At 36.5% G+C, this 124217-nt stretch overlaps 1 protein-coding gene, 1 non-coding gene and 1 pseudogene across 2 annotated transcripts; 1 reads left to right on the forward strand and 2 right to left on the reverse strand.

The window, feature by feature from the left end:
• The first annotated feature begins 4435 nt into the window (after positions 1 to 4435).
• DNAJC15 (DnaJ heat shock protein family (Hsp40) member C15) lies at positions 4436 to 106923 on the forward strand. Its single transcript, XM_090258609.1, has 6 exons — positions 4436 to 4589; positions 27292 to 27343; positions 30458 to 30528; positions 54083 to 54159; positions 71109 to 71179; positions 106379 to 106923. The coding sequence occupies exons 1-6, from the start codon at positions 4482 to 4484 to the stop codon at positions 106447 to 106449; spliced, it is 450 nt and encodes a 149-aa protein (XP_090114735.1). The 5' UTR covers positions 4436 to 4481; the 3' UTR covers positions 106450 to 106923.
• LOC149996104 (small integral membrane protein 26 pseudogene) lies at positions 35327 to 35684 on the reverse strand (annotated as a pseudogene).
• Positions 87529 to 87635, reverse strand: LOC149996105 (U6 spliceosomal RNA). The gene has a single exon (XR_016507578.1). It is a non-coding gene; the product is annotated as a U6 spliceosomal RNA (small nuclear RNA).
• Positions 106924 to 124217: the final 17294 nt, after the last annotated feature.

Raw genomic sequence — 124217 nt, forward strand, 5'->3', positions numbered from 1 at the left:
CAGGAGACCCACAAGGGAGGATGAGGGCTGGTGATAATATTTATTTGTGGCGCCTGATGCAAAAATCAAAGGAGTTTCCCTGGGTTTCCAGTGTCCCATCTTGGTTTGTCCTGCCATAGAAAAAGTCCAATCTTACCTTCATCAGGCCCCAAAATAGGGCAAATGTCTAGAGATTCTGTGCCATGCCAAGGCTAGTCCATATTAAAGCTTAGTCCAGTCCAGCCTTTATCACCACCCCGCTAGCTTAGCTTGGTTTCCAGGAGAGCCTTGGCTGGGGCCCATGTTAGGAGTCTCTGCAGCTGCTAGTCCTGCATAGCTGCTATGGAGAGAATGAGTGAACACATGGGGTGAATGCATGTTACTGGGAGAGGGAGAGAGAAAGAAAGGGCTTTGTTAACTGGGGTTATGTTTTGGGGGGCCTTGGAAGGACCAGGAGCTTTTTCAAAATAACCAATCAACTTACCAAGCTTTTGTGGTCTTCTGATAGGTTCACCCCCTAACAACTCTATTTCCTAGATCTTCTGGGGTTGTGTCTCTTATCCAATCTGATCCTTTTCCCAGGCTACACTGACAGGCCTCTATGATTGCCATCTTGGCCTCTGCTGTGCATGTGTTACCTCCCCCTTTATTGTCCTATCTTTTCCCCAGTGATCTTCAGGGAATGGACAGGTGGTTTCCTGGCAAGTGTGTGAAGCTGCAACTTCTTAGGGAAGCAAGCAGGCTTATGCTTCCTAGTTGATGATGCTTAATAATGTCTGATCTCCTTTGCTCCCTTCCTTTTTAATATCTAGCTACCTACACTAACAAGATTAATAGGTTTTGAAAATGATGATTTCTCACTTTTGTAAATTGTTAAAATGTTCGTCCCTTGGAACTTAAAGTAGGAGGACAGTGAAATCCTTCGCCCTTAATATTTCACTAAACTACCTACAATAAGGAAATACGGCAGAGGAGTGGCTTCAGGCAGGACTTTATTTCTAATCTTATAGGAGATTTGAAAGACAAAGAAAGGAACTTAGAGGAAGTCTGATGGGATAAGCCAAAAACAAAAACAAAAACAAAACAAACAAGCAAAAAAACCCACCCAACCTTGTTTTCATATTTAACTTCAACATGCATTTTCAGTTTCTGTTGCCTTACTGCCAATAGTGGGAAAATAGGCTGTGGCCTATGTCAAAGGCAGTGAAATAAGTGACATTCATGGGGTTGTCAGGGAAAATGGGTATAAGCATTATGAAGATTTGTCTAATGGTCATCCAGAGCAGAATCTGCTACTCTGGTGCCAGCTTGAGATAATCTCCTGAAAGCAAAGCTGGCACTAGTACACATATGTAATTTTCTGTAACCAATTTACATTTTTTGCTTTTGTCCATCTGAGCCAAAACAGCATTAACAATGCCAAGTCCAGTTTTCTGATTATTTTCAGGCTGATTGAATCTGGCACATGACATGCTTTTATCTAATTAATCCACATGTGGTACAAAACAAAACAAATTTGAAGTGGAAAACTCTGCTTTACTGAAAGATTGAGGTGAATATATAATTATTTTGTCCTTGTTTCTCAGCCAAATTTATAGTTGAAAGAGGTTTTTTTCACTAGAAAGAAAAACAAGTTCTATATATTACTTGCCTATTATAATTAAAATAGGTATGCGCCAACTGGGAATCAAACCCACAACATTTTGGTGTACGGATCAACACCCCAACTAACTGAACCACCTGGCAAGAGCAGAGTTTGATTTTTTTTTGAAATTTTTGACAAAAGTTTTTTAAACAACAAATGTTTAAAACTTTTTTTTTCTTTTTACTGAGATGTTTTAGGATGTCTTTACCAATGTCTGCTTTCTTTAGTATACTCTATTGTATACAATGTAATCTGTCTTTGAAATGGTATAATTAATAAAAATATGCTAGTGAAAATTCTAATGTGGCTTCCCTTTTGGGTTTCTCAAAAAGCATTTCTCTTCTTTCTCAAGGAAGCCAGGGAAGCAAGTTTAGCCAAGTAAAAAAAGAGACCCTGTGCAGAAACAGAGGACTTAATTGCTCTTGTTTCTATCATTTCTTTCTTAGTTAGGGTGACCTTAGCAAGAACCAAAGGCTGAGAACTGATTAGTCTTTCTGCAAGATTTTTCTTTAAAACTGACTACTGCTATAGAAGTAGTGGAACTGGGGTCAAGTCTACAAGCATCCAGCAAACTGCTCTCAGTTGGTTGGGATCTGAGTTGGGGAGCAACCCTACTGAGTCCATCTCCCATTCAACTTGCTATCCTCTCCCTGGCCCAGTTCTCCTTTCTCACCTTTTCCTGACTTCTGTTCCAGAACTTTAGTTCATGAGCAGGGACATCAGCTGCCCTAAGAGGGGCTGCAGCTGACCTGGGTCTTGTTCTAGTTGCTCCAGGCTGGTGGTCTGGGACTCATAGACTATGAACTCCAGAGAATCAGAGACCTTGTTGGTTTACTTGACACTGTGAGCCCCATGCTTAAAACAATGCCTGATATGTAACATATCCTCAATAAATATTTATTGAATAAATGAATTAACTAATGAATGAATCACCTGTGGGCTCCAATCAAATTCATTTGCTTACTTCTCCAGTGCCCTTGAGAATTGTACATCAGTCTAATGAAAATTAATTTCTGTAATAAGACCACATCGCTGGTTTTTTATTTTTAAATAATTTTTTTTATTTATCAGTTACAGTTGACATACACTATTATATTAGTTTCAGGTGTACAACATAGTGATTAGAAATTTACATAACTTCTAAAGTGATCACCCTGATAAATCTAGTACCTTTATCTGACATCATATATAGTTATTACAATATTAACGACTACATTCTCTATGTTGTACTCTATATCTCCATGACTGTTTTATAATTGATGATTTGCACATCGCAGTTCCTTTCCTCTGAAGAGTCTTGATGTGTTTTTTACGCAGTCCAACATACCACCTTTTTAATTTCTTTGCATTTGGTTCCAGCTAAAATTTCCAGCCCTCTTCTTCTTCTATCTAAAAAAGTCTTATCCATTCTTTACCTACTATCTCAATGGCTAAGCCACCAGCAGAACTTCTCAGATGACCCCAGTTAAAAGAGGCCATTCCTGCCTGGCTGGGCAGCTCAGTTGGCCAGAGCATCGCCCAATATACCAAGGTTGTGGGTTCAAGCCCTGGTCAGGGCACACATGGAACTCAAGCAATGAATACATAAAAAAGTGGAACAACAAATTCCTGTTTCTCTCTCATTCCCTCTCTCTCTTTAAAATCAATCAATAACATTTTTTTAGAAAGAGGCTATTAACTCCTATACATGCCAATAGCATTGTGGTAGTGACCCTCTTCATGAGTACATTGCACAACTGCACAAATTCCATATCTTTTTTTCCTTTTATCCTTACAACTTCCCTGAGTCAAAATGTTGAACAAATGTTGCTCTCCTTCCACAGATAAGAAGAAATTTGGAGAGGTTAATGGGCATGCTCAGGGACAAAAGCCTAGAAAAAAGAAATAGAATATACACTAGACTCAGATCTCTTCCCCCTAGTCCAATTCTCTTCATACTGATGGACAATGCATGCGCTCACGTTCTCGCATGTATTGTTGCACTCTGTGACAGTGTTATTTTTTCTCAAGGTAGTAAATTCTTATAGGCCCTCACTTATTGGGATTGCTGATAATAGTAACTAAATGAGTAAGTTAATAGACCCTCCAAAATTTAAATTCAGGAATACAAAAAAGAAAGATTTCTCTTCTTGTAAGCTGCTTCTGCAATGGGTATAAAAGGCAAGAATGCTGCCAAGTTGGTATACAGTAGTTGGAAAACACTATATGTGCTTCATTTGTTAATTTTTGCTCGAAAAGGCTTAACTTAAAAATTAATAATAAAGTGGGTCTTTCTATATCCAAGTGTTTCTTTATCCATTTGCGGTGAGTGAGATTTATTCTTTGCAATTTCATCTTAAATGCAGCAATTCATATTGGGGAGGGGTAAGCAAATTGCTTCTAATATTGCTTTCATGGATGGGAGAATTGTGCCACTAAAGAGAAGTGTGATCAGTAGAAGGGGATAGGAAGTAAAGGTCTTGTGTGGGTCAGCGACCTTCAGGCACTGCATTCTGATGAGACCAACATCAGACCTTAGGCTTAAACCCAGGCCCGTGGAGCCGCTTGGGCAGCTGGCCAGGGCCCACCGTGCACTGCCCTAGGAGGCCTAGTGTTGACTTTGGCCCCCGCGAGTGTGAAACAAACAAAATGCCCTCCACGTCCCAGGGGACTCAGCTCCGAGTGTGACTCTAGGCTTTAATGAAACATGTTGGTCCCAGACCGGGTGAGATCCCTTAGTGACCCGCCCTCCGCCAGCGAAGCGGGTGCTGCCTCTACTAAACCCACGAAGCGAAGCGACCTGCTTTAACTAGTTTGTCCCTGCGGCCGTCTCGTAGGCGGTGCCAAGGCGCAGCGTGTTTCCTTCGGCCGCCTCACCATGGCTGCCGGTGGCGGCGTGGCTCCCGGCGCCGGCGAGGGCCTGCGGTACGCTGAGTACTCGCTGCCTTCGACCAAACGGCCGGACGCGGAGATCGACCAGCGACTGGTGAGTCCTGCGGGTCCTCCTGCCTCTCTCCGGCTCGTAACTGCCGGCCGGACCTGCTAGCTGCTGCTGGGAGGCCCTCCTAGTCTCCGCCTCGCTTCTGGGAACCTCCTTGTCCCTCGAGCCGTGGTCCCCGGCATTTACTCACCATCTTTGTCCCACGGAGTTCCTTCGGCTCCGACGCTGCGCTGTGCCTGGCGCTGAAATTAGGCGTGTTCAGAGAATTTCTGTCCTCTCAAGGAGCTTCTCGTCTTGTGGTGTATTTAATTTTAACTGTATATTTTATTTAACCCAGTATAGCCACAATAATATTTCAATGTGTGGTCAACACGAACGTTGTTTTATATGTATACTGCCTTTGAAACTGTGTATTTTACACTAACAGGACCCCTTAGTTTGGACTAGCCACATTTCAGGTGCTCAGGAGCCACGTGTGGCTAATGGCAATCTTACTGACCAGTGCTGTTGTCAAAGATAATTGGGGGCGAGAACAGAGGAAGCATCTGATTAGCCACATGAAAGAACTGGGGTGTTCTGAGGGAAGCGGTGCCATTTTGATGAGTTTTAAGTCAATCAGAGGTAGGTAGGGCCGTTGTAGAGTTCTCTCCAACGACTTGTAAGAAGATGGATTAGGTGGGGAAAGTTCAGAAACGTTTTATCCCTCTTCTACGCCGCATCCCCTGCTACTTCAGCCCACAGCGATGTATCTTGCCTACTTAATGTCCAGTAGAGCCTTAAAATATTGAGGGATGCAGACAGTTCCTTGTTTGCGCAGTTGTCTCTCTTATACATATTAGGATTTCCAGGATCCATAGTCCTCCATCCACCAAATATCTTCCCTCCAAATTATTGTGACAGACAAAAGGAACACAAAATTTCAAAGTGTCCCTAAAGGCCTGTTTTGCTTTTGTTGGGAACCATTGGCCCAAGTAATGACCATTGATGAGATGGAAGATAAGAGAGTTGATAATAATAACTTTGGGGAACTTAGAAGTACTAAAAGTGATGAGAAACTGACAAAGGGTAAGTGTTAAGAAAGAATAAATGACCTGGTTGGGAGGCATATTCAATCATCTTGGTGAAAAATAAAATGTTTCTTAAGGAGCCAACCATTTTTTTCTTAAAGATGCAGTTTAAAGTTTTTGGGATATGTGCCTGCAGTAGTAGATGTTAAATAACTTTTTCTCAAATAAGTTTCTCTTTAGGAACTAAGATTTAATGTTTATTAGCATGTTTGAGATTAAAAATATAAAAATGTAGGCAAAAATATCTGTAGTACCTCCACTAAAACAGTAACATACAATTAATTGTTTAACAGTTAGAGGTCATAGTAAAACTTTGCCTTAGCAAAGCGGTTCTTATAGAAAAGTAGGAAAGAAATTTTAAGGCTAAAAAGAAAATATCAATTTTTAAAATGGTTTGAACAAAACTCAGTTTGTATGAGTGGTAGCCTTTCAGTTTTCCGGTACTTTCCTGAATAGTGTAACTCCTAGTGTTATTAGGATAGTGCAGCTATTTTCAACTGGTGTCCTGCAAGAATTTTTAAAACATGCAGTACCTGACTACTTAGGGGCACTGACCTCTTTTTCCTTAGACTGTCAAATAAAAAAATGACAACAGTTAATACAACAATAGCTGTCTGGTGTGAATTAATAAAAATTATACCTATTTTTTTTGTCATATTGGCAAAGTTTTTTGGGGTGTGCCACCGAATTATAGTCGTTAGTTTATAAGTGCCGTGAGATGAAAAAGGTTGAAAATCACTGAAATAGTGTAATGTATAAGAAAGTTAGGCACCAGTATGTTTCAGTATGACCAAACGTGGTACAGTATTCCCTCACTTATCGCAGGTATTACTTCTAGACCTGACCCCCCCCCCCCCCACCGCGATAGGTGAAAATCCGCGAAGTAGGAACCTTACATTTATTTTAGTATTTGTATATATTTTAAGGCTTTATAAACCCTTCCCACACATTTATAAACCGTTCCCAGTCCCACACTTTTATAAACACTACTTATGTCGTAAACATATTCTACACTCTTAAACCTATGTAACTTTAACAACATACATACACAGTACTGCAAAATCCCGCGATATAGCAAAAAATCCGCGATAAGTAATTAAATATATATTTTTAAATCCCGCGATACAGTGAGGCCGCGATAAGTGAACTGCGCAATATAGAGAGGGACTACTGTATATGAAGGCTAAAACCTATCAAACACATAAATTATCAAGTATTCATTACGAAGAGAGAAAGAAAGACCACTTCTACAATTTTTCGATTCCAGTTTGATTTAAGATATGTTTTAACATAGTACCTGGAAGGTTCCCTTTGAAGAAATCACATTATGTACAGGTAACTCCCATATATTATAACTCGGTTGTTAGGTTCCTAACAAATGCCGTGTTATGTAAATCCGTGTTATGTGAAACAAAGAACTAGTACAAAAAGGGGAGTTAGTTTCCAAAAATTAAAAAATAACATACTATTATATTTTTATAATTAAGAGAAATATCTTTGTTAAAACAATTTTTATCAAAAATATTATATATTAATATGAATTAAGTAATGTTTTCTTTGTCATCACTACTAAGCTCCATTAACCAAATGCGTTTTCTTTTTGACAAGATATCCTCATCTTTTGAACTTTCTTCAGCGTTATCTTGATTTCTATGCTCTGCTTTTTGCAAAAAACCTGTTATTTTAGATTGCTTGCTTTTAGCTGAGAGATCTTTATAAATTTCGTTATATGGTGCTAAGCACTTCTGTCTTAAACTTTGTGCTCCTTTCAGTGCAAGGATCTTCATTTAAGAAATATGACTAACTGTTTGGCTCAAATGAAAATTTTTAAATGAGTTATCTTTTGCTCTTGAAAGCTTTTATCACGTTCAGTATTGTATGGGGATTTCCCTAATTTCATATTATACGGCAGTTTTCCCCAATTCTCTAACCATGTTAGAGCGAAACTGTTATACAAGTACTGTGTTATACAGGGATATCTCTATTGTATGTCCATATTTCTAACTTTGTCTGATTTTTTTCCTTGCTTGTCTTTATAAGAGGAGGTTAAAATGTGAAACAGGAGCTTTGCTGTCTGATTTCCAGCATTTATAATGGTACTTGATATGTGATAAGCATTCCAAAAAGAAATTGTTGAATGAATAAATGTTATTCTGGAATGGGATGAATGAGAATTATTCTTTCAGTGAATGGAATTAATAAATTCAAAATATAAAATTCAGCTTGTCTAAAATGTACCTCATTATATCTTCTTGCCAAAGATGCTGAATCTTTTCTTTCCCTTACCTTGAAAAGTTCCATACTCAACTCCACTCCCACCTTCACTGCCAACATCCAGTTCATCAGCCACTTTACGCTTGTCTCTGTAATTTCCTTCTCCCTCCCTTTTCACTGCTGTTCTGTTAGTCTTTTTCATCTCTCCTCTGGCCTACAGTAGTATCCTTTAAAAACTAGTCTCTTTGCTTCTGACACTTTACTTTTTAAAATCTCCGCACTGCCATCAGTTATTTTCTGTAATACTGACCTAGTAATGGTTTTATTCCTTTTTATAAATTTACCATGGTCCAAACTTTCTTCGAGGTGGTATACTGAACTTTTCATTAACTGACTGCCAAATGGCTTACCCAGCCCCATTTTCCATCCTCTATACTGAACTACATCTTGTGTTATAACTTAAGAGTTTTATCCTCTGTTTGAAACTTTGCCTGGCAAAATATTTATTTTTTTAAGGCTCAGTTTACTGATGCGAAGTCTTCCCTGACTCCAGTTCCCTTTCCCTAGTAGAATTATGTTGTTTTATCCTATGTATTTATTTAGAAAGTCATACAGCTTTTTATTATAATATTTCTTATAATGTATAAAAATTATATTTACTTAAGAACCTAGGTTGTGAAGTCTTTCAGGTAAGAATTTTATCTGCTGTGATTGGCATTATAATCAACACATGATATTCATTTAATTGTTTGTTACATAAACAGTTACTAACTGTTATTATTAGTCAGTAACTTATTTAAAAAAAGAAGGCTGTTTGGTTCTAACATATTTATGTACTTCACTATTTTCTGTAGGATTTCCCCTTTATGTTAGCATCTAAGGGAGAAAAGTAATCTGTGTCTGTCTTGCTCATTGCTCTCTACCTAAAACTCAGCACAAGGCCTGGTGTGTGCTAAATAATGTTTGTATATTTATATGGCAAACTTTATAAATGTTATAAATAAATGTTTGTTGAGTGAGTGAATAGTCTCCATTTTTCCATCATAATTACCACTTCATTTTTTGAGGCAGAGGAATAACTCTTTTCCTTGTTAACTTCCCTCTGGCATAACTGTTGTCTATCTTGAACTTACATGTTGGCAGTCTCAAGATAGAAGTTTTAGCATTTTATAACATTTTCAGGCAATTTATATTTATCTAGAGTGTTATTTACTGCTTATGCTGTTTTAGAAGAATAAAATGCCTTAGGGAATTGGTAAACAATTTTGATGCCTTTTTTCCCCCTCAGCAGTAGCAGCTTTGATGGAGTAAACTGGTATACCAGTTTTCAGAAATTCTTTGATTCATGATAGTGGGACATTTAAAGTAATTTTTTTTTCCTGGTGGATATTTGAAACTAAGTGGTAGTTGACAGGTACTTGACTTGGCCGACTTGTTGATTTTCTGCCATTATATAAGTAGTGCTTCTTTTCCTCTTTGAAATATGTATTTTTGACTAAATTTAGATATTCTTTAAAAAATTATTGGTTGATTTTTAAAGAGAGAGAGAAACATCAATTTGTTGCTCCACTTATTTCTGCATTCATTGGTTGATTCTTGTATATGTGTTCTGGACTGGGGATCATACCTGCAGCCTTGGCATTATCAGGACAATGTTCTAACCAACTGAGCTACCCAGCTAGGGCAAATTAGATACTTTATTCTTTATAGGTAGAGACCAAGTTTTAAGGATCCTCATTTCTCAGCTCCCAGCCTAAAACCAGATCCATGGTTGTTACCCTATAAATTTTTGTTGAATTATTAAATTAACAAATGAATGAAATAGCTGAATGGGAGAAAAGTAGAGAATTAGAGAAATGTTTTCTAGAATGAAGAACTAATGGTCTTAAGTAATAAAAAAGAGTAAGATAAATGGGACTCTTATGTTCTTTGACATTTTTAATGGTAAAGAGAAGCCTAAAATATAAGTCTCTAATGTGTGTAGTCAAAGTACACATAATACACTAACGTGCATTTTCAAGTTTTGGTTATTTTATGCTTATACCTCCAATAACAGGCATTCTTCACTCTGTTTTTAAATTTTGTTATTTCAATTACATTTAATAATTTTTTTTGGAACACCAACTACATGGAAGATACATCCTAGGTATGTGTGTGGAGGACATGAATAAACCAGAATTGCCACCCTCAAGGACAGTGGTCAGCAAACTTATTTTGTGAAGGGCTAAAAAAGTAAGTATTTTAGACTTTGCAGAACAAATAACCTCTGGCACACTACTGAACTTTTCCAGTGTAGAATGAAATCAGCCATAGACAATACATAAATGTCTGTGTTCCTATAAAACGTTATTTACAAAAATAGAGGGCCAGATTTGGCTTGTGGGTCATAAGTTTGCCAGCTCCTGCTCTAGAAGGTAAATCAGATCAAATTGAAACATCCAATTCAAGACTAACTTCATTAACTGCTCTCATTTATTTGTTCATTCATTCAATACATGTTTATGGTGTCTCACTTCATGAAATTAGGTACTGAGGTCAGGTACTGTAGTTGACACAAAGATGAATCAAACATGGCTTTTGTCCTCAAGGGACTTGAAAAATAAGAGAAGCCAGAAAAAAGAGAAAAACAAGATTTTCTAAAATGTACATTATATTAAAAAAAATAATCCCTTGTCTGATATATCATTGGCAAATACGTTCTCCAATACAGTCAGTTCTTTTTTCATTTTGCTGGTGTTTTTTTAAGCCATGCAGAAGGTTTTTAGTTTGATGTAGTCCCATTTGTTTATTTTTTTTTTCCTTTATTTCCCTTGCCCTAGGAGATAAATCGGCAAAAATATTGTTACATGGGATATCTGAAATTTTCCTGCCTACGTTTTTCCTCTAGGACTTTTATGATTGTCATGACTTATATTTAAGTCTTTTATCCATTTTAAGTTTATTCTGGTGTATGGTGTATGTCGGTGGTCTAGTTTCATTTTTTTGCATGTACCAGTCCTACCAGTCCAGTTCTCCCAACACCATTTATTGAAGAGGCTATTTTTACTCCATTGTATTCTCATGCCCCTTTTGTCAAATAGTAATTGACCATAGAGATTTGGGTTTACAGTAGTCCTTCTCTATATCGCAGTTCACTTATTGCATCCTCACTGTATCGCGGGATTTTAAAAAATATTATATTTAATTATTTATCGCGGATTTTTCGCCATATTGCAGGATTTTTTGGTACTGTACAGTAAATACTAAAACAAATGTAAGGTTCCTACTTCGTGGATTTTCGCCTATCGCAGAGGTGTCTAGAACGTAATGCCTGAAATAAGTGAGGGATCACTGTATTTCTGGGCTCTCTATTCTGTTCCATTGATCTATGTATCTGTTCTTATGCCAGAACCAGACTGTTTTGATTACAGTGACCTTGTAATATAGTTTGATATCAGTATTGTGATTCCTTCTACTTTATTCTTTTCAAGATTACTGAGGCTATTCGGGGTGTTTTTTGGTTCAATATACAGTTTTGAAATAGTTGTTCTAGATCTGTGAAATATGCCATTGGTATTTTAATAGGAATTGCATTGAAGCTATAGATTTCTTTGGGTAGTATGGACATTTTAATGATGTTAATTTTTCTAGTCCATGATCACTGTATATGCTTCTATTTATTTGTATCTTCCTTAATATCTTTTTTTCAATGTTCTATAGTTTTCTGAGTATAGGTCTTTTACCACCTTGGTTAAATTTATTCCTAGGTACTTTATTTTTCTTGTTGCTATAGTAAATGGGATTTTCCCCCTAGTTTCTCTTTCTGATATTTCATTGTTGGTGTACAAAAATGTCATTGATTTCTGAATATTGATTTTGTATCCTGTATTTTGCCAAATTCTCTTATTAGATCCAGTAGTTTTTTGGTGGAGACTCTAAGGTTTTCTATGCACACTATCATGTTGTCTGCGAATAATGACAGATTTACTTCTTCCTTTCCAATTTAGATACCATTTATTTCTTTTTGTTGTCTGATCACTGGGGCTAGAACTTCCAGTATTATGTTGAATGAGAGTGGTGATGATCTCCAAAATACGTACAGAACTCATACTACTCAACACCAGGAAGACAAAAAATCCAATTAAAAAGTGGGCAAAGGTCCTGAACAGACACACTTCTCTGAGGAGGACATACAGAGGGCCCATAGACATATGAAAAGATGCTCAACATTACTAGCCATCAGAGAGATGCAAATAAAAAACAATGAGATATCACCTCAGAGCTGTCAGAATGGTCATCATCAACAAATCAACAAACAACCAATGCTGGCGAAGATGTGGAGAAAAGGGGACCCTAGTGCACTGTTGGTGGGAATGCAGACTGGTGCAGCCACTGTGGAAAGCAGTATGGAATTTCCTTAAAAAAGTGAAAATGGAGCTGCTTTTTTACCCCGTGATTCTGCTGCTGGGGTTATACCCTAAGAATCCTGAATCACCAATTGAAAAGAACTTATGTACCACTATGTTCATGCACTGCTATTTACAACAGCCAAGTGCTGGATACAGCCTAAGGGCCCATCAGTAGACAAGTGGATCAAAAAACTGGTACATGTACACAATGGAATACTGCACAACAGAAAGAAAGAAGGAAATCATACCTTTTGCGACAGCGTGGATGGTACTGGATATTATGCAAAGTGAAATACGTAAGCCAGTCAGTAAAAGATAAATACCATATGGTTTCACCTATAAGAGGAATCTAATGAACAAAATTAACTAACAAAATAGAACCACAGGCATGGAAATGTGGAACAGACTGAAAGTGAGCAGAGGGGAGGGGGTAGGGGAATAATGGAAAGAAGAAGAACGGACTAGAAAAAGAACATATATGAATGACTCATGGAGATAGACAACAGTGTGGAAATTCACTGTAGAAGGGGCTGGTGGGTGGGGGTTGATGAGCAGAAAAGGGCCAAGGGAGAAAATTGGGACAACTGCAGTAGAATAACAATTTTAAAAAAAGAAAGAAAAGAAAAGAAAAATAGGTTAGAGTAAGACTGTGGGTAGCCCTGAAGGACAGGTTAAGGAGTATGTATGTATATCTGTAGGCAGTTGAAGTTTCATAGGAGCTGTGCGATCAGTGGAGGGCTTCAGGAAAATTAAGCATAGAGCAGTGTTTAAGGCCCTGGCTGCATAGCTGATTTACTTAGAGCATGATCCAGATACACCAAAGTTATGGGTTCAATCCCCAGTCAGGGCACATACAAGAATCAACCAGTGAATGCATAAATGAAGGAACAACAAATTGTTATTTCTCTCCCTTTCTTTCTCAAAAAAATCAAAAAATTAAAAAATTAAAAATAAAAATAGAGCGGTATTTAAGAGGGTAGAGGATAGAGAAGCAGAAATAGGCAAGACCAGTTAAGAATAAGGGCAATACTCTGGGAGTGTAGTACAGAGGAGGAGATGATGGCAGCAATAACAGTGATGGAAGCTAAATAGTTTTGTGCCAGGTGTTAAGCTAATGCTTTAAATGCATGAACTCATTTAGTCTATAATAACCCTGTGACTTATAGGTGCTATTATAATCCCTTGCTTATAAATGAATAAATTGAGGCTTAGAGCAATGAAATAATTTGCCCAAGGTCACACAGTTTGTTCATGGATGAACCCGAAGGTACTCTGCTTTCTTGTCTGATCAGGAAAACAGGCATAACTTAAGTTGTATAAAAACAGTGTAATGCAGATAATTGGTTTTATAGGTCATGAAGTTGTTGAGAAGCCAAACAGGATTGTAAGGCAGTCCAGAGATTGAGAACAGCAAGAAACCACTAGCATTCCTAGGTGTAGAGGGCTAAAGAGAAGAATTCATGTTTTCAAAACCACTTCTAGTTAACTGGGTTCTGTCCAGAGGGTGCTGGAGCCATAGAGACACTGCTGCTGCTGAAGCTCATGCTCAAGACCGAGGAAAAGGGAGAAGCAACCTGTTCTCCCTTTTCCTGCCCTCCCACCTCTCACCAGCTGCATCTCATTTGTCAGACTCAGTGGAGCCAGCTGACACAGGAGCTGCAGGGCTCAGGTCTCCTTCCAACAGATCAGAGTAGGGAAAAGCCAGGGAAGGGATCTGGGACCCACACACTCACTTTACTTTCAGTTGTAGGGTGATTTGAATTTCACAGATTGTTGAAAAAATTGAAAGGAGAGTTCCCTGAAGCAGTGTTACAGAACACTATTATAAATGGTGGGTATTCCCTTAGCTCACAGAAGTTTATTTAACCCACAGAGTAAGAGAAAGAATATGATTGTATGGAACTCCATTTTCACTGTCTTATAATGCTCTTTGAATATTATTTCAGTGCCATAGGGGTTAAATAATCATTGTTAGCTCTTATAAAAATCTGATCAATCATCATATGTAACATTTTTTTCCTTTTAAAGAGACCTTTTTTTTAATAACAATTTTATATTTACAGAGAAAGTGAGATAGCACAGAATCCTCACATACTCCACACTCAGTTTCCCCCATTAACATTTTGAGATACATTTGTTACAATTAATGAACCAGTATTGATGCATTATTATTAACCAATGGCCATACTTTATTCAGATTCTTAGTTTTTACCTAATGTACTTTTAATGTTCCAAGGTCCCATGCAGGATACCACATTCTATTTACTTTTCATGTTTCCTTTGGCTCCTCTTGGCTGTGACAGTTTCTCAGACTTGCCTTGTTTTTGATGAATTTGACAGATTTGAGGATTACTCAAAATTCTACTCAGGTGGGGGTTAGCTCTCTATTGAAATTTGTCATCTGTTTTTTCACGATTAGGTTATGGGTGTTTGAGAGGAAGACCAAAAAGTCAAGTGCCATTTTCATCACATCATATGTAGAATACATATTATAAACTTGATTTATCACTATTTTTATTGACCTTGATCCAATCTGATGAAGTAGTTACTGTATTTGTCATGTTTCTCCATTGTAAGGGTATTCTTTTTCCCCCCTTTCCATACTGTTATTTCTGAAAGTAAGTCAGGATGTGTGGTACACAGTTAAGGAGTGGGAGTTATGCTTCCCCTTCTTGAAGGTGAGCATCAATAGATTCAGAAAAAGCATTTGATAAAATTCAGCATCCATTTATGATAAAATGCTGAGCAAAGTGGGAATAAAGGGAACATACCTCAACATAATAAAGGCCAAATCTGACAAACCCACATCCAACATCATACTCAATGGGCGAAAACCATAAGGATTCCCCTTAAGATGTAGAACAAGACAGGGGTGTCCACTTTTGCCACTCTTATTCAACATAGTACTTGAAGGCCTAGTCACAGCAATCAGACAAGAAGAAGAAATAAAAGGTATCCAAATTGGAAAAGAAGAAGTAAAACTGTCATTATTTGCAGATAATATAATACTTTATATAGAGAACCCTAAATATTTCACCAAAAAACTACTAGAACTGGTAAGTGAATTCACTAAGTTTCAGGATACAAAATTAATATCCAGTAATCATTAGCATTTTTATACACCAATAATGAACTATCAGAAAAGGAAATTAAGAACAATCCCATTCACAATTGCTTTAAAAAGAATAAAATACCTAGGAATAAATTTAACCAAGAAAATAATAGACCTATATTTGGAAAATTATAAGACACTGAAGAAAGAAATTGAAGAAAATACAAATAAGTGGAAGCATATACCATTTGTATAATATTTTATCTCATGGGAAACTTCATTGTGTCCAACTCTGCATCCTAATAATCTCATTTTTATCTTTTTACCCAACTCTTTCCCTGTATAGCTAAATGATTTTCTTGTCTTGGAGTCAGTGATTTCTGCTTTCAGTCCACTGGGGAAAATGGAATTACTCCTGCAGCTTCAGCAAAACTCTTTTTTGGTTGATTAGTTTTGGCTTTATTTTTGTTTTTTAATGTCGTGTTAGGGACTGACAATGGAAGGTGCTAGGGGATTGTGAAAGGAAGGAGAGACTCATCAATCTTTCTATAGGCATACCTCAGAGATATTGTGTGTTCAGGCCCAGACCACTCTAATAAAGTGAGTATTACAATAAAGTGAGTCATAATCTTTTTGTTGGTGGAATGCCTTGTCTTCAGTTTGTAAAGAACATAACACCTGTGAAGTACAATAAAGCAAAGCACAATAAAATGAAGAATGCCTGTATTCATAACTTTTGAGTTTGTTATATTGGGTTGGCCATAAAGTTTGTTTCATTTTTTTCTGTAAGATGCTTTAGTAGCACTTAGTTGCCTTTAACTTCATTGGAAATAGTTTTGTTAGATTGTTTTGTGACAGCTGTCATCATTTAATTTTTTATGGAAAATATTAAAAACTTTTTGGCCAACACTGTAGAATCTCAGTATGGGTTAGTAACAGAAGAGCCTACCTCCAGTTTTAAGCTAAAATATTACAGTATATTCCTCTAAATGATTAAATATAATCTTCCAGAGAATAATTCTCACTTCCTTTTGGAATACCTAAAATTTAACCACTATCACCACCATGACTGAAAAAAATAGTTTTGTGTATAACGGATATATAGAAATGAAGGGAAGAGAATTAAACCAATGATAAAAACCAGTTACAGAATGGTACTATAAACAGCACCACCACCCCCAAATATTTCCTAGCTACGATGATGGCTTTATTCACCAAGAATTTAATTGCTGTTGGGTTGGTCAAAAGAGTCTGTAGTTTTTCCATAAAATAAAAGACACATTTTTCATTTTCACCAATAACTATTGATTTGGATATTTTGAGTATGTTGGCTATCTTCTGCATGGTATAACATTGACCGTTCTCAATTAATGGCCTCAATTTAATTCCTAACAACTTCAGTTGACCTACCCCAACTGTGGAGCATTGTCCAGTGAGAAATCTCCAGCACGAAACTTTGCAAACCACTTTAGACTCATCCGATCAGTCATAGCACCTTTTCCATACACTGCACAAATCTCTTTTTGTATTTCAGTTGTGTTTTTACCTGTCTTGAAATAATAAAGCATGATATGCTGAAAATGTTGCATATTTTCTTCCATCTTCCATATTAAAATGGCTACACAAAACTTCACCAATTTTGATGTTATTTTTTAAATGCTTGTTGATATGACAGCTGTCATAATATTATCTAACAATATTGTTTCCAATTAAGTTAAAGACGACTAAGTGCTACTTAAGCCAGCTTACAGAAAAATAAATAAATAAATATACTCTTTGACCAACCCAGTACATAGAACTTAAAAGATTTCCAAATATATTATATAATTTTGTAAAGTATTTTAAGTAGAAGTTTTAATAAGTGCCATGAATTGATACCTAATGTGTATATTCTCTTTAACTGATTGGGGTGACTCAATATAGCCTTCTTCCCATTCTAGGAAACTTATGATATTCTACTATATAAAAACAGTTATATTATGCAGTTGAGAATTGTTGGCTCATTCATTCTTATTTTTAAGTGTCAGTAGATTTATTTCTAACATTAAATTTGTCATTATATTTTATCAGTGTGATAAGATTTTTTGACTGAGGATTTTGTGAAATATCATTTAGGTCCTTGTGGTAAAATTAACTTTTGGGCAGTACACATGTATTTTTGCATTTGTTTGCCCTAAAACAGTTTCCCAATCTTTTCAAATGTAAGGTTTGAAAATTTTCATAACTGTCTCCTGCCCTATAATATCAGTAGTATTTTGTTTTTATTCATTGAATATATAAAAATCAGATAAAAATTAATGATACACATGAATATATTGAGTCCATGATGTGCAAGCAAATAGTTAAGGAGGAAGTAAATAAACATTGAATGAATGTCTACAGTGTACCACTGTATTTTTCTCTCTTTTTTTTTACCGTGAACGTTGATTATATTTTTCTATTTCTCATAATAGTCTTTTGAAGTTAGATGTTACTTTTTACAATTTTGCTTATAAGAAAACCGAGTATCCAAAAGGTTAATTAACTGTCTCAAGGTCATATAGATAGTAAGTGTTAAGGCTAGGATATGAAACCAATTTTTACTCTAAAAGTTCTTAACTTTTTAATTGGACCATATTGCTGCTCCATCATTTAGATATCAGAAATTGATGAACTCCAACTTAAAGAAATGATTTATAGTCTTACTTTTTTGTGGTAATTTTCAGAGTTTTCAGATGCTTCAAGATGAACTTCGAAGCAGAGTTAATGTTATTTTACCTTAACTCAAAAAAAAAAACAAGGAAATAATTCTGTGTAATGAAATTTAAGCTATAAGCATTACCATTCTAAGAAATTGCTGCCTTAAAGTAAAATAGGCTTTTGTAAGAGAGTAAAAGTAGCTTTCAGGAAATAGGATGATTTCCCAAGCAAGAAGAATTAGCAAAGCTACAAAGTGTTGCAGGTAAGGTGTACATTAGGTGTAGGCCAAGAGAATTAAGGACTTCAAAGTCGGTGTGATAAAAGTCGGTAGAAGTACATGATAGGGAGGAGGCTAGCTAGAGACACAGTCAGATCATTTTTATGATCAGGGTGCAAGGATAAAAAGGGGGATACCAAAGATTAGTGCATTTGTTTTTATTGAAGTGTACCAGGAAGAATTTGTATTTATTTTTTATTTTTTAAATAGTGTTATTTATTGATTGATTTTACTCAATGAAGTGGTGGGTGAGGGGCAGAGAGAGAGAGAGCGAGAGAAAGAGAGAGAGAGAGAGAGATTGATTGATTGGTTGATTTGTCATTCCACTTACTTATGCATTCATTGGTTGGTTCTTATATGTGCCCTGACTGGGGATTGATCCCACAACTTTGGTGTATGAGGATGATAATCTAACCAACTGACCTACCTGGCGAGGGCAGAATTTGTTTTTAAAGTTTATTTTAAAGTATGCAGGTCAAAAGTTTTTCTGACTTAAGAAGTTAAAAGTTATTAAACCCTGTTGACCAGGTAGGATCTTCCCAAGATTTGTCTAATAATCTTCATTTTTCTTCTGATTTTAAAAGAAAGAAGTATATAATAATATCATATCCTAATTATAATAGCTACCATTTATTGAATGTTTACCACATGTAAAATACTAGGTGATGTGTTTGGATGTCTTAATTTATAAGAATTTATACCAACCTGAGGAAGTAGGTATAATTATCACTCTCATTTTACAGATAAGGAACCACTAGTTAAAAATTAAGTAACTTGGCCAAGGTCATGGAGCTGACAAGTAGAATGCCAAATTTCAAGCCATATTTCTTTGATATGTAATTCAAAGACATTGTTTTAATGATAAAAATGTAGGTATTAATAATTATTGTTAACATGTTGGTATATGTCACTTTTTTTCTGTGTATATTTTGTTATATAACTGATTTTTATTCTCTATTTAACATGTCTGTAAACAGTCCTCAATATATTCTTTAATTGTCTGTGTATATTTCAGATAGGGCCCAATTTATTTCCCTGCTTTTGGGTATTCAGATTGATTCTACTTTTTATATTATAAATAATGCAGTGATATATTCTCATGTATAAGTTTATGGACCTCTCATTAGTTTCCTAGGATAATTTTTTAAATTGTAGTTATATTGGCGGGTCATAAATAAATGCAAAGCAGAACTTAGAAGATTCTTCTTAAGAAATCATTATGTATAGCAAGGATTTAAGTTTGGAGAATTTTTTGTTAATTATATTAGAGAGTGGAGAAGTACTTAATTGCTATAAGTCTCAGAGTTTTGTTTCTTACTATGTTTGGCTTTTGGTTTGGGTTTTGGTTTGATTTTGTTTTACTTTCCTATTTACTTTCTAGTGTTGTTGTAGAAATTAATGCTTGTCTGTGGTTCATAAAATAAATTAAGTAACTTTGAAGTGGAGCAAATACAAATTATTTAGCCTTGCCTTTCCTTTTTACTTAATTTAAAGTTTTAATGGGAATTGGTGCTTTGAGAGAAGTTCAGATATATTTGTTTTTGGCAGCAGAATAATACTGGTAAGAGCCAGATAGTTTAATATGGATTGGTCCAATTTAGATATGAATATCAGTAAAAGTCGTGTCAGCTTGTTGAAAATTTTAGAGAAGGATAATTGTACATTTTTTCCCCTAAAGTTATTTTACCATTTCTGACACTTTTTCTTGAGTATAAGTTCCCCTCCCCCCTTTCTTTTGATCTCCATGTGTCATACCTCTCCCAAATTCTACTGATATGCTGGCAGTCTTTTTTGTTTCATTTCTTTTTTCTCTTCCACTTGCTGTATAAACTCAGAGAGCTTTCTTTGTAGAAACTGAACCAAATAATAAGCAATATAAAACACTGAGTTCAGCAGAAAGTGATTTGCTTGTGATTAACTCTTGAGAATTGAGTCACTGTAAGGTAAAGACTGTTTTTTGAGACAGCCTGCTCATTCTTCTTTTCCACTAGTATCAGACTTAAAAAAAAAAAATGTTGTGCTTGGACTTTTATTTATCATCTCATAATGGCATGTTTTTAGGAAAAGAAGTCCAAAGGCAAACTTATAACATGCCTTCTGACCCCCAGCCCTCTTATAGTCTTTCCTTTCAGCAAGACAACTCCATTAAGGCAGTAACTTTGGCATCCTTTTTCTCTGCCCCTTTCCTGCCTGCCCCCACCTCACCCCCGGCTTTACTGAAGTATACTTAACAAATTGTATATATTTAAGGTCTACAATGTGATTTGATATGCATACACATTGTGAAATGTTTACCACAGTCAAACTAATTAATAAATTCATCACCTCGCAGTTACCTTGTGTGTGTGTGTGTGGTGAAATCACTTAAGATCTACTCTCTTAGCAAATTTTAAATATAAAACTTATTTTCTTATAATAGAAAGTTTCACCAATACAGTTCCATTCTCTGCTTCTATGAGTTTCACTATGCTTTACATTTTCTTTATCCATTCTTCTGTTAATAAACACTAATTTTTCTCTTTCTCTCATACCGCATATCTAATCTCTCAATAAATCTTGTTGGCTTTATCTTCAGATTATATCCAGAATCTGATCACTTTTGTCCCTTTCCTTCACTAATCAATCACTTTGGCCCAAACTATTAGATTCCTAACTCACCTCCATGTGTTTGCCTTTGTCATGTCTATTCTCAACATGACAACTAGGGATCATTTCAGAATTCTAAATAAGATCATCTAAAGCCTCTGATCAAAACAGTAATGTCTCATTTAACTCAGAAAAAAGAACTAAAGTCTTTTTATTCACCCTCAAGGCCTGACATGGTCTGCTGCCCATGTTATCCTTCTGACCTCATTTCTTATTCTTTTTTTTTTTTTTTTTTTTACCATTTCTCACATTCTGCTCTGTGCACACTAGCCTCCTGGCTGTGCCTATGCCCACCATGCATACCCTGCTTTAGGGCCTTCAAACTTGTTTTCTTTGCCCACAATGATGTTTCCCTAGACATTGGTTTGCTTTTTTTTTTTTTTTTTCAGAAGGAACCATTTCAGTAAAGCGTTCCTGGCTTGCTGTATGTGAATTTGCCACTCGCACCATACTTCCTTTCTTTACTTGCTTAATTTTTCTCCATAGCCCACTCTCTATTGAATATTTCCCTTACTTATATTGTTTGTTTTCTGTTTCATGTTAAAATATAGCTTCACAAGAATAGGTATTTTGTCTGATAAACCCCCCAAATTTTGAATTGTGATTGGCACATAGACACTCACTGAATGTTTATTGAAATCAGTCAACTGATCAGAGATAGGAGATAGCCTCCAAATGGCTGCTTGATAAATCATCTAACTCTTTTATTGGGTGTTTATTTTTGTTTATGTTTGTTTAGCAAATCAGTCATTCCTTTATACTTTTGTACTGTGGATTATCCTGGTTTTGTTTTTACAATAAAATTTACCTGATACAATGCCCTTAACATCATTTTCTTTGTCTTCCATGAGACTTTTGGATATATTTACCTGGTCCAGGATATTTTGAGGCATGATTACATGTTAGTCTCTTAATTAAGTTTTACTATCATTGTCCTTTATATTTCCTCATTTCAAAACATAATTCCAGTCACTAGCAGACACCAGTATAGTACACAGAGGCATCTCGATGGTAGGAAAGGTTTTTAGGACTGTTTTTATTCCATTACACAAACTTTTTGAAAACACACTGTGTGCCAGGTACTTTGCTAGACTTTAGAAATCCAAAGAGATAAACATAGTCCCTATCCCCAGAAGCTCACATTTTAGAAGGAATTTGAATAAGTAAACCATTATTAAATAATATGCTATGTATTATAATAGAGAAGTCTGCTAAGTACTGTGGGGCACTGAAGAGTTTTACTTGATGAGGAAGTGGGTAAGAAAAGCTTTTCCGAGAGATGACATTGAAACTGTTTCTTGATGAGTAAGTAGGAATTTTCTAGGAGAACCCAGCAGAGAGAACCAATGGGAGTGAGAGTATGAAGATGTGTGATTCAAGAAAGGACTAACATAAGAGTATCTGCTTTGTTTAGACAGTGTGCTGGTTATTTTTATAACCTTATCTCATAAATCATTATGTGCACCCTACATCATAGATACTCACATTGCCATTTTATAGATGAGGAAACGGGCCCAGAGAGATCAGCTTAGGGTCACAATTGGTAAATAAATGTTAAGTTGGAATTGTAGCCCTGGCCTGATTAACTCTGAAGCCATGGACTTATCTGTAGCACCCCTCTACATACATGCAAGGGTGAAGGGGTGGAAGATTGAAGGAGTTCATGCTTGCTGCATGGTTGAAAAACATGAAGGCTTATGAAAAAGGTAAAGGTTTAAGATACTAAGGGCAAAAAGGGAACGATATCAATTAAGGATGCGGAAGATGATGATATGGAGCAGACCTGAAGGCCCAGCAGGTGCCAGGAACCATAATTTTGTAATAATGCTATTTGGTATCGACATAGACTTTTTTCCAGCCAGACTTAGTGGTTTTGGGAAAAGATTCTTTAGGGTAATTCTCCCACCATTTTGAAACCAATCAATGGATGTTGTTTTTGAGAATTTACCCTTTGCTGATTGCTATAGTGCTATATGCCTGGAAATATTTAAATCTGAATTACTCATGCATTGTGTATGGTCACCAGGGAATGCAGTGAAAAATATGGTTTTTGGCAGTTCTGACAAATATAAAGTCATGCATTTTTAAAAAGTTAATTATTGTTGATCAATATCACATAAATTTGTTATGTATATATAATATTTATGTATATATGTATGTGTGTGTATAAAATCTTTGTTTCCATGGTGACCATGATGAGATTGTTAAAAACTGAATTTAGAGATTTGGTGTAAATACAATGTTTTCTGTTTTTCTTATATAGATCACTGTTCCTAAACCCCAATCTGGACCAATTATAAAAGAATTTGTTGATGAATTTTTTAACTGATTTGTAATTGATTTACTTTTTAGGTATATATGTGCACATATTCTAGAAGGATTGGCTTGTTCTAAGTATGTGCTAGCCTAATTTTGTACAGCACTATATGTGTGTGTGTGTGTGTATGAATTTATTTAGATCTTCTTTGGGCTTAGGAAATGTTAGCTATTTTTCTAACCCATATACATCTGAATCTTCAAAGAAAATGTTTCAAAACTAAAACTTGCCCAAGGCAGTCTTGTAACTATTAAAAAGAAAGAAAAGAAAAGCACCTTGTGTGGCATCCACATTTACCATTCACTGTCTGCTGTGTGTGTATGACACCTACGGCAGTTTTAGCTTAGGTCAGTGTACAAGGTATACATATATCTTGCTTCTTAAGTCACACTGCCTAATTTTACTTTTGGCACACATTCTAATTTTTCTAGTCAAAGCAATCACAACATTTCTCTACTTTCTGTGAATTCACAGATGTACCATGATGTCAGTCTAGTTGCTTGAGCAATTTTAGGCCTTTAACCTGGTTGTTACCTATTTAGTAGAAAATGACTGTACTTGTGGTACTAACACTATGACTGATCCACCATTTTGCTTTTAAACTGCCTTCCCAATGTCATTTTTGTCATTATGTTACTAGCAATTTAGTTTTAAAGCATCGTTGTTTAAAAAACATTCAAAATAAAACCTGAAGTACAACTTTGGGCTTGCCACCAAATCAAATACTATGTTTCATGTATAAAAGAAACAAAATAGATCCTGTTAGCCTGAGGATACAATACTGAAGTTTAAATGTATGTAAAATAGCATAACGATAAAACATATGTGAATTTTTTTCAACAGAAGTAAAGTAGAGAAGATGTTGATGGAATTCTCTATTACCACACTTAGGCCAAATGAACTATGGGCTATTTAAAATGCCCGCTATGTTTTAGTTATTATTATACTTTTTAAAATTAGAAATTCAAGTAAAGATTAAGTCAAGAGTTCTGTGTGAATTACTTGCTCAGGTTTCAGATTGACTGTTTTGTACTGCTTGTTTTCTGCATTTGCATTTGGTTTGTTTTTTCTGTTTGGGTCATTCACACATGTGGAGGGTTGGAGGAACTTGTTTTAGAACACTAAATTTGTATTTGAAAAAATAAAAACACAAACCAGCCAGAAACTAGAGGGCAAGTGAGGACTGGATACTGTAGGCCTTCGAGACCAGGGGAGGCAGAGGTGCAGAACAAAGCAAAGGGTGGAGAATGTGTCCAGAGGGACAAATGGAAAATAATCAGCATAGTGTTCAATTCTTATATATTGATTTAAATAGAATCTTTATTGTTAAACACAATTTAGCCTTACATATTGTTAGATTAAAATGAAAAATGAGCAAATGTCTCATATTTTAATGCTTCTGATATAAATATCTTAAAATAAAAATTCCTTTGTAATTGTAGAGGCAGCTATTTGTTGCATATATTTTGAGTAGTTGAAATAGTGAAAATGATGCAGTAATTATTAATCTATAAAAATGTGAAGTTAGGATAACTCAACTTAGTAAGACTATGTTTTTAAAATAATGCATTTTTCATGTGGAAATTCATATTATTTAAACTAGAGAAGACAATTCATTTTCTATGGCCTACCTCAAAAACCACTTTTATGAATTTTCTTAGACAAAGTTAAATGTTACAAAACATTATTCATACTTCTGTTATGCCACTTATATTTACTAATGGCTAGTTGTTGTTATTGTTTTTAACTTATTTTTTAAACAATATTATTTGTTTATTTATTTATTTTTAGAGAGGGGGGAAAGGAGAAAGAGAGGGAGAGAAACATCACTGTGTGGTTGCCTCTGACATGCCCCCAACTGGGGACCTGACATGCAACCTAGTAATGTGCCCTGATTGGGAATCGAACCAGCAACACATGGTTTGCAGGCTGATGCTCAATCCACTGAGCCACAGCAGCCAGGGCATGGCTAGTTGTTTTTACTATGTGCCAAGCCACTATGCTAAGTCCTTTACATAATTATTACATTTTATCCTCACAGTAATCCTAGGAAGTGTAGATACTGTTGCTTGGTGCTTGAGATTCATTCATGGACAGAATAAGTTCCCTAAAGGTCAGAGATATTTATATTCTGATGTGAATATTCATTTTTAAAAATTTATTTTTAAAATATTGTATTTATTTATTTTTAGAGGGGAGAGAGAGAGAAACATGGATGTGTGTGACTGAAACATTGTTTCTAGTGCACACCCTCAGATGGGACCTGGCCTGCAACCCAGGCATGTGCCCTGATCGGGACTTGAACCTGTGACCTTTTGGTTTGTGGGACGATGCCTAGCCCACTGAGCCACATTGGTCAGGGCTGATAGAATTATTTCTATATCATTTTGTTTTTGTTGTTGTTGTTGTTATTGTTGATAGTCCCTAGTTACTTTTCAAATTGAGCACCTTTTCATATTTTTGTTAGCCATTTAGATTTTTTCTATGAAGTTCCTGACCTAGTCTTTGACCATTTTTTTTTATTGGACTGTCTGTCATCTTACTACTAATGTTGAGGAATTCTATGTATTTTTTGGATATATGCTCATTGTTACATATTGCAGGTGACTTCTCCCTTTCTGTGGCAGAGTCAGGTTGAAATATTAAAAATTAGATCTGAGAGGCAAAAATAAATATTTCCAGTAATATGAAAAAATAAACAAGTTGGTAAGGAAGGAAAGTAAAACACCCATGAAACAGTTGAGTAGTTTGGTTAAACTGAGGGTCCTTAACATGAACCAATGGAAGATAAAACTAGAGAACTCAAAATATGTTGGCGCCAGGGAAGCTCTAGAAAATGGCAAAAATATACCTCAACAGAACATCTTCTTTATGTCAATACTCCCCTCCTTACTGGATATTAAAGTTAGAGCACCATCATACATGTCCTTTGTGACCTGATGTTTCTCATTATAGAGTCTTCCCTTGACAGTTTGGGGCTTAGACCAGTATTCCTTTGCAGAACCTGGACTGATGCTTGAAGGGCTTTTTGGTTTTAGCAGTTCATTCCATTTCAGCCCTTCATCTTAGAACTCCTTCAGCAATATGAAATGAATCCATTCTGTTCCTTAGTGAGATTATTGTAGTTTTTAAACAAATCTTTGTTAGCTCTTACGAGTTTATCTTTCATAACACTAATCAGATGAAAACATTTCTATGGTGTCTCCCCTTAATTCTGTATCCATAGTAAGTCTAAGGAAGGCTTGGAAGTACATGGCTGGCTAAAATGGAATTTTTGACCACATAGAAGAAAGGGAGATGGATATGGGGGAGGGGGTTGTGGCACCATTGATCTCTGCTATATAAACCTCTTTCTGTTGTGACTTACATGTTTTCCTGAAGTGGTAAGTGTGGTGTGAGAGGTAAATCCACAAGATCCAGCATAAATTTTTCTTTAGCTAGAGTAATCTCACTGTTCATTTCACATTGTTGCAGAAGTTGTAAGATGGACGGCTGAGATTGTAAAACATATAATAATATGGAGTATATACCAATTTAAAATATATTTTTATCAGAATTAGCGCATAACTTTAGATTCTGAATTCTTGATTCTTTAAAAAATTTTTACATTGTTCTAGAAAGGTAGAAATAGAGTAGTTTTTAAATTATTTATCATTTTAAATAGTTTTTGGAAATTTGACATATTTACTAAATATGCATCTAATGTTTTACTAAATTTTTACATATAGCAAATGCCATTGAGTATCGCAAGTGTAATGGAGGGTGAAATATGTGCCTTTTATATTTATAGAAAACAAATATCTTAAACCCACTATTAAGAATAGTCTATAGAAAACATTTTAGCAATAGGTAATATAAAAGCTCTAGGTTAGAATGAATTAAAATATATGGAAATTAAATTAAAATCTAGAATTATTTTAGTTTACTGAAAACTAACTGATATAGTGCAAAGCAGATATAATCCCATAGACAATGAAGATTTTTTAAGTTCTATTCACAGCAGAACTTGAAGAAAACTATTTAACATAATTATTCACATTATTAAAAATGATTTACTTTAAAAATCCAGTGTGTAACACTAAGTGATTATTATTTTTTCTTCCATAGGCAAGAAACTTGATAGCTGTAGGACTGGGTGTTGCAGCTTTTGCATTTGCAGGTAAGATAAATAAAGGACACATATCAATAAATGTTATAGAAGAAACATTTTCAAATTGCTCCTATAGTGATTCATAAGCAGACTCTTAGTATTCTGAGGTTTTTAGTTTTAAAACATTGTATATTTCCATTCTCTCCACCATTTATGTTCACTGAACATTGTCAGTGTAGCAAAATCTAGATGAACTTTGTGGTGAAGAAAAGTAACTATACAAAAGTTAGGAAGAATAGCTCCAATACTAGTGAATCTTCCTTGCAGTTTTTTAGTCTGAGCTATAGTGTACTATAATTTTTTTAAAGTATTTAATATAAAACAGTGTAATTGATATAGGGCTCCTTTATTTTTTTATTTTTTATTTTATTTTATTTTAAGAGTACATTATTATTAAAGCCAGGGACAGTGAAACAAGGAAGGGCCTAATATAGAAGCACCAAGGGAGAGACGAGGCAGGGCTGCTTTGGCTCTCTAGAAACATTTTGGGAAAGAAGTGAGCTAAGGCAGGGTTGCTGTTAGCTCCCAGGAGAGTCAGAGAAAAGGAGACCTTGGAGACAGGTTCAGGGGTTAGCCTAGGACTAGCTGCCACTGCCCACCGCTTCCCTGGTTGCAAGTCTCTGGAGTTCCTTAGAGTTTAGCTGATGCAGGTCTGTGGGGGAAGATGAAAGGGAAGGGAAAGATCTGGGGGGCATGTTCCCTATGGGGTTTCTTTATTCTCTCATGTTTATTTCTTCTTGCAGGTAAGACTACACATTTTCTGGGTTCTTCCTTCCCTTCCCTTCCCTTCCCCTTCCCCTTTCTCTTCCCCTTCAGTTCCCTAATCTTTATTGAATTTTTTTGCCTGACACTGGTTAACAAAACTGTACAGGTTTCAGGTGCACAGTTCTGTAATACATGTGTACACTGTATTGTCTGTTCACCACCCCAAGTCAAGCCTCCTTCCATCACCATTTATCCCCCACCTCCACCTCCCTGCAATGACCACACTATTGCCTGTGTCCATGAGTTTTTCCTCTTTTTTGCTCAATCCTTCTACACCCCTAGTCCCACCCCCACCCCCCGCTGTCAGTTTTTTCTGATGAGCATAGTTGTTCCTTGTAGTGTATTTATTACTCATTTTTAACATACTGGTGTAATGTCTTTGATAAACTGCCAAAATTGCTTTTTTTTTTTAGAAAGAATAGTTACAAAGACTTAAAGGAAAATTGCTATCTCTTAAACTTACAGTTTAGAGTCATCAACTTACAATTTTAAATTACATTTTATATTTTACATTTAATCTTAGATTTACATTATTTTTATTTTAACATTTGTGTCTCTAAGTTCCATGGATTTGAGCTTGTTAATTAGACGTTATTTTTTGGTGAAGCTACATTCCATTGTGGTTATATGCAGTTTAACAAAATCCAATAGAAAAATGAGCAAAAAAAAAGATTTTTGTTTTGTTTTGTGTAGTATTTAATCCCGTACAAATGTTGTTTAAAGTAACTTAACAATAAGAACTTTAAAATCAAGATCAGTGCTTCATATTGTCTTGGTCTTTGTGCCATCAAGGTCTTTTGTCTTGCCATATAAGTTATAGTTAACTAATTACTGAGTTTTCCTGAGAAGAATATCATGTCTAAATAGGAATGCTGATAAATTTGCCCCATAACCATAAAACAATTTTAGTATTAATTATTATAGCAGAATAGGCACAGTTATTTCAATTCAAATGTCAGATGTTTGAAATTAGAGAAAGATGGACTTTTTCCAGGGTCTGTCTTTCTAAAATGGGAATTGGTTTTTGTATTCTGTATATACCACACTGTTGCCAAATTCATATTACTAACTAAAATATTAAATAGCAGGCAAATCTCTACCGGAGCCAAATAAAAGTGAATAACAGACTTTAGGAGAAAGTACACTTAGACTTTTTGGAACTAGGTGTTCCGGCATATGGTTAAAGTAAACCTCTAGGTGTCATTCTTGAAGCTTTTAACTGAATTTTTTTTTTCCATTGAGTCTGCCTGATTGTGTGTGGTTTTAAAGGAATTTTAAGATGATTTAAAAGCTACATTTTATATTATTGTAGAATCAAAAGGAAGTTGACATCTATATAATAAGTGATTTGGATGACTTAGGGTTTCAACCTCATGTAATTTTACTTTATTTAATGTTTTTCTTGATCTCAAGCGCTTTTTGTCTCCTAATTAGATTAGATACTTCACATATTCTCTTAACTAGTATCCTGTATTTCCCTATAACATGTTTGCATAGGAATACCAGTATGTTTAGATAGGGAACTCATTCTAAAAGATTTTGATTTGTAAGTAAAGTTATGATTAGAAGTTGAAGTTCAGAGTGTCAGACTGGTTTTCTACCAAGACTTTTGGGAAAAGAGACACCAGTGTTAGTAGTCACACATTCTAATTAGGGTACAGAAGGTAAACTAGTCAGATAATGTTTTATTCTTATTTCTATGCCCTCAAAACAATATAGGCCCTCTTTTGCTATTGATTCTAGTTGTCAGAACTTGAGAATTTTGATTATTAGGATGCCTAAGAAAGAAAAGCACTAAAATAAAATAAATTTTTAGGAAATCTGTTATCTTCAGTGAGAAATTGCTAATAAACATTGGTAATAAAATATTGGTAAATATTTTCTACATTATTGCTTTTTTACTTTAGAGTTACTCCATTAAAATCACTCCTAGGTTGTATAGATTCAAAACAGTATTTGTTTTCTATATATTTCAAAGTGATTATCACTGTGAAAGGTAATACAAATAATCATTTTAGATTCATGAGTATGTTAAAGGACTTCATCTACCATTTGTTGTGGAAAGAGCACTAAGGCTTTTTCGTGACCTATAACATTGTATATAAATGTAAGATATTATATATAACATTGGCCTTTTGTTGACTTTATAATTATGAACTAGAACTTGATAAATTTAATTGCTATGGTAATGATATTCTATAAATTAGAAATTTCAAAAAATATGACTTTCTGGTAAATTTTTAAATAGTTATCAAAATATATAAAAAATAAAATAATAAATACTGTGGTAAGCACCTTGTGGATACTGACTTTGATTATAGACAATATGTTATATTTGCTTCTATTCTTATTATATAGGTCGCTATGTATTTCAGATATGGAAACCTCTAGAACAAGTAATCACAGAAACTACAAAGATTTTAATGCCTGTAAGTTAATGATGACTTTCATTAGAAAGTTCATTTTGATTTTTAAGTATCATATTTTATAGAAATTCAGAAAATGTCTTGAATTTTCCAACTTTGTAGAAGTTTTACTTCTTTAATTATATAATCAGAGAGTTTGTCTCATTGATTTAGATTCTGTTAAGCTTCTTGATTACATTATTTTTATATCTAACTTTTTTCCTGGTTTTGACATCTGTTTCTTACTATTACATTACTTTAGTAGTATTACAGTAATTTTAAGGTATTTTCCTTGTTTAATTAACATTCATTCACATAGTGGTTGTTGACTATAAACCAGTCCTTGTGCCAAGAGCTGGGTATGACTGGTGAGCAGACAGACATGTTTATTTCATCTTGAAATTTGAAACTAGTCCCCTTATGCCACCACAACTGGCCATCTCAAACTTAAAATTATAAGATTCCAACCTTGAAATCCTGTAGGGCTAATACATTTATCTACTAGCATTATAGTTACTCTGCTGGTAGATAAGTGAACATAAGTGAAGAACGCATGATAGTAGGCATCTAAAAACTCTAGTATGGTAAACTGTGGTTTGTGACCACTGGAGACAATGCAAAGAAAATTCATTGAAGCAATGCAACATAACCATTGACGGCTGGGAAATAAAAGCAAATCTAAGATAGATTTGCTTGGCTTGCAGCAACTTGAGAGTGTCTTACTTGAGCAAAAGCATTACAAGATTGTGAGGCTTAGTTTGCCATAAACAACAACTGAAGTTTCAAAGGATAACATCCTGACAAATAATTAAACTCAGATTCAAAAGAACTACAAGAAGCTTTCCAGATCTATAAATGCATGTCTCTGATTAAAGGTAATGTGTTTATTTTCTTTTTCCTTATTCATATTTTATTTGTCTAAATTATTAATAGGTATTTAGCATTCATTCAGTAAATAATCATTAAGCACCTACTACATACCAGGCATTATTGTGCGGAGTGGGATATAGTAATGAATCAGACAATAACATTGCCTTTTAGGAGCTTACATTTTTAGTGAAGACATTAGCAAATGAATAAGTAAGGTATATGATATATAAGTGTTGAATGCTTTTATGAGAATTAAATGAGGGTAAGAGGTCAAAGAATAACAGCAGAGAGGAATCTGTATTACTAGATCAGGGAAGGCTCTCGGAGAAGATGGAGGAGCAGGCCTATAAATATCTCAAGAAACACTTTTCTTGCCAATAAAAACACTGCAGACGTCCTGGGATGGAAATGAATTTAGCAGCAAGAGCAACTCCAATGGAGTATGCAAAGGGAATAGTAGTAATTTGGGCCCAGATTACTTAGGGGGTAATGACTATAAAACTGCTTTTTTTTTTTAAGTATGATGGAAAGCCTTTAGAAGATTTTGAGCATGAGGGCAAAGTGATTTTTAATTTTAGATTATTACTTTGCCTGTTGCATAGAATATAGGCTAGAATGAACCAGAGTAGATGTTGTGGAACTGGTTACAAGGCATTGAGATAGTCCAGGTAATAAATGATGGTGGCTTGAAATAGAGTTAATAGGAATGGAAATAGTTAGGTAGTTCTTTAAAATTACTTATTTATTTATTACTTTTATAGAGAAGGGAAAGAGAGAGAGAGAAACATCAATTTGTTGTTTACTTATTTATGCATTCATTGGTTGATTTTTCTATATGCCTTGACTGGGGATTGAACCCACAACCTTGGTATATCAGGATGATGCTCTAACCAAACTGAACTAGCTCTGTGGCATAGTTCTTTAAATGCACATTATTTATGTCTTTCTGTATGTTTATATGTAATAAATGGAGAAAATTTTAGAAATCATATATCTTCTGTTATGGTGATCTTTAGTTGATATATTTATACCATAAATAAAAGACTCCCAAGTTTTGTAGAACTACATTATTAACAGGGGAAGTTTTCACTGTTTGCTCACAGATAATATAGAGTGGTTCAAGAGATTGTTCTGGGTATACTAACCCTGTCACCTGCATTTCTTAAGGAAAGAGAAATGATGCATGCCCCCCTGTCACTTCCCTTCTGGGCTTCAAGTTAAGAAACATGGCTTTTGGTAAATTTTGCCTTGCTTTCACAACATACTTGTAGTTTGCAGTGAAACATCTTAGAATATCTTTATCAGTTTTTTCGTAAAATGTTATTTGTGTCCTTAACACTTTAACATCATCTTGTTCTTAAATCTCATCTTTCTTTTTCTCATACTTTTTTTTTTTTCATTTTCCATTTTGCTGGAATACTGCCTAAAGTAATTTTTCATATGGGATGCATGGAATTTTCATATGGGATTCATGGATGATAAACGTTTTAAGTTCTTTGTTGAATAATTTGTTTCTTTTGCCCTCACTGTTAATTATCATTTAGCTGCTGGCTCCTTGGAATCTGGTGGAGCCAGTATTAGAGAAGTACAGACATTTCTGCTCAGACTGAATCTCAGTGCCCTTGTATATGCTTTCTCAGGTACTTGCAGCCATATATATATATATATATATTTTTTTTTTTGTACAATCAGATTCTTAGCCAGATTTCCTGATATTCTTATTTCTTTGTACATAGCCTCTTTTGATTTTTCATTTGTTTCTTGTGCTTTTGCTTTTAGATTTTGGTGGTGTTTGTTTAGTTCTGGAAATTTGGGAAATTTTTCTCTTTTTTTAAATATAATCTTTATTGTATTTTTCATTATCATTTAGTCAGTCACCTTATACCCCTCTCCCTCCAGCAATCACTACACTGCTATGTATATCCATGAGTACTTTTTCCTTTTTACTCAATCCCTCCACCCCCTCAACTCCCCCAACACTAGCTGCCATCCTGCTCTCCATCTATGAGTCTGTCCCCATCTTCCTTGTTTGTTCAGTTTGTTCATTAGGTTCCACATATGAGTGAAATCATATGTTATTTGTCTTTCTCTGGCTGGCTTATTTCACTTAGCATAATGTTCTCTAGCATACTGTTGCAAAGGGTAAAATCTTTTTTACGGCTGAGTAGTATTCCATTGTGTAAATGTACCATAGTTTTTTCTTCTATTGTCTTTCTTCTCTGCTCCTGGAACTCTTATTACAAAGATACTGGGCCTCTTAAGTCTATTCTTTTGTTTCTTAACATTTTATCTCTTATTTTTTATCTCCTGTATCTTTCCATTCTATATTCCACAGTATTTCCAGAGGTTATTTTCCAGATTACCAGGTTGGTCCTTAGAAATGGTCATTCTACAGAAAGGGCCCAGAGGTGTGAGAGGGGGGAAACCTAAAATGTTCCCCTCAGCCCAAACTAAGTAACAGCGGGCAAAAGGGTTTTGGACAGATGTGACGTGCCTTGCACATCTTCCTCCAAAGAAGACTTTTTTTTTTTTCCCCTAATGTGGGACATTGAAAAATTAATCTCTGCCTTTTGTCACTTAGTGGTTATGGATTGAATGATGCCTTTTAACCCCGTTGCCAAATCTGTTGCCCTCAGAATGCAACAAGGATGCCAGCCTGTTAAACCGAGCACACTGTTGCCTGGGGACAGCCAACTAACCTGAAGTCTGTGAGATCCTTCCCCATGTGGGAAGGCCACCCTCCCCTCCACACCCCCACTATTATTAGGGATTTCTCGACCCAAGGGTAGGTAGGACAGCGACGATGTCCAGCCTGAAGCAGCTAGAGGAGCATGAGACATTCACCCATTGTTCTTTATAAGATTATAAAGGGTCTTAAGTCTGAGAGGGGGGAATTGTTACAGAGTGGGGGTCTCCCCAAAGAGAGAGAGAGAGAGAGAGAGAGAGAGAGAGAGAGAGAGAGAAACAGAGAGAGAGAGAGAGAGAGAGAGAGAGAGAGAGAGAGAGAAAGAAAGGAAGGGAGGGAGGGAGGGAGGGAGGAAGGAAGGAAGGAAGGAAGGAAGGAAGGAAGGAAGGAAGGAAGGAAGGAAGGAAAACAAACGCTTGTGGCAGCGGTGTGAGAGAAGGACTGAAGGCCAGTTAGGAAGCAGCTGTAATGATCCAGGAGAGAATGAGAAGAGGAAACAGATGTTTGATATAATTGACAGGATATAAACAGAGAAGAAATATGGAGTGACAAAGAGGACTTTCCCAGAGTGACTGGGAATGGTGATATTTACAAAATAGGGAATGCAGGAGGAGGAGCATATTTAGGAAGAAAGTGTGAAGTTACTCTCTTTTAGGTATACCTGCAGCATAACTTAGAGCTGACAGAGTAGACACGTTGTAAATGCACATCCACTTGAGTTTGATTTGGGACATATTTAAATGGGAAGGTTTAGTAAACCGTTAGAAATGTAGGTCTAGTAACTTAGAGGAACAATTTAAGCCCACAAATTAGGTTTGTTAATTAAGACATAAATAGGAGAGTGAAAAAAAGCCAGGACAAAATCCTTGGGGAAAAAAAAAGGTCATTCTAGTCTATCTACAAATTTTTTACATCAGTAAGTTTTTAATATTCAAGAATATTTCTTGTTTCTTTTCCATAGCAGTTCATTCTTTTATGGATGTATTATTCATTTGAAGGTCTCTAAAGACATTAATTTGCATTTTAGGTTCTCTTCTCCTAATTTATTTAGGTTCTCTTCTCCTGTTTTATCTCCTTCCTTCAAAGCCAATTGTTAATTGTTTATCTTTTTTTCCTAAAAGACATACTTATTGCATATTATTAGTGATCATATTTTGCAGCAAAATTTAATTTACATTTCTCACAAACATAAAATGGAAATCAAAGCATCTATCAAATCTATATGATGACCCAAAGTCCTGGTTTTCAGAATTCAGCAGTCAATAGTTATTCTGGTCCAGGGCCATGAGTCCATGAGTTTCAATAGTTGAGAATTTTTGTCAATAATTGGAGCAAAATCTTCTTTATATGTGACAACTGTTTCCTACGTAAAACTCTTTCAAGGTCTCAGTTATTTCATCCTTTTGCTCTAATTCACCAGTTGGCTCAGGGGTTTTATTTGCCAAGACATCTTTTTGTTCTGCTTCATCACTTAGTGGCTCCTCTTTTTCTGGCCAAAAGAAATCAAGGAACCCAACATGGTCCAAGTATCCAATGCATAGACTGCCAACATCCATCAATACCAAGACATGGCGTGGTCTGACGCATGGCCCAATTGTCCATCTTGGTTCTGTTTTTTCCCCATGATATTGGATTTGTTTAAATGTCTGATGATCCTTGATTTTGATTTATGTTTATGAGGACCAAGTTGATTAATATACATGTCCTTTGTCAATAGTTTAGTAGGCTTGCTTGACTGTTTAATTGAATGAGAGGATTGACAGCGGTCTGAGGATACATAGGTGGGGAATGTCAGTAGCCATGTCTTCTAAAGCAAGGAGCTCAGAGGCAAGTTTGGGACCTCCAGAGTCCAGGAACAGAGTACTTGGTGTAACGGAAATGTGGCCTGTTCGTACTGTTTCTTTTGGGACCGACCACTCACAATAAGATGCATCACAGGCATGATTCTCTGTTTTACCTGAGGGCTAAAGCAACACATGGCAAGCTCCTTATGATCTGTATTGATGGAGTTAGGAGTGGTTTATCTCTGCTGTTCTGCTTTAATTAATTACCATGTTGACTCTGAATTCAGTGTTTTTTCCTTGATCTCTGAGAAGTGTATCTTTATATCTTCTGGTGATTGGGGCTGCTTTGACTTTTCTGTATGTGCAATCTTATCTGTTTTCAATCTTCCATGATTTCTCTAAACTTTTTGGTTTGCTACTTGTCCCATTTCTTGTTTTCTAGGCCTATTATGGATTTTTATTGTTTAAAATAACTTTTCTCATTTCAAGGTCACTTTGGAAAGCACAAGACACGTATTATTCAGTCTGTTGTTTTGAACCACTACCCTTTTCATTGCTTTTTAAAGTATTAATGTATATTATTGATTCAGCTAATGTCTAATTACCCTTAATGTTCTGCCTGGGGGAGGAAAAATAAAGTCATTGATCTTCTTGGCTTTTATTTTCTTATATGTGAATTTGTCCTTTTACATAAATATAGCTTTTTTTTCCAGCTTACTATTTATTTATTTATTTTTCTATATAGAATTTTTATTTTGTTTTTCAATTACAGTTGTCCCATTCTTTCCCCCATTGCTCCCCACCACCCAGCCCACACCTTCTCCCACAATCATATCCCTCCCCGTTGTCCATGTCCATGAGTCATTTATTCATGTTCTTTGACTAAACCCTTCCCTTACTTATCCCCCTTCTCTCCCTCCCCCCTCCCCCATAATAATTGTTATTCTGTTCCTTGTTCTATTTAGTTCATTTGTTTGTGTTGTTCCTTAGTTTCCTGTATTAAGTGTTATCATGTGGTATTTTTATTTCATTGTCTGGCTTATTTCACTAAGCATAATTCTCTCTAGTTCCATCCATGTTGTCGCAAACGGCAGGAGTTCCTTCTTTCTTTCTGCTGCATAGTATTCCATTGTGTAAATGCACCACGGTTTTTTAATCCACTCCTCTACAGATGGGCACTTAGGCTGTTTCCAGTATTTAGCTATTGTAAACAGTGCTGCTATGAACATAGGGGTGCATAAGTTCTTTTGAATTGGGGTTTCAGGATTTTTCGGGTATAATCCTAGCAATGGAATCGCTGGTTCAAAAAGCAGTTCCATCTTCAGTTTTTTGAGGTAATTCCATACTCTTTTCCATAGTGGCTGTACCGGTCTGCATTCCCACCAACAGTGCAGTAGGGTTCCCGTTTCTCCACATCCTCGCCAGCATTTGTTGTTTGTTGATTTGTTGCTGATGGCCATTCTGACTGGTGTAAAGTGGTATCTCATTGTGGTTTTTATTTGCATCTCCCTGATGGCTAATGATGTTGAGCATTTTTTCATGTGTCTATGGACCTTCTGTATGTCCTTTTCGGAGAAGTGTTTGTTCAGTTCCTTTGCCCATTTTTTAATTGGGTTGTCTGTTTTCTTTACGTTGAGTCGTATCAGCTCTTTATATATTTTGGAAATCAGTCCCCTGTCTGTGATGTCATTGGCAAATATGTTTTCCCATATGGTTGGTTTCATTTTCATCTTGCTGATGTTTTCTTTTGCTGAGCAGAAACTCTTTAGTTTGATGTAGTCCCATTTGTTTATTTTTTCCTTTATTTCTCTTGCCTTAGGAGGTGTATCCATGAAAATATTGTTACGTGGGGTATCTGAAATTTTCCTGACTGTGTTTTCCTCTAGGACTTTTATGGTGGCACAGCTTACATTTAAGTCTTTGATCCATCTTGAGTTTATTCTCATGTGTGGTGTAAGTGGATGATCTAGTTACATTTTTTTGCACGTCCCTGTCCAGTTCACCCAGCACCATTTGTTAAAGAGGCTCCTCTCACTCCATTTTATGTTCCTTCCTCCTTTATCAAATATTAGTTGACCATATGTTCCTGGCTTTATTTCTGGGCTCTCTATTCTGTTCCACTGATCTATATGTCTGTTCTTATGCCAGTACCAGACTGTTTTGATCGCAGTGGCTTTGTAGTATTGTTTGATGTCTGGTATTGTGATTCCTCCTGCTGTGTTCTTCTGTCTCAAGATTGCTTTTGCTATTCGGGGTCTTTTTTGGTTTCATATGAATTTTTGGAGTATTTATTCTAGGTCTGTGAAATATATCATTGATATTTTAATAGGGGTTGCATTGAATCTGTAAATTGCTTTGGGTAGTATGGCCATTTTGATGATGTTGATTCTTCCCGTCCAAGAACATGGTATTTGCTTCCATTTATTTGTATCTTCCTTAATTTCTTTCTTGAATGTTATGTAATTTTCAGAGTACAGGTCTTTTATCTCTTTGGTTAAGTTTATTCCTAGGTACTTTATTTTTCTTGTTGCTATAGTAAATGGTATTTTCTTTTTTGTCTCTGTCACTGCTATTTTATTGTTGGTGTACAGAAATGCCTTAGATTTCTGTATATTTATTTTGTACCCTGCTATTTTGCCAAATCCACCCATTATATCAAGTAGTCTTTTAGTGGAGTTTACAGGGTTTTCTATGTATACTATCATGTCATCTGCATATAATGATAGTTTTACTTCTTCTTTCCCAATTTGGATGCCTTTTATTTCTTTTTCTTGTCTGATTGCTGTGGTTAGGACTTCCAACACTATGTTGAATAGGAGTAGAGAGAGTGGGTACCCTTGTCTTTTCCTGACTACAGGAGGAATGCTTTCAGTTTTTGTCCATTGAGTATGATGTTGGCTTCTGGTTCCTCGTATATAGCCTTAATTGTGTTAAGGTATGCTCCCTCTATTCCCATTTTGCTGACTGTTTTCATCATAAATGGGTGTTGTATTTATCAAATGGTTTTTCTGCATCTATTGATATGATCATATGATTTCTGTCTTTCATTTTCTTTAGGTGATGTACTATATTTATTGATTTGTGAATATTAAACCATCCTTGCATCCCTGGGATGAATCCCACTTGATTGTGGAGTATGATCTTTTTAATGTGTTGCTGGATCCTGTTTGCCAATATTTTGTTGAGGATTTTAGCATCTGTGTTCATCAGTGATATTGGCCTGTAGTTTTCTTTCTTTGTTGTGTCTTGACCTGGTTTTGGAATTAGGGTAATACTGGCTTCATAGAAAGAGTTTGGGAGTTTTCCCTCTTGTTGGATTTTTTGGTATAGTTTGAGCAGAGTAGGAGTTAGTTCTTCCCTAAATGTTTTGTAAAATTTGCCTGTGAAGCCATCCAGTCCAGGGCTTTTGTGTGCCAGGAGATTTTTGATTACTCTTTCAGTTTCACTCTTTGTTATTGGTCTGTTGAGACTTTCTACTTCTTCTTGACTCAGTTTTGGAAGATTATATGGTTCTAGAAATTTGTCCATTTCATCTAGGTTGTCAAATTTCTTGCCATACAGTTGTTTGTAGTAATTTCTTACAATCCTTTGTATTTCTGTGGTATCAGTCATGATTTATACTCTTTCGTTTCTGATTTTGTTTCTTTGGGTCTTCCCTCTTTTTTCCTTGATGAACCTGGCTAAAGGCTTGTCGATTTTGTTTACTTTTTCAAAGAACCAACTCCTAGTTTTGTTGATCTTTTGAATTGTTTGTTTAGTCTCTATGTCATTTAATTCTACTCTGTTCTTGATGATTTCCTTCCTTCTTCTTGCCCTAGGCTTTGTTTGTTGTTGTTCTAGTTCTTGTAGCTTTAGGGTTAGGTTTTTTATTTGAGATTCTTCTAGCCTTTTCAGATATGCCTGTATTGCTATGAACTTCCCTCTCAGGACTGCTTTTGCTGTGTCCCATAGGTTTTGGGCTGTTGTGTGTTCATTGTCATTAGTTTCTAGATATTTCTTGATTTCCTTTTTGATGTCATAGTTAACCCATTCGTTATTTAATAGCGTGTTATTCATTCTCCATGAGTTTGGGTGTCTTTGATTTTTTTCCCTGAGATTGATTTTTAGTTTCAAGGCATTGTGGTCTGAAAAGATGCTTGATATAATTTCAATTTTCTTGAATTTGTTGAGGCTTGTTTTGTGTCCAATTATGTGGTCTATCTTTGAAAATGTCCCATGTGCCTTTGAAAAGAATGTATATTTTGCTTCTTTTGGGTGAAAAGTTCTATATATATCAGTTAAGTCCATGTGGTTTAGTGTTTTGTTCAATGTCTGTATATCCTTGGTGTTTCTTTGCTTCGAAGATCTGTCTATTGTTGATAATGGAGTGTTAAAGTCCCCTACTATGAGTGTGTTGCTGTTAATATCCTTCTTGTGGACTTCTAGCATTTTCTTTATTTGGGTGCTCCTATGTTGGGTGCATATATGTTTATCAGTGTTCTATCTTCTTGATGGATTGTTTCCTTAAGTATTATGAAATGTCCTTCTTTGTCTCTTTTTAATGCCCTTGCTTTGAAATCCGTTTTATCTGATATGAGTATTGCTGCCCCAGCTTTTTTTTCATGTCTGTTTGCTTTGAATACTTTTCTCCATCCCTTCACTTTCAGTCCGTGTAAGTCTTTCGTTTTGAGGTGTGTTTCTTGTAGACAGCAAATATGTGGGTCTTGTTTTTGTATCCATTCCACTACCCTGTGTCTTTTAATTGGAGTATTTAATCCATTTACATTTAAGCTTATTATTGACATGAATTTATTCATTTCCCTTTGTACCTGTGTTCCTTCCCCTCTTTTTTTTCTCCTCTTCTCTTTCTTAGATCATTCCTTTTAGCATCTCTTGCAATGCTGGTTTGGTAGAGATGTATTCTTTTAGTCTTCCTTTGTCTGGCAAACTCATTTCACCTTCCATTTTGAATGAGAGCCTTGCTGGGTAGAGTATTCTTGGTTGTAGGCCTTTGTATTTCTTTGCTTGAAATATCTTTGACCATTCCCTTCTGGCTTGTAGTGTTTCTGTTGAGAAATTGGTTGGTAGCCTTATTGGAGCTCCCTTGTATGTTATTTGCTGTTTTTCTTTTTTTTTTTTTTTTTTTTTTTTTTTTATTTTTTTTTTTTCAGATTTAATGTGTTTTATTGATTAAAATATTACATTTGTGCCAATTTCCCTTCCCTCTGCTCCCCTCCACCCGGTGGCCCCCTCCCTCCAGTTGTCCCCCCCTTTTAGATTATGTCCATTAGTTGTGCATACAGTTCCTCCCAACCTCTGTCTATTCCATTCCCTCCTACCATGATCCCCAATTCCTATATCATCTCCCTCCCTCTCCCCACTCCCCCTCCCTGTTGACCTCCCCCCACTATGCTTCCCTTACCCACAGTTCCTTTTCCACTCTCGTTGCCTGTTTCGTTTGCCTTTGTTTCATCTCCCTATCTTCTGTTATTTAAACCAGTCCCTTTAACTTCTCATATAACAGTGGTTTGGATCTAATGAACTCTTTCAGTTTTATTTTGTCCTGGAAACACTTTCTCTGTCCTTCTATTCTGAATGACAATTTCGCTGGATAGAGTATTCGTGGTTGTAGGTTTTGGATTTTCATTACTTTGAATATTTCTTGCCAGTTCCTTCTTGCTTGTAGGGTTTCCCTTGAGAAGTCAGCTGATAGTCTAATTGGGACCCCTTTGTACATAATTCTTTTCTTCTCTCTTGCTGCTTTTAAGATTCTCTCTTTATCTTTAATTTTTGACATTTTGATTATAATGTGTCTTGGGGTGGTTCTCCCTGGGTCCAGTCTCTTGGGAACTCTCCTTGCTTCCTGGACCTGCAGGTCTATTCCCTTCCCCAAGTCTGGGAAGTTCTCCTTTATTATGTTTTCACTCAATTTTTCAAGTTCTAGTTCATCTTCCTCATTCTCTGGCAAACCAATGATTCTTATGTTGGGCCTTTTATAGCTGTCCCAGAGGTTTCTGATCGTCTCATTGTTGCTTCCTATTTCCTCTCGCTGCATTGGTTGACTGCTTCTTCCTTCTCCATATTCCAGTTTGTTGAAATGAACTCTGGATTCCTCACCATCTGTCTCGTACGTGGTTTTGTTCCTTTCGTTATGAAAGTTTTTCGCTTCTTTCATATCTTTTTCCTGCTCTTTTGTGAATTCTGTAAGCCACCTGATAACAATGGCCCAGAACTGAGCCTCTGACAGGTTTCTTATCTGTTCATCTGTCAGGTTCTCTATCTGCTGTCTGGTGAGCTGCACCACCGGGATCTCTATAGTTGTTTGCCTCATTTTGACAGATGCGTTTTGTTTTCCTGGGCTGGCTGTCGGGGGCGGTGCCTGTGTACTCGTAATGACCCAGCGACCGGCGCCCTTTGGCGTCACAAGTCAGCGCCCGGCGCCTGTCTGCGACCTATTTCGTAGCCCTGTGGTGCTTTCTTTCTTTGGGGGCGGGGGTCCAAAATGGATACACACAGTTATTCCGCTAGGAGACCGGGATCCGTCCTCCCGCGCCCCTGGGCCTCACTGTTCAAGGCGATGCTGCGACTGCTCTCCCCAGCGCCCGGAGTCGCGCACCGGCAGGGGCTTGATTGGAGTCGCGCCAAGCCTCCGGGCTTTTTCGCCGCCCCGCCCCCGCCGCCGCTCCGCAGACAGCTTTGCCTTCTTTAACTCTTACCTGCCCAAATGGCACCGCTGGTTTATAACTTCATGTGTTGGGCTTCCGTGTAGCTTTATTTTCTGGAATTTCTAGTTATCCTTTGTTTTGAAGTAGTTGTATTCCTATCTGGTTGTAGAGGGAGACCTAGCGTGTCCGTCTAAGCCTCCATCTTGGCCGGAAGTCCTGCTGTTTTTCTTTTACCACTTTTAAGATTCTCTCTTTGTCTTTGAATGTTGCCATTTTAATTATGATGTGCCTTGGAGTGGGCCTTTTGGGGTTCCTCTTCATTGGGACTCTCTGTGCTTCTTGGACTTGCATGACTTGTTCTCTCATCAGGTTGGAAAAATTTTCTGTCATTATTTTTCCTATCAGTCTTTCTATCCCTTGTTCTTCTTCTCTGTCTTTTATTTCTATAATCCAGATATTATTTTGTCTCATGTTGTCCTGTAATTCCCTTAGACCTTCTTCATACTTTTTCAGTCTTTTTTCATTTTGTTGTATTGTATGGGAATTTTTTCTACATGTCCTTTAACTCACTAATTCGATCCTCTGCTTCGTTTGGTCTCCTTTTTATTGATTCTACTGTGTTTTTTAGTTCAGAGATTGTATTTTTCATTTCTTCCTGGTTCTTATTAATAGTTTCTATGTCCTTTTTTATGCTGGTGTAGTTCTCTGTAAGTTTCCTGTAATTTTCTTGGAACTGTTGATAATTTCCTTGGAGATTGTCATACTTATCTTTGAGGTTGTCGAGTATATTGAGCTTCTTCCTCAGCATTATTTTGAATTCCATGTCTGACATTTGGGTTATGTCTATTCTATCTACCTCTCTTTCTGGAGATTCCTCTTTTCCTTTCATTGGGAAGTTGTTTTATACATCTTCCCATGTTGGATTCTTCTTGTTTGTTTTTGTTTTTTGGATTTGTCTGCTTTGATTTCCCGCCGTTATAGTACGAGATTCTTTATAGGAGATCTGGGGGTTTCAGTGGTGCAGTCTCTTTGATATCCTGAGCCTGATGTTCTTGGGATACCCTTTATGTTGTTTGTTTATGCTGTTTGGTTATATTTCCGTTACTCTTTGGTGGGACCTTCCGTTTCACTAGTTGATTGAGAGTCACTCTACCCACCTTGTCTTGAGTTCTTTTGCTGAGATGCTGTTGAAAATGTAAACACAGAGCCCAGGCAAGAAACCCACACCCTCAAAAATATCCCCCACCCTCTATCCTACTATCGGCAGTAAATAAACCAGTATTAATATAAATGTAGAAAGGTGAGGGCTTTTATACTATAGGAAGAATAGATAAGAGTTGTTTTTAGAGAGGAAAAATATGATTTTTGAGAGAGGGGATGATAGATTAGCAATTGTAGCAAGTAGTGTCGAGAGTATGCAAGACAGGTAATATTTACATTGTATGTTAATAATAATAGAAGAAAAATAGGGAAGAATGCAGAATATAGTAAGAAAGTGGAATTGTATAGTATTAGATTCATATAGTAGTTATATTCTATTTATTTAGTGTGAAAGGGAGGTTAACAAAACAGACAAACAAATAAACAAAAATTAAAGAGGAAGCATCAGAAGGAGAGATGGTAAGAAACAAATTAAAGAGATAGTTAAAAAAATTTTTTTAATAAAAGTAAAAATTAAAATTAAATCTAAAATAAAAAATAAGAAATTAAAAAAATTAAAATAAAATAAAATACAAATAAGAAAACTAAAATAGAAATAAAAATTTAAAAATATATATATATACAAAAGGAAAGTTTTTACTCGGTTTAGCCTCTCTGTGTCGTCTTGTTTTTCTGGATCCACAGCTGGTCTAATGAGGTGGGCCAGAGGTTCCTAATCTTTGCAGGTTTGGCGCCTGTTTTGGAGCTGGCCAGGGTGCTTGTGTGCACGCAAGGCAGCCTGTGCGCTAGCCTCAGTCCTGCCGAGCTGTGCCCTGGGAGTTGGTCTCTTGCCCCTTGGGGCAGGGCCCCAGACACTTTTGCATGGTGGAAGTGAGCGTCTGTGAGTCGCCGCTGCCCGCTGTTCCTGCGCCGCAGCCGCCCACCATTCCTGCACCCGCATGGGCAGGCATGAGCAGAGCCCATTCAAGTGGTCTGCGCTCCGGCCTGCCTGGTGGTCACTGGGGCTGGCCAGGGGTTTCTGCGCATGGTCTTCTGAATGCCCAGCAGGCCCTCTTTGCGCCCATTGCGGCACTGCTCTTATGTCTGTTGGGGTGTGTCCGAGGGGCACCCACACGCGTGGCCAGCGAACTGGTTGCGCGCCTGGGCCAGTGTATAGGGGCTCTTCCCTGTGCGCACCCGCGCTACCCAATGGGGTGGGTTGGGGAGTGGGCAAGCGCACTTCTGCGCCTGCGCTCTTCAAGAATGTCCTATCACCCCCAACCTTTCCTCCCCTCTCTGCAGTACACAAGAGAAAAAAAATAAAGGAAAATCACATTCTCACATGCACTGCAGTATGCTGTTTCTTGTCTTTCAGCTCCAGATGCCACCTGATTCTCTCCTGTTTCTGCCAGCGGGCACAGATCCGCTCTCCTCCCGATTCCTCTCTGGGGAAGCCTGTGGTCGCTAAAAAATCTTTGTGTACTTCCAGCCGCAGCTCAGGGAGCCACCCCAGTCCAGAAATCCCGTCTTGTCCCTTTTTCCTCCGCTATCCTCACCAAACAGGTCACTCCTAGATGGTTTTCTCTAATCCAGCAGTGCCAAGGCTCAACTCCTGCCAGTGTCCAGCTGTTCACTGAGATGTTCTGTCTGCAATTAGCCCAAACTACAGATGGGTCTCGGGAGCCAGAAAGCACAGCCTCCCCTCACTCCTCCGCCATCTTCTCCTCTACCTCACGGAAACCTTTCTCGTTTCACTATGAGACTCCACTGGTCCCCGTGCCCACAGTAGGCCACAGTCTCCAAGTAGGTTCCAGTTGATGAGCCGGTCTGCAGCTGTCTCTCTAAGGTGCGGTCAGGTAGGAGCGCGGGGCTTGGAGGGTCCAGTGACTTCTCCCGAGAGTGCTGGCGAGCCTTCTGCCCTTTTCCACTCCACTCTTGCTCTCCCTTCCCCACTCGAGCTGTCCATAGTTTGTACTCATTCACTCGTCTCTCTGTCTGTATCCCAAGCTTTCCACGATAGGAGCAAGCAGACAACACTGCTACTTACTCCGCCGCCATCTTCCTCTCTGTTTGAATATAGTTTTTTTTAATTGAACTTTTATTGTTTATGGTTAAGTGAAATTCATGGAAATAATGTCAATTAAAATCATCCTGTGGCTCTGTAAATCAAATAGATTATTATACATAATAAAAAATTTATAGTTTTTGATAAATATATTTCTTCTCATAAGACTATGGAATGATATGATTCTTCTGGTTGTCTGGAGTGACATTTGTATTTTAAGCTATTGACTGAATAAATTATTGACTGTGTAACTTTGTTCATTTCATATATGTGTCCTTTGATAATATATGGCACTACAATATGTAATACTAATTTTAGAAGGAAAGTGATTTTGAGTTTTATTGCTTATGTACAGGGGTGGGAAAAAGTAAGTTTACAGTTATGAGTATGCAAAACAGTTTATTATATTATTCTCTTATTATATATTTTTCCATACGAACAACTATAAATCTACTTTGTCCACCCCTGTGTATACTTTATGAATAGAAAATATAGATATAAACATAATCCACATGTATGCTACCTACAAAAGACCCACTTCAGAATAAAAGATCTACACGGGCTGAAAGTGAAGAGATGGAAAAAATTATTCCAAGCAAATGGACATGGAAAAAAAAGCTGGGGTAGCATTACTTATATTAGACAAAATAGACTTCAAAACAAAGGCCATAAGAAGAGACAAAGAAGGTCACTACATGAAATATAACCCTTATAAACATACATGCACCCAACGTAGGAGCACTTATATACGTAAGGAAAATCTTGGAGGATGGTAGGGAGATTGACAGCAATACAGTCATCATTAGGAATTTTAACACCCCACTGTCAACAATGGATAGATCTTCCAAACAAAGAATCAACAAGGATATTGTGGACTTAATTGATATACACAGAACATTTCACCCCAAAGGAGCAAAGTATACATTCTTTTCAAACATACATAGTGGATCATTTACAAAGCTTTAATAAATTCAAGAAAATTCAAATCATATCAGGCATCTTCTTGGATCACAATGGCTTGAAACTAGAAACCAACCTTAAGGAAAAAACTAAAAAACATTCAAAAACACGGAAACTGAGTAACACATTATTAAATAATGAGAGGGTTAACAATGAAATCAAGGAAGAAATCAGCAAGTGTCTGGAAACAAATGAAAATGAATATACAACAACATAAAACCTGTCGGACCCAGTGAAAGCAGTCCTGAGAGGGAAGTTCATAGCAATAGAGGTCTACCTAAAGAAGATAGAAAAATCTCAAATAATCAACCTAACCCGACATCTAAAAGAACTAGAGGAACAACAACAAACAAATCCCAGAGAGAGCAGAAGGAAGGAAATAATCAAGATCAGGTTAGAATTAAACGACATAGAAACTAAAAATACAATCCATATAATCAATAAATCCAGGAGCTTGTTCTTTGAAAAGATAAAATTGACAAACCTTTAACCAGACTCATCAAGAAAGAAAGAGGACCCAAATAAATAAAATTAGAAACAAGAGAAGTAACAACCAATACCACAAAAATTCAAAGGGTTGTAAGAAATTACTATGAGTAAATATATGCCAAGAAACTGGACAACCCAGGTGAAATAGACAAATATTTGAAACATACAGTCTCCCAAAACTGAATCAAGAAGAGGCAGAAAGCTTGAACAGACTGATAAAACATAGTGAAATTGAAGCAGTAGACAAAAAACTCCTAGCACACAAAAGCCCTTGACCAGATGGCGTCACAGGTGAATTTTACCAAACATTCCAAGCAGTAACACCTATCCTTCTCAAACTATTCTAAGAATTCAAGAAGAGGGAAGACTTCCAAACTCTTTTTACTAGGCCGGTATTACCCTAATTCTAAAACCAGGTAAAGATACAACAAAGAAAGAAAATTACAGGCAAATATTTCTGATGAACATAGATGATGAAATCCTCAATGGAATCTAATCAACAAAAGAGACTAATGAGAAAAATAGAAGCAGAGATGTGGAAACATGGAACAGACTGATAGCTCTGGAAGGTGAGATGGGAGGGGAGAATGGTGGAAGGAAGGGAAGGGATTCCTCAAAAAATGTTTATGAATGACTCATGGACACAGACAATGGAGAGAAGATTGACTATGGGCTAGAGGGGTGGGCTCCATGGAGGGGGGCAAAAGGGAAAAAGAATTGGAACAATTGTAATAGGATAAACAATAAAAAAAAGTAGAGGAAAAAAGAAAAAATACAAATGTTCAGGGTTTGGAGTGTATATCAAATAGCATGATAAAACTAGCAGAATCCCATTGTTTCTGTTCTTGGAAATTCTATTAGAAAAATATGACCACCGACTTTGTGTTTTTGATGATATAGTTCCTTATTACAATAATCTCATTTTTATAGATCTAAACATTTCCCTTGCCAAAATGGTTCTTCATTACATTCTATCTAATATCCTATTATAATGTAATATTGGTATATTATTTGTAATCTTGAAAGGGCCTTTTCTCAATAGTTTTATTTTATGGGGGGTTCAAAGGGTACAGAGTTATAATTTTGTGCTTGCTCATGACATATTAATTTAAACAAAATAATATATTTTAAAAATGATAAAATTTTGATTCTATTTAAACTTATGTAATATAAAACAAATATCATATAGTTTAGAAGGCATGATTTTTTTTCTGAAGAAATGTGCTGAGAAACATAAGCAGTTTTTCCCTCTGTCTGCTTTTCTGTATAAAGCCCCCAAATATTGCCTTTCTATCCTCAAAATGACCTAGTTATTTTGAAAAGCTTGTAATGATTGTACATGTACAGATCAACTTCCTCATATAAGGAAGTGTGTTTTAGGATATGAGCCTCATACAGATGCTAGAGTTTAAGTAGCCTTTTCTGTGTTTCTGTTTCTACCTGGGCAGAACTGAAAGTTAAAAATGCTCCAAATAAAACCCTTTCTTTTAGGGGTAATAACATTTGTGATGATAGTAAGAATAATAGCTCATGAATCATTAACTTATGTTTATTATGCTGAAAATTTTAAATTTTGTGGAGTTCCCTAAGGAGCTCATCGGAATATCAGGGAATATGATATGCATTTAGGAAATATTTGGGTCTCCCGAGAGAAACCTTAAAACCAGCTATTCTTCTTTTAAATCCACTATCCATATATACTTACATATTTTTCTATGTATCCTTTATTCCTTTATACATTTCCCTGTGTGTGTGTATGTGTGTGTGTATAAGTTGTCCATGTAAATATGTGTACTTAAACCATTTAATTCCCTTTTTTCTCTCACAACTTGATGTGAGGGATTTTTGTTTGTTTCTTTTCCTACTAAATTGAAAATTAGTTGAATCTTGGAATAAGTACATCATGTTCCTCACAGTATTAGTACGTTGATATATTATTGTCTCCGTGATAAAGTACAGAATTTAACCTGTCTCATTTAAAAAGTTCCCAGCACCTAGTAGGTGCTAGAATGAATCATTACCATGCAGAAATTTATAACAGGATGTTCAAAGAGAGCAGCTTATATAAGTTAACAGATCTGACTCTCTGGGACTCATTTTTTTAAAGCTCTCATTAGTTCCTTGGTTTCTTTTATTTAATGCTTAAAAAAAAAAAAAGTTTTACAAGTAGCCTTTGTGCATTGTTGAAAATTTAAAAAGTAAAAAATAAACATAAAAAAAATTCATAAAATTACAGCACCCCAAATAACATTTTGGTATGTGTGCTTTCAAATTTTGTTTTATGAAAGCACACACTTTAGTTTTTCTTACAAAAATATGGGTTCATGTTTTAGAAACATGTATGCATTCAATAATATAATGCATTTTTTTCCTTCTAAGTTTATGGATCCTATTTCTCTGTTAAGAGGTCTCCCTTTCCCATCCTCCTGCTTTCTCATAAAATTACTCTAATCAGACTATCACTCCCACTTCTGTCAAAGTTTTTGACTCTGCTAAATCCACTAGTCAATTCTCAGCTCAAATATTTTTTTTCTTTAAAGTATATTTTATTGATTATGCTGTTACAGTTGTCCCATTTTCTTCTCCCTTTGCTCTCCTCTGCCCAGTACCCCGCTTCTCTCCAGCAATCCCACCCCCTTTAGTTCATGTCCATGGGTCATACATATAAGTTCTTTGGCTCCACCCTTTCCTGTACTATTCTTAACATCCTCCTGTCTATTTTGTACCTACCAATTATGCTTCTTAATCTCTGAACCGTTCTCCCCATTCTTCCCCTTCCCCCTCCCAGTTAATAACCTTCAAAATGATCCCCATACCTATGACTCTGTTCCTATTCTGGGTGTTTGCTTAGTTTGTTTTTGTTAGTATTTTTTTAAGTTTCTGCTATTGATAGTTGTGAGTTTGTTGTCATTTTAATGTTCATAACTTTGTTCCTTTTTCTTAAATAAGTTCCTTTAACATTTCATATAATAATGACTTGGTGATGATGAACTCCTTTAGCTTTATCTTGTCTGGGAAGCACTTTAATTGCCCTTCCATTCTAAATGATAGCTTTGCTGCATAGCGTAATCTTGGTTGTAGGTCCTTGTTTTTCATCACTTTAAATACGTCTTGCCAGTCCCTTCTTGCCTACAGTGTTTCTTTTGAGAAATCAGCTGATAGTTTTATGGGAACTCCTTTGTACATAACTGCTTTTCTCTTGCTGCTTTTAAGATTCTCTCTTTATCTTGAACCTTTGGCATTTTAATTATGTGTCTTGGTGTGGTCCTCTTTAGGTCAAACTTGTTGGGGACTCTTTATGCTTCATGAGCTTGTATGTCTATTTCCTTCGCCAAATTAGGGAAGTTTTCCTTCATTATTTTTTCACATAAGTTTTCAATTTCTTGCTCTTCCTGTTCTCCTCTGACACTCCTATGATTCAGATGTTGGCATGTTTATTAAAGTTATCTCAGAGGTTCCTAAGCCTCCCCTCATTTTTAAAAATTCTTGTTTCTTCATTCTGTACTGGTTGACTGTTTATTTCTTCCTTATGTTCCAAATCATTGATTTGAACCCCAGTTTCCTTCCCTTCACCATTGGTTTTGTGTGAGTTTTCATTTGTTTCACTTAACTTAGCCTTCACTTCATCCCTTTTGCATTTGCCATACTCAACCATATCTGTCAAGTCTGTGAGCACCTTTATCACCAGTGTTTTGAACTCTGCATCTGTTACGTTAGCTATCTCCTTATCTGTTAGGTTGGCTATCTCCTTGTCGCTTCGTTCTCCCATTGAATCCTTGATCTGATCTCTCTTTTGGGCGATACTTCTCTGTCTCCTCAATTTGACAGGCTCCTCTGTTTGCTTCTGTGTCTTAGGTAGAACTGTCGAATCTTTTACGTTGTAAGGAGTGGAGCCTTAGGTGTTGGTCAGTGTAGGGGTGACCCATTTTACCACATTGTGGTGATGTATGTGGGGGAGGGGTCGGAGGGACTGAGACCTCTCTAACTATTGCCCTGGCTGTGGTTCCCAGAGTAGGTGGGTTTGCAGATGTTCTAGGACCATGACGCCCTCTAAACAAGCTGACTCCGCTGAGAGACTGGCAGTTTCTTTCTCCGCCCCAACCCCCTGGTTTTCACAGAAGCAGTGAGGCTTTATTTTCCCCAGTGTGGGAACCGTGAGCTGCACAGTCTGGTCTGGTGCTGGGAGCACTCCCCAGGTATCCCTCCCTACTTTTATAATGTGTGACTATGCTTTTTGCTAACCCTCCACAGCCACTGTCACTGCCTTCACACTGTGTCCTGTCCGCTCCAGCTCCGCCCCTCCTACCTGTCGAATGAGTATTTCTCCTTTATGTCTTTGTTTGTTGGACTTCCATGCAGCTCAGTTTTCTGGAACTTCTGTTTGTCTCCAGTTTTGAGGTCGTTATATTCCTTCTAAGCTGTGGAGGGAGATGCAGCATGTCTACCTATGCCTCCGTCTTGGCTGGAAGTTTCTCAAATGTTACTTGACCTATCAGAAGCATTTGAAAGTATTTTTCACTTCCTCAATTTTTTGCTTCTGCTTTTCCTCCTACCTCACTGCTGGTTCTCAGTTTCCTTTACCAATTTCCATTTCTATGCCACTAAACATCACAGTCTCTAGGATTCTGTCTTTGGACTTCTTGTCTATGTTCATCCTTACAATGAGCTACCATCTCGCATCTGTCAGAATGGCCATCATCAATAAATCAACAAATAAAGAGTGCTGGCAAGGATGTGGAGAAAGGGGAATTTGCACTGTTGGTGGGAATGCAGATTGGTACAGCCACTGTGGGAAGCAATATGGAGATAACTCAAAAAATTAAAAATGGATCTGCCTTTTCAGCCAGCAATCCCACTTCTGGGAATATATCCAAAGGAACCCAAAACACTAATTTGAAAGAACATAAGCACCCCTATGTTCATTGCAACATTATTTACAATTACCAAGATATAAAAGCAGCCCAAGTGTCCATCAGTAGTTGAGTGGATAAAACAACTATGGGACATTTACACAATGGAATACTACTCAGCCATAAAAAAGAAGAAAGTTTAACCCTTTGAGACAGTATGGATGAACCTGGAGAACATTATGCTAAATGAAATAAGCCAGTCAGAGAAAGATAAATACCATATGATTTCACTTATATTTGGAATCTAATGAAGAAACTGAACTAACAAGGAAAATAGGGACAGACTCATAGATGGAGAGCAGGATGACAGCCAGTAGGGGGAGGTCAGCAGATGGAGGGACTGAACAAAAAGGAAAAAGTACTCATGGGCATGGACAGCAGTGTGGTGATTGCTGGGGGAAGGGAGGTATAAGGGGACTAAATAGTAATGGAAAAATACAATTAAAAAAATATTTTAAAAGAAAGAAAAAATAGGTGATCTCATTTAATCTCATGGCTTCTAATACTGTCTGTACACTCATAACTCAAATGTTATCTCCAGGTCAGACTTCTTCACTTAGATATTTAATAGACAATTCAAACTTAATATAACCAAAACCAATCTCCTAATATCTGTTACCCACAATAAGCAAACAGCTGTTCCTTCTCTAAGTCTTTAAGTGACAGTTCGATAGTTTAAACCAGAGACTTTAAAGTCATTTGCAGTTTAAATTCTTTGGAAGGCAGACTGAAACAGAATTAGCAAGCTGTTAGTTTATTTGAGAGTGTTTTTAGGATCAACATCTCCAGAAGGGAAGAGAAGGACAAAGGTTGGGGGAACAATTTAGGCTGCAGTGCAGTCTTAACAAAGGCCTTAGCCTATGCAACGGGGAGCTTGGAAGTTCAGATGGCTCATTGTGGTTGTCCCAAGTTAGGGCAAGGAACTATGAGACTAAATGACATTACCTGGGAAGTGAATATAGATAGGATGTTCAAGTACTGAGCCACTGATAACTATACTGCCTAAACCACCATGCCAACCACTTGTAAGAGATTACCATGGGAAGGGGCCCTGAGCTTGACTTTCTTCAGCCAAGGCAATTCCTAATTTGACAGCTGAGTGCTCTCTGCCAGCAGCAGCCCGTGTCTAAGGAGTAAGTCCTTCATCTCTGAAGGAGAATCTGCATAGTGTATAATGTATTTTTTACATTGTCTTTAATTCCTCTCCTTTTCTCATATTCCACACTTACTCCACCAAGCAAATGTTAGTTCTGTTTTCAAAATACATCCAGAAACTGACCACTTTTCACCTCCTCCTTTACTACCATGTTGATCCATACCACTATCATCTCTTGCCTAGATTATTGTTATGCTCTTAACTGGCCTCCTTCTTCCACTGTTGCATCTTTCTTTCTGTTCTCTATGTAGTAGTTAGAATAATCCTTTCAAAACAAAGTCAAATTATGTTACTCCAGGTCTCTAGCTTCTGAGAATAGAATTCTAAAGTATTTCCATTGTTTACAAGGCCCTTCACAATCTGGCCCTAATTACCTCTCTACTACTATTCTCCTTGCTCATGCCTCTCCAGCCACATTGACCTTTCAAGCCAGTTTTCTGGTCCTCTTGGCCTGCCTGTCTGCTATCTTGACATCCTCCCCACTTTGTCAATTCTCCTCTTATTTCTCTGACAGTCAGTCTAGTAGGCTAAAACAATGTCAGTCATATCACATTAAATGACTTGGTCAAGGTAATCCAATGAGAAACTGCAGGACTTAGAAAAAGTTCAAGCCTTTTGCTTCAACCAATTTCTTATTCTTTCAGTTATATCTCAATGTAGAAATATTGTATTTGAAAGTAAAATAAAAACTGTTAACATTTTTTAAGTGTTCATCTTGGCATTAGTAAAGGATCATTTTTTAGTGTCCCCGCCCCCACAATTCAAGATTACTTCCAATAAAATGCATTACTCTTACTGAGACTGTGTGATGAGATTGAGGTCATGCCACCTCATACATGGAACTAATTATTTCTTGCTCTTTTTTCCTATACAGAGCCTTTCATCTTACTATAAAGGAGGATTTGAACAGAAAATGAGTAGGCGAGAAGCTAGTCTTATTTTGGGTGTAAGGTAGGTGTGCTGCATAAGTATTATTTTGTTCTGTTGCCAAGTTTGTATTATTTTAAATAATGAATAGGAGAAAATACCAACTTTTTACATTTTAAAACCTCATGTCTTAGAGAATATCTCACATTCCCTAAAAAATATTGGGCGAAGTTGTGATGTGTCTTTATTCCTTAACAGGGAGTTATTATTTTTCAATGCTAAGGTTTCAAAGCAATTAAAATATTCCTTATTGTGATACTGAATTCTTTCTGGATTCAGTTTTTTTAATAATTTGATATGTATTATATTTTTGATTATAATCTGGGCTCTGTTTCACAGTTCTTTTCTAGTTCCATAATTTGACATCTAGCATATTTTATTATATTTGTTTCACCTTAATATGCATTTATTGTCTAGCTTTAGACAGTATAGGAGAAAGTTAATAATATTATATGATTGCTGTGTGATACCATTTAACACTTAAAGTTCAGAATACTTTCCCAACCATAGATTTACCAATAGCAGCATTCAAATTTTTATCTGATGTTCCTTTAGAGCTCATGTAATTTTTGTGGGTGTAGTTTATGGCATATAGTGTGTCATCTAAAACAAATCCCATGGTGATTTAATCAACATATTAAGCAAATAGATCATAAAGTTCTATCTTGTCATAATTTTTTAAATATTTCATTTGTTTATTTTTAGAGCAAGGGGAAGGGAAGGAGAAAGAGAGGGAAAGAAACATCAATGTGTGAGAGAAGCAATTGGCTGTCTCTTGCATGCCTCCAACCTGGGACCTGGCCTGAAACCCAGGCATGCGCCCTGACCGAGTATTAACCCAGTAACCTTTTGGCTTGTGGAACGGTGCCCAACCCGCTGAGCCACACCAATCAGGGCAATATATTGGAGTAATTTTTAGTCTCTTATATGCTAGCATATTTTTAAGGTTAAAACATGTTATTATTTCTTATGACTTAGCAAGAAAAAACAAAAAAAGGGTAGGGAGAGAAAATAGCTCATTTTAGCATGGTGCTTTTATTTAAATATAAAAATAGAAAAAGAAAAATGATTTTAAGTACTGGAACCAAATTATCAGGATGCATACATTGCTAACTATTACTTGCTTTAATATTACTCAGAGTAGCCTTGTTATTTTTTTAAATTTTATTGGGCCCACATAACATCCCATTCATAGTCTTGAATGTGAATATGAAACACATTTATAAACCAAACACAAAGGTTTTTGAAAATATCATTTTATATCAGCTACGGTGCTCATATCATTAGGACAGATAATTAGAAGTTAACGTAAGGTACATTGGTTATAAAGTTAAACTACAGATTCTAATAAGTAAATATGGGTATGGACACCACCAGTTTTACCACATACTAACTGTCTGACTTCAGTTTTATTATTTGTAAAATACCATTTTGTAAAATAGAGGTAGTATTAATTTCTACTGCATATGGTTGTGAAAATTAACATACTTGAAATTCTTCACATAGCCCTGGCTGGTTAGCTCAGTTGGTTAGAGCATCTTCCTGATAAGCCAAGATTGCAGATTCCATTCCTGGTCAGAGCACATACAAAAATCAACCAATGATTGCATAAATAAGTGGAACAACAAACTGATATCTCTGTCTCTCTCTGTCTCTCTTCCTCTTCCTTTCTGTCTCTAAAATCAGTAAATAAAATTTTTAAAAAGTTCTTTTTTTTCCTTTAAGTATATTTTATTGATTATGTTGTTACAGTAGTTCCAATTTTTTTTTCTCCTTTGCTCCCCTCTGCCTGGTACCCTCCTTCCCTCCAGCAATCTCACCCCCCTTAGTTCATGTCCATGGGTCATGCATATAAGTTCTTTGGCTTCACACTTTCCTATATTATTCTTAACTTCCCCTTGTCTTTTTTGTACCAACCAATTATGCTTCTTAATCCCTGCACCTTATCCCCATTTCTTCCCCTCCCCCCTCCCAGCTGATAACCCTCCAAATGATCCCCATACCTATGATTCTGTTCCTATTCTGGTTTGCTTAGTTGGATTTTGTTTTTATTTTTTAGATTCAGTTGTTGATAGCTGTGAGTTTGTTGTCATTTTAGTGTTCATAGTTTTGATCTTCTTTTTCTTAAGTAAGTCCCTTGATATTTCATATAATAATGGCTTGGTGATGATGAGTTCTTTAAGCTTTACCTTGTCTGGTAAGCACTTCATTTGCCCTTCCATTCTAAATTATACCTTTGCTGGATAGAGTAATCCTGGTTGCCGGTTGCCTTTCATCACATTGAACACTGCTTGCCAGTCCCTTCCTGCTTGCAAAGTGTCCTCTGAGAAATCAGCTGATAATCCCATAGTCACCACCCTGTAGGCAACTTTCTGTCTCTCTCTTGCTGCCCCCAGGACTCTGTCTTTACCTTTCACCCTTGGCATCTCAATCATGATGCATCCTGGTGTGATCCCCTCTGGGTCCAGTGTGCCTGGGACCCTCCCTGCTTCCTGGACCTGTATGTTCATCTCCTTTGCAAAATTTGGGAAGTTTTCCTCATTTTTTTCAATTCTTGCTTTCTCATTCTGCACTGGCTGCCTGGTTTTTTCTTCCTTATGTTCCAAGTCATTGATTTGAACCCTGGTTTCCTTCCCTTCACCATTGGTTTTGTGTGGACTTTCCTTCGTTTCACTTAGCATAGCCTTCACTTCTTCTCTTATGTGTTTGCTGTACTCAAGCATATCTGTCAAGCCTGTGAGCATCTTTATCACCAATGTTTTGAATTCTGCATCTGTTAGATTGTCTTATCTCCTCATCTGTTAGGTTGGCTATCTCCTCGTCACTTAGTTCTCCCACTGGAACCTTGATCTGCTCCCCATTTTGGTCGATACCTCTCTGTCTCCTAATTCTGACAGACTCCTGTTGTTTGTTTGCCTCCGCGTCCCAGGTAGAGGTGTTGCTCCTGTTACATTGTACGGGGCGAAGCCTTAGGGATTGGTCAGTATAGGGTGACTGGTTTCACCACGTTGTGGCGCTATATGTGGGGGAGAGGTCTGAGAGGAGGAAAATGCCGCCTGCCCAGCACTAGCCCCTTTTCCAGGCCCTTCTCCCACTTCTGTATGGGACTGGTGCCTGTCTACCTGTTGCCCTGGCCATCGTTCCCAGAGTGGGTGGGTCTGCAGATGTTCTAGGACCATGGGGGCCCTTTAAACCAGCAGACTCTGCTGAGAGACCGGTAGTTTCTGCCTCCGCCCCAACCTCCACTGGTCTTCAGAGTCGGAAACAATGAGGCTTGATTTCTCCCGGTGCTGGGGCCTTGAGCTGTCCAATCTGGTGAGGAGCTGGGAACACTCCCAAGGTGTCCCTCCTGACTTTTTAAAATGTGTGACTGTACTTTCTGCTGGCCTGCTGCTGCCACCACCACACCATGTCCTGTCCGCCCCGGCTCCACCCCTTCTACCTGTCTGGATGAGTATTTCTTCTTTATTTTTTTGTCTGCTGGACTTCCATGCAGTTTGGTTTTCTGGAACTTCTGGTTGTTTCTAGTTTTGAGGTAGTTGTAGTCCTTCTTAGTTGTGGAGGGAGACACAGCATGTCTCTCTATGCATCCATCTTGGCCAGAAGCCCCCAAAAAGTTCTTAACATAAACATGGCACTTAGTAACTACTCAGTAAATGCCAGGTAAGCAAAACAGATTCTTACCCTGATTCTGTCACTGAGGCACTGCATTGTATGATCTTGGCCAAGTTATTTTTAGCTTTTCTGCACTTCAGTCTCTTCATTTTTTAATTGGAATCAATAATATCTAGCCTTGTTGGATAATATAAATTGATAGGATGATACGTTTTTATTTAAAGTACTATGAAATACCAGGTGCTAAATAAATGTTGTCTCCTCTTTCTTCCGTCTCCATTATGAATGCAGAAACTTAATATTTGCTCTTAACCCGTTAAATAGAAGAGTAAAACTAATTTGTTTTCCTCTAGCCCTTTTTTTCATTTGATTAATGTTGATCTTGAGGAGATTCTTCAAGATGGGAATACATCGCTATGGTTCCATTTTCTATGGTCAAGGAATCTAAACCTACACTACAGAACAAGTAGGTAAAGGTAAAATGGAGCTGACTGTTGACTTATTTAAAAAATACCCTCTGTGTCACTAGATGATTCTGTGCATTCTTACAAAGCCTAAACTATTTTTACTGTCCAGGAAAATTGTTATTATATATGGTATTTTCTTAAATGATACACATTTATGACTTTCAAACTTTCTAAAAGCTTCTGTGGAACTCTGTTTAAATGTTATTGAAAAGACCAATAGTAAAAAAGATGAAACCAGATCCTGTTCCTTTCACTGCAGGTTTAGGGAACACCACTCAGTTCCACACACCCTGCTGCCTCACTCCCAGTGAAATGTGTTCAGGGGGCACAATTTGAAATGGCTGATACAGGCAACATGCTATTTAAAGTTACATTTTCAGTTTCATGCTCAAATTGTCTACACTGGAGATTTAATTTTACACTATATTTAAGAACTAGGATTCTCCCATCTTGTTTAATCTTTACAACAACAGATAAATGTTATTAACATATATTGAGGTCTGAGGGACTTAAGGAAAAGGGGATAAACCCTACAGGCAAAGGATAGCTCTTTCTTCATCCTCAAAGCTCATCACTAGGAGTCTAATCATTATTTTCTTAAAGGTAGAATATTTTGAATGGCCATACTTGTGCAAAAGAACTTCCCACTGACTTCAGTCTAGTTCGGTGGTTGGCAGGCCTCAGAGTATATAATACTTGCGGAGTTTTATATAAAAACCCATGTGCATTGTTACTTATAGGTGCAATGAAAATGATTCTCGAGGATAATTTTGACAAAAGTGCTAACTTTTGTCTTACGTGCTAAATTAAAGCTTAATAGCCAGAATAAGATGGAACTTAACATATATACTCTCTCCCAGAAACACCTATGGTAGAAATTTGTATGAGTAGCACATTTGATTAGCTTTATAAAATAAGGTTTTTAAAACTCCCTTTTTTTTATTTTAAGATTTTCTACAATGCAGTGATCCCTTACATTATTAGTATTTACTAATACAGAGCTTTTGTTCTTTCAGGAAGTTTAACTTTTTACAGCCATTTATTTACATTTGGAGGGTGATATAAAATACATTAAGCACCTATTGCATATTTAATACTAGATAGTATTTTGATCCAAATCACAGCTTCTGTCCTTAAGTAGTTTAGTAACTACCTTAGGAGACACGTCAAATATATACAAAAAGTAGAAAACGTACTAATAAAGGAAGTAAGTGTTATAGAGCACCAAAAAGGAGGGGAGTGATAAATGTAGATGAGCTACAGGACACTAATACAGGAATTTTTCTTAGTAACATTTTTTAAAAAATTCTTAATAGGCAATTAAACAATAAAATGTCATAATCTTGGTAGAGTGTTAATGATTTTTTTTCTCAAAATTTGTTAATCTTTATAATCAGTGCCAGTTTGGGAAGAAATCTACAGACCAAAATGTAAGTTTCAAATGGTCCCTAGAAGACTTCTATAAACAGCCAAAAGGAATACTCTTAAGTCTTAATACTAAAATATTTACTACATATATATTTTTATTTAAAAAATAATTTAAATACCCTGCAGTTTTACTGAGATTAATTGGCATATAACATTGTATATTAATTTAAAGTATACAATATAATTATGTAATATATGTATATATTGCAAAATGGTTACCACAGTAAGTTTGGTTAACATCCTTCACCTAGCATAGTCACAGATTTTTTTTCTTGTGATGAGAACTTTTAAGATTTACTGTCTTAGAACTTTGAAATATATAAGACAGTATTGTTAGCTATAGTCACCGTGCTATACATTCCATCCCCAGGACTTATTTATCTTATAACTGAAAGTTGTACCTTTGGACCACCTTCATCTGTTTGCTCCCACTCCCCCACCTCTGGCATTTACCAGTCTGTTCTTTTTTTCTGTCAGTTCAGCTTTTTTAGATTTCACATATAGGTGAGATCATACAGTATTTGTCTTCATCTGTCTTACTTATTTCATGTAGCATAATGCCCTCAATGTTCCATCCATGTTGTCACAAATGGCAAATTTCCATTTTTATGACTAATATTTCATTTTAAATATGTAAATATATCATTTAAAAATAGCATTTCATTTTACATGGACATATATACATATATAATCTCACATCTTCTTTATTCATTCACCTGTCAATGGACAGATAGGTTGTTTTCATATCTTGGCTATTGTAAATAATGCTGGAAGGAACATGGGGGTGCTGAAACCTCTTTAAGATAGTGGTTTCATTTCCTTCAGATATACTTGTATTCATAGAAGTAGAATTGCTGGATCACATGGTAGTTCTATGTTTAATTTTTTGAGGGACCTCCATACTTATTCCATAGTGATTGTACCAATTTACATTACCACCAGTTGTGTACAAGGGTTTCCTTATCTCCACATTCTCATCAGCACTTGGTATCTCTTGTCTTTTTTTATCTTTTTAACATTTTTATTGTATTTTACCCAAAACCTTTTATCTCTCTTATATACCCTCTTTCACCTCCCACCTTCCCTGTGCAATTACCGCACTGTTGTCCCATGTCAACGAGTTCTATTTCTTTGTTTCTTGATCCCTACACCCCCTAACCATACCTCCTGGAGCAGTCAGTCTACTCTATGAGTTTGTCTCTATTTTGTTTGTTAGTTTAGCTTGTTCATTAGATTCCACATCTGAGTGAAGTCATTTATTTGACTTTCTCTAACTGGCTTAGTTCATTTAGCATAATGTTCTCCAGGTCCATCCATGCTATTGCAAAGGAAAAATTTTCTTTTTTACTGCCAAGTGTTATTCCATTGAATGTACCATAGTTGTTTTACCCACTCAACTACTGATGGACACTTGGGCTGCTTCTAAACCTTGGCTATTGTAATTAACACTGCATTGAACATAGGAGTGTTTATCTTCTTTCGAATCAGTGTTTTGGGTTTCTTTGGATAAATTCCTAGAAGTGGAATTACTGGGTCATAAAGCAGTTCCATTTATAATTTTTAAGACACTACAAAAAAGAAAAATTGTAGTCCAATATCCATGATGAACATAGATGCTAAAATCCTCAACACAATATTAACAAGCCAAATACAACAAGACATCATACACCATGATTAAGTGCTATTTATTCTGTGGATGCAAGGTTGGTACAACATTACCACATAAACAAAATGAAGAATAAAAACCACATGATCATATCAATAGATGCTGAAAAAGCATTTGATAAAATAGAGCACCCATTTACGATAAAAAAAAACTCAGCAAAATAGAAGTAGAGCGAATACAGTATTCCCTCACTAGACCCCCCAGTGATAGTTGATAATCTGTGAAGTAGATTCTTACGTTTTTAAACATATTATACACTCAAACCTACATAACTTTAACAACATGCATATACAGTACCACAAAATTCTGCAATATAGTGAAAAATCCATGATAAATAATTAAATATAATATTTTTTAAAATCCTGCGATACAGTGAGGCCACAATAAGTGAACCGTGATATAGAGAGGGACTACTTACTGTACAGCAGATTTTTCACTATATTGTGGGATTTTGCGGTACTGTATACATATGTTGTTAAAGTTACATAGGTTTAAGAGTGTAGAATATGTTTCAGAACATAAGTAGTGTTTGTAAAAGTGTGGAAAAGGTTTATAAGGGAGGGGAAAGGTTAAGGGAAAGGAACGGTTTATAAGTGTGTGGGAAAGGTTTATAAAGCCTTAAAATATATATAAATTCAAAAATAAATGTCAGGTTCCTGTTTTGTGGATTTTCACCTACCGCAGGGGGGATCTAGAACATAATACCCGCGATAAGTGAGGGAATTCTGTACCCACTGTAAGTGAGGGAATACTGTATATCTAAACATAATAAATACCATATATGACAGGTTCACTGCCAGCCATCATACTCAACAGGCCAAAACTAAAGGTATTTCCCTTAAGATCAGGAACAAGTTAGGGTTGTCCATTTTTACCTCTGCTATGTCCTGGCCACAGCAATCAGACATGAAGAGGAAATAAAAGGCATCCAAATTGGAAAAGAAGTAAAACTGTCATTATTTGCAGACACAGAACTGATAAATGAATTCAGTAAATAAAGTATGGATACAAAATTAATATCAGTTGCATTTTTTTATGCCAATAATGAACTACCAGAAAGGGAAATTAAGAAAACAATCCCATTCACAGTTGCTTCAAAAATAATCAATTCCTAGGAATAAATCTTGTCTTTTTTGATGATAGGTATTGTAACAACTGTGAGGTGGTATCCCATGGTGGTTTTGATTTGCATTTCCCTGATGATTAGTGATGTTGAGTATCTTTCATGTACTTGCTGGCTTTCTGTATGTCTTCTTTGGAAAAAGCTCAGGTCCTCTCCTAATTTTTTAATTGGCTTGTTTGTTTTTCTGATATTTAGCTGTATGTGTTATTTATATATTTTAGATATTTACCCTTATTGGATGTATGATTTGTGAATACCTTCTCCCGTTCAGTAGGTTGTCTTTTTCATTTTGTTAATGGTTTTCTTTGTTGTACAAAATCTTTTTAGTTGGATGTAATCCCATTTGTTTGTTTTTACTTTTGTTTTCTCCTAAGGAAACTGGTCTGAGAAAACATTGCTAAAACTCATGTCAAAGAGCTTACTGTCTATGTTTTTTTTTCTAGGAGTTTTATGGTTTCAGTTGTTATGTTCAAGTCTTTTAATTTATTTGAATTTATTTTTGTAAATGGTAAGATAGTAGTCCAGTTAAACTCTTTTGCATGTAGCTGTCAGAAACTGTCTTTCTCCATTGTATATTCTTGCCTCCTTTGTCACAGAATAATTGACCATATATTTATGGGTTTATTTCTAGTTTCTCTATTCTGTTTCACTGATCTGTGTCTGTTTTTGTTGTAGTACAAGACTGTTTTGATTACTATTCCTTTAGTATAGTTTGAAATCAAGTAGTGTGATACCTCCTGCTTTGTTCTTTTTTCTCAAGATTGTTTTGGCTATTTGGGATCTTTTGTGGTTCCATGCATTTTTTAGAATTCTTTGTTCTAGTCTATGAAAAATGCCATTGGTATTTTTGTAGGTATTGCATTGAATCTGTAGATTGCTTTGGGCAGTATGGACATTTTAACAATATTAGTTCTTCTAACCCAAGATATGGTATATCTTTTCATTTATTTGTATTGTTGTCATGTTTTTTTTATTGTTATCATACGGTTTCAGAGTATAGGTCTTTTAACTTCATGGTTAAATTTTTTTCTAAGGTATTATTGTTTTTGATACAATTGTAAATGGGATTCTTTTTTAACTTTCTGTTTCTGATAGTGTATACAAACAGCTGATTTCTTGTATATTTTGTATTCTGTGACTTACTGAATTCATTTATTAGTTCTCATAGCTTTTTAGTGGAGTCTTTAAGATTTTTTTATTATTATGCAATATGCAAAAAGTGACAGTTTTATTTCTCACTTTTCAATTCAGATACCTTTTATTTTATTTTTCTTGCTTGATTGGTATGGCTAGGACTTCCAATACTATGTTGCATAAAAGTAATGAGAGTGGGCAATGTTGTCTGGTTCTTGATCTTAGAGGAAAAGCTTTCTGCTTTTTACCATTGAGTATGAAATTAGTTATGGGTTTGTCATGTATGGCCTTTATTATGTTGAGGTGCATTTCTTCTATACCCACTTTGTTGAGAGTTTTTATTGTAAATGGATGTTGAATTTTGTCATACTTTCTCTGCATCAATGAAAATAGTGATATGATTATTATCTTACATTTTGTTAATGTGACCTATCACATTGATTGATTTGCATATGCTGAACTATTCTTGCATCTCTGGAATAAATCCCACTTGATCATGGTGTGTGATCCTTTCAATGTATTGTTGGATTCTCTTTGCTTATATTTTGCTGGGAAGTTTTTAAAATAAGTATTCATCAGGAGTATTTGACTGTGATTTTCTTTTCTTGTAGTGTCCTTTTCTAGTTTTGGTATCAGGACAATGAGTTTAGAAGTGTTCTCTCTCTCCTCTTCTATTTTTGGAAGTGTTGAGGAGGATTGATATTAATTTCTCTGTAAATGTTTGGTGAAATTGAGTCATCTTGTCCTGGACTTTTCTGTCCGGGACTTTTCTTTCCTGGGAGTTTCTTCCTTCCTTCCTTCCTTTCTTCCTTCCTTCCTTCCTTCCTTCTTTCCCTCCCTCCCTCCCTCCCTCCTACCTTCCTTCCCTCCCTCCCTCCTTCCTTCCTTCCTTCCTTCCTTCCTTTTTTTCAATTACAGTAGGCATTCAATATTATTTTATATTCAGGTGTTCAGAATAGTAGTGAGACATTTATAATTTACAAAGTAATCCCCTGACAAGTCTACTACTCTCACCTGGCCCCATACATAGTTATTACAGTATTAATGACAATATTTCCTATGCTGTATTTTACTTCACTGTTGACTATTTTGTAACTACCAATTTGTACTTTTTAATCCGTTCACCTTTTTCACCCAGTCCCCCAAATCCCCTTCCATCTGAAAACTCAGTTTGTTGTCCATATCTATGAGTCTATTTCTGTTTTCTTTGTTAATTCATTATTTTATTTTTTAGATTCTACATATCTTTTTTTATAATTGAGTAATATTCCATTGTATATATGTATGACTACTTCTATCTTGTATCTTCCTTAATTTCTTTCTTCAATGTTGCATAATTTTCAGTGTACAGGTCTTTTATCTCTTTGGTTAAGTTTATTCCTAGGTACTTTATTTTTCTTGTTGCTATAGTAAATGGTATTTTCTTTTTTGCTTCTGTCTCTGAGATTTTATTGTTGGTGTACAGAAATGCCTTAGATTTCTGTATATTTATTCTGTACCCTGCTATTTTGCCAAATTCACTTATTATATCGAGTAGTCTTTTAGTGGAGTTTATAGGGTTTTCTAGGTATACTATCATGTCATCTGCAAATTGTGATAGTTTTACTTCTTCTTTCCCAATTTGGATGCCTTTTATTTCTTTGTCTTGTCTGATTGCTGTGGCTAGAACTTCCAACACTATGTTGAATAGAAGTGGAGAGAGTGGACAGCCTTGTCTAGTTCCTGATTTCAGGGGGAATGCTTTCAGTTTTTGTCCATTGAGTATGATGCTGGCTTCGGGCTTCTCATATATAGCCTTAATTATGTTAAGGTATGCTCCCTCCATTCTCATTTTGCTGAGTGTTTTCATCAAAAATGGGTGTTGTACTTTATCAAATGCTTTTTCTGCATCTATAGATATGATCATGTGATTTTTGTCTTTTATTTTGTTTAGGTGATGTATTATATTTATTGATTTGCGAATATTAAACCATCCTTGCATCCCTGGGATGAATCCCACTTGATCATGGTGTATGATCTTTTTGATGTATTGCTGGAGCCTGTTTGCCAAAATTTTATTGAGGATTTTAGCATCTATGTTCATCAGTGATATTGGCCTGTAGTTTTCTTTCTTTGTTGTGTCTTGACCTGGTTTTGGGATTAGGGTAATAGTGGCTTCATAGAAAGAGTTTGGGATTTTTCCCTCTTCTTGGATTTTTTGGAATAGTTTGAGGAGGGTAGGAGTTAGTTCTTCCCTAAATGTTTTGTAAAATTCGCCTGTGAAGCCATCCGGTCCAGGGCTTTTGTGTGCAGGGAGATTTTGGATTACTGTTTCAATTTCCTTCTTTGTTATTGGTCTGTTGAGACTTTCCACTTCTTCTTCATTCAGTTTTGGAAGGTTGTATGTTTCTAAAAATTTGTTCATTTCTTCTAGGTTGTCAAATTTCTTGCCATACAGTTGTTTGTAGTAATTTCTTACAGTTGTTTGTATTTCTGAGGTATCAGTCGTGATCTCTCCTCTTTCATTTCTGATTTTTTTTATTTGGGTCTTCTCTCTTTTTTTCTTGATGAGCCTGGCTAAAGGCTTGTCGATTTTGTTTATTTTTTCAAAGAACCAGCTCCTAATTTCGTTGATTTTTTGGATTGTTTGTTTAGACTCTATGTCGTTTAATTCTGCTTTGATCTTGATGATTTCCTTTCTTCTTCTTGACCTAGGCTTTGTTTGTTGTTGTTGTTCTAGTTCTTGTAGCTTTAGGATTAGATTTTTTATTTGAGCTCTTCTGTTTTTTTCAGATATACCTGTATTGCTATGAACTTCCCTCTTAGGACTGCTTTTGCTGTGTCCCATAGGTTTTGGGCTGTTGTGTGTTCATTGTCATTAGCTTCTAGAAATTTCTTGATTTCCTCTTTGATGTCATTGTTTACCCATTCATTATTTAATAGTGTTGACCCTGGCTGGTTTGGCTCAGTGGATTGAGCGTCGGCCTGCGAGCTAAGTGTCGCTGGTTCGATCTTCCAGTCAGGGCACATCAGAGAAGGAAAACTCTGACTCCAAAAAACCTCCGCTGCCTTGCGGCATACCTCTTCGGGGGGAAAGGCTAAGGGAGTAAACCCCGACAGAAAATCCGGAGCCGGAGTCCCTAAGGCGGTTTGACGTTGTAGTCAACACCGGCAACTCCTGCGGCGCACCTGAAGCCAAGCTGTATTGACTCCGTCTTTCCCTTGGATCCTTCAGCTGCGAAGAGAGAGGGGGTCTGCTGCATGGGCAACAGCAGACCCTCCATATCACCCTGCCCAGGCTCTGTAGCTTCAGCTTCACTGGAGAGGACACTCCAGCGTCATCGCAAGATGTCGATTCAACACGGGAGGAGACAGATACCGTGTCACTCCCGAGTTGGACTGCACAGCCATTCTCGGCGGTGCAGATAGACTCTTAAGAAGCTACACCATCGTCTCTCGAGACGGACGGCTGCCGACGACGATGACTTCTATCCAGTCATCTTTTGATGGGAACTTAGGTTGCTTTTATATCATAGCTATTGTAAATAATGCTGCAATGAACATAGGAGTTCATATATATTTTTGAATTACTGTTTACGATTTCTTCAGACTAATACCCCAAAGTGGAATTACTGGGCCATAACATGGTTCAATTTTTAATGCTTTGAGGAACCTCCATACTGTTTTCTCTAGTGGCAGTCCCAGTAACAATGCACAAGGGGTTCTGTTCTCCACATCCTCACCAGCTCTTGTTTGTTGACTTATTGATGAGCCTCCATTCTGACAATTGTGAGGTGATAGCTCATGGTGGTTTTCGTTTGCATTTCTCTGATTAGCGAAATCGAGCATCTTTTCATATGTCTATTGGCCATCTGTATGTCCTCTTTGGAGAAGTGTCTATTCAGGTCCTCTTCCCATTTTTATATGGATTGTATGTTTATTTGTTTGTTTTTTGCTGTTGAGTTGTATGAGTTTATTATAAATTTTGGGTATTGCCCCATATTTGATGTATCATTGATGAATGTCTTTGCCTAATTGATAGGTTGTGTTTTTGTTTTATGACAGTTTCCTTTGCTATGCAAAAACTTTTTAGTTTGATGTAGTCCCATTTATTTATTTTTTCTTTTGTTTCCTTTGCCTGAGTAGATCTATGAGAAAAAAAATATTATTAACAGTGTCTGAGAGTTTACTGCTTGTGTTTTCTTCTAGGAGTTTTATGGTTTGGGGTCTTACATTTGGGTCTTTAATCCATTTTGAGTTAATTCTTACATAGGGTTTAAGAAGGTGGTCTAGTTTCATTTTTTTCTTGTATCTGTACAATTTTCCCAGCACCATGTATTGAGTAGATTGTCTTTACTCCATTGTATGTTCTTCCCTTGTTTGTCATAGATTAATTGGCCATGTAGATGTGGTTTTATTTCTGGGCTCTCTGTTCTGTTTCATTAATCTATGTTTCTGTTTTTATGCCAGTACCATGCTGTTTTGATTACTAGAGCCTTGTATAGTTTGATATCAAATAGTGTGATGCCTTCAACTTTGTTCTTTCTCAATATTGCTGTGGCTATTTTGGGTCTTTTATGGCTCCATATAAATTTTAGAATTATTTATAAAAAATGCCTTTGGTATTTTGATAGGGATTGCATTAAATCTATATATTGCTTTGGGTAATGGACATTCTAATGATATTAATTTTTCCTATCCATAAGCATGGTATATGATTCCTTTTATTTGTATCTTCAGTTTTTTCTTCTACGTCTTTTAATTTTCAAAATATAGGCATTCTACCTTCTTGGTTAAATTTATTCCAAGGGTTTTTAATTTATTTTTTGATGCAATTGTAAATGGATTGTTTTCTTAATTTCCTGATAGGTTGATATATAGTTTTTATATAAATGCAACCTATTTCTGAATATTAATTTTTTATCCTGCTACTTGACTGAATTCATTTTTTGATTCTAATAGTTTTTTAGTGGAATCTCTAGGGTTCTCTCTATATTGTATTATGTCAACTGCAAATAGTGATAGTTTTACTTCTTTCCAATTAGGATTAATTTATTTTTCTTATCTGATTGCTATTTCTACCACTTCCAATACTTCCAATATGTTAAATAAAGAAGTTTGCTGTGGGTTTATCATATATGGCTTTTAATATGTTGAATTATGTTTCATCTATTCTCAATTTGGTAAGAATTTTCATCATAAATTGATGCTGGATTATGTCAAATACTTTTTCTGCATCTATTGATATAATCATGTGATTTTTATGCTTCATTTTGTTTATGTGGTGTGTCATGTTAATTGATTTGTGGATATTGAACTTTGCATTCCATGTTGGAAAGTTCTTGATTACTCATTTAGTTGCATTAGTAGTAATTGGTCTGTGCAGAATTTGTGATTCTTCATGAATCAGTCTTTATAGGTTGTTATTTGCCAGGAATTTTTTCAATTAAAAAACTTTTTTCCAATTTGTTGGTGTATAATTTTTTATAGTAGTCTCTTATGATCCTTTGTATTTCTGTAATATTATTTTAATGCCTCCTCTTTCATTTCTGATTTTATTTATTTGAGCCATCTTTTTTTTTTTTTTTTTTGGTGAGTCTAGCTAATGTTTTTTTTTTCTATTTTGTTTATCTTTTCAATAAAATAGTTCTTAATTTCACTGGTCTTTTCTGTTGTCTCTTTAGTCTATTTTGTTTATTTTCACTCTGTTATTTGTTATTTTCCTCCTTGATTTCACTGGTCTTTTCTGTTGTCTCTTTAGTTTCTATTTTATTTATTTTCACTCTGATATTTGTTATTTTCTTCCTTCTACTAACTTTGGACTTAGTTTGTGCTACTAGTTCCCTGAGGTGTAAAGTTAGGTTATGTGAGCTCTTTCTTTTTTCTTAATGTTGTAGTTTATTGCTATAAACTTTCCTCTTAGAACTGCTTGGGCTGTATCATAAGGTTTGTTATGTTGTAGTCCCCTTCTCATTGGTCTCAAGGTATTTTTGATTTCTCTTTTGATTTCTTCTTTAATTTGACATATTTACTTTATTCATACAAGAATATTTTACATGCTTATTCAGCAACTCATGGTGCATTTTAACATGTTTGGTCATTTAACCCCAGGAGATTAGAAGCAGTAAGTAATTTGCAAGGTACTGAAACACTGGCAGAATTGAGGATTGACAACTGATAATAAGGGAGACAGTGTTCAAAACAGGTGGAAGAATGTAAATGAACAGTATTGTTTGGTCATTTTGTAGGACAATCAAATTTCTGCAGACCATAATCATATATTTGTACTTAATTGTCATGATAATGCTTTGAGTCATTCAAGGAATGTTAAATTAGGTTATTTATACTCCATTTTATAAGTAGGAAGTATATATATTTTATGAGCATCCTTTATATTCACAATAATTACATTCTCTGACCACTAACTATTAGTCTTACTGATCCTTTTACTTGTATTACCTAATTTATACTTAATCCTGGGAAGTTGTTTTATTATTTCCATTTTACATGTGAGGAAATTATAACTCAGTTTAAAAATGCAAAACAAATTGTAATAAGTGGTGGAATCACGATTTTGAACCTATATCCAAATATTTCTAAAAGTACCTGCTTCTATCCACTATATCATGAATTATCCATACAAAATAAATTATTTTGAGCTTCACAAACAACCCCCTACTTTGTCAGGTACTGTAATTTATATTTGAGGCCCATATAAGTTCAGTACCTTAAATAAGGTCTAAGTAGCAATACTAAGGTTTTTTTGTTGTTAGTGTTATTGTTTTCTTTGCCTAGAAAATATACTAATGAGAGACATTTCTAATACTAGATAAATTAGCTTTTACCAAAATAGTTTTAAGTTTATTTAACTTTCTTTAATTTTGGTTTGGAGCATAGACTCTAGCAGCCAAGCTTTTCCCAAAGGATTCTCACAAAATTAAATAAATTATGAGCTATGAATGTTAAGATGCTCTGTTGAAACATAATAACAATAATAATAATAAAGCTAACTATTAGGAAACACTGTTAGCATGTTGTTGGCATTAACTAATTTATGCTTACAGTTGCTCTATTAGGAATATGTTTCTCCTAACTGTGGTTTACAATGCGGAAATTGAAGCACAGGGAGCTTAACAAATTGCCAAAGGTTGCCCCATTCTACATGGCAGTAGGAGTCCAGCAGTGGAATAGCTCTGGAATCTAAGTACTTGTCTGTTATACTCTATATACTGCCTTTCCCCCAAATAATTTGAAGCATAAGTTTTCAAACGTATAGTAAAACTTATAGACTGTGACTTCCCTATCCTTTGTATTGTTTTATTTTTTTAATTGATTGAAAATAAAGACTGATATTTCGAAGGACTGAAGAAAAATACATGCAGCATTGAATCAGTGATTCATTTTCGTGGTTACTGGAATTAAGTGAAGCTGTAATTTCATATTTATCCACAAGATGGTGAAATTCTCATTAGGTTTTAATCTCCTGAAACTCATATAAACCTTTAATTTATCATCTGTATTTTATATCATTTATTATAAGCTCTTTAATTTCTTTTTACAGCCCATCTGCTGGCAAGGCCAAGATTAGAACAGCTCACAGGAGAATCATGATTTTGAATCACCCAGATAAAGGTAAGTAAAATTCTTATTTTTCATAATATATGGATCAGAATCTGCTCTGAATTCCTTTCAGTTTACTTAAACTCATTATAAAAGATTGATAGTTGAAATGAAAGTATATATGCCAATGTATTGTGGTTTCTCTTATATCAATGAGGCTTTAGATTGAAGTTCAGTGACCTGCAACAGTGGTAGATTTATATTATTAGCTTTTAAGAACTTAGTTACCAATTTTTATATAGGAGTACCTCTCCCTTATTTGAGGTTGCTAGACTTTTGAATGAGAAACTGATTAGTGCATCATGAATTGTATTTAACCTTAAATAGAAAAGCACAAGATTTAGAGGATATCTTCTATATCTCTGAATGTAATATGTCATAGAAGATTCTGAATGCCTTAATGTTATTCTAGAAGGCTCTGAGGCTGAGCCATTTATTTTTAACTGGCCAGCTTTTTAATGAAATTTATCTTACAGAAAGACAATTATTATAACTTTAACTACACTACAGCTGCTTGAGAGAGAAAACCCATATGTTTATTACTGTTTCTGCTCTAAAATAGCAGATGGTAGAAAGTTGCACTGTATTTTAGAAGTCAAAGAGGTTGGAGGGGGAGAGGGAAGTGCTTCTTGGATTCTTATTTATAGACTTGTTTTATAATTATTTTGAAAAAAATTGAAAACAATTTGAATTCATACATATCTTAACTGACACCAAAATAAGACATTTTTCAGCTTTCTCGCTTAATTACTTACTATAAAAATTCTTTTCAGTAACTATTATCTCCTTTGGCTTTTGAACTTGCTGTTTTTTAGTGTGAATAAACAAGGGGATCAACTTTTGAATGAGGTTTTTCTTAAAATTTCTAACAGCTTCAACAGTTACTGAAAGATCCACTCAATTAATTAACTTTGTGTTGTGGGCTTTCAGAGTAATTGCCTCAGAAAGAAATATGTTTAAGTGCCTCCTTGAAGCCTTCTGCCTCCTAAACATCCTCTGTCCCTTCCAGGTCTAGTGCATGCCCTTCTTTTATTGCTTGCAGTAGGATCAAGCACTCATGTCTTTTAGATGACTGATAGGTTATTGATTATACCTGCTAGCAAGGAAGCAAGTTCTAAAATGTATCTAAGAGAATATTTATTTTTAGATATCTTTAGTACAAAAAGAAAATATTTTATATCTTAAGTGTTTAAAGAATTAATAACTTCATTTATTCTGAGATTGTATACTTATCAAAGGTAGATTGTTGACTGCCTATAGTCGTCGGCAGCCGTCCGTCTTGAGAGACGATGGTGTAGCTTCTTAAGAGTCTGTCTGCACCACCGAGAATGGTTGTGCAGTCCGACTCGGGAGTGACACGGTATCTGTCTCCTCCCGTGTTGAATCGACATCTTGCGATGACACTGGAGTGTCCCCTCCAGTGAAGCTGAAGCTACAGAGCCTGGGCAGGGTGATATGGAGGGTCTGCTGTTGCCCATGCAGCAGACCCCCTCTCTCTTCGCAGCTGAAGGGTCCAAGGGAAAGACGGAGTCAATACAGCTTGGCTTCAGGTGCGCCGCAGGAGTTGCCGGTGTTGACTGCAACGTCAAACTGCCTTAGGGACTCCGGGTCCGGATTTTCTGTCGGGGTTTACTCCCTTAGCCTTTCCCCTGAAGAGGTATGCCGCAAGGCAGCGGAGGTTTTTTGGAGTCAGAGTTTTCCTTCTCTGATGTACCCTGACTGGAAGATCGAACCAGCGACACTTAGCTCGCAGGCCGACGCTCAATCCACTGAGCCAAACCAGCCAGGGGAACTGCCTATAGTATGCTTACTAATATCCTCCTGTCTGTCCCTGTGTGGATAGCAGGGTGTGAGGGCATGGACCTGGAAGCAGAAGGACAGCATTTTTCTCTGGCTTCTGTCTTCTAATTAGCAACAGCCTGAACACTCCTTAACCTCTACAAAGGTCAATTCTGTCATGTATAAAATGAAAGGATTTATTTCTAAAGTTTTTTTTGATTATATGTGATATAATGTAATATCGTTATAAGCCTATTTAATCAATAAAGAACCTGTACCTTATATTTCTATTCAGATCACATTTTTAATTTAATAAAAATGCTTTTAATCTTTATGGATCATTGTCGCCTCTAAGAACATGTTGAGTAGAGTGGACAGTTTGTCCTTATAATTGCTCATTTACTCAAAATTTTAAAATATTTAAATTTTCAGAGAGTTCACAAACTTCCTAAAATCTATTTGTATACTCATACTTAAGAATTCCTGCTCTAGTGCCCTGGCTGGTGTAGCTTAGTGGATTGGGCACTGGCCTGTGAATCAAAAGCTCACCAGTTTGATTCCCAGTCAGGACACATGCCTGGGTTGTGGGCTGAGCCCGTGGGTGGCAACCTATGGATGTATCTCTCGCATGTTTCTCTCCCTCTCTTTCTCGTTCCCTTCCCCTCTCTCTAAATGTAAATAAATACATATTTTTTTTAAAGAGAGAATTACTGTTCTAGTAGAAGTTTGGTGAATTAAGGAATATTGGAACTAGTGTAGGGAAAGAGCTCATGTATGACAGAGTTGGGGGATGATAGCTTATAAATCTGTAAATTGTCTCGAGAAGGAAGTTTGTTTTATTTTGTTTTGTTTTTAATGGGAAGAAGATAAGCAATTTTTAACAGAAAATGTCTGATTTTCTTTGGAGAGAAAGCCGAGAGTATTTGGGGAATACTTTTTAAAAGAAAGGCAAACTTTAAAAAAAATTTTTTTTACATTTTACGAATACAGTTGACACCAATATTATATTTTCAGGTGTACAGCATAGTGGTTAGACATTTATATAACTTGTGAAGTGGACCCCTGATAATTCTAGTATTTGCCTGGCACCATACATAATTATTACAATATTATTAACTATATTTCCCATCCTATGACTATTTTATAACTGCTAATTCGTACTTCTTAATTCTTACACTCCTTTCAATTCAACTTCCCAGTATCCCCTCCTGCTATATGGCAACCATCATTTTGTATCTAAGTTTGTTTCTATTTTATTGGTTTACTTGGTTCTGTGGATTTCACATATAAGAGAAATCATATGGTATTTGTCTCTCTGTCTGACTTATTTCTCTTAGCATAATATCCTCTAGGTCCATGAGAATGGGCATCTCTTAATTTTGCCTCCTCTTATAATTTTTCACCATGTTTGCTTTGGCCAAATCAGCACTTAGTGTTATAGGTGTTTCCAAAAACCTAAAGCCTCTACCCAAAGCTTCAGAAATTAATGAATGTTCCACCACCTCCATCCCTCTCCCACCCCCAAGTTACTTTTCTGTTGGTTTTGCTACCTGCTGGTAAAATAAAGTTAGAACTTTAAGTGTGTGTTTAACTATGATTTGTTACAGATTTCATTATCAGCTTGTGCAAAGAAAGTGACACTAGAAAATTAATTGCGAGAAATGGCCAAAAATAATTTTTTTGTAAGAAGTTTTAAAAGAGAATTCAGATATGTTTTGGTAAAAAAGGAAATTGTACTGTTTCAATTTGATGAAATAAAAGGTTAGTGCAGTAAAAAAAGATTCTAATGCTTTTAGACTAATATCTTTTAGATTATGCTTTTTAAAAAATATAATTTGTTTGTTTGTTTATTTATTTTATTTTTAGAGAGAGGGGAAAGGAGAAAGAGAGGGAGAGAAACATCACTGTGTGGTTGCCTCTCACTCATGCCCCCAACTGGGTACCTGACATGCAACCTAGTCATGTACCCTGACTGGGAATCGAACCAGCGATACACTTGGCTCGCAGGCCGATGCTCAATCCACTGAGCCACTAGATTATGCTTTTCTAATTGCTGAAGAAAGAGGTTCATTGTTATGAAATTTGTAGTTGGATAGAATGCCTAATGACTATAGAAAGGAAAATAGACTATATAAATTTTAAAACTGTAGAACTTCAGAGATCTCTTACAGACTATGTAATCCATTCAAAGTGTAGTTCACCAATTTATGCCAGGACACACTTTGTTACCTGTGTGTACTAAGGTAAAAACAAATAAAAAGTAAGCATGTAGGCCCTGGCTGGGATGGCTCCATTGGTTGGAGCATTGTCCTGTACACCAAAAGGTTGCGGGTTCCATTCCTGGTCACGACACATAGGTTGTCGTGACACTAGGTTGTCCATTCGATTCCTGGTCGGGCATGTACAGGAAGCAACTGATCGATGTTTGTCTCTCACATTGATGTTTCTCTCTCTCTCTCTCTCCCTTCTTCTTTCTCTAAATCAGTAAACATATCCTTGAGTGAGTATTTTTTTTTAAAAAGCATTTAGAACAGTCATTTTCAATCAATATGCCACATAAGAATTTTAAAAACATGCAATACCTGACTAGTCAGGGGCACTGACCTCTTTTTCCTTAGATTGTCAAATAAAAAACATAACAACAGTCAATAAAACAATAGCTATCCAGTGTGAATGCCCCATGTTGAACCATAAATACATGGTCATATAATGGAGTTGCATTGCATAATAACTTTGTGTCTGATTGGTTAATTCTTGGTACCAGAAATCCTTATGTACAAATATAGACACTTGATATTTTTTTATAAATCACTTTGGTGCCAAAAAGTTGGTAATTACTATTATTATTATTCTTACTATTATTTTGTAAATTAAAATGAAAGTTATACCTTTTTTGGCAGGTTGGCAAAAATATATTTTTGGTGTGCTGCAGAATTTTAGTAATTAGTTTATGTGTGCCATAAGATGAAAAAGGTTTAAAGTCACTGCTTAGAAAAATAAATAGTGATTTGACATTGCCATGACATCTAAATGTGTGATACTTCTGTATTTTGTAAATTTGTCCAGCACAGAGTGGAATTCTTTTTTTCTTTTTATCATTTTTTATTGTTATTCTATTACAGTTGTTATTCTATTACAGTTCTATTATTTTCCCCTTTGCCCTCCTCTATGGGGGGAAAAATTTTAAGTGCTTCCTCATCACAGTTTGAGAGACACTGATCTAAATCAATACTTTCTCCCCAAACAAGGTTGTTTTTGCTGTCCTGGTAAATACGTCCTTATAGCTGTCCTTAAAGATCTTTAGGGATGGAGAGCTTCCTATTTTGCAAGGCAGCCCAATGGTATGCAGCTCTAACTACTAAAAATTTCTTCCTTACATTCTGCTAATACCTGCCTACCTTTTCAATAAATGTAATATTCTTACTTTTCTTTAATAGTATTTAAATCAAAATAAGATTAAATATTGAGATTAAAAACAAAGTAATTACACTGTTAAATGAATTTTCCCTGATTACTCTCATTTTAAAGGAAGTTAAATTTGATGTGAGGCCCTGGTAATAACACATTATAATTTATTACATTATATTACACTTAAAACTGAATTGTAAACATTTAGAAAGAGAAAGACACGATCACTAAGAGTCAGAGTGGATTCACTAAGAAAAAGTGATGCCTAATTAGCTCAGTTTTTTCTTTGGTAAATGACTAAGTCTGTTATCAATTTCAGAGGGTTCATCTTTCTCTTTTTTTCAACATGTTAATTAGATTGAAGGCATTGTATTTGAGTTCATTATTTTTTGGATAAAAAGATTATTTTATTTTATCACATTGATTTTCCTTAATAAATGGTGAGATCTGTAAGAGTAAAGAACATGCTTTTTACAATTTATAAAACCTGTATGGCTGACATTTAGTAAACCACCAATGTTTTCTTCAAGAGTGAATGAATAAGCAAATGGTTAAAAAGAAGGCATACAAATAAAATTTATAGACAAAAAAGAATTGTGAGTGATAGCTAAAACATAATGATCATATCAAAATTTTAAATGACGTTTTGGAATTATTCTTTCATTCATTCAGAAATTATTTATTCAACTTCTGCAGTGCACCAGACATTGTACTAAATCTCAGGACTTTAACTGTAAAACAAGATAACTAGATCCTAGTTTTCTTTGAGCGTACGTTCTAATGGAGGGAAAGACAAAGAACAAGTAAGCCTATTTCAAGTTGTAAGAGCAATAAAGGGTGTAATGGACTGAGATACAGAATATGAGAAAGAGGCAGCTTTACGTAAGGTGATTTGGGGAAGGCTTCTCTGAGGAACCCTAAAGGATGAAAAGAAGCTAACTGTGTTGCAGTGATTGGAAAGTCAAGAAACTAGCACGTGTGAAGGCTTTAAGGAAGGAAAGAATTTGGGGTGCCTAAAGACTTGAAAGAAAAATAGTGGGAGCCCTGACTGGTGTGGCGCAGTTGGTTGGGCGTTGTCCTGCAAAGTGAAAGATTGCCAGTTCAATTCCTCATCGGGGCACATGCCTGGATGGCAGGTTTGGTCCCTGGTCCAGGACGTGTGTGAGAGGCAACCCATCGATGTTTCTTTCTCACTTCGCTGCTTGGTGCTGAATAATATTTGAACTATATTCTAAGAAGTTTCTGTCAGCTTTTAAGCAGTAGAGAGATACATTTACTTTAATTTTTAAGAAATTACTTTTCTCTCAATCTATTGATTTTTTTTATATCTGGTCACTTTATTTTTTTATTTTTCAATTAAAGTTTATGTTCAATATTCTTTTGTATTAGTGGATTTTTTGAAATTTATTTTTAAATTACAGTTAACATTCAATATTATATTAGTTTCAAGTGGTTAGACATTTGTATAACTTATGAAGTGATCCCTCTGATAAATGTAGTACTCACCTTATTTTTAACTATATTTTGTATTGAAGTGTATTATACAGGCAGATAATTGCACAAATCATAAGTGTATATCTAAGTAAATTTTTACAAACACATTCATATTACCGGCTCCTACATAGAGAACTATAATATCAACATACCTCCAAAACCCCCTCACAACCCCTCCCAGTCTACCTCACCCTTAAAAAGAACCACTCTCTTGATTTATATCATCATAGACTGGTTTTGCCTCTTGTATGCATGTAGTTGTTTGCATCTGGCTGCTTTCAGTCAGTATTATTCTTGTGAGGTTCATCATATTGTACTATGGAACAATAGTTTGTTCATTCTTACTGATATATAGAAGCCATAGCAGTGTGCTTTGTGGGCAGCTAGGGATTTCTGAAACCCTTTCAGGAACTCTGTGAGGTGAAAATTATTGTCCTTTTACTGTGTTGACATTTGCACTGATGGTACACAAGCATCAGGGGTAAAACTGGTGCCTTTGGCAGTGGCACCAATGTGTTCATACATTCATATGGAAAAATTAAATCTTGACCCTATCTCACACCATTTGGAAAAGTAATTCTTAATGGATTTTAACCTAAATGGAAAAATAAAACAATAATGCTGCTATATGTTTTTTAAGAAACAGAATAGGCAAAGATTTCTTAAACAGGGCATAAAAAGTGTTTACCTTTTATTTAAAGGAATAAAAATGTGTCTCTGTTTATAAGAAAAATTAGTCTGTAATTTTGCTGTTTTGGAAAGTGGATAGATTTTGCTGTCATATTTACTCTAGCCTCCTAAAGGAATTGAGGAGTGTTTTCCTTTGTTTTCCAGACAAATTTGTATAATGTGTGTTATTTCTTTGATATTTGTAAGAATTCACCAGTGAAGCATCTGGGCTTGGAGACTTTGCGAAAAAGTGTAAAGTTATAGACTCAGTTTACAGTAGTCCCTCTCTATATCATGGTTCACTTATCGCAGCCTCACTGTATCGTGGGATTTTTAAAAACATTATATTTAATTATTTATCGCAGATTTTTCACTATATTGCGGATTTTGCGGTACTGTGTACGTATGTTGTTAAAGTTACGTAGGTTTAAGAGTGTACAATATGTTTAAGAACATAAATAGTGTTTATAAAAGTGTGGAAAAGGTTAATAAGGGAGTGGGAATGGTTTATAAGTGTGTGGGAACGGTTTATAGAGCCTTAAAATATATATACTAAAATAAATGTAAGGTTTCTACTTCATGGATTTTCACCTATCGCAGGGGGGTGAGGTCTAGAACATAATACCCGCAATAAGTGAGGGAATACTGTATTTAAAAAATATACATCTCTTCAGATTTTTGGTTTCCCATTTTAGTTTTGGTTATTTTTTTTCCAAGGAATTTGTCCATTTCACATAAAATTTTAGATTAATTGCCACAAAGTTGTTCATAATATCCTTTTATTACTTTTTAAATATCTATAGTTGCTGTAGTGTTCACTACTTTTTCATTCCTAATGTTGGTAATTTATTAATTTGAATTATTTCTCTTTTTTTCTTGGCAAGTCTTACTAGCAGTCAGTGTAGTTTTACAGTGTATTTACATCTGTTATTCTCCATTTGTAAATTAATTTTTTACATCATTGTTATCTCTTTTGCTATCTTTGGGTTTAATTTGTCGTTCTTTTTCTAATCTTTAAAAATGAATATTGACATTTTTTTTGGCTGTCATTCACTTCATAATACTATAATTTCCATTTTGATTTTTTCTTTGACCTATGGGTTATTATACATGTATTGCCTAATTTCCTAGCAATTGAAGATTTTCTAGTTATCTCTATTATTTCCATTTGGGAAAAGAACATACTCTGATCTCAGTTCTTTGAAATTTGTTGTATCTTACTGTATGATTCAGCTTATGGTCAGTTTTGGTAAATAGTCTGTGAACAAAATGTATATGCTATAACTATTGGATGCAATATTCTAAATATTTGAGTATGGTATAGTTTATTGTGTTGATCAGATTTCCTATATATTCTTACTGATTTCTTGTTTACCTGCTATAATGGTGGTTTTATCTATTTCTCCACTTAGTTTTTTGTTTTTGTTTTTCTTGTTGCCACAATATGATTTGGGGACAAATAATTTAGAATGTTATATTTCCTTGTGGATTGACCCCTTATTTTGAAATATTCCTCTTTACATCTAGTAATATGTCAAGCCGTAAAGTCTGCTTTATTTCAAATTATAGGCACATTAGGTTTCTTTAGGTTAGTGTTCATATGGTATCTTTTTCCATCTTTTCCCCCCCAATCTTTCTGTATCTTTATTTTTGAAGTTTGAAGTTTGTCTCTTAAGCACCATGTGGTTCGATTTTGTTCTTTTAATGAGTAATAATTTTAGACTATTAATACAAGTATTTAGTTCTTTTATACTTAATGTATTTACTAATATTTGAATATATTTATATCATGTTACTATTTGTCTTAGTTCTTTATATTCATTTTTCTTCTTGACTTCTTTTGGTTCATTTTAAATTTTAAAAACAATTGTTTACCTTTTCCTTTTAGTAACTTGATAAACTTTAAGAACTATTTTTTATTGATTATCTAAAGAATACAACACACTTTCTTGACTTATTGTAGTCTAAAATAATATATCACTTTGGCTACTCCTCAGGTAATAATGCTGGGACTTTAGAATGTTTTTAAGATTTTTCTCTGATTTTCAGCAATTCTGTTTTGATACAACTTGGTGTAGGTTTCTTTGCATATATCCTGCTTGGGTTTATGGAGCTTGAATCTATGGAATGATGTCTTTCATCAGTTTTTGAGGATTCTGCCCCATTATTTGTAATCTATTTATATATTATTGCCTCATTTTTCTTCTCCTGAAGCTCAAATTGCATGCATTTTTGGCCCCCACCTTTTTCACTCTGTCTCTCTCTTTTTTATATGCTGTCTTGTATATTTTTATTGTTTTATGGTATAGATATTTTGAGTTAAATCTTTTTAGTTCATTGTCATTTTACAGTGTCTAATCTGCTCTTTAACCTATTGAATTTTTAGTTTCAAAATTATTTTTGAAAAATTGCCAATTTTTTAATGAAATCTGACTCTTTGAAATCTTTATATATTTATTTATCTTCTCTATTTTTACTCTGTTTTCTTAAATATATTACTCATAGTTATTTGAGAGCCCTTGTCTGATATCTAGCTCACCTCTGTTTTTCTGTTGCATCTTTTCCCGTTTGGTTCTCAGGCCTTCTTTGTGTATGCATTTAATTTTAAATTAAATTTATTGGACTAACACTGGTTAATAATATTATATAAAATTCAGGTGTACAACATTATGACATGACATTTATATACTCAATTGTGTACTCACCATCTGAAGTCTAGTTTCCTTCCATTTATTTGAGCTCCTTTACCCTCTTCGTCTTTCTCCCACTTTCTCTTCCCCTCTGGTATCCACCACTTTGTTCTGTATCTATGAGTTTGATTTTTGTTTGATGGTTTGTTGCTTTAATTTTTTTGAATGTCATATTTTTTATGAAAGCAATAGTATTCAAACTTTTTGTTCTCAGACACAAAATGACTATGTGGATTATATATATCAACATTTATAATAGTAGAAATTAAAAATGAGAAAGTTTTAAAGGTATTTATTTTCTCATTGTGAAATATTAATCTTGCTACATGTTAATTTAACAATCTTTACAAAAATTTATATTTTCCAAAACAAAATTTAAAAATTAATAATATGTGGAGTAGAGAATGGAGAGAATGGTGCCATAGAAGGAGACAGGACAGTAGTTAAGGCAGTCAGGTGATCAGTTGTGCTCTGTGTTGCTGTAAAAACTTAAGATAAGGACAAAGAGGAGAATCCATAGTAGCTTTGCAACACTGATAAACTTTGATAACTTAAAAAAAAACTATTGTACTCCACGGTGGGTTGAGGAGTGAAAGAAAGATGAGGAATTTGAGTTAGCTCTGTGAGAAGACAAGGGAAATGGATTAGTAGCTGGAAGAGCGGGGTGTGGCATTTAAGGAAAAATGTTTACTTTGAGAACATACTTTAATATGTAAACTTGTTGAGCAGTTTCAAGCATGTTTATGTGTCAATAGACATGATCAACTAGAGAGCTCAGTGATTTAGAAGAGATTAAATATAAATTAAACAGGGATTAAAAACGTAAAATAATTTGAGATTAATGTTCTTTTAGGTCCCAAAAGTCAATTGTGTAAATATAGAACAGAGACTTGCCAGTGTTTCACATACTAAAGAGCCTTGGAAGGTATATTTGATCTCAAAGCCTATAAGATTCAGCAGTGTAAAAGCTGCTAAAAATACATGAGTGCAGTTTAAGGTGCATTAAGGACCCATAGTATCTGTATTATAAGACTGAATATTACCACAATCTTTTCTACTTGTCATTATTCATTAACTAATATTTATTAAACAGCTATACAGAGGTAGGCAGTTAGACCTTATCTAGAGTTTTGTTTCCTTTCTGGATGCCAGGTTATAAAGGACAGTGACAAACTAAGTAGTATTCAGAGGAAACCAAACAGGGATGATAAACAGCTGGAAGCAATGTCATATGAGTAGAGTCATTCATTCCACAAATGTATATTGAGTACCTAATACAAGCCAGACAGTGTGCACTTAACATGAAGAAGATAGCAAATACCTTCCTGTCATGGATCTTATATCCCACTAGGAGAGATAAATAGTAGATAGGTAATTTTATAAATTAAAAATGGCCATAATTTCTTCATAGCAACTCTCATGAAGAGGTGGTGTATTTTCTCACCTTTTATATTTAGGCTGCCCTTGTCACTTGCTTTGAGCAATAGAATATAGCAAAAGTGACATTGTGTGAATTCAGAGCCTAGGCCTTAAAAAGCATTGTAGCTTTTTGAGGTCTAGGCTGACACCAGGTAAAGAAGACCAGGCTCACCTCCTGAAGGTGAAAAACCAAGCAGAGAGAGCAGCCTAGCCATCTCAGCTGAGGTCCCAGTGAGGCTGTCTCGACCAACCAGCCTTAGTTGACCTGACGCAGCTCAAAAAACCACCAGCTAGTCCATAGAATAGTAAGAATAAAAAATGTTGTTTTTAGCAACTAAGTTTTGGGGTGGTTTATTATACTAAAAAAGCTGATATAAAAAATGCCCATGATGGTAAGAATGTTTGATAAAAATAAAATAGAGTAGGCGGGATAGAGATTGGTAGCTGAAGAGGAGGCAGTTACAGTGTCAATTTATAGCTATCTTAGAAATTCTCGGTAAGGAGATAATATCTGAACAGAGACCTGAGGGAATAAGTCATGCAAAATATGAAGAAAAGGTATTTCAGGCAGTGCGATAGTCTTGAAAATGAGAACATATTATGTGTTTCTGGAATTGTAAGGGGATGTGCTGGAGCATAGTGAGCAAGGGGAAGAGTGGTGCTCAGGACTAAATGATATAATAGCTTGCAAGCTGTGTTAAGAATTTTGGCTTTTATTTTTTAAGTGTTATGGAAATAATATCTGATTTACAATATTAGAAAGACTACTTTGGCAGCTAGACAGAACATAGGGAGTCAAGAGTAGAAACAAAGAAATTAGTACAGAAAATTGTAACCAAAGAATATCGGTTTAGGCTAGGGTTTTTGTAATCAAGGAGGTAAAGAATGGTCTAATTCAGGAAAGCTGATGTTTGGGGAGTAAGGGAAAATGAGGAAGGATTCTTAGGTTTTTGGCCAATGGATTACGAGCAAGAAACCTTGCTACAGTGAGAAAATTAGAGGGGTCCTATGTAACATCTACTACTTAAAATGTTACATGTATGTGTGAAGTCTCTCTTCTATGCCTTTGTGTGGGCAGAATTATGTTCACTGGGAAGAAACTATGAGCTTTGAAGACTGGACTTTTATTAAGATGGTTGTTCTTATCAGGTCTGTTGAGAAAGTGTTCAGTCATGTACTGTCTCTATAAAAAATAGAGATATTTATTGAAGAAGATACAAAAACCATTGTACATAGGACAATGATGCCTCAGTCCCCTTCAAAGTAGGCACCTTGGGACCATACATAGTTCTCCCAGCATTATGACCTTCTTGAGGAAATTTGGTTCATTGGTAGCTGTTTAAATCAAGTCATTAGCAACTGCAGCACAATGTTTCTTCTGCTCTGGTAGCAGAAGCCATGAGACAGATTTTGCCACAACATGTTTCATGTCAAGATCCTGCGTCAGAGTCTTGGACACAGTAGTTTTTGGAATCCGCAGATCAGCTTCTAATTCTCTCACTGCCCATCACCAATCTCAGTTGATTGCAGCCCGTACATGTTCAACATTTTCAGGTGTTCTGCTTGTTGCAGGCCTTCCAGAATGTGGATCACTTTCAACAGATTCTTGACCATCTTTGAAGCATTTGTGCCACCCTTTTATTTGTGCTGCACTCAGTGCATCATCTCCAAAAGCCTTCTGAATCATCTGAATAGTTTCCACAAAGGAACGTTCAAGCTTAATGCAAAATTTGATGCAGATTCCTTGCTCTCCTTGATCATTTTGAATGCGATGGCCACACAGCACAGATGCTCATCAGTCAATGGCATCTACCGCCCCCACTGACTAGTACAGTGAAGTAGTCATTGTGCACTTATGTGCATTCCAGTCCACTCTCCTTGGCTGCCAGGTTACATCGATGTCATGCAAACCATTCTTGTTATATTAACAATGGATGGACTTTTTCCAGACAGACCTCAGATAGTCGGAGCTGCCTTAGTTTCCCCTCACAAAATATCAGGTAGTAATTTTGAGTACCTACTAGAAGCAAGGTCCTGTTCTGGACACTAAAGCTGCAGCAGTGGAACAAAGTGATATTCAGGCAGAGCAGTGATGGTAATTTGAGATAGAAAAGTGTTGGAGGACAATTTGTTAGAGATGTCGTAGGAGATATATACTTATTCAGTAATATGTAGAACCCTTTAAGACCCAAATGTAGGTTTTTGTGACTCTCTAATAATCTAATAAACTGAATGAGACTCAAAGTATTTTCAGATCCTTCTATCTCTACTCGATTTTTTTAAAGCTATATTGACATTTAATTTATGTACCATATAGTTCATCCATTTATATTGTACAGTTCAGTAGTTTTTGATGTGTTTATAGGTATGTGCAGCTATTGTGATTTTGAAACATTTTCATGACCTCCAAAAGAAACCCTGTATACTTCAGTTATTAACCCTTATCCCTGTCTCCTAATTCTCAGTTCTGTTCCATTGATTTATATGTCTGTCCTTGTGCCAGTATCACACTGTCTTGATGATTTTTGCTTTTTAATGTTTAAATTTTGTAATGTACAAGACCTGGTTTATTCTTCTTCCATAGAATTGTTTGGATTATTCTGGCTCTCTTGCAATCCCATATACATTTTATAATTAGCTTGTCAGTTTTTATAAGGTCAGCTGGAATTCTAAAAGATTATGTTAAATCTGTACATTTAGGGAGTATTGCTGCTCCATAGGTCATGTGATGCTTTCCCCTTTATTTAGAGCTTTTAATTTCTTTCAACAATCTTTTGTAGTTCTAAGAATATAAATTTTGCTCTTAAATTTATTTCTTAGTATCTATTTGATGCTATTAATAAAATTACTTTTTAAATTTTGGGGGAATAGTTATTGCAAATGTTTAGGAATATCATTGAGTTTTATATAAGCAATCTCGATGACCTTATTAGTTCCAGTTATTTTTTAGTGGGTTCATTAGGATTTCCTTTACATATAAGATCACATTATCTGTGAACAGAGGTAGTTTTACTTCTTTCTTTTTAATCTGGATGCCTTTTGATTCTTTTCCTTACCTAATTGCCCTGACAAGAAACTCCTCTACAATGTAGAATAGAAGTTACGAGAACAGACATCCTTGTCTTCTTTCTGATCTTAGGGAAATGCATCCAGTCTTTTCCCACATTAAGTATTAGCTGTGTCATGGGTGCCCTTTATTGGATCAAAAAGTTCCCTTCTGTTTCTGGTTTGTTGAGTATTTTTATCATGAAATGGTGTTGAATTTTGCCAAAGTTTTTCTGCATTCAGATCATTATGTAATTTTTGCTTTTATTCTGTTAATGTAATGGATTACATTAATTGATTTTTGGCAATTAAATCAACCTTTCATTCCTAGGATAAATCCCATTTGGTCATGGTGTATAATTTTTTTATATGTTGCTAGATTCAGTTTGCTAGTGTTTTCTCTAGTTTTTTGCATTCATATTCATAATAGACTGGCCTGTAGTTTTCTGCTGTTGTCTTTGGTTTTGGTATTAAGGTAATGTGAGCCTCATAAAATGAGTTAGGACGTATGTGTTCCTCTTCTATAAGTCATGTAGTTTGGGCTGTTCTTTGTGTAGTTTTTGACTACTGACTCAGTCTCTACTTGTTATAGGTCTATACAGATGATTTACTTCTTGAGTTATTTTCAGTAATTTGTATCTTTCAATGAATGTGTCCATTTTATCTTAGGTATCTAATTTTTCACATATAATTGGTCATAGTATTCTTTTATAGTCTTTTTAATTTCAGTAAGACTGTTAGTGATGTCCTCTCTTTGAGTTCTGATTCTAGCAATTTTAATCTGTTCTCTTTTTCTTTGTCAGACAAGCCAAGGATTGTTTTGCTGATCAAGCTCTAAAAGCTTCTTTTCAAAGAACCAGCTTTTGGGTTCATTGATTTTTTTTTTTCTCTATTGTTTTTCTAGTCTCTTTTATTAATTTTTGTTTTAATCTTTACATTTTCTTTCTTTAGGTTTAGTTGGTTTTTTTTTTTAGTGCATTAATGTTGCAGTTTAAAATATTGATTTGAGATGTTTGCTCTTTCTTAACACAGGCATTTTATACTATAATTGCTTTCTTAAATACTGCTTTAGCTTTGCCCCATAAGTTTTGAAATGTTGTATCTTTATTTATCTCAAAGTATTTTCTATTTTCCTTTTTGATTTTTTTTCTTTAACTCATTAATTGTTCAAGAGGATGTTGCTCAATTTCCATATACATATATGTTTCCCAGATTTTTCTTGTCATTGATTTCTGATTTCCTTCGGTTGTGGTTAGAGAACATAATATTTTTATCTTTTTAATTTACTGAAGAATGTTTTTTTGGCCTAGCATATGGTCTCTCCTGGAAAATGTTCCAAGTATACTGGTGAAGAATCTACATTCTGTTGTTGGGTGTAAAGTGTTGTTCAAGTTTTCCATTTATTGACTCATCTCTTGTCTAGTTCTATCTGTTATTGAAAGGGGGGCATTAACTTGTTGAGTTATCTTTTTTTATTTTTGTTTTTCTTTCATATATTTTGGTGCTCTGTTGTTAGGGTGTGTATGTTGACAATTATTTTCTCTCCTTAATGAATCAGCCCTTTTATTATAATTAAATAGTTTTTTAAAATCTCTTTTTCATTTCAAAATTTATTTTGTCTCATAACTATAGCCTCTCTAGCTTTTCTGTCATTGCTCTTTTCATGATAAATCTTTTTCCATCCTTTTTCTTTTAGTCTGTTTGTGTCTTTATATCCAAAGTTTGACTCCTATAGACAGCATATAGTTAGATCATGGTTTTTAAAAATATTTATTAGCATTTATCAGTATTTATTTTATATGAAATTTACACCCAAACCATAAGTTTTTCTTTCTTCAGTTTCTTCTGGGATATCTTAAAAATATGGGATACTTTACGAATTTGTGTGTCATCCTTGCACAGGGGTCATGCCAATCTTCTCTGTATTGTTCTACTTTTAGTATATGTGCTGCTGAAGCGAGCATGGCTCATTTATTTTTAAGTCAATAAGACAACATTTTGATTGGTTAGATTGTTTCATTTATTCATGTTTAATGTGAATTTATTATATTATCAATATAGCTAGATTTATATCTGCATTTGCTTTTTGTTTTATATGTCTCAGGTCATTTTTGCTTCTCTATTCTTTCCTTTGCATTGAGTGAATATTTTATATTGAGGCATTGTAATTTCATTAATTATTTTTTCACTATTTTTGAGGGTTCTTTTTTAAAGTGATTGTTCTAGCGTTTACCTATTTTAATTTGTCAGAATCAGCTTCAGGTATATATTAGCTTAATCCCAGTAATATATAGAAACATATCTCTTATGTAGTGCTATTCTCATTTCCTCATTTTGTGGTATTATTGTTATACATATGTTACAAACCCAGTAATGCATTGTTAGAATTATTACTCTACCATTTCCTATTTGATTAGTTCATAACAGCTTTACTCCCACCTACCTCCTTTGTGCTGTTACTAACAAATATACATGTATTTCAGTATGTTATACACTCAACAATACATTCTGTACATATTATTTTATATAATTGCTTTTTCTATCAGTCAATAAAAGAATGGAATAAACTTTGCATATTTATTGTCTTTTATAATTACACAGTGGCCTTTACCAGTGCTCTTTGTGGGTGTGGATTTGAATTATCACTTGCTTTCTAAACAATTTCCTTTAGTGTTTCTTTTAAAGTGGGTCTGCTAACAACAAATCCTTTCAGTTTTTGTTTTTCTGGGATAATATTTATTTCACCTTTATTTCTGAATGACAGCTTTGCTGATATAAATTCTTGGTTGACAGTTTTTTCTTTGAGGACTTTGAATATGTTATCCTGTTGTTTCATGGCCTTCATGGTTTCTGCTAAGTTAGCTGTTAATCTTATTGGGGTTCCTTTATAAGTGACCTGTAGTATTTCTCTTTCTACTGTCAAAAGATAAACTGAGGCACATTAAAATGTTTAAGCCCTGGCAATTTTGGCTCTGTTGGTTGGAGGTCATTCTATAACCAAAAGGTTGTGGATTTGATTCCTGGTCAGGGCACATGCCTAGATTGCAGTTTAATCCCTGGTCCAGGCACGGGCACATGCAAATTCTGGTCTTGACATGTATGATTTCTGGTCTGGGTGCCAATCCTTAATCCAGGCACCAATCCCCAATCCAGGCATATATGGGAGGCAGATGATCGATGTTTCTCTCCCTTTCTTTTTCTTCCCCCTCTCTCAAAAAAATTTTTTTTAAGCAATGAAAGAATGTCCTCAGGGGAGGATTAAAAAAAATTAAAAGTTTATTTGAGCAAAAATCTATTAAAATTAGGCAGTGCCAAATCAGAAATGGTTAGGAGCACTCCACTGACAGCCGCTAGGGGAAAGGCTTTTATAGAGAAGGGACAGAAGCAAAGCAAGAAAGCTATTTGATAGGCTTAAGCTTTAGCTTTTGCATTATTTGGAAGAGCTTAGTTATTTGTTGTGATAGTTTTTCTCAGGATTTGATTTCTTAATGTTAAGGGATTTATAGACTTAGATTTTGGTTCAATTATGTATACTGCCAAGGCATTAAAGTCACGTCAGTGTAACGGCCTCCTTATTTAATTAATTTAATAGTACTTTCCAGATTTTCTCCTACCAACATTTGTAAAAAAAAATTTTTTTATATTTTTACTCCAATGTGTCTGTTTTGGGGTCTCCTTTTATACATCCTATTTGGAGTTTGTTGAGCTTCTTGGATGTGTAGGTTATTGTTTTTCAGTAAGAATGGACGTTTTTGAAAAACCATTGTTTATTTTTTTTCCTTCTCCTTTCTCTCCTCTCCTTTTGGTACTTCCATTACACATATATTGATAGATTTAATGATACCTCGTTCATTTATCTGAGGCTCTTTTTTTTTTTTAATTCTTTTTTCTCTTTGGTCTTTGGCTTGCATAACCTCAACCACTGTGTCTTCAAGTTTATTAATTTTTTCTTAAGCCAGTTCAATCTATTCTTGAGCCCCTTTAGTGACTTTTAAAGTGTATTTTACTGATTATGCTATTACAGTTGTCCCAACTTTTTCTGTTTTGCCCCCCTGCACCCAGTACCCCCCTTCCCTCTAGCAATCCCCCTCCCTTAGTTTATGTCCATGGGTCATGCATATAAATTTCTTGGCTTCTCCATTTCCTATACTGTTGTTAACATCCCCCTATTTTCTACCTACCCGTTATGCTTCTTAATCCCTGTACTATTTTCCCCTTTCTCCCCCTTCCCACTCCCAGCTGATAACCCTCCAAATGATGCCCATACCTATGATTCTGTTCCTATTCTGGTTTGCAGGTTTTGTTTTTGTTTTTTAGATTCAGTTGTTGATAGCTGTGAGTTTGTTGTCATTTTAATGTTCATCGTTCTAATCTTTTTCTTAAATAAGTCCCTTTAAAATTACTTATAATAAGGGCTTGGTGATGATGAACTCCTTTAGCTTTACCTTGTCTGGGAAGCACTTATCTACCTTTCCATTCTAAATGATAGCTTTGCTGGATAGAGTAATCTTGGTTATAGGTCCTTGCTTTTAGTCACTTTAAATACTTCTTGCCTGCAAAGTTTCTTTTGTGAAGTCAACTGACCATCTTATGGGAACTCCTTTGTAGGTAATTCTCTGCTTTTCTCTTGCTACTTTTAAGATTCTCTCTTTACCTTTAATCTTTGGCATTTTAATTATGATGTGCCTTCGTGTGGTCCTCTTTGAGCTCAACTTGTTTGGGATTCTCTGTGCTTCCTGTTCTTGTTTGTCTATTTCCTTCAGAAAATTAGGGAAGTGTTCTTTTCTTTTTTTTTTTCTCAAATAAGTTTTTAATTTCTTACCCTTCCTCTTCTCTTTCTGACATCTCTATGATTCAGATGTTGGCACTTTTGGAGATGTCCCAGAATCTTCTTATACTGTCCTTGTTTTATTGACTTCATATTTCTCCTTTCTGTTCTGGTTGAAAATTTATTACTTCCGTATGTTCCAAATCATTTATTTGAATTGCAGCTTCCTTCCCTTTACTGTTGCTTCCCTGTGGATTTTTCTTTATTTTACTTAGTGTAGCCTTCATTTCTTCCTTATGCTCTTGCTCTATGTAACCAGTTCTCTGAGCATTCTGATCACCAGTGTTTTGAACCCTGCATCTGATAGTTGGCTCTCTCCATTCATTTAGTTCTTTTTCTGGAGTTTTGATCTGTTCTTTCATTTGGGCCATGTTTCTTTGTCTCCTCATTTTGGCAGCCTCCTGTGTTTGTTTCTGCATATTAGAGCTGCTTTGACTCCCTGTGTTGGTAGCATGACCAATGTAGTAGGTGTTCTATAGGTTCCAGTGGCACAGCCTTCCCTATCAACCAAGCTGGGTACTTAAGGTACACCCTTGTGTGGGCTGGGTACATTCTCCTCTTGTAGTTGAGCCTTGTTAGCTGTTGACAGATCAATGAGAGGGATTTACCCAGACCAGTGAGCTGCAAGGACTGGCTGTGACCACTGACTGCCAGCCTCTGCTCTCTGTGGAGGATCAACTGTACAGGGGCAGGGTGGTAGTGCTCTGATGTTGTGTGTAGCTGTTCACTGGGTACACTGGCCCTGGTGTTTCCCAGGTGGTGCAGGCCAAGGTCAGCCTCCACCTGTGTTTTGCCTGGGGCACCCTGCCTGAGCTATAAAGTAATCCGAGATGGCTGCTACTTGTGCTGGGCTTGGAGATTCTCATGTAAAGTCAAGCTGTGGAATCTCAGTGGGCTGCTGCTAGTGCTTCTTTAATAGGATTTAGGAGGTTATGATGCATGAGCAGAGATCAGCTATTCTATGAAAAAGCAGCTTGAGTGGGCCTGTAAATTGGGAGGAGCAGAGTCTGGGGATCTCCAAGGAGCCAGGTCGATGGAGTCTCAGATATGGCACTTCCTTGCAGGCTCTGTAGGAGGAGGGTTTAGCACAGGGATAATGGCTTCTGCTCGCCTTAATGCTAGACACTTTAGTTCCTCCCTATATACCAGTGGTGCCTTTCAAGCTGCTACCCCAGCGCTGGAATTCAGAGGGAGTGAGTCTGAGTAGGTGAGTCCATGTTTGGGTTCTTTAAAAGGAACTCACTCCCCGCTGGTTTTTGTAGCCAGAAGTTGTAGGGACTTAACTTCCCGAGATGTCCCTCCCAAATTTTTATCCACCAAATGTGGGTGTGGGACCACCCCTCTACCAGTCTGGATGGATATGGTTTCTTTAATGCATAGTTGTCAAACTTCCATTCAGCTTGATTTTATAGTTGTGAGACTTCGATTCAACTCGATTTTGGATGATTCTGAGTGATGGTTCTATTTTTTTTAAGTATATTTTATTGATTATGTTGTTACAGTTGTCCCAATATTTTCCCCCTTTGCTCCCCTCTGCCCAGTACTCGCCTTCCCTCCAGCAATCCCACCCCCCTTAGTTTCTATCCATGGGTCATGCATATAAGTTCTTTGGCTTCATGCTTTCCTATATTATTCTTAACATCCTCCTGTCTATTTTGTACCAACCAATTATGCTTCTTAGTCCCTGCACCATTTCCCCATTTCTCCTCCTCCCCACTCCCAGATGATAACCCTCCAAATGATGCCCATACCTATGATTCTGTTCCTATTCTGGTTTGCTTAGTTGGATTTTGTTTTTATATTTTAGATTCAGTTGTTCATAGTTGTGAGTTTGTTGTCATTTTAGTATTCATAGTTTTTATCTTCTTTTTCTTAACTAAGTCCCTTTGACATTTCATATAATAATGGCTTGGTGATGATGAGCTCCTTTAGCTTTACCTTGTCTGGGAAGCACTTCATCTGCCCTTCCATTCCAAATGATAGCTTTGCTGGATAGAGTAGTCCTGGTTGCAGGTTGCCTTTCATCACATTGAATACTGCTTGCCTGTCCCTTCCTGCTTGCAAAGTGTCCTCTGAGAAATCAGCTGACAGTCCTAGAGCCTCTCTCTTGCTGCCCCCAGGACTCTCTCTTTATCTTTCAACTTTGGCATCTCAGTCATGATGCATCCTGGTGTGGTCCCCTCTGGGTCCAGCTCACCCAAACCCTCCATGTTTCCTGGACCTGTATGTCCATTTCCTTTGCAAAATTTGGAAAGTTTTCCTCATTTTTTAAAATTCTTGCTTCCTCATTCTGCACTGGTTGACTGTTTTTTTCTTCCTTATATTCCAAGTCATTGATTTGAACCCCGGTTTCCTTCCTTTCACCATTGGTTTTGTGTGGATTTTACTTCGCTTCACTTAGCATAGCCTTCACTTCTCTTATGCGTTTGCTGTACTCAAGCATATCTGTCAAGCCTGTGAGCATCTTTATCACCAGTGTTTTGAATTCTGAATTTGTTAAGTTGTCTGTCTTCTCATCTGTTAGGTGACCATCTCCTTGTTGCTTAGTTCTCCCACTGCAACCTTGATCCATTTCTCCTTTTGGGCCATACTTCTTTGCCTCCTCATTCTGACAGGCTCCTGTGTTTGTTTGCCTCTGAGTCCCAGGTAGAGCTGTCACTCCTGTTATGTTGTAAGGGGCGGAGCCTTAGGGATTCATCAGTACAAGGCGATCCGTTTCACCACGTTTTGGCACTGTATGTGGGGGACAGGTCCGAGAGGGGACAATGCCACCAGCCCGGCACTCACCCCTTTTCCAGGCACCTCTCCCACTTCTGCACCAGACTGGCGCCCCTCTAGCTGCTGCCCTGGCTGTCGTTCCCAGACTGGATGGGTCTGTGGAGATTCTGGGACCATGGGGGCCCTTTAAACAAGTGGACTCTGCTTAGAGACTGGCAGTTTGTGCCTCCACCTCAAACCCCGACTGGTCTGCACAGTCAGAAGCAATGAGGCTTGATTTTCCCCGGTGCTGGGACAGTCAGCTGTGCAGTCTGGTGAGGAGCTGGGAACGCTCCCCAGGTGTCCCTCCTGACTTTTTAAAACATGTGACTGCGCTTTCCGCGGACCCACCTCTGCTGCCGCCACCACACAGTGTCCTTTCCACCCTGGCTCTGCCCCTCCCGCTTGTCTGGGTGAGTATTTCTTCTTTATATCTTTGTTTGCTGGACTTCCATGCATTTAGATTTTCTGGAACTTCTGGTTGTTTCTAGTTTTGAGGTAGTTGTATTCCTTCTTAGTTGTGGAGGGAGACGCAGTGTGTCTCTCTACACTTCCATCTTGGCCGGAAGTGTTGTTTTATATTTTTCATTGTAATTTTGATGTGGTTGTGCAAAGTGGCAAGCTATGTCTACCTACACCACCATTTTTGAGTGTTCCTTTTTTTCTATCAACGTATTTCTAATAGCTACTTTTTAAACTTTTTCCATAAATACAACACCTGGTCACTCTCACAGATAGTTTCTGTTGCTTTTTTTCAAGATATGTATGTGGGTCATACTATCACACTTTACTGTTTATTTGCCTACGTTGTAATATTATTGGGAACTGGCTGGATTATATTAGTGAAGCCTATACTCTCCAAAATCGCCCCCGTCCCCCAGTGTTAAGTCTTTTCCACTGTTCCCCAAGGAGGCACAGCTTTGGGTATGCTCTCAGTCACCTTGGGATGGCAGTGGTACTAGTAGAACTCTCTTTCTCTTATTTCTTGATCACACCAAACTGTTAAACTCCACTAATTGCTGACCAGTTGCTTGGTTGTTTTCAACAGTGCCCTGGGACATAAATTTCTCTACAGGCTAATGTCAAATTGTAGCTCCTTTGATGGAATAGTTTCTGAGGTCAGTGTTCTTATTCTCTGGTTCTCTTCTGTGAACTGGTTTACAGTCTAAACTGTATCTTTATTAAAGTAATGAATCTCCCTCCAGTTGCCTTTTATCAAAACCTCTACTGTTCTTATAATGCCGATGAAAGTACCCTTCACACTGTTTGAAATGAAGTCAGCTCCTATGGGGAAGAGATTAGGAGCTATTGCTTTTATGGCCTGTTTATTCCACAGGCAAAATCTCTGTGCCAGGGCTCTGGAGTTGGGAGTGGAAACTAAGGCAAGCTTCTCCTGAGTGAAACCCCCACTGTAATAGCTAAGTGTGTGATAGAGGGGGTCTTGTTGGCTTGCCTCTCATATGGAATCATCATGCCTTGTGGACCCGGAGAAGGACTCTTAAGCTCCCAGTATTCTAGGGGAATTAGACCTCAGGTAGAGCCTCTGTTCCATTTGCCTGAGACTTAGTCTTGGCATCAGGCAGCTGGGAGCAGGAAGGGGAATATGAAGGATTTTCACCTCCCAGAAAGAAAGCTCTCTTTCCAGGAGCTGTGGAAAAAGGAAGCCCTTTGTTCTTGGCTGCATCAATCCTGTTTGGATCCTCTGCCTAGCTGAACTGGGAGAGGGAAAGAAGAGAGCCATTTTGGTTCAAATACAGATTCCTGCTTTTCTCACTGAATTTTCATAGATTTTATTGAATAGATGTTTCTTTTTTTATTTTTGTTTTTAAGACCATTTCCAGAGGCTTCAGATGGTTGGGGCTTTTTAATAGTTTTCACTAATTTCTGGGGAACAGATCAGTGAAACTCCTTATGCCATAAGTACAGCTCCTATCTGCCTCCACATGATTGTAACATCTTTTTTTTTAGAAAGATAGGTGACCTTTAAGAACCCTTCAGATCAGCAAATGGCAATATTTTATTTCCTACTTACAGATTTGTTTCATAAGTTTTAAGGAGAGTTAAGGAATATGAAAATTCAGTGATAAGATCTGCCTAAGTAAGACCCATGGATCAAAGGGAACCTGTATCTTCTTAATCCTCAAATTGATATACTAATTATGAAATGTACTGAAGCAATAAATTATACCTATCTTTAAAATAATTGCTAATTGTAGACTGTTTACTTATTTTTTGTTGTGCTGGTTAGGATATCTTCCACAGATGTTTTATAGACATTTATATTTAAAGGACATACTCCTAACACACTTGTTTTACCTATTTTCTCTGTCTGGTGTGGTTTTACAACTATGAAGCTGGTACTTGATGCAGGAAAATAACTTCTCCTCATCATCAAAAACATATCTTGAGTCCCATTTGTGTACTCAGAGCTGTGTTGCTAATACAGAGAAGTCTAAGACATGATTGTTCTTCAAGATACTTATTATCTAATAGGTAGATATGTATTTTAAAATATAAGTCACAAGGCATGATTTCAATTCTATCAAGAAGGAAGAGGATCTGGGATGTGATTACAGGCTTTAAGAAAGAGAAAATGTTTACAATAACCACCTAATTAATAAATTCTGGGTACAAAATGGGAAGCTCTATGGTGTAGTGATTAAGAAGTGTGCAGGCTCAGGAACCTGGCTTCCTGACAACTTACTAAACTTTTGTGTGATTCACTCCCTTTATATAATGACCAAATGAATTGAGCAACTGCAAGGGATGGTTGGAAGAACCAATGAAATCATATTTTAGAACCATGCCTAGTCATTACCTTCATCATCATGGTCTTGACCATAGGTTTGCTGATCCCAGTGTTTTTTAGACAGTAGAAATTTGTAATGTCTTCAAATGGCAGGGAGGTCAACATATCTCTAGTACTAGTGTTTCAATAAACTTGTAAAAATTGAAATATAAGTTCATAAAAGTATTATACAATTCAGTGAATTTTCACAAAGTGACCCCACTTCTGTAGCCAGTACCCAGATTAAAAATAAAACCATACGTCCAGACCACTGTGGTTCAGTTGATTCGGAGTCATTCCATGAAGTGAAGGATCTCCAGATTGATTCTCAGTCAGGCCGCATGCCTGGGTTGAGGGCCCAGTCCCATTGGGGTGCATGTGAGAGGCAGCTGATCAATGTTTCTTTCACACATCGATGTTTCTCTCCCTTTTTTTCTCCCTCCCTCCTCTCTCTTTAAAAATAAATAAAATCTTTTTAAAAAATGAAACCATACAAAAACTCTGCTCATGTACTTTTCTAGTCACTCCCCACTCCTCAAAGGTGACCACTAACCTGACTTTTATCACCGTCGGTTAGCTTTGCTTATCTATTTTTTCTGTTGTGTTGTCTCTTTTTCTTACTAACTTTTGGTAACAGCATACAGGATTGGGCAAAAGTTAAGTTCACATTTCTTTGTATGTAAAGTAATGCAATAATTAATAAATAATAATACAAGAATAAACTCTGTTTTGTGTACTTACAACTGCAAATCACTTTTGCCCCATTCTTTTGTTATGGCTACATAGGTGAGATTGAACACTCCGAAGCGGTGTATAAAGTAAGCAAAGGATTTTAATAATGGCCAGGAGTTGGGCAGACCCTGAGCTGGTCTCTAACATGTTCCAACCTACAATGGAGTCTAAACGCTGGTTATATACTGGTGAAGCCCCCTTTGTTTCTTCTTTGGCGGGAAACAGCCTTAGGAAGAGGTGGCTGGGCAGGACTGCAGGAATGTCTTGGCAGTAACAGGAACAGAAATTTGCAAGGCTATAAGGTTATCTCCAGCAGCACAGCTCTCTGGCCAGGGACGAATTCTTTCAAAGGGCTAGATATTCTGTAAAGTATAACTTTCACAAATGTTATAAACCAGACACAAGCAAATGGAAGGTGATGGAGGCCGAGGTGCTTTTAGCTTGTAAATCACCAATTGCTACACTCCTTCCTACATTCCTCTCTTCAAGGCTTTTTAGCAGGCCCTTGCTACTTTTTACAAAGAATATCTGAAGCCCCTACATATTTACATATTTAGCAGATCTTTGAAACTTTTTACAGGGAATATTTGGTGCTCCTACACTCTATGTTCTGATAGTCTAGATATGAGTTCTTTGTATTGTAAATATCTTTCTTCTGTGACTTGCTTTTGCATATGTTTAATGGTGTCCGTTCATGAATGGAAATTTTTTAATTTTAAGGTAATCCAGTTTATGAAACTTTGCCTTTATAGTTAGTGCTTTAAAAAAAAAAAAAAAGATTTATTGATTGTGCTGCTACAGTTCTCCCAATTTCTTTTCCCCTTGTTCCCTTCCACCCAGTGACCCCCCTCTCCCTCCAATTGCACCCCCTTAGTCCATGCCCATTGACTGTGCATATAGTTCTTCTCAGCATCATCCTGTCTACTCCACTCCCTCCTACTGTGCTTAATTCCTGTACCATCTCCCTACCTTTACCCCCTTACCCCTCCCTGCTGACCTCCCCCCAATATGTTCCCCATACCTATAATTATTTTCCCACTCTCTCTGCCTACTTAGTTTGCCTTTGTTTCAGTTCCCTAGCTTCTGTTGTTGGTTGTTGTGATACAGTTTTCATTTTAATGTTCATAGTTTTGATCCTCATTCTCCTAAACAAGTCCCTTTAATATTTCCTATAACAGTGGTTTGTATCTGATGAACTCCTTCAGCTTTACTTTGTCCTGGAAGCACTTTCTTTCCCCTTCTATTCTGAATGACAGCTTTGCTGGATAGAGTAATCATGGTTGTGGGTTTTTGCTTTTCATTAGTTTGAATATTTCTTGCCAGTCCCTTCTTGCCTTCAGGATTTCCTTTGAAAAATCAGCTGATAGTCTTATTGGGATTCCTTTGTACATAATTTTCTTCTTTCTTGCTGATTTTATTTTATTGTATTTTATTATTTTTTTACTTTATATATATTTTAATCTGAGTACAACCATCAATGTCATACAGTTCATTCATTTAATGTGTACAGCTACTTTTATATATTTTTCTTTTTTTGATTATTGATCATGCTGTTACAGTTGTCCCAATTTTTTCCCCCCTACTCCCCCTCTCCCTCCAGTTGTCTCCTTCCTTAGCCCATGCCCATTGGTCCTGCATATAGTTCTTTTCAACATCTTCCTGTCCACTCCACTCCCTCCCACTATGCTTCCCAATTCCTGCACCATCTCCCTCCCTCTCCCCGACCCCTCCCCGCTGACCTCCCCCCAATATACTCCCCTTACCTATAATTCTTTTTCCCTTCTCGTTGCCTACTTAGTTTGCCCTTGCCTCAGTTCCCTAGCTTCTGCTGTTGGTTGTTGTAATACAGTTTTCATTTTAATGTTCATTGTCCTGATCCTCCTTCTTCTAAACAAGTCCCTTTAACATCCCATATAACAATGGTTTGTACCTAACAAACTCCTTCAGTCTTACTTTGTTCTCGAAACACTTTCTTTGCCCTTCTATTCTGAATGACAGCTTCGCTGCATAGAGTAATCGTGGTTGTAGGTTTTTTATTTTGATTACTTTGAATATTTCTTGCCAGTCCCTTCTTGCCTGTAAAGTCTCCTTTGAGAAATCAGCTGATAGTCTAATTGGGACCCCTTTGTACATGATTTTTCTCTTCCCTCTTGATGCTTTTAAGATTCTCTCTTTATCCTTAATTTTTGACATTTTGATTATAATGTGTCTTGGTGTGGTTCTCCATGGGTCCAGTTTTTTTGGAACTCTCTGTGCTTCTTGGACCTGTAAGTCTATTTCCTTCCCCAAGTTAGGGAAGTTCTGCTTCATTATTTTTTCACATAATTTTTCAATTTCTAGTTCTTCTTCTTCACCTTCTGGCAACCCTATGATTCGGATGTTGGCCCGCTTATAGCTGTCCCATAGGTTTCTGAGCCTCTCCTCATTTTCCTCACTTTTTTTCCCCTCTTTCTGCATGGTTGACTGTTCGTTCCTTCCCTATGTTCCGATTTGTTGATTTGATCCCTGGTTTTCTTTCCCTCACCACTAGTTTTGTATATGTTTTTGTTCATTTCAGCAGGACTAGCCTTCATTCCTTCCCCGTCCTGTTTAAGCTCTGCTGTTAGGTCTGTAAGCATTTTTATAACCAGATCTCTGAACAGTGCCTCAGAAAGATTTCCTATCTGCTGCTTCATTAGATTAGATATTTGTTGTCTGGTCAGCTGCATCACCAGGATCTCTGTCATGATCTGTACCTTCCTGACAGTTTTGTGTTTACCTTTGCTTCCTGGGTGGGACTGTCACACCTCCTACCCTATAGAGGGCAGAGCGCCATGCACTTGTCACAAATGGGTGACCCTTCTCACCACACTGTGGCATTTTCTGTGGGGGTGGGGGTCCAAGATGGATTCCTGCCATTCACTCTCCGCTGAGAGACCGGGAGCCTCCTCCTCTGTCCCCACCCCCTCCGGGCCTCACAGTCCAAGGCAATGGGGGTCTGCCTTCCCTGACATTGGAATCTCAAGCTGACAGCTCTGGTCTGCAGCTTGGGATGCTCCCCAGGTGCTTCTCGCCTCTCCTTAAATATGGGTGTCTGGGCTTACTGCCATCCCACCACCATTGCTGCTGCTGCCACCATCACTACTGTTACTGCCACCAGTACAACTTGACCTCTCCACCCTGGCTTCACCCCTCCTACCTGTCCAGATGAGCACCACTTCTTTATAACTTCATATGTTGGACTTCCATTTATTTTCTGGAACTTATAGTTATTTCTGGTTTTGCGGTAATTGTATTCCTTCTTAGTTGTGAAAGGAGACAGAGCATGTCAGTCTAGGCCTCCATCTTGGCTGGAAGTCTCCTGTGTGTGTTTGCCTCTGTGTGTTAGAGCTGCCACTCCTGTTACATTGTAAGGGGCGGAGCCTTAGGGATTCGTCAGTACAGAGCGACCTGTTTCACCATGTTTTGGCGCTGTATGTGGGGGAGTGGTCTGAGAGGGAATAATGCTGCTTGCCCAGCACTCTCCCCTTTTCCAGACACTTCTCCCACTTCCGTATGGGACTAGTGCCTCTCTAGCTGTTGCCCTGGCTGTCGATCCCAGAGTGGATGGGTCTGCGGATGTTATAGGACTATGGGGGCCCTTTAAACAAGCAGACTCTGCTGAGAGACCAGCAGTTTCTGCCTCCACCCAACCCCCACTGGTTTGCACAGTAAAAGCAGTGAGGCTTGATTTTTCCCCCGTGCTGAGACCATGAGCTGCACGGTCTGGTGAGGAACTGGGAATGCTCCCCAGGTGTCCCTCCTGACTTTTTAAAACATATAACTGCTTTCTGCCAGCCTGCTGCTGCCTCCGCTGCTGCCACCGCCACACCGTGTCCTCTCCGCCCCGGCTCCGCCCCTCCTACCTGTCTGGATGAGTATTCCTTCTTTATATCTTTGTTTGCTGGACTTCCATGCAGTTTGATTTTCTGGAACTTCTGGTTGTTTCTAGTTTTGAGGGAGTTGTATTCCTTCTTCATTGTGGAGGGAGATGTAGCATGTGTGTTTATGCCTCCATCTTGGCCAGAAGTCCTATAGGTAGTGCTTTTTGAGTTTGTTTAGGAAATTTTTGCCTTTCTCCAGTTCATGAAAATCTCCATCTTATAAATGATTTTTGGAACCTTTGTCTTACATAATTATTTCTGTAATAAACTGGAATTATTTTTGTATATGGTGTGAGATAAGACTAAAGCTTCGATTATTTATATATGATAGATATCCAAGCAATCCAGCATTATTTATTGAAAGAGGCGTTCTTTCCCCAGTGAACCATAATGTTACCCTGTTAGTAATCAAGTAACCAGATATTTATGGAAATGTTTTCTGTTCTCTCTTTATCCATTGATTATTTTTTTAATATTTTATTTATTTATTTTTAGAGGCGCAGGGAGGGAGAAAGAGATGGAGAGAAATATTGATCAATTTCCTCAAGTGGGGACCAAACCCACAACCCAGGCATATGCCCTGACCAGGAATCAACCTGGCGACCTTGTGCTTTGAGGGACAACACCTATCCAACGAGCCATACCAGTCTGGGCCTCATTGTGCCAGTACCACACTTTAAATCTGTATAGCTTCATAACAAGTATTTTTGGGGGGTAGTGTAAGTCTTTCAGTTTTTTGTTATATAAGATTTTTTAGCTATGTTTGACCCTTTACATTTTTATATAAATTAAGAATATCAGCCCTAACTGGTGTGGATCAGTGGATTGAGTCCCGGCCTGAAAACCAAAGGGTCACCAGTTCAATTCCTAGTCAGGGCACATGTCTAGGTTGCGAACCAGATCCCCAGTTAGGAGCGTGCTAGGGGCAACCACACATGGATGTTTCTCTCCCTCTCCTTCTCCTTCCCTTCCCCTCTAAAAATAAATAAATAAAATCTTTTAAAAAATTATTGTCTTGTCAGTTTCTATGTGTACATGTGCAAGCACACACGTTCACACACAAATCTCCTGGGTTATTATTTGAATTGCTATGAATCTATAGGTCTATTTAGAGAGCATTGGCATCTGTGCAATATTGAATTTTCTAATCCATGAAGAGGACACATTCTTTCATTTATTTAGGTCACCTTTAATTTATTTCAATAAGGCTTTTCAGTGTTCTTGGTTGTGGCTATATACATAATTTGTTAAATTTATTCCTAGGTATTGATTTTTTAATGTTATTATAAATTATGTTGTTTTTTAAATTTATGTTGTATAGTTATTTCTAGGACATAAAAAATATTTTTTATATATATTGCTATTGCATCCAGCAACTCATTAAATACCATATTTTTCGCTTCATAAGACACACTTTTTTTCCCCCCAGAAGTGGGGGGGAAATGTCTATGCGTCTTATGGAGCGAATATTGAGTCACAGACCGTGATGTGTCTTACCTGACCTGTCAGCGGTGGTGACAGCTGTTAGAAGAGGAAGCGGTGAGCCCACGTGAAACCCCTGGGGACACTTAAATGTCCCACTTTACTGCTGAATCTCATGGCATCTGGTCAGTATGAAGACAGTGAAGAAAGTGATATCAGTGATTGTGAGCAACTGAGCTTCATAAATTCTGACACTAGCGATGATGAGTTCTTCAGGTTCCCAGGAAACTAGAAGAGTACTTGAACCTTAAAGTCTCCTCATTTGTTAATGACAGTGAAGATGGTTCTTAATACCACTGTTCACTTTACATGGTTGAAATATTATTGTTGTATTTTATTAAATATTGTAGTACACCATTTGGTTCAGTTTTTTTTTTTCTTGTTTTTCTCCTCTAAACCTAGGTGTGTCTTATGGTCAGATGCATCTTATAGTGTGAAAAATGTGGTATATTTAATAATTCTTTGATTTTTGTCTTTAGATTATTTTAGATTTTCTACAAACTCAGTCATGTCATTAATGAAGAATGATAATTTCTTTCTTTCCAGTCTTTATTTCTTTTTTTATTTGGGATAGAGGAGAACATTTATTACAATGTCTAGAACCTCTGTTATCGTGTTAAATAAAATGATGATAGTAGATGCCCTGTTCTTTTTGCTGATCTGGGAACCAAAGGTTTCAACATTTTACTATTAAATATAATGTTTGCTATATTTTTTGATAACTTTGATCACATAGAAGTTTTATATTCTGTTAATGTGATGAATTACATTGATAAATTTTCTAATGTTCAAGCCAATCTTGGATTATTGGTGTGAACATAATTAAATTAGAAAACAATAAACACATCTAGGGGATCCCAGTGTTTGGAAATCTATCAGTGTACTTCTAAATAACCCATGCATCAAAGAAAATTATCACAATAGAAATGAGCGTTCCAGGGAATTAACACAGTCAAAGGTTAGTTCACTATAAAAAAATAAAAAAGATCATCTTCATACTAAAACATTTAAAATTTAAATGACATAAATTCTAGGAAAAAGATTTCAAAGAATCCTATCTATTTGAGAAATTTAACCTATAAACACCTTCCTACAAGTAAAAAGATTGGCCAAGATAATTTTATAAATGAATTTTTCAAAAAAAAAAAAAAAGGAAGAAGGAAAAGAAAATGCATTCCAATTCTTTTTATGGGGATAGCATATCTTTGATTACAAGCCCTGATAAAGAAAGATCTCACAAGATATACATAGATGCAAAAACAAACAAAATATTAGCTTATCAGAATTCAAGATGTTCCCTAGTGCTGCTTCCCATTGTCAGTCCCTACCCCAAATTGCATAATTGTTGTTCTCCTTTCTGCCACCATAGATTAGATATCTCTTTTCTAGCATTTCATGTAAGTGGAATTGTATAGTAGATACTATCTGGTATTTGGCTTCTTTGAAGGGAAAAAGCAGTGCAGAATGTTGGGCCCATCACAATGCATTTTCCTTATCTGCAGGATCTTCACCCTAAAGAGTTGGCTGACCTGGTAGACCCTGTTCTTTCATATTGATGTGTTTGTATTTTATTCAACTCTTCCAGTTGGTGTTAATAGGAGGGTTGGTCTAAAATATGATAGTTCACGATAGCCAAAAGCAGAAGAGCTTCAGCAATAGTTAGTGGAAGTACAAAGGTACAGACGTCAAGAGTGAGGGTAAGTATTCTAAGTAAATGGAATCTGGATGATTCCCACAAGAAATTTGAGCAGGATTGAAAGATTCAAGTATGTATTGTTCCCATTAAATATAGGATATATATCCTATAATGTTGTATCAATCAAGATTCTCTGCCAGAAACTACATGTTTTAAGCAGGAGAGCATTTAGTGCAGGAAATTAGTGATTACAAATTCCTGGAAGGTCTGAAGGAGTAAATTCTAGACTAGCCCTATAAGAATGACTCCCCAGACAAGCCGCCCTGTCAGGGAAGACACCACCTCATAGACTGCCACTAGAGTTGTACAACGGCACAGTTGCTGTCACTGCTACACCACAGTCTCGCTTGCTAGCAGCGATAACAAAGAGACCCAGCAAGAAAGTCTTTCCCTTACCTTCAGCCTTTCAAGTTTCACAGTTTGAATCAAACACTACTTGAAGGGAATATAGGAGTCACAGTTGTTGGCTTAGGAGCTTTTCCAAGTCTTAGGAGGGTAGAATGAGAGTCCAGCCAAAGTTTCTGCTGTGCACATCAATTAAAACCCAGTGTTCCTCCGACATTGCCATCACTAAATACAATGTTTAATGAGACTTTTCAGTCTTTTGTACTTTTGATTTGTTTTGTCTGCTAAATGAGCATATTATGGCCTGTTATTTAAATGTCCAGAGCGCATGTCAATCAATTAAAGGTTGTGTTTTGAGTTAATATTTTAATATTTATTGAGGACCTACAGGATGCCCGGCATTACCTTGGTAGCTCTAAAAATTTAAACAGCTTATCAAAATTGACTTTACCTAATTCCAAGCTTATTTTCAAATGTAATCATGAAATCAGTTTGTTTCAGAATCAAGTGTTTATGAAAACTTCACCAACTTCATCTATAATTCTTCTGTATATTCAAGGATACAGTATGATATATTTCATAAGTATAGCGATTCATATCTTGATATGAAAACATCACTGGTATACTTAAGGACAAAAAGCTAAATATAGCTTCCTCCCACGTTGCCCTTTTTACTACCACACCATGTTTGTCATTCTGTTACCCCTCCTTCCTTTTTCCTTAATAAAAGGCTTGAATAAGGTCAAGATAATTTATACCAATACTATCTATATGTTTTTTTGGTTTGTTGCAATCTATTAATATCCTACGATGTTTTCAACAACTATAGATGGTTTGTACTCAAGGGGAGAATAAAAAATAAAAATGAAAGAAACTGGTGAATTCTAATATGATTGTCAGGTTGATTGGTAAGCAATGAAAGTGTTCAGGACTAGAAGTTAGAAGGCATGTGATGCTTGAACAGGTTTACTGTGACAACATGGACCTGGTATTTTTGTATGTCAAATAGGTTCTGTTTGTGATTTATAATGATTCTGAATTTGAAATTCACCTCAATTTTTCTCTTACTGTTTGCATTAGAAAGAATTCATTTCAAAAAACTATGAAAGAACTGCCTTAATTTTATTTTAGGGCACAATGAATGCAGGACTATATTTCATAAGTATTCTAATAGGTTCATTTCTGAGAACAGGGAGCATTTTCTTTAACATTATTTTTATTATCATTAGTTTGTTCATCTGTATTAGTAAATATGATTTTTAGAACTGGGAAGTACATAATTGCCTTTCTAACATGTATTTTACTTTTGTGAAATTAAAAGGTTTGATTAGACTCTAAAAGAGACCTTAGATTTATTTACTTCCTTTAGAAAGATATCCTTCAAAGATAGTCTGCCCTCTTAAAAAATGTCCTGGAGAAGGACCATCATTTTATTTACCTAACCATCCACTAAATTTCAGAAAATTCTCTGGTTAAATATTTGAATGGTAATGTCTGATCAAGCCCTGGCTGGTTTGGCTCAGTGGATTGAGCGTCGGCCTGCGAGCTAAGTGTCGCTGGTTCGATCTTCCAGTCAGGGCACATCAGAGAAGGAAAACTCTGACTCCAAAAAACCTCCGCTGCCTTGCAGCATACCTCTTCAGGGGAAAGGCTAAGGGAGTAAACCCCGACAGAAAATGCGGAGCCGGAGTCCCTAAGGCGGTTTGACGTTGCAGTCAACACCGGCAACTCCTGCGGCGCACCTGAAGCCAAGCTGTATTGACTCCGTCTTTCCCTTGGACCCTTCAGCTGCGAAGAGAGGGGGGGTCTGCTGCATGGGCAACAGCAGACCCTCCATATCACCCTGCCCAGGCTCTGTAGCTTCAGCTTCACTGGAGAGGACACTCCAGCGTCATCGCAAGATGTCGATTCAACACGGGAGGAGACAGATACCGTGTCACTCCCGAGTCGGACTGCACAGCCATTCTCGGCGGTGCAGATAGACTCTTAAGAAGCTACACCATCGTCTCTCGAGACGGACGGCTGCCGACGACGACGAATGTCTGATCAGTGAAATGTTTGAGGATGAATGTGTGGGAAAATATCAGAGAATTATAATTAAAGCATATTTTACATGAGACCAATATAAATGTCAGTAATAAGGTATGTTTCAACCACTTATTTTTCTTTGTCTTCAGGTGGATCTCCATACTTAGCAACCAAAATAAATGAAGCAAAAGACTTGCTAGAAGAAACCACCAAACATTGATTGATGCTCAACGACTACTCTGAAGGAAAAAAGCAGGGTGGGGCAGGGCTTAACAACAAAGTCTAGCAAATTTAATCTAAACCACCACCATCATAATTTTCATACACGTGGTAACCATAAATAATAATTTTTTCCACTGTTAAGTGGTATAATAATAAAAGATTAATAATCTGTCTTACTATTATCTTTTAAAGGAATACCTTAAAATTTTATAACTGATCTTCTTTTTCTTATTTTCTTACTTTCTCTGTGATAGTCATACCTTTTAATATTTTTATCCTGTTAGTTGAAAACCCTCTACACTCCTCCCCACAGAAAAGTGTCCAGAAAATGTGGTCATCAATAATGTAATTGGCATTTGTGAACAATTGAGTAGAAATGTTTTCACAACTTAAACATGACTGGGCAAAAGTAGGTTTACAGTTGCATTGGGACGTTCTTTTGAGTTAATAAAGCTGTTGTAATCAGTCAGAACCTGCATGTCTTTTCCATATGAACAACTTTAAACCTACCTTTGGGCGTCGTCCCTCTCCCCCCCCCTCCCCCGGCCATATTTATACTCACATTGTCCTTGTTTCCTTGGAGGAATTTAGCATGCTGCCTGTGTAAGGGGCTTTATATATTTTAAGACCAAACACTAACTGCCATCCCATGGGGAAAAGATCTGAAACTTAATGGAATTTACAAAATGGTGTTTTCTCATAGGACTCATTGAAGAACTCTGCTCTCTCTGAGACCCTATAGCTGAAGCATGAGAACTTGGAGAGCTACTAAAATGATTAAAGATTTACAAAATGAGCCCTATGAGGAAAGGCTGAAAAGAGCTATGAGAAATCTGAGGAGTTTGTATTTAATTATAGTCTCCCAGTACTGTATATTTACTCAATTATTCATTCCATATATTTATTGAGCCCTTAAAACGTGTATGATGCTGTAGTGGCCCCTCTGAGAGTTATAGGTGTGAGTCAGTCATAGACTCTAACCCAAAGGAATATATATTTAGAAGAAAGATAAATTACATAAATACTAGTAGAGATGGATAGGTAATATGCTAAAGAAGTTCAAAAGAAGAAAGGAGACAACTGTAATAGAAAAACAATAAGTAAATCAAAAATTAAAAAGAATAAAGGAGCATTTTAAACTGAGAGCATAGGGGAAGCTTCATAGGGTAAGTGGCATAGAGCTGGACTGCAACAATAAGAGATATAGCGTATGATTGGTGAGTCATTGTGTTTCTTCTGAGAGTAGTCAGAATAGAAATGGGGTATTAATTGCTGTGATTAGAGTGATTATATTATTTTCTCAAAACAGCCCCTGGTCATCATTACTTTACTATTCCAAAGGTGAGAAAACATTCAGATTCAGAGTACCAGCATTATTTTCCAGTACTGCTTTACAAATTCTGGGTTCATCCCAGATAAACTGAATTTATTTCATCTCTTTTAAAATACTTTTTAATATTCTAGATGCATCTTCTAGTTTATCATGTTCCTTAGTTGGGAGTTTTCAGTGTTGGCAGTATTGTCAGTATTGAGTAATTCCTCTTTGTGGGAGCTCTCCTGCGCAATGTAGGATGATTGGCAACATCCACGCCTATACCTCCTAGAGGCCAGTAGCACCCCCTTACTTGTGAAAACTAAAAATGTTTACAGACATTGCCAAATGTCCCTTGGAGGGCAAAATTGTCCCTAGCTGAGAGCCATGCTGAAATGTTTAATATTTTTTCTCTTTGGGCACATAAAATAATGGCCTGACTTAAAACCGAAAAATTTTAGAGTTAGCAAAATATTGTTCTTGCTTTAAAGTCTCCCTGTATGTCCTAATTTTATTGTGCTTTAGTGGTTTTCATTTTTCTGTTCACTATTATCTCTACATCAAATGCCCTTCTAATCCTCAGATCTTCACATGCTCAAAGCGTAGAGATCATTGAAGGTCAAGCTAAAATGTATCCCTCCTTTTCTTGTGCTTCCAGTAAAAGTAATATTAACTCTCTGGGAACAGGGACCATATCAGTCTTGTTTACTGCTACATTGACACCCAATAAATATTTGTTGAATGAATGGATAAATTCCCATACCACTTTATTTCCTCCCTTTACAATACTTATATATTGGTACCATGTGTAACATGCCTTATTTCTCCCCAAAGTATAAGAACTGTTAGAGCCAAAGTGTTGTCATTCATCTCTGTAGCCTCTCTAGTATGGACAGCACTTGTATTTAGTAGACATCATAAAGTTCTAAGTACAAGAAAATGTTTTCTAAATACTACAAAAAATGTTAACACTTATTCTGAAAGTTATGCTAAGCATTATTGGGCACCCTCAAGACATACCTTTTAATTGACATATTTGCTAATTCATATTTTATTTGTAAGGATTTGAGTCCCTAGCATTAGCTTGGAATTTCTTTCAATCCCATTTTTCTGCTAAGCATGTGCCTTGGAGTTAGAGCTGGTTTTGAATACAGTATTCCCTCATTGCGGGTATCACGTTCTAGACACCCTCGCAATAGGTGAAAATCCACGAAGTAGGAACCTTACATTTATTTTAACATTTATATTTTAAGGCTTTATAAACCCTTCCCACACACTTATAAACCGTTCCGAGTCCCTTATTAACCTTATAGCAAAAAATCGACGATAAATAATTAAATATAATATTTTTAAAAATCCCGCAATACAGCGAGGCTGCGATAAGAGAACCGTGTTATAGAGAGGGACTACTGTGTTACCCTCCTATTACATGATCTTGGGCAATATCTATAATTGCTTCATCTATAAAATAGAGGAAATAATCCTAATAAGATTGTTGTAGAGAACAAGGATGCGTACAGTATTTAGTCACATAGAAAGTGCTCAAAACATCATTTCACTGCTTCTTGAAATTTAAATCTCAGAATACCTTGAATTAAAGTTTGAGGTGTGTTCCAGTAATCATTTATCTTATTCTTGATTCTGCAGTTTGGGAGCACATGGTGGGGGAAGCTCATGTCTATTTTGTGCAGCCTCTACTGGGGCAGAAGGAGCCACTTTGTTAGTACTGGCTGTTGGTTAGCAGCCTCAGTTCCTCTCCACAGAGTCTTCTTCAGAGGCTATTAGAAAAGAGGCTATTAGAACATCATCACATGGTGGTAGCTGGGTTACAGAGAATGGTCCAAAGAGACAGGAAGTGGAAGCTGCAAACTCAGCCTGGGTTCTGACAGTCATAGAGTCTGCCTAGATTTCAAAGGGAGAGGATATAGAGAATTTTGAAATAATTAGTGGTCATCTTTACTATGATATGTAGCGGGGCAGGATTTGTGTCACCCCTCCTCCCCCAGGCAAATTGCAAGGCATTTTTTAAGAAAAAATTTGTCAGGACTATAGAATTTAAGTACAACTAGCTGAAACAGTTTCAGATGATACAACTGCTATTTTGGGTTCATATTAATTTACTAGTCATTCTTTAAATGGAAGTATTATATCTTCATAAAATTGGATTTTAAACAGCTACCCACCCGCAACTCATTATTATCTATAACAGCTTATTTGAATGGTTACCTATCTTTAATAAAGATCGCTTTTACATATTTGCTGTCATTGCATGTTTTTCTTAAGTTCTTTGTTGATATTGCAGCTTCTGTTTATCCTTGTATCTTAGATGCAATCTGGGGGAGCAGGAAAGACCTTTTAAAAACAAAACAATTACTTCTTAGATTCCAGAGAAAGTGTAAGTCAAACAGACAGTTAATTAAAGGGGAACCCAGAATGCCAGTTAGACTATAATTGATGGTGCCAATCTCCAACATAAAGTCAAAAGTGGAGAGAAGTTACTAAGCAAAAAGTGTGCTGATTGTGGGAGACATTGTTTTATTTAGTCTTTAAACCATTTCCGTTATTTGGTTTGAAATGCAGTTTAGTCATTCAGCAAATATTGTACACATACTACATCATGCAGTAAAGATATAAAAGAAATTCATTCTTAAAATGTATAGTATGCTCGAACTAAATAGAAAAAAAAAGATTCTTAAACAGAGAACTTTTTTTCGTGATACTTTTGAATTAAGAAATACATGTTTATGATTACCTAACAGAGTCATTAGAAATAACATACTTTATCCAAATACTAAAATACTTTGGTAGTCATGGGAAATCTTGAACATAGAAAAGAGCTTTTAATGACATATCTTCAACACATTTGGCAGTTAAGGTAGTTTAATGACATTGTGGGAGAAGGTGAATAGCCAGGCCCTTACTGTCAAAAATGTGGAGTTTCTCTGACTCAACCCACTGAGGATGAGCTACAGAGGCTGTGGTGAGAAGTGAAATATCCAACCAGACCACTCATTTCACACAGTGGGAACATGCTGTCCACAGGCACTCTGCATGTTGCTCAGTAGTCACCTCCTGGAATAAGGCCTCTTGCTGCAAGGGGGATTTGATGTCAGTGAGTAAATGTGTGAACATCATACCTCCCTGCTAATGGAAAGGCAGCCCAAAGGGCATATCCTGTTAACACTATATCAGTATCATGTACTTGTCAAAAATAGTCCATGAATTAGGAGCTAAAATTTCATTTATGGTGGAGTTATACATATTATGAAATTAGAATTTTTGTTAGAATAATTTATTAGCTGGAAAAGTTGAAAAGCTTTTCTGGACTTTTTATTTTTTAGGTGGCATCGAAGTGATCTGGATTATTGCCTACCAATCAAATTGCTAAGCATGGTAGACAAAGGAAATGTTCTAATGATTTTTATGAGCTGAGTAGCTATTGTTCCCAGTTGAGTGCTCTTTTTCCTTTCTATTGTTGCTGAACAAAAGAATTTATACAAATTATTAAAAATCCTGCTCAATTGAAATGCAAGTTCATTAAGTACTGTTCATTTCTTTTCCTGCCATAAGTAACCCTTTTCCGTCTGCTCTATTCAGCCATGCCTAGCTGACTGGTCAACATTTGAAGTCTGAACAGACTGTCATATAGGTATAGCTATAGCTATACAATCTCCAACACTAAGAGTGAGTTTAATTTCACATTGGCTGGATATGATCACTCAGGCTAGATGTTAGCCCCAAATTTCAAATTCATACTTCAACTTAAAGAAGAAAATCCCCCTGGAAAATTAAATCAACAGTGGGAAACTTAACTTGATTTTGACAAGCAGAAAATCACGTTGACATAGTGCTTCAATACTGACATCTAAGCTATACTGCTAAAGATCAAGAAATTAGAATCAGTTCATTTTCATATATCCAAAATATTTTAATAATAGCTAATACTTGTTAAGTACCTTGTGCCAAGATTCCTACCTACATTATTTCTCTTAATTTTATAGCTCCCAAAGAGATTGGTACTATTATCCCCATTTCCACATGAAGAAACAAAGGCTCAGAGGAGTTAGGAGCTTTGCCAACATTATATAGCTAGTAAGTGGTGGGATAAGGATCCACATCTAATTTGGCTTGACTAAAGTACAATGAGCTTTCCAATCATATTGTACAAATTCTAGATACATGGGGATCATAGTCAAATGAAGGGGCTTGCAGGGCTCTTGGCTCATTTGGTGGTTGTGACATTTGGGTATAGATTGTGAAGGAGGTTTATGGGAGGATCTAGTGTCATTGGCATTACAAGCAGGGAGTACCTAATATCTTTAATTCTGTCCTGGAAGTTTATGTTCATCCAGCTGCACACTGCACAAATTCAATTGCAAAGTTTATCAGTGTGGGTTTCTCTGACTTGGTGTAGGTATGGAGGAAACTGATGAGATTTTATTTGAAATATTCTTGGGCAAGAGCTTTCAAGGAGAACATCTAAAGTAGGTTCAGAAGACAGCTCATGAAAGGAAGCACTGTAACTTCGTAGAGAAAGGAAGAAACTACAATAAAAGATGAGAATAAGAAGGCTGAATTTATTGAAAGGAGCAGAAGGGAAATGAAAAAAAATAAGATTAAATGAGCCAACAAACAAGAAGAGGTAACTTGGCATCATTTGAAAGGAAAATATAGTGCCTGATTGAATTTTTGAAAATTGCTTTCCATTATTCTCAACTGTGAACTATGGTATTCATGCCATGCTTTTATGCCAAATTCCAAAATTGTATTTTGTAGTTACAGGGTGTTTAGTAGAACCCACAGAACTTTAGTCACCACCTAAGGAAGTCTCTGAAATTATGACTTTTATGTTTTCAGCTGCTCTAATCAAGTAGTGAAAAAATTCTAACTCTGAGAGAAGTTTCTACACCTCATGACTATAATGCTCATAGTCAACTTGTGAGTTCCTTGAACATTAAATAGGCCTATATTCAACAGTAAGTACATTCCAAAGCCAACTCAGTCATTTTTGCATTATCAGTGCCTTTGCTCTTTCCTTCTATGAATGTGGGTAATCAAAAGTTGATTTCAGAAGTGTTGACATTGGTTTCCATGCCTCCGGAGTAGGATGAAATTATGTAATAATGTCTGTCCTCTGGTGGTGAGATGTCAGACTATATCTGCAAAGTCTGCACCTCTCGGGCTGTCCTGGAGTGTTGTATAGTGCAGTGTTGCAGAAAGAGCAGCAGGTACACACAGAAATGCAACTCTCCTAATTAACCCCACTCAGATCTGATTTATGCTTTGTTCTTCAGCTTCTAGGTACTTAGGTATTCAGTTTGCATTCTAGTGTGTTTCATTTTATGCTCATATACTGTATTCTTGTTTGGGCTCTTGCCACTTATAAACAGATTTTTTAACCCAATATATGAAAATAGATAAATATTATGCTTGTTTTGCTTTAAAATTCTAAAAGATAAACTGTAAGATACTTTTATCTTTCTACTTTTCCCAACACAGTTAAAGTTCAACCTGACTTGGGAAAATTGAATTTACACTCAATGTTTCCATTGTACAACTGTTAAAAAGATGCTAATCTTATGTAACTTCATCTATACTGTGAATTCTCATACCTTTTCTCCTTACTTCAAGGATACGCTATTGATTAGTTCACTTCTAAAGGCAAATATCAGAAATCAGAATCATAGACCTGCAGATTTTCTCAGAAGAAATTAATGGAACTTGAGTTTTACTCCTTATACCAAGAAAAGCAATGGAAAAAAATAGGAACCAGCCCAATAATACTTTAAAATTGACTTTTGAATTTATTTTGTAATGTAAACACCAAAGAAAATGCCTGGTTCCTTGGTTTGCTTACTTATTTCTTGCCTCGGGTATCTTCATATCAAGTTCTGGCTTGCAGCACTTGTGACTGGGCTTGATAATAGAAATGCTGACACAACTGAACTGCCACCCGTAAGATACATTATTGCATATGTCTGCACAAGTGCCTGGATCCCGTACTTCATCTAAGGGAAGAATATGCTTCTAACAGGAGGAGAGGGCAGACAGATGTGCCCTCTGTTCCTCGTCTCTCGCCCTTTCATCATCTTCCTCTCCCACACCCCAACCCTTGTGCCCCATGAAATGGTCACATCTTAAAGATCTGCCAAGGCCAGTTAGACAGTTAGTGGGTACAGTGCATGTTGCAATCATTGTACTGGCCTGGAAGAGTCTCTTTTTGTCATGAGGCTCCATTCTGTGATCTGTTTTCAGATCAGTAGAGGAAGGAGGACCGACAGTGTTGGGCTAACATAACATAAAGGACCTATCTACGTAAAATACAAGTTTGAATTTTGTTTTGTCAGGAGAGGAATGTGTTTTTCACAGCAGTCTGGTGAATTAAGAACAGTATACAGGATCACATGGTAAATGTGTTATCTTTGACTCTGTTGATGGGATTTATATACGGAACATCAATTTTCTTTACAGGCATAATTGAGTACATATTTTCATGATATGAAACTGCAAGAATATGGTGTGTAGGATGTTAAATTTTAACAAATCTAATGAAGGAGAAAAATCATAGAAAACCTGAAAGCATGCAACTGATAAAATTATTCATTTGAATTTTTTGCTCAAAATATATGCAAAGCAGCTATTTCCTACATATTTTCTATGTAGCAGTAGAAAGACAAATAGATGGTTTAAGATTGTTATCATCTCTTTCTCTCTCTCGGATTTATTTTTTAATAGAGCAAGAACGCCTAAAGGGTCTGGTGTGTGGCTCAGTAATGCTCTCAGTTAACAGCTTCTTACTTAGGGCTCCAAGTGAAGTGTCTGGTGTCAGCAGGTCTGAGGGCCCCTTATATTTCTTAATATCAGGGGACTAGGGTGTTTCCCCCAAAAGCCTGAGTGATAGTTAGTTACCCTGGGGAAAGAAGAAGAATCTGGCTGACAGATTTGTCACTGGTCTAACTGACTGAAAACATCTGAAGCCACAGACATCTTGTTAGTGGAGATTAGCTGGAGGTCAGGTGGTAATTGTGAGACTCATTCACTGGCAGCAGTGGAATTACTGTAATATAAGTTGGTTTTAGGGGAAGCATTGATCAACCCAAAAAGATTTAGTTTAGTGTTCAGATTACAGCCAGGGTTCCAACTTTCTGGACTCAATGAGGAAATGCATGGCCTGTGACTAAGGTTTTGTGTTGCCCTTCTAACCCTCTATAGCAACCATTTCTGTTCTCAAGGTCGCTCAGCCTGAGACAGCTTTTGGTCTTTGCTTTTGGTCTAGGAGTTAAAAGTCCACAATGGCAGGGAAAGTTTTTCTTCCTTTTAGTAAGCCCTAATAAGCTGGTCTGCCTTTTCCTCTCTTAATCTATCCTTTTCCACTTGTGCACCTCTATCAGCCTCAGGGTGCTGGGGGTGATTCCTGCTGGGCCATGGGTAACCTCTGGGTCCATAGCTCAGCTGCTCAATTTGCCTTCCCTTGCTTTCTCCTGCAATACCACCCATCTTCCTGCCCACAGACTGTGATGGTGAGACTAATGAGAAAGAAGAGGGGAAAAGACTAATGAGAAAGGAGTGGGGAAATAATGAGAAATGCATCGAATGTTCTGGACTCCTTGAAGAGAGCTGTTTGTTCGAGGCATTATTAATATTTTTGTGAGGAACCGCAACATTAATTTCTCACCTGAGAACCATTCTGCATTTGCAGTCACTAGAGTATTGAACCTTACTCTTTTATCAATGGGGGAAGTGCCTTACCCATGACCTAATAGCAAAGACTTTGACATTGGCATTTTTTATTTCCAGCCCAAGCATGAATCTTTGCTGCATTTTTCAGGTAAGTGGCTAGGAGAGTTTGTCTTTGTTTAAATCTATCTTGAACAATTCTGCATTGTTTTGTTTTCTGTCTGGGGCTATGTGAGGACAATAGAGTCTGTCAGGCTGCCTCACCCCAGATGCCCAGGCATGGGCTGCTTAGAGATAATCATTAGATTTGCACGTGCAGCACACCCACAGTTATATAAGCATTGATGTCATATTTTGGCTAGTAGCCGGCTTTGTCTAGGCAAAGACTATAAGAGGCGGAATCCTCACAGGAGTGCAGTGGCAAGCAACAGGATTGTTGTTCAGAGAGTGGCGAGGGTTGCACAATGAGCTGGGAGGTTCACGCGGTTAACTGCGGGAGCGCAGTTGGCAGCTGGCTGGTGGTTCAGCGCATGCCCGCGGCAGAGGGCAGGAGTGAGTGCTGTAATATCTGCAATAAAGGAACATCAGAGATTTCAACTTTACCTCGCATATTCTCCCGATTGCCAGATAAGAAAAATCTGCCTTGGTTCTGCGACAGGCCGGGTATATGAGTCAGCCAATGTCCAGCACATCATACTCCATTATGCAGGACCCAAGCTGCAGCTTACCACACCAATGGATTTAACTTTTTCCTTTGCAACCTTCTATCTGTAGAAGAAGCACACATTCCCTGGGTCACGCAGTCCTAAGTTTAAATATGTGATACACTCTCTACCTGCACTGCAATCTGGTGGAAGTTTTGTAGCATCTCTTTTTGTTTTCTGATTCATAAAATGGGTATAATAATATGAATCTTAGAGGGTTACTCGGGAAGTTTAATGATTTCATAGATATGGATGTACATGCTTAGTGCCTGTACATGATAGCTTTCTAAAAATATTCATTTCTATTGCCTGTCTCATTGGCTCTGCTGCTTTTTTATTTCAGGGACAACAAAAATATTACAATAGTGTGTTTTTTAAGTAAAAAACAAATTCCCAATAATTTCAGCATCTTAATATGAGCCATTTTCTTTTTTTCTGGGGCCCCTTCCAGTACATCTTAATATAGAGACTTAGGGATTTGTCACAGGAAATGCCTGAGGACAAATATGCAGATATCTAGATTGGAAATCAAACTATAGTATTTTACAATGACATTGTAATGAAATTAGGTTCTCTTTTTTTTTTCTCTCATTCATTTTCTTTTTCTTTTTTTGTTCTATTGTAGTTGTCCCACTTTCCCCATTCCTCTCCCCTGCCCTGCCCACCCCACTTCTCCTACAGCCAATCCCTGCCCTGTTGCCCATGTCCGTGGGTCATTTATATTAGTTTATTGACTAGACCCTTCTTTTTCCCCTGATCCCCCCCCACCTCCCCTCTGGTCACTGTCAGTCTGTCCCTTGTTTCCATGCCTCTGGTTATATTTTGCTCATTTGTTTGTTATGTTCATTAGGTGCCTGTATTAGGTGAGATTATATGGTATTTGTCTTTCACTGCCTGCCTTATTTCACTTAGCATAAAACTCTCCAGTTCAAGCCATGCTGTCATGAAAGGCAGAAGTTCTTTCTTTCTGCTATGTAGTATTCCATTGTGTAAATGTACCAGCTTTTGATCCACTCATCCACTGATGGGTACTTAAGCTGTTTCTAACACTTGGCTGTTGTAAATAGCAATGCTATGAACATAGGGTTGCTATTCTCTCTTCCTGCCCAGAGGACTCTCTCTTTATCTTTCACCTTTGGCATCTCAATCATGATGTGTCCTGGTGTGGCCCTCTCTGGGTCCAGCTCCTCTGGGGCCATCGATGCTTCCCAGACCTGTATGTCCATCTCCTTCGCAAAATTTGGGAAGTTTTCCTCATTTTTTAAAATTCTTACTTCCTCATTCTGCACTGGTTGACAGTTCTTTTCTTCCTTATGTTCCAAATCATTGACTCGAACCCTGGTTTTCTTCCCTTCACCATTGGTTTTGTTTGCATTTTCCTTCATTTCACTTAGCATAGCCTTCACTTCTTCTCTTATGCGTTTGCTGTACTCAAGCATATCTGTCAAGCCTGTGAGCATCTTTATCGCCAGTGTTTTGAACTCTTCATCTGTTAGGTTGTCTATCTCCTCATCTTTGAGATTGGCTATCTCATCGTCTCTTAGTTCTCCCACTGGAACCTTGATCTGTTTCCCCTTTTGGGCCATACTTCTCTGTTTTCTCATTCTGACAGGCTCCTGTGTTTGTTTGCCTCCGCGTCCCAGGTAGAGCTGTCGCTCCTGTTACATTTTAAGGGGCAGCGCCTTAGGGATTCATCAGTGCAGGGCAACCTGTTTCACCACGTTGTGGAGCTGTATGTGGGGGAGGGGTCTGAGAGGGAACAATGCTGCCTGCCCAGCACTCACCCCTTTTCCAGGCACCTCTCCCACTTCCACACTGGACTGGCGCCCCTCTAGCTGCTGCCCTGGCCGTCGTTCCCAGAGTGGGTGGGTCTGCGGACATTCTAGGACCATGGGGGCCCTTTAACTAAGCGGACTCTGCTGAGAGACTGGCAGTTTCTGCCTCCGCCCCAACCTCCACTGATCTGCACAGTCAGAAGCAATGAGGTTTGATTTTCCCCAGTGCTGGGACTGTGAGCTGCATGGTGCAGTGAAGAGCTGGGAGTGCTCCCCAGGTGTGACTCCCAACTTTTTAAAACGTGTGACTGTGCTTTCTGATGGCCTGTTGCTGCTGCCACCACTGCCACCACCACACCGCGTCCACCTCTCCTACCTGTCTGGATGAGTATTCCTTCTTTATATCTTTGTTTGCTGGACTTCCATGCAGTTTGATTTTCTGGAACTTCTGGTTGTTTCTAATTTTGAGGTAGTTGTATTTCTTCTAAGTTGTGGAGGGAGACACAGTGTGTCTGTCTACACCTCCATCTTGGTCAGAAGTCTCTAGAAGTCTTTGTGGTTTTAATTTGCATTTTTCTGATGATTACTAATGTTGAGCATCTTTTCATATGTCTATTGGACATCTCTATGTCCTCTTTGGAGAAGTGTATATTCAGGTCCTTTGTCATTTTTTAATTGGATTGGTTGGGTTTTTTTTGGTGTTGAGTTTTACAAGTTTTTATAAATTTGGGGTAGTAACCCCTTATCATATGTATCTGCAAATATGTTCTTCCATTTAGTGGGTTATCTTTTTATTTTGTTGATGTTTCCTTTTCTGTGCAAAAAACTTATACTCTGATATGGTCCCATTATCTTTTTATTCTTATTTATTTCCCTTGTCTGAGGAGACATATCAGAAAAATTACTACAAGTTATGTCCAAAATGTTCCTGCCTGTTTTCTTCTACAAGTTTTATGGTTTTCAGTCAAACATTTAAGGCATTACCATTTGAATTTATTCTTGTGCATGGTGTAATTAGGTGGCCTCGTTTCATTTTTCTTAATGTATCTGTCCAACTTTCCAAACACCATTTATTGAATAAACTATCTTTAGCCCATTTTGTGTGCTTGCTTTCTCTGTCAAGTATTAATTGAATGTAAATTATAGGTTTATCTCTGGGATCTTTATTCTGTATCATTGAGCGATATGCCTGTTTTTTATGCCAGTGCCATGAAGTTTTGATTACTAGGGCCTTCTAGTATAGTTTGATATTATGTAACATGATATTTTGTAGTGTAATTCCTCCAACTTTGTTTTTCTTTCTTAAGATTGCTGGTGCTATTCATGGTATTTTTGTGGTTCCATATAAATTATTGAAATATTCTAGTTTTATGAAATGCGCAGTTGTATCTTGATAGTAATTGCATTAAATCTATAGAATGTTTTGGGTAGTATTGATAATTTAATTATGTAAATTCTTCCTATCCATAAACATGGTATGTACTTCCACTTATTTGTATCTTTTTCAGTTTCTTTCTTTAGAGCCTTTTAATTTTCCAAGTAGAGTCTTTTACATCCTTGGTTAAATTTATTCCTAGGTCTTTTATTCTTTTTGAAGTAATTGTAAGTGGGATTTTCTTAATTTCCCTTTCCAATAGTTAAACTGATTTCTGGATATTAATTTTGTATCCTGCTGCTTTACTAAATTTACTTACCAGTTCTAGTAGTTTCTGGGTAGAATCTGCAAATAAGTTTTACTTCTTTATTTCCAATTTGGATACCTTTTATTCATTTTTCTTGTCTGATTGCTGTGGCTAGGACTTTCAGTACGATGTTGAATAAGAGAGGTGAAAGTGGAAATCCCTGTCTTCTTCCCGATCTTAAGGAGCACATTTGTAGTTTTTGCCTATTGACTATGATGCTGGCAGTAAGTTTGTAATATATTTCCTTTGTTATATTTAGGCACGTTCCCTCTATTCCTACTTTGCAGAGAGTTTTTCTCATAAACGGGTGCTTGATTTTATTAAATGCTTTTTCTGCATTTATTGATATGATCATCAATTTTATTCTTCATTTTGTTTATGTGGTATAATACATTTATCAATTTGCAAATGGTGAAACAACCTTGCATCTCTGGGATAAATCCCACTTGATTGTGGTGTATAATCTTTTTGATGTATTGTTATATTTGGTTTGGTAATATTTTTTGAGGATTTTAATATCTTTGTTCATCTGGGATATTGTCCTACAATTTTTTGTAGTGTCTTTATCTGATTTTGGAATTAGAATAATGCTGGCCTTATAAAATCAGCTTAGAAGTCTTCTCTCTTCTTGGATTAAAAAAAATTGTTTGATAAGTAGGCGTGTTAGTTCTTCTCTGAATGTTTGGGAAGATTCATTTGTGAAGCCATTTGGTCCAGAACTTTTGCTTGTTGGGAGTTGTTTTATTATTACTGATTTAATTTCACTAGGTATAATCTGTGTATTCAGATTCTTTTATTATTTCTGACTTAGTTTTGGAAGATTGTATGTTTCCAGGAATTTATCCATTTCATCCAGGTTGTCCAATTTGTTAGCGTATAGTTGTTCATAATATTTTCTTACAACCCTTCATATTTGTTTAGTGTCAGTGTTATTTCTCTTCTTTCTTTATTGATTTTATTTATTTGGTCCTCTATTTGTTCCTTGGTGTATTTGATTAAAGGTTTGTCAATCTTGCTTTTCTTTTCAAAGAACCAGTTTTCAGATTCATTTATCTTTTTTTATTGTGTTTTTTAGACTCTGTTTCACTTACTTCTGCTCTACCTTTTTTATTTCCTCCTTTCAACTCTGGGTGTTGTTTTTTGTTCTTTTCCAAGTTCCTTTAAGTATAATGTTAGATTGTTTACTTGAGCTTTTTCTTGTTTCTTGGGATAGGCCTGTGATGTTATGAATTTCCCTTTTAGGATTATTTTCCCTGTGTCCCACAGATTTTGGGTTTGGGGGATCTCATTTTCATTTGTTTTGAGGTATCTTTTGGTTTCTTCCTGATTTCATTGTTGACACATTCTTTGTTTAATAACATGTTTTTATTTTCCATGTCTTTTTGTAATTTTCAGTTTTATTCCTGTGATTGATTTCTAGTTTCTTAGAATTATTATAAGAGAAGACGTTTGATATGATTTCAATTTTTTTAAATTTACTGAGGCATTTTTGTGTGTCTTAACATATGGTTTATCCTAGAAAATGTTTCATATGCTCTTGAAAAGAATGTATATTCTGCCGAATTTGGGTCAAGTACTCTAAAGATATAAATTAAATCCATTTGATCTGGTGTGTCAACTAAGGCTACTATCTCCTTGTTGATTTTCTGTCTGGAAGATCTATTCATTTAAGTCAATGGGGTATTAAAACCCCCCACTAAGACTGTGACTGTATTTCCATCAATGTCTCCCCTTATATCCATCCAGGGTTTTGTTTTGTTTTTTTACAAATCTAGATGCTCCTGTGTTGGGTGCATAAATGTTTACTAGAGTTACATGCTCTTGTTCGATTGTTTCCTTTATCATTTCACCGTGTGCTCTTTTGTCTCTTACTATAGCCTGAGACTTAAAGTCTATTTTGTCATATATAAGTATTGCTATCCCACCTTTTCTTTCCCTTCCATTTGCATGAAGTATCTTTTCCTTTCTCTTTACTTTTATTCCCCTTACCTTTAGTTCTGAGGTAGGTCTCTTGGAGACAATATATATATATGGGCTTTGTTTTCTTATGCAGTCAGCTACCTCATTGTATTCTGATTGGAACATTGAGGCTGTTTACAATCAAAGTGATTTTAATAGATTTGTATTCATCACTATTTTATTAACTATTTTCCTCTTTTCTTTCTTCTTCTCCTCCTCCCTCTTTTCTTGTTGTTGTTGTTGTTGCTGTTCTTCTTTTTCCTCTTCTTCTTCCTCCTCTTCCTCCTCCTCCTCCTCCTCCTCCTCCTCTTCTTCTTCTTCTTCTTCTTCTTCTTCTTCTTCTTCTTCTTCTTCTTCTTCTTCTTCTTCTTCTTCTTCTTCTTCTCCTTCTTCTTCTCCTTCTTCTTCTTCTTCTTCTTCTTCTCCTCCTCCTCCTCCTCCTCCTCCTCCTTCCTCCTCCTCCTCCTTCTCCTCCTTCCTCCTCCTCCTCCTTCTCCTCTTCTTAAAGCAAGCCCTTTAACATTTCTTGCAATACTGGTTTGTTAGTAACAAATTCCTATAGCTTTTTCTTGTCTGGGAAGCTCTTTATTTCTCCTTCACTTTTATAATATAGCCTTGCTGAGTAAAATAGTCTTGGTTGTAGGTCCTTCCTTTTAATCATCTTGAATATTTCATGCCAATCACTTCTGGCCTGAAATGTTTTTGTTGAGAAATTATATGACAGTCTTATGGGAGCTCCCTTGTAGGTAACTAACTGCTTTTCTCTTGTGGTTTTAAAACTCTCTGCTTATATTTAACCTTTGACATTTTAATTATGATGTGTCTTGGTGTGGGCCTCTCTAGTCCATACTGTTGGGGACTCTTTGTGCTTCCTGGAATTTTGTGTCTTTTTCCTTCACCAGATTAGGGAAGCATTTTGTTATTATTTCTTCAAACACATTCTTGATCCCTTTCTCACTCTCTTCTCCTTCTGGCATTCCGATGGTGTGGATATTGTCATGCTTCGTGTTGTTTTAAAGATCCCTTAAACTTTCCTCCTTTTTAAAATTAATTTTGCTGCTCTGGTTTAGTGTTTTTTTCTACTTGTCTTCCAAATTGCTGATTTGATCTTCTTCATTATCTAGTCTACTGTTATCCCTTCCAGTGAATTATTTATTTCAGATATTGAATTCCTTATTTCTGACTTTTTTTTTATGGTTTTTATGTCTTTTTTTCATACTGTTGAGCACCCTTATAATCATCCCTTTGAACTCTGTATCTAATAAATTGCTTTCCTCCATTTCATTGAACTCTTCTGGAGAATTCTTTTGTTCTTTCATCTGGGGCCTGTATTTTTTTTTTTTTTTTTTTTTTGTCTTCTTATTTTGGCTGTCTCTGTGTTTATTTTTTTGTATTAGGTAAATCTACAAAGACTCTGGTTTAGACCTATGTCAGATACTGCCTGTGGCTGGCTCTGGGCAACCTGTTTATAGCTGTCATTAACCATAGCTTCTGACTTCCTCTACTGGGCCTGGGTGTGTGCAGAAAGAACCAAGCTGCGCACAAACTCCCACCATTACTAGCACCAGGTCTGTAGTAAGGTCAGTTAAAGTCTCAAATCTCGCAGCAATCCACCTCTGCTTGCAGGCTGTTAGGCTTAATCACTGAAACTGCCTTTAGTTGTAATCCTCATCAGCTGGGCTGCAGCTCCACAGAGTCAGGTGAGAGGGATTCCAATGGGTGGGGCTATTGCTTCCCCCCTGGCTGATGCTGCATTGAAGAAAGTGCTCTGCCCAAGAAAGATGGCTTCTGCAGTATGGGGAATGACCAGCACATGGGTCCTGGTGGCTGACCTTTCAGCTCTCTCCACAGTCACCAACCCCAGACTCTGCTCATGTGGCTATGGTCCGCTCTGTCCTGTGGCTGCAAAGAAAATTTTATGTGTTGGCCACTTAAGTGGCTTTTTGCATCTCTCCCTGGTAGACAGAGACCCTGCTGCTTTTCACAGCTGGATGTTATTTGCGTTTCTTTCACAGTTCTGGTGCTCTAGGCAGGGAAACCCAGCTTTGGGTTTAGATTCCACACTTCTCAGGGGAACCTCTCTGGCTGCTGAAATATCCCTCCAGAACTTCATTTATCACCTGTGGGAACCAAGCCAGCCCTCTCACACCTTTGCACTTCCTAGCAGTCTTGTTGTGGTGATGCGGTTTCTTCCATAAGTTACTGGTTATAAGGCTTCTCTCCAGCTAGTGTTCTGTTGGTTATTCAGGATCATTTTTCTATAATTTAGTTGTAATTCCAGTTTGGTCCTGGGGGGAGGTTACTGTAGCTCCCACCTGCTCTACCACCATCTTAGATCTTTCTCAACTACCTTTTAATAAAGCTGGAACAAAATGATTAAAGCATAATAAAAAAAAATAAAGTCCAACTGGCCCTATCCATTTTTGATTGTGCTCTTGTGTGCTTCACTTTCTGTTTGATTATGTTTCATATTACACAGCTGCTGGCCAGAGGTTCTGGGCCCCTGAGAGGTATTTGTCTCATTACAGACCCTTTGTGACAGTGGTACATCTAGGCAAATGTAAGTAGTGCTGGTTCATTTGGCACAGACCATTTGGGGAGCACTGGGAAGCTTGGGGTTGGAAGGAAAAGAAAGTACATTTATTGAATGTCTCGAG

The sequence above is a fragment of the Furipterus horrens genome, unplaced genomic scaffold, assembly GCF_987537825.1.
Source record: "Furipterus horrens unplaced genomic scaffold, mFurHor1.1.pri manual_scaffold_12, whole genome shotgun sequence".
NCBI lineage: Eukaryota > Metazoa > Chordata > Mammalia > Chiroptera > Furipteridae > Furipterus > Furipterus horrens.

What these genes read in the sequence shown, in the direction of transcription:
- DNAJC15 (XM_090258609.1), top strand. Translation starts at nt 4,482, where the DNA reads ATGGCTGCCGGTGGCGGCGTGGCTCCCGGCGCCGGCGAGGGCCTGCGG. An exon ending in AGTCTTATTTTGGGTGTAAG is followed by an intron (nt 54,160 to 71,108) that starts GTAGGTGTGCTG and finishes TTCTTTTTACAG; the next exon opens with CCCATCTGCTGGCAAGGCCA. An exon ending in TTTGAATCACCCAGATAAAG is followed by an intron (nt 71,180 to 106,378) that starts GTAAGTAAAATT and finishes CTTTGTCTTCAG; the next exon opens with GTGGATCTCCATACTTAGCA.